Genomic DNA, 122,483 nt, shown 5'->3' with positions numbered 1-122,483 from the left:
CTCCATCCCTGAACCCACCTGATCCCCTCAAAATTTTCAGTAAGGGCCACTGCAAAAGTGCCGCCAACACCCAGACTAAAATGGAAAACAGACACCCCTGTCTGGGTGGAGCAGTGGCCTTTACAAAAAGAGCGGCTACAAATTGCCATCACTCTAGTGAAAGAACAGCTGGAGGCAGGACACATCCAGCCATCAGTCAGTCCGTGGAACACACCTATATTCGTGGTTCCTAAAAAGTCAGGTAAATGGCGACTAATACAGGATTTACGTAAGGTGAATAACCAAATTTGGCCAATGGGCGCCCTCCAACCTGGGCTGCCCTTACTTACAATGCTACCAAGAGACTGGCACCTTCTGGTCATTGACCTTAAAGACTGTTTCTTTAATATTCCCCTTCATCCAGAAGATACAGCGCGCTTCGCGTTCACCATCCCTTCAATCAACAAAAGTGAACCTGCGAAGAGGTACGAATGGGTAGTGCTGCCACAGGGAATGAAAAACTCCCCAACAATATGCCAGATGTATGTGGCATGGGCACTATCGCCGATCCGCGACGAGATGCCAGATACATTAATATATCACTACATGGACGACATATTGTTCTGTCAAGAAGCCCCGTTCCCTGACGACTTCAGTCAAATATTGACCAGCCGACTGAAGACGAAAGGACTAATAGTTGCTCCGGAAAAAGTGCAAACAAAATCGCCCTGGAGCTACTTAGGGTGGAAAGTTACCCACACCATGGTGAGACCACAGAAACTGGAGGTAATAAGTTCGGTTAAAACATTGAACGATGCCCAAAAATTAGTGGGCGAACTCCAATGGGTTCGACCCAGTGTAGGTCTTACCAATGCAGATATCCACCCCTTTTTGTGGTTGTTACGGGGCATGCACCCAGGTGCGTTAGTGAACTGGACAAATAACCATACTAATGCATTGAAACAGGTCGTCCGTAAACTGGCAACCGGCTATGCGGATCGACAGGATGCCACACAACCCATCGGAATCTGGGTATGTCATCACCCGTCATACCCATTCGCGCTGCTACTACAAGACTTCAACTGGAATAAGGAAAATGGGGAATATTTCCGCGGCACCGACAAACAACAACGCGATCAGAGGTCCCTGAGATCGGACTCCATAGCCATCTTGGAATGGCTATTTACATCACACACACCACAAAAGGGTATATGGCAACAGACCGAGATGATAGCATTCTTGATACAGAAGGGACGGCAGCGTTGCCTGGAGGTAGATGGTCAAGAGCCGGGGTGGATCAGCATCCCCATAAAAGCAATCGACTTTGACTGGCTACTGCAACGCTTCGTGCCTCTACAATTTGCCCTATTCGGGTATTCCGGGGAAGTCCGCTATGGAGGCCCAATGCACAAGCGTTTACAGACCATCAGCCAGCTTCATTGGATTGAGCGTCCGATCGTTTCAGAGCGCCCAGTGCCTGGCATCACAGTTTTTACCGATGCCGGAAAGAGGTCGAAAACGGCCGCCTGCATATGGCAGGATAAGGGTCGGTGGAAACAACACCTGATTCCGGGCACTGCGGAAGATAATCTACAGACTCTGGAATTGCTGGCTATTATCTGGGCCCTAACGCAATGGCGACAGGCTCCCCTTAACATTGTCTCTGACTCACAATATGCAGTCGGAGTCGCGAACCGCATCGAGGATGCTATTATCAAGCCGGTACAAAATAAGCGATTACTGGAACTCTTCTTTATGCTACAACGTGTGCTAAAAATCCGGACAGAACCATGCTGCATCCTGCATATCAGAAGCCATAAAACCTCTCTGGGACTGGGTGAAGGAAATGCAAAGGCTGACTCCCTGGTCAGCCTAGGAATACAGAGCCCGGTAAGCCAGTTTGCGAAGGCTCAAAACAGCCACTCCCTATTCCATCAGAATGCCAGGGCATTGAAGCGCATGTTTTCCATACCGTGGGAAGACGCGAAAGGAATTGTTAGAGCGTGCCCTCAGTGCGCACAATTTGGCCCTGCCCTGGGAATGGGAGTAAACCCACGCGGACTGCAAGCGGGTGAAACTTGGCAAATGGATGTCACCCATGTCCCAGAATTTGGACGTCTGAAATATGTCCATATAACAGTGGATACCTATTCAGGCATGCTCTGGGTGACAGCTCAAACGGGGGAAAAGGCATTACATGTGGTCCGTCATCTAACCAACTGCTTCGCTGTCATGGGGGTCCCCCAAGTAGTAAAGACTGACAATGCACCCGCCTATACAGGCGGAAAAGTCAAACAATTCTTTGCTACTTGGGGGGTGAAACACATCACAGGAATCCCCCACTTGTCTACAGGCCAGGCGATAGTAGAAAGAGCTCATTGCACCCTGAAGACATATTTGCAAAAACAGAAAGACAGCAAAGACATGGACCCGCAGATGCAGCTGAGCAAGGTGCTTTTTACATTAAATTTTCTTAGCCCAAGCCGTGATTCGCAACAACCCCATGTGCTGCTGCACTATTCATCCCAGAAGATCAACCGCATGCCAGACGTTCAAATTAATTACAAGGATCCATCGACAGGTCAATGGGTAGGGCCCAAACCACTACTGTTCACCAGGAGAGGTTATAGCGGTGTATCCACAGACTCTGGACCTCTCTGGGTACCCAGTAAGTGGGAGCCCTATTGAGCAACAGCGGGAAAGTATCTGCTAAGGGGCTGTATATTTGAGGGTTTCGGTAAGATGCAAACCTGTAGCCCAATTGCTGGTCATGCTGTGGACAGGCTTCCATGTGACTGTTAGGGCCAACAAAAGTTTCCAGTGGTCACTCTTTGCATTTGTTTGCCAGTCCCTTTCATTCTGAGTTTTGGGAGCTCTATTGAGCAACAGTTGTAGAGTGGACATCGAGAGGTTGTATATTCGAGGTTTTCGGTAAAATGCAAACCCATAATTTGATCATTGGTGGTGCTGTGGGTAGAGTTCCATGTGAGGTTTAGGGGCCAGCCAAAGTTTTCAGTGAGTGGTCATTCTTTGCATTTGTTTGCCAGTCCTGTTCGTCTGGAGTTTTGGGTCTGTTCTTTTGGACGTTTAGATGTGATACCTGTAAAAGTGTTAGAGTGGCCAAGGATAGAGGTTCGGGGGGGGAGGGGGGGTGTTGTAGAACCTTGGTGATTTTAGCTTTAAAGCAAACCCTTAGACCAAGTGTTGGTTTTGCTGATGGTAGGGTTCTATGGTTTGCTGAAGGCCAGCAGGATTTTTTTATGGTCATGATATCCATATTTTTTGGACTTGACATCCATAACACTGTGATGATGGCCGAGGAGGTGGGGTTTTACCAAACTGTTTAAGCTTTAGGTCTTAAAGGAAATCCCTAGCCCAATTGTTAATGATCTGTGAACAAGGGTCCACGGTTTGGTCAGGTCAAGCAGTAGTTTTTTGTGGTCAGTCCTTGTGTTAGATTTCCAGGTGTGCCCTTGTGGAGTGTGAAAGTGACTGAGGAGGGGGGTAGTTTGAAACGTTGAAGTTTTAGGTCCTAAACCAAACCCGTAGCCTGACTGTTGGTAGAGCTGTAAATAGGGTTCCATGGGTGGGTGAAGGCCAGAAGGAGTGTCTGGTGGTCACTCCTTGCGTTTTAATTCCAGGACTGTTCTTGTGGACTTGTGGAGGTGATATCAGTAACAGTGGATGATTACCTGAGGATGGCGGGGTGTAGAACCATTGAGGTATTAGGTCCTAAACCAAACCCGTAGCCCAAATTTTGGTGCTGCTGTGGGTAGGGTTCCATAGGTGAGTAAAGGTCAGCAGGAGTTTTTTGTGGTCACCATTTGTGTTTGAATATCAGGCCTGTTCTTGTGGGTTTGTGGAGGTGATATGCGTAGCAGTGTGAGGGCATCCGAAGAGGGGAGTGGTTGTCCAAACACTGAGGTTTTATGTCTTAAAGCAAACCCCTAGCCCAATTGTTGGTGGTTCTGTGGGTAGGGTTCCATGGGCTGGTGAATGACAGCAGGAGTTTTCGGTGGTCACTCTTTGCATTTGAATTCCAGGTCTGTTCTTGTGGAATTGTGGAGGTGATATCTGAATCAGTGTGAGAGTGGCCGAGGAGGCCAAGGAGGTGTTGAACTGTTGACGTTTTAGGTCCTAAAGCAAACCCCTAGCCCAAATGTTAGTGGTGCTGTGTATAGGGGTCCATGGGTGGGTCAGGGCTGGCAGGAGCTTTTACTGTTTGAATTCTAGGTCTCTTCTTGTGGGGTTGGGGCGGTGTGTGTGAGTCTCACCTCACTGATTTGCAACTGTCTCAAAGGAGTAATTTTAAAATGAATAGCCCTGGCTTGGGTGGAGGACCTGGCTGGCCAGAGCCGAGCAGGGAGTGATACCTTGGTGTAGAAAGACGAACCTCTCTTAGGGAACGGCACTTCAAGGTCCAACCAGGTGTTCCAGCAGAGACTCACAAGCAATGCTCTAAGCCTATGGCTCTCAGAGATGACTAGCCCAGATAGGTGCTGTTGCTCCAAGAGCGACTGGCCTCTCTGCTGGCTTGCTCAGGACTGAGCTCTGCCTGTGTCTTAGGCCTCACCTTTTATTGGCCCCCTGGTCCTGCTCATGTGCAGTGGGGGCCTGCCCTAATTAGGCACAGGTGGGCTTGACACAAGCTCATGCTCACTCCCTGGCAATTAGTGGCACCTGGTTGCCTCATTTCACTACATTTCCCCCTTTTTTTTTTTTTGTGAAGAACTACTGTGACAGTTGTAATAAGTACATAATAGACACAAATACAACAAAAATGACAATTCCTCTCTCTCTCTTTTTTTTTTTTTTAAAGTTTTTAGGGTTTTGGGGGGGTTTTTTGTTTGGTTTGGGTATTTTTGTTTTGTTTTTTTGTTTTGTTTTTAGTTTTTGTTTTGTTTTTTGCTTTTTTTTTTTTTTTTTTAGAACACAAACAACAAGTAAGAAAAATTATACGATGTCCAAACGTGCAAATTTGGCAGGGTTATTCAGTTTGACGTCCTGGATGATGCACCGTTGTCTGTTAGGGGTCGAGTGGCGGCAGGGCATGTCCATTTACTGGGTACCCAAAGAGGTCCGGAGTCTGTGGAGCTATAACCTCTTCCGGTAAACAGTAGCGGCTTGGGCCCTACCCACTGACCTGTAGATGGATCCTTGTAGTTGATTTGGACTTCCGGCATGCGGTTGATTTTCTGGGACGAGTAATGGAGTAACACAGGGGGTTGCTGGGAATCGTGGCTTAGACTAAGAAAATTCAGTGTACAGAGCACTTTGCCGCATCTGTGGGTCCATGTCTTTGCGGTGTTTTTGTTTTCGTAGATATGTCTTCAGGGTGCGATTAGCTCTTTCCACTATTGCCTGGCCTGTAGACGAATGAGGGATTCCTGTAATGTGTTTTACTCCCCAAGTAGCAAGAAACTGCTTGACTTTTCCACCTGTATAGGCAGGCGCATTGTCGGTTTTTACTACTTGAGGGACCCCCATGACAGCAAAGCAATTGGTCAGGTGACGGACCACGTGTAAAGCCTTCTCCCCTGTCCGAGCTGTCACCCAGAGCATGCCTGAAAAGGTGTCTATCGTTACATGGATGTATTTGAGTCGTCCGAATTCTGGAATGTGGGTGACATCCATCTGCCAGATCTCTCCCGCCTGCAGCCCGCATGGATTGACTCCCACTCCTAGGGCACGGCCAAATTGTGTGCACTGAGGAAATGCTTTAACAATCCCTTTTGCATCTTCCCATGGAATTGCAAACTTGCGCTTCAACGCCCTGGCATTTTGGTGGAATAAGGAATGGCTGTTTTGAGCCTTCGCGAACTGACTTACGGGACCCTGTAATCCTAGGCTGACCAGGGAGTCAGCCCTTGCATTTCCTTCTCCTAGGCCCAAGGACGTTTTATGGCTGCGGATGTGCAAGATGCAGCATGGTTGTGTGTGAATTTTCAGCACACGCTGTAATGCAAGAAAGAGCTCTAATAGCTGCTGGTTTTGCACTGGCTTGACAAGAGCATCCTCAATACGGTTCGCTACTCCCACCGCATATTGCGAGTAGGAGACGATGTTAAAGGGGGACACATCGCCATTGTGTTAAGGCCCAAATGATAGCCAGTAGTTCCAGAGTCTGCAGGGTGTCTTTGTCGGTGCCCGGAATCAAGTGTTGCTTCCACTGTCCCTTATCCTGCCATACGCAGGTGGCTGTTTTTTTCCAGCATCAGTGAATACTGTGGTACCAGGCACTGGGCGCTCTGAAACAATTGGTCATTCTATCCAGTGGAAATGGCTGATGGCCTGTAGGCGCTTGTGTTTTAGGCCTCCATGATGGATTTCCCCAGAGTATTCGAACAAGGCGAGTTGTAGTGGCATAGAGCGCTGCAGCAACCAATCAAAATCAATTGTTTTGATAGCGATGCTGATCCATCCTGGCTCTCGACCATCTACTTCAAGGCAACGCTGTCGTCCCTTTCGTACCAGGAATGCCCTTATCTCAGTTTGTTGCCAGATACCTTTCTGGGCCGTGTGTGGTGGAAATAACCATTCCAAGATGGCTATTGAATCTGATTTTTGCGAGCTCTGATTGTGCTTTTGGTCACAGTTGTCATGGTGGTGTTCCCCATTTTCCTTTTGCCAATTAAAATCCTGTAACAGCAGTGCGAATGGGAATGACGGGTGATTGCATACCCAGACTCCAATGGCTTCGGTGGCATCTCAACGATCTGCAAAGCCGGTTGCCAGTTTGTGGACGACCTGTTTTAATGCACTGGTATGGTTATCAGTCCAGTCCACTAATGCACCTGGTTGCGTGCCCCGCAATAGTGACAAAAAGGGGTGGATGTCCGCATTGGTGATACCTATAATGGGTCGAACCCATTGAAGCTCACCCACTAGCTTTTGGGCATCATTCAATGTTTTAATCGAGCTCATCACTTCTAGTTTTTGTGGTCTCACCATGGCATGAGTGACTTGCCACCCTAAGTAGCTCCAGGGCGATTGTGTTTGCACTTTCTCAGGAGCTACTATTAGTTCTTTTGTCTTCAGATGGTCGGTCAATATTTGACTAAAGTTGTCGGGGAATGGGGCTTCCTGGCAAAGCAGTATGTCATCCATATAGTGGTATATTAGCGTGTCCGGCATTTCTTTTCGGATCGGTGAGAGTGCCCATGCCACATACATTTGGCATATCGTTGAGGAATTTCTCATCCCTTGGGGCAACACTACCCATTCGTATCGCTTCGCAGGTTCGCTTTTGTTGATCGATGGGATGGTAAATGCGAAGCAAGCTGTGTCTTCAGGATGTAGGGGAACGTTGAAGAAGCAATCCTTAAAGTCGATTACCAGAAAGTGCCAGCCTCTCGGCAACATTGTGAGTAGGGGCAGCCTGGGTTGGAGGGCGCCCATAGGCCACATCTGGTTGTTGACCTTGCGCAAGACGTGTAGTCGCCATTTTCCTGTCTTTTTTGGAACTACAAAGATGGGCGTGTTCCAAGGACTGACAGACGGCTGGATGTGTCCTGCATCCAGCTATTCTTTTACCAGACGGCTGGCGATTTCTAGCCGCTCTTTGCATAGGGGCCACTGCTCCACTCAGACAGGGTTGTCTGTCTTCCACTGCAGTCTGGAAGTTGGCGGCACTTCTGCAGTGGCCCTTATTGAAAATGTTGAGGGGGTTGGATGGGTTCGGGGATGGAGAGAATGGCACCTAGTTGGTTCATCACTTCCCTGCCAACCAACCGTCCAAGTTGTCCAGGTAGTGGCAACACATAGGGACGTACGGTTACCGCTTGTCCTTCGGGAAACTGTAATTGCACGGGTTTAAGGGCCTGAAGGGGGGTGGAACCACCACCTATTCCCTGGACGGCATCATGGGCAGTGATAAGTTTCCAATGACGAGGCCACACATTAAGGTTGATTATTGTAACATCAGCCCCGGTGTCCATCATCATGGAAAGGGTCTTGACCTCTTTTCCAGCTGTCAGCTTTACAATTATGATGGGCCTTGTCTTCATCTGTTGCACTAAGGTTACCAGAGTGCTTCCAGAAGATCCAAAGCCCTGACTGCCTTGTACCATGGGGGCGTTCTTTCCCAGGTTCATTTTTGGGAGGAGGACCAGTTGTGCTAGCCGGGTTCCTGCTTTGATTATTGGCGGGGGGCATTAATGTAAAGCAAGTAATCATTATCTCCCCTGTATAATCCACATCTATAACTCCTGGGAGCACAAGTCCTGCAACTCCAGTGGAAGAACGGTCCATTAGTAAGGCTCCAACCATGCTATCTTCTTGGTATATTGGTCCAAAAATTCCCTTCGGTATCCAGTACACCTGTGTTGTCGTAAGCGTGACATCTATTGCTGAGGGCACATCGATGCTCAGGCTTCCCCTTGTGGCTGGGGCGGGGAGCTGGTGTAGAGCGCTGGCCCGGCTACTTGTGTCATGGTGCGGGGGCCTGGCGCGCTGTGTCTTCCGTTTTTTGCAGACCTGCATGCCAGGTTGTTGTGGTTGTCTCTCTGGCATCAGTCACACCACACTGTAGCTGAGCAGGCTCTTGCTGAGTGGCCTGTGGCTCCACATTGGAAACAGACAGGGGTATATTTTCTTGATTGATTTCTCCTTCTGTATCGATTTTCCCTTCTGTCTAGTTTTTGCGCAACTGCCGTGAGGAGCTTTTGGGTGTGTTCCAGGGCGGCAGCAAAGGCACTGGCCATGCCTTGGTTTTGTTGTGTTTGGGTGGCCCTGGAAGCCACCTCAAGCATCTCCGAGACGTCAGCTGGTTTTGGTAAAGTAGAGAACAGCGACTTCATTCTCGGATTCGTGTTTTCAAACGCCAGCAGCTTGAACATGGATTCCCTTTGCTCTGCTCCCAGCTCGGATTGAGCCATGATAGACTGCCAGAGTCTGTCAACAAAATGTTGAAAAGGCTCATTCATCCCTTGCTTAACGGCAGTAAATGAAGGGACTGGAGTAGGCTCTGGAACCATGTAGAAGGCTCAGCGGGCTAGGTGCGCAGCAATGTGGTGGAGCACAGTCGGGAACTGCAGCTGGACCTGGATGTCTGCATAGCGTCCTGAGCCCGTGAGCATCTCGGCGGTTTTTCCTGATAGTGAATCCCCGGGTACTCGAGGGCGGTTTGCCTCTACTTGGGCCAGGCACTCCCATTCTTTGACCCAGACAATCTGCTGGGAGGGGGTAAGCAGGTACCTGGCCAGATTGCGGCAGTCGTGGGGGCAATTGGTGTCAGCAGTGAAGAGCCAATCCAGAACGGCCTGACCACTCTCTAATTTTAATCCTCCCTCTCTTAGGGTCTTCTTGGCTTGCTGTAAGGTTTTCCAACTGTGCTGTTAAAATTGAGGTGGCCCATTGTTATCGTGCAGAACAGGGCAAGCAACAGTGCTGGCCTCCCAATCCCCTTCGAGAATGGCATCACGGATGAAGCCAAACCATCTTCCGGGTCAGGAAGCACCTGACCTTATCAGCACCTTTGATGCCTTGGTTGTTCTGTCTTGATAACAAGGGAGTTGGAATGTCCTCATCATCATCATCAGGGAAGGTGGGTGGGTCTCGATATTTATGGAAAGACGAGCATTGTTCTATGTCTGTCATCCTCTTTTCTAAGGATTTCATGGCCTGATTTTTTTGTTCCAGGAGGGCTTTTATTTTGTCCTCCAGGCCCATGGGTGCAGCTGGTGGGGTGGCTGCTTCTTTCCCATGCTCTTTTTGTGAGCTGGGAGGTGGCAGTAGGGATGGTTTCAAGCAGCAGCTGGGGCTGCCAATCTCGGGGGCATGGGCTGTTGGCATCTTCACATTCTTTTGTTCGTTTCTTTCGGTGCTCGGAACAGGTGCTTCCTTTTCTTCCTCCGGCCCAATATCCAATAGAAACTCGGCTATGGAATGGTGCAACTTCCCTCTCATGCCCTTGATGGCAAGGCTGTTGTCCCTTAGTCCTAGGAATGCCTCCCGGGTTTTTCCATCCTCAGGAGGAGGGGTGGGTAGCGGAGGTGCTGTGGGGACAACACCGGATCCTGCTTCTGGTGGTGGTGCTCTAGTGTCAACGCTAGCTTTTGGCGGGAGTGCTGCAATGGCGGTGATGGCAGCTTCCACCTTGGCTTTTATTTCTATTAGGGCATTGATCACCACTCCCTGGAGACCGCCTAATCTGGTTATGTTTTTGCTCATTTCTTGAGTATGGATCCCAATAGATTACTGACCTCCTGCCAGAGTTCCCACGCAGCCGCAGAGGTCGGGGAGGAGGAGAGCTCTTGCTCCTTCACCAGTGTCACCAGCTTCTCATTAACAGGGGTGCTTGCTGACAGTCCCATCTTTTCCTTTTTCTTGGTCAATCAGTGGTAGGGGAGGAAGGGTAGTGGATCTTCTTACTCGACTCCTTGGGTTTTCTGCTAATGGTAGTTTGCGCCGGACTGGATCCCTTTTTTCTGATTCGTCTGAGCACGGGCTAGATCGAGGTCTATGCCTGCATTCTCCACCAGATGTAGCAAGACGAACCTCTCTTAGGGAACGGCGCTTCAAGGTCCAACCAGGTGTTCCAGCAGAGACTCACAAGCAATGCTCTAAGCCTATGGCTCTCAGAGATGACTAGCCCGGATCGGTGCTGTTGCTCCAAGAGCGACTGGCCTCTCTGCTGGCTAGCCCAGGACTGAGCTCCGGCTGTGTCTTAGGCCTCACCTTTTATTGGCCCCCTGGTTCTGCTCATGCGCAGTGGGGGCCCACCCTAATTAGGCACAGGTGGTCTTGACACAAGCTCATGCACTGTGGTAGTTAAGGTTTGGCGGCTGGAAGATATAGTGCTGTACGGAAAGATAAGATAGGGCCTCCCTCCATAGCTCTAGTGGCCCAATGTTTTTGGGCCGGGCTGTTTGCCTCTTCTCCTCTGGGGTACTGATTCAGGGCTAATAGAGCAGTTGCTAGAAGGCATGCTTGGTCTCCTGAGGGAATGGCGTTGTCGAAGCCTTCTGCTTTCGCTAATACCTCTAATTTAGATTTCAGAGTCTGATTTGCACGTCCGACTATGGCCTGGCCTGTGCTATTATATGGGATACCATGTAGCAGAGTGATGCCCCACTTCTGGTCGAAAGTCTGCACAGATTTGGACACGAAGTTTGGCCATTGTCTGTTTTGATCTGATTAAGAATGCCGAGCCATGCCATAGATGTTAGCCAATGCTGGATAGTCGCTTTGGAGTCAGCCTTAAGGTGCTGAGTGGCTACGATCACTTCAGTATATGTATCCACGGTTACCGCTAGCCATGCTCTAGGTTTCAGCAACTGACAGAGTGTAAAATCTGTTTGCCACACTTCGGAGGCTTTGAGACCTCTGGGGTTTACTCCGCTGGACCACAGTGGTGCTTTCTGACAGTAGGGACATGTAGCTATGATGTGTTTCGCATCAGTGACTGAAATCCCACATTTCTTCGCCAACGCTTTAGCTCCAATGTGGAGAGACTCATGTAGCTGACTTCTAGCTGTTGGACTGAGAGAGCACAATCAGTCATTTTAACGCAGTGCCATTCTCCTCCCGATTGCCATACTGCCGCTGCGGTTGAGGTCACTGAGGACGCGTCTGTGAAGACTGTTGGTCCCGGTTGAGGTCGGTCCATGATCTTCAGCGGGAGGTCCACATCGACAATTGCCAGCATTTGGGTCCAGGGGGGCTTTGATGCATATCAAACTTCTCCTCCAAATCCAAGGAGGGCTGTGGCTAGATGCTCTGACATCGCCACTGATTGTGCTGGGAGCTGTTTGCGGAAGGGTAGGTATATCCTGGCAGGTTCGATGCCTAGGTGTCTTAGGGCGAATTTCCTGCCTTTCATGATGAGGCTACCAAGGCACTCAAGTCCTGGAGAGAACGCACTTGATGGTTTTCCTAGGACTATCCATTGTACTGGTTTGGCTGTTTCGGGAGAGCCCTGGGCCAGTGCTCCTACTCCCCCTCCTTTTGTGAAGTGCACATACAGATCAAGTGGTATGTTCGGGTTCCACCTGGTGAGCGTGCTTGAGGACATCTGTTGCTCGATGAAATTGAGAGAGCTCATTGCTTCTGGTGTCCAAGTTTTCTGCTCCCACGGGTTCTTTCCTTTTAAAAGATCATACAGGGGGGCCATGATTTCAGGAGGGATCAGGACTACGTTACGGAGCCATTGCAGGGACCCCACTAATTGCTGCATATCGTGGAGTGTCTTGACGTTCCGATGGATCTTCATCTGTGGGGGGGTAACGTAGGTGTTTGTGATTTCCATTCCCAAGAAGCTTACACACAGTCCTCTTTTAATTTTTGCACTCGCGATTTCAAACCCATGTGCTTTTGAAAGTGTTTGAAATTGTTGACACCAGCTGGTGTCACCCTGGGGTCTCGCCCCCAAGGGGTGGTTCCGGCTGTCCCTGAAGCGTGGGCAGATTTGGTTGGACCGCTGGTTGGGCCATATAGTTGGTTGTTGCTCGGGTGGGTGGCAGGTTCAAGAGTGCCTTGTCCCATCCAGGGTTGACGTAGTTGGGCCGCCTCGTATCCCAAGTGGGAGAGGGCTGTGTGCGGCCCGGGCACCCTCTCCCCATCCCGTTTCCCTGCTTTTTAGATCTGCAGTCCTTAGCGAAATGCCCTTTCTTTCCACAGGCCCAGCACAGTCCCCTACATTGCTTCTGGCGCTGATTAGATGCTGGTGGCTGGTTCACCAGTTGGGAGCAGTTTGCCACCATATGGCCCGCTTGGCCACATTTATAACATGCCATCACATCAGCTATTGCAGTGCAAACAGCTACCTGAATCGGGGCTAGATGCTCTTCATTCATGACATGTTTAATCATGTCAGCAATACTTGACCCCACTGGCAGTGATCGAAGGATTTCCTTGGTTTTTGAATTACACTGCTGACGTAAGCAGTCTGCAACGACTGGGCCTCTTGCATCCGCAGGCAGGGACGAAGAGTCCACGGCCGCCTGCAGACGGTCCACAAACTGTGTAAAGCTCTCACTTTCATTCTGGTTTATTGTGGTCCATGGTGATGACTTATCTACAATCCTACAGGTAGTACGAATGGCCTCTCTAGCTGCATGGGTGGTTGTCATAACTTCATGGGCCCGCATGCCTTGGGCTTGTGCCTGGGGGGTAACCATTGATGGGTCTCTACCCATCAGTTGCTGCAGGTTGGAGCCATGCAGTGGGTGATCTGCCCCGACTGCTTGGGCTAGTTGCTTTGCACAGTTATCTTCTCATTCTTGCCTGAAAACGATCATGCCTGCCCCATCAAAAATTAGTCTGCTAGCTTGTTTTATATCAAATGGGAGCATGTCATCTCCCCCAAAAAGCTCATCTATAAGGGTGGTAACAACGGAAGAATTAAGTCCCTTATCCGCAATTGCTTTAACAATCGCCTGTATATCCTTAGGATTTACAGGGGTGTATGCTCTTCGTGTCTCATCACCTTCTCCTGTCACCCTAAGCGGGAATGCTAATGCTGCTGAAGGGGCCCAATCTGCGCATGCAATATTTATTTTCCTCCAGTCCGTAACGGGAATATCCTCCTGCAATCCCCCTTTGCTACGACTGAGGGTGTGTCGGGTCCCGATCCCTACCTTACTATCCTCTGAGTCTGAGTCTGCCCGGGGCCTCTCATTCCCGGAACTGTCTGACTTGGGATCGGAGCTCGACTGACTAGCTACTTCCGGGCTCCGATGTTTTTTCTTCCGGCTCCAGTCCCGCCCACTTTCCTTTTTGGGTCTCCGACCCCTACCACCTCCTTTGTGGGCAGGTAGTTCCCTCCCCTTCGGCTCGCCCAATGGCCTGCCTGGGGAGGAGTTTGCCCTACAAGGACATATTTGTGGGCGGACCCAACCGCCCTTTTCCTCCTCGCTCTCCTTACAAGGGCATAGAACCGGATAGATGCTCTGATTGGTTCCCGCTGCCCGGCTCGCGGTTCCACCCCCTTCTTGATTATCCGCACCACCCCCCTTCTCCTTTTCGCTCGGCGCGGCGCAGGGAGCGGAGCAGAGCGGGCTGAGGCTGAGCGGGTCTGGGCCACCTCCCACCTCCTTTTCGCTCTTCCCGTCCACGCGCGCCTATCAGTTCCGGTGCTCCCCCCTCGTTTCCGGCAGGGGCGTTTTCGCCCCGCCCTCTCTCTTTTGGATCGGCGCCATCTTGAGGCGCATAGGGAGGCGGTCTCGGCCAAACGTCATCGGATTTTGATTTTTCCGCGGCAGCCCTGGCTTCCTCAACTAGCCCGCACCAGATGCATTCTGTTTATTTTTGCTCTTCCGCGAGCGGAATAGGGTTTGGAGGCTGGGGGGGGGGGGTGTGTTCCCCTCGTGCCGGTCCGCCTGGGGACCGTCATCGGTTAGGGGTGCGGTCTGCGTGGCTGCACCGACCCTGATTTTCGGGACGATTAATAAACAGTCCCTTGCCTTCCTCCATGTCTCCTGCTCCTCTAGGGCTTTTTTTAAGGCGCCCACGACCTTCCCTTATGCCTTGAGGTGTTTTCCCGTGCCTGAGGACATGGTCTCCTCGGCTAATGCATTAGTGCATTTACTCCACAATGCTAGGTGGAGGATATCCACCGCCTGGTCAATGACCCCAATCTCTAACATCCTCGAATCTGCGAGGGTAAAATCTTTGGGCTTACGATCAATCCCCCACTGTCTATGCAACTCAGATACGACCTTTACAAGTGCTTCCATCCTCCTTCTCGGTCCGGGAGCGTCCTCCCTGCCGGGCTGGATCCTGCCGCTCCGGCCGCCGTTCACCCGAATCCAGGCGAATTTCCCGAATCCGATTCCGACCTCAATTTTTTCCCGGGTTTTGGCACCAGTTTGTTGCCTCCAGTGAGGCATGGCGACCACTCTCGGGTCGCTCGGGCCATCAGCTCGCAGACATCAACATGATGGACGGCAAATGGCGTTTATTGTTTAGGTTACAACGCCTAGGTTATAGCCTAGGTTTACATCGTCACTTCCGCCTGCTTGCGTCAGGGACCCGTACCTATTGGTTGTCAGGAGGGAGGCCCTATCTTATCTTTCCATACAGCACGATATCTTCCGGCCGCCAAACCTTAACTACCACAATGCACACTCCCTGGCAATTAGTGGCACCTGGTTGCCTCATTTCACTACACCTTGGGATGTGGTAAGACCTACTGGGTGGAGACTTCTCTGAGTGCCAGCTTTCAATGCTGGGACACCCCTCCAGGCACAACTAAGCCACCTGGATTGTACTTGCGAAGTACCTGGCTAAGGGGGCTGGAGCAGAGCAAGGATGGCACCAGGAAGAGGATAAGAACTGATGATTGGGTGGAGACTACTCCCCTTTCCTGAGGGCCAATCTTCAATGCTGGGATGCCCCTGGAGGCATGATTATGTATCTGGCTAAAGTGGCTGGAAGAGAGGAGGGGTGGCATCTGGAAGGCAATTAAGAATTGATGACTGGGCAGAGGACTACACCCTTCTACTCCCTCCAGGCAGCCTGTCTTCTAACAAACCTGGCTGACTGACAGCTGCCCCTTTGGAACAAAAGGGGCTCAGGGGTATATATAGCTGTCTATGCTCTGACTGGCGTTGTCTCTTGACCCAACACCATTTCTGCACCGGACCCTGACCAGAATCAGCACGCCATCCTGAAGAACCTCACTGGACCTCTAGTGGTGTCTCTCTCTCTCTCATTCTTCCCACTTTCTTACCCTTTATTTCTCATCTCTTCTCCTTTCTTACTTTTCTCTCTTTCATTCTTTCTTACCAATTTTTTTTTTTTTACCACTTTCTCCCTCTCTTTTTGATATCTTCTTTTCCTCAGTAACTCTTTTGCCTACTTCTACATTTTTGCCTGTGTCAATTGTCAAATAAAATCTGCTTGCACCCAACCTTTTCTACAGTTGGACTTTGTTTCACGTATCCAAAACAAAAAAATAAATTTTAATGTTACTTCGGACCGTAACAACTGTCAACATTTTTTAATACCAATGTTCTGTTTCAACTATTATTATAAGCTGCCTATAAATATTATTTTGAATAGATGTTTCATATCAGAATAACCTTTATATTCATGAATTCTCAGTTCCAAATTGTGGCATTACAAGACAGCTTTTTGTTCAAGATTTAGTCCTACTGATACAGCTGGGTTTGCCTCCCAAGCCTTTTACGTCATTTCATAAGGCAGTGTTCAGGTTTGTATCTCATTTGAAAGGCTCAAGCACGTTAAAAGGAAATATGTGGACACAAAATAATAAAATATCAAATCCTAGAAAGGCCTGGCATCAGTTTACTTACTTTACTTTCTTTCTGTAATATCTTCTGTAAAATCTCAAGGAATATATTTACTTGTAAATTGCTCAATCAACTGGGTCTGTACAAAAATCTTTGCTTTGAGTCCCCACCATTTTGTACCTGTGTCAAACAATGATGATGAGAGCTTTAGAGGATACAGTGAACCAATATTTCAGGAAGATGTAGGGGAAACAGGTAAGTAAGTAAATGACAAAGCAATTTTTCGTGAGATTTCCACATGCATTCATTTTGGTTGCTGCCAGCAGAGCGGGCACTATGCTGATGCTCAAAAATTCTCCCCTGTTTTGGCCACAGAGAGACAGCTTGTAACAAACGCTTCTCCCCTTTGTAGCCCTAGAAGGTTGTCATACTGCTCCAGCAAAGCTGACTCCAACAGGAACTCACATGTATAGTTCTGATTCTTGGTTCACTAATTGTCCTTTAAAAACTTCAGCAAAGATAACCCTTCTCCAATTTTTTTTTTTCATTCTGCAAAAGATGTGAGGCAAGCCTTGAATTACTCTAAATAAAGGCTCTTTCAATTTGGAGCTGACACGACAATGTTATCAGCATGCTTGTATTTTTTTTATGCTAGCTGTTGTTTGAAGGCCTGAGGGAAAACAAGCTATGCAGAGAAGCAGATCAGATATGTTTTTCCTCCTCCTTTTTAGACTGACAATAGACATCTTGTTGTGGAGAACTTAATTCTTCTGCATAATGAAGAGACTTTCAGGAGCTCTTTACTAGATTGGTTTACTGATAAACGCATGCCAGTAACACAGCCCACAGGGCTCTGCTCTGGTGCAATCAACTCTTTTGCTGTCATTTTTGTCTACACCTAAGAAATGATGAGGAGATAAAGTGACTGAAGTTTTCAGAGGGACCAGGTTGGTGTTACATTAAAGGTGCCATAATGAAGGCTGTGGTGAAGCTTACAAGATAATTTAGGAACCTCAGTCTCTGAATATTGCCTCCTGAGATCTCAGTGCAGATGGTTTTCCTTCATTGTATTCCAGATGTTTTGCTAACTGTTATTCAAATTCATATTGGCCATACAGCTATACAGCCAGTTCTGACCACCCATAAGCCTCTCCCATGACCTTGGAGGAAAATCTTGAAGCTTCAGCTTCCCTTAGATTTCTTTTGCACCAATGCTTTGTTCTTTGTCCTCTTTGGCGATGAAGTCTCCATACTACACAACCTGATCTGATCGTTCCACTCCCTGCACATACCAAGGGAATTAAAAAGTATGTATATATTAACATACTTTCCTGTCAACTAGCAGTAAGAGATTAAAAGCTAATTATTCTTCCCAGACTGAAGAACAATAACTTCAAAATCTGATCAAAACTCCACCAAACAGAACAACTGGCAAATACATTGAACAAAATTCTGAATTCTAGCCCACATCTCCTGTGTGATAAAGCTCAAGAGACTCAATTTTATCATTCAGTGCAAACTTTTCATACTTTGCCTATTCATTAAAATTAAAATACAAAAGTAAAAAGAAAAGCACCTCTCTGCTGCTAATGATGACTCAAGTTGCTAATAATCTGAATTCAAGGGTACAGTCTAGACTTTCCTGAATTACACCCATTAAGGTTTTAAGTGGCAGCCTTATCTCTTTTGATGTTGATGTTAGCATGGGTTTCAGACATTCAGTGTACACTATGACTTACTTAAATGGTACCCTTCATTTATACCTATGAATATCAAAGGTCCAGGAACACATATACTACTACATCAAATTACATTTTTACAGAAAAAAATAAACTAAAGTGAAAACAATTGAGCTGTAATCCTATCCCATTTCCTTCCCTTTAGATGCTAAAAATGCCAGGCTGAATTCTAGCAGAATTACTTTGCTTATAACTGTTTGGACATACTAAGGTTCCAAGATCACATAACAGAGTCCTGAAAAATCCCAAAGAAGATGCTGTATTTCTGATTCAAACATGATGCTGTAATGATTTGTCAATCTTTTAATTAAAAAATCTAATAATTTTTTGTGTCTTGTTGGAAAGCAACTACACAGTAACACCGAAAAGAAAGTAGATAATAAAGCTGGAGCCTTTGTAAGAGTTGTATGACACTTACGGTGGAAAAGACCATGAAATTCTGGCCCAATAGGTGCAATATTATTGCTCTTAAAGAAGCGAATAAAATATCTACTAAAGTTAGCCTGTCTTAACAGCAGTGCAGGGGGAAGTGGCAAGGTTTACCCATCAGCATATCATGAATTTGGATTTTTCTTTACTCTGTAAGCAAACATTCGGGTGCTTTTCTGATCCAGAAGTGCTTTAAATTAACTGAAGGATTTCTGCTGACTTCATTAAGCTTTACATTTGGCCCTTAAGAAAAAGCAAGTTTTGCCAGAAGTTGAGAACAATGGCTGTTTTTCCTCTCTCTTACTTTCTCTCTGAGGCTCAGCTCTGCAGCAGAAACAGACCAAGAGTCTGAGCTCAGTTCCCAGTTGCTGCAATTTTTGGTTTGAGTGGATTTCCACCATCAGATAACTTTGTTCCACCACCTCTCCTACAGTAGCTTTGACTCCATATTGCCTCATTCAACCTCATGGTCAAAGTGCGTGTGGCTGCATTCAGTAAATGTAAACTGCAAAGGATTGAGGACATCTTTAGATGCCTCCTGGTGTCAAACCAGAGCAGGGCTCATACTCAAGCTCTCTGGTCATAAGTGCTACCTACATGCCAACTCATGCCCTGGAATGGACTGAAATTTGTGCTGGGCGAGTGGTATCGACAATGCAGGCTTTGCCCCACCACAGACTAATATCAAGAAGTACCTTACCCTTAATCAAATATGACCTCAAGAGATTGTAACTTAATTTTGCTTCCATCATGAGATGGACTGCAAATTTAAGTAATGAAATGTTCAAGATGTTAAATATATTTTCAGTTTGGGTTAGCCACATATTGGGAAAAAAAGGATAATTTAGCATTTACAAAAAAGCTTGTCAATTTTTGTTTCCTTCAACTAACATTAGCAACTAACATTGCGCACAGAATATGGGAAGAAAGGAGGATGGAAAAGTTCTGTGTTTGGCTTCTCTTTCTCACCATGATGAAAATTAGTAAAGGATCACTCAAACAAGTTTCCTACTCTTTGAAACTGTTGTACTCTGCTGGAGGGATGTACAATATGAGTGCAAGCACAAAGAAATCAGATGATAACCCCAGGGGATTCTATGCAAGCCACGAGCTTTATGGATGTTTTCCAATAAATACCAGATAGACAGTTGAATTCTAAACTGGTTGTGTGCATTGGTTTTAATTTGCTCCCTTCTACTTCACTCCATTCATCACCTTCTCCTGTTACTCTCTAAAGTCTGACTTCTCTTCTATCTCTCTATTTCTCCTCTACCCTTTTTGTGCATAACTGGATTACCTTTTTTTTCAAGTATTCGAATATTTTTCCTGTTCTCTTTTCTCACCCTGTTATAATTCCCTAGACTTGGTTCATGCAAAAATCTATTTTGAATGTAAACTATACCATTTTAACTGCACCACGTTTCTTGGAAAGTGCAGCCAGCTAATATCTGTGAAATGCTTCCAGCAATAAAAAAGCATGCCAAAATTGAAAATCATGAGTTGAACACTAACAGATTTGGAGCTGTCCTGTTGATTTCTTCCTTCTCAGACGCTATAATCATTTTTAGTTGAGTAATGAGTGCTTTAATTGGACTTTCTAATCTCCATGTGTTTTACATGACAAAGAATAATAAGATAGGGGCGAGTATATTACAAAATTGATGATTTCATTGAAAATCAGAATCTCTTGCCAAACTTCACTGTAGTTCACGTTCTGCAATATGCCAAAAATATCAGACAAGCAGGCATCCGTATGATTAATTTCTATGCTATTTCCTTTTCTCCCTCAAATTGACCACTGAGGCTGCTAAACTGGCATGCATAAGCATACACTTTGCAAGTGTTAACTGAAGTGTTTGTCAACAAATTACATTCCTTTCTCCATTAGCTGGTCTTTGGTCAGCCGTCTTGAGCTATTATAGAAGAATTAGTATCAGATGAGTGGTTTGCTTGTGCATCTCCATCCATGCCAAGTTGAAATGGGTAAAGGAGACTCACCATTGAAAGGGTTATTTTGCTTTTTTAAGGTCTAGAGTATAGATTTGAGTTCATTTGATCAAATGCCCCGTGAATATATCTTGGATCCAGAAACATTTTGAAAATTTCTCGCTTGTGCATCTTTTCTCATCTAGGACCTTACTTGTGGATTATGAAAAATAAGTCATGCAACAAAAGATGTTCATATCCAGTTTCTGCCCACTAATAGAGAGCTGTGGATGCCACTGATGCCAGCTGAAGTTTCCAAAGAATGAAGTGTAAGGTCTTTCCATTGACATCTCATTACAAGCTTCAGTATAAACACTAAACTGGGAGACAACTCAGAACCAGAATAAAGGTTTGAAGTGTGTATGGAACCACTTTTTATTCTACACTATGAAGAACGTATTTTTTTCCAGAGCAGTAAGTGTAATCCTGTCTGCTATTTAAAGTATGCAGTTTATTATCCCACTTTTTCACTTGTGTTTTTCTGTCTTTTAATCCATCCCACTGAAAAGGGGATTTAGCAAGTGTAGCATATATCAGATTTCCTGGTAGAAAGATATTAGATTTTTTCTCTTATTAGTGAATGTAAAGCTATTTCATTTCAAAACAGTTTATAAGTGGGAGCTGAATGAAAAGATTTTTTTTTTCCAACTAGTGTAGAGAACCCTGTGTCTACAAGTGTGTTGGAGAAAGATCAGAGGAATATTCATGTATTGTCATGTGGGAAATAAAAGTCTCCAAGAGAGTCTTGCCAACCTGATTGCCTCTAATGATGTGAAAGTTTCAGCTATCAGGTTACTGAGGTAGAGGGAGAAGACATTTATTTCACCTGCTCTTGAAAATGTCCTTTGTCTAGAGGAAGCCACCTAAGCCACAAAATTTGAGTTCACAAATCCTCAGTCACACATGCTAGAGACTCATGTAATTTTGAACACTTCAGAGTTATCACCAAACAGCAGCACATCCAACAGCTTTGGTAGACGCCAATCCTTCAGCCCTTCCACAAAATAATTTCAGAGGCCATGAGACAAGAACTGAAGTCTACAACGTCACAGCAAGTCTTCTTTTTCAGCTGGTGTTGGGAAGTGTCTGCATTCACAGGTGTCTAGCACCAGGATGGCCACTTATCCCAGGGCTGTAACTCATATGAAAAATATTCATAAGGCTGAAAGCCTAGAAGACCCTGGAGGCACACTACGTACCTTTAACAGCTAAAACTGGGGGAACTCTGGGGGAAAGTAATTGGCAAGTGGTGAAAGTGGTTCTCCACTGGACCTGTGCTGTCCACAGGTCACTGAGCAAGCATATGCATCCCAGCACAGTTTGAGAACTGTCTTTCAGATGCCTGTTAGGCTTGCTTCTTGCTTCCTCCAGGAACACAAGGCACCCCCTATGAGGAACTGCTCCGAAGCAGCTCAAGCACAATGTGAGTTTCAAGAGCAATCATTTAGCTACATCTGCTTTTGTAGGCAGTGCACAGAAAGGGATTTCTGATGATACAAATGGAATAGCCGAATGCAAATGATGAAGATCATGACAAGGTCTCACATCCAGTCCCCTGGATGACACAAATAGTGGGGCCACCCCACAGCAGCCTCACTCCTAAGGGAAGTGCCACTGCACTGTAGGGCTTGGGCAGCTCCTCTGCATGGTAGTCCACAGAGAAAATACTTCCACCTTGAGGTCTTGTCAGTGCAGCAGCTGAGCTGGAAAAGAGCCAAGCTTCTGCAGATGGGCAGGAAAAGATCAACAATCAAAAGAAAGGCCAAAAGCACTTTTGTTGTTGTTGTTTTTTGAAAGAGTTGTGCTTGTGGACTATCTGATTTGGAGTTTCAGAGCAGATAGAGTTCAGGGCAAGCTTAATTTAAACGTAGTTCACAGTTCAACATAATTAGTGGTAAATAATGAAGAGGCTCCTGGTCTGAAAATCAGCAAATTGGACTCTTTTTACAACACATCACTGGATGACCTGTTTATAATATGAAGTTGTCATGGTTTTACAGTGGCCCGGCAATTAAACTAAGTAACAGATGCACTCTATTAATCTTTCTCTCCTCCCTGATAAAGAAAGGAGAGAGAATAAGGGAGAGAGACTTATGGGTTGGAAACTAAACTACACAACTTTAATGAAACAGTAATGATAAATAGGAAAAAATTACTAAATATATACAAATATGCAGGAAAATGGATACCACGTTCCTCCTCCCCCCTCCCCCCAGTAACTCTCACATCACCACTGAGGCTGCAGGGCAGCCCTGGGAAAGTCCAGGCTAGACTCCTGGAGTCTGCAGCAGTCGGGGACTGGAGGCAGGAACACACAGATATGGGCTGGCACGGATCAGGACCACAGGCAGGCAAACGGATGGAATCCTTCCAGGATGCTGGGTGAAGGAAGGGAAGCAGGAAAGGCAGGAAGGGCAGGCAGCCGGAAACTGGAAACATGAAATCTGGCTTGGCCCTCGTGATGCCTCAAATTTATACCGAGTATGACGTATGTGGGATGGAATACTCTGTTTGGTCAATTCTGGCATCTATCTTGTCCATTCCTCCCCAAAGGAGGGCTGCAGGTGGGATCTCTTTCTTCCTTCTGGAAGGTAAAAGTTTTCCTCAGAGCTGAGCAGTGTCCTTGGCTCTGCATACCAGTCTCTAGCAGTAACTATAAACATCAAGTGTTATCAGTCCTAGAAGCACACACTGTCTCAGAAACATGCTATTAATTTCAGCAGGTGCAACTACTTACAGGAGACCTAGCTAAAAGCAAAAGTACAAGATAGAAAATCACCTTTATCCTGGCCCAAACCAGGACAGAAGTATAACAGCCTGATGACATTTTGATGGCTCTGTAGTTATTTGAGGACTTTTTTATAGCACTAAGGAATTCTGCCTAGCCTTTTTCTCTAGCAGACAGGAAGATACTCTGCTACAATGCATTCTTGAGACTCTGCTTCAGCAAAGGCCTTAACATTTGCTTCAAAATAAGCCAATAGTGAAAGGCTTTGTCTTAAAACTTCCACATTAGCTCATACTGAGAATCAACACTTGTTTTCAGGAGACTTTCCCTCGTTCCCTTCTATTCCTCTTTTGGATTTTTTTTTTCGTTCCCTCATTCCCGTCTTCTATTCTTCTGTAAATTTTTTTTTTTTTGCTTCCTTCTTCACTTCTACTTCTCTGTTGGATTTTTTTTTTTCTTTCCTTCATTCCCTTCTCTTCCCCCATTGGTTTTTCTTTCTCGTTTCCTCATTCTCTTCTATGAGTCCCATTCTATTCCTCCGTTGGTTTTTTTTCTTTCCATTTCCTTGTTCCCTGTATTTCTTTTCTTGGTTTTTTTTTCATTCCCTCATTCCAATTTTATTCTTTTGTATGTTTGTTTGAAACAAAATACAGTGAGAAGGGAGACAAAATTTGAGAGCTGCTGTCAGTCCTTCATAGAAGCAAGCTTTTGGCTAAACCCCTTATTATAGTATTATAATAAAAGATAAGGAAGCACTGCATTTTGGCCAGATGAACAGTGGGACTGTTCAGCTCCTCTGCAGATGTTGTATCTTTGGACTGCTGGCTTCCAGTGGGAAATTCCACACACCACCCACCTTGCCAAAACACAGATTTGAGGAGAAGAAAATTGGTTCTTTCCCAATGAAAAAACATCAAGTAGGAAATTCCATCAAGCTGTTAGTCACAAATTTTATATATATAGAGAGCATTATGTACAAGTTTGTGTGTGTATATATATATATATAAAAGCTATAGTGCATTCACTCTAACTTTATAAAGCACTATCAATATCACACTTCAGAATAATAAGAAAAGCAGTTCATAGGATGTAAATATCCAACAGAAATTGGCCCAGCAGGTAGTTTTGCTAATAATCCTTCTTCTTAGTTTTTTATGAAAGATATTAAGATCAGTGTGGCTAGAAAACAGATTGTACCTCTTTAAATGAACCTCCTTTCATTGTAGCACTGTGAAGCCTAGAGGGTATTTTTAATCATCTTTAAATGGTGTTTGTCAAAAAGAAGTGAAATTAAAGGGTATTTTGGGATGTGGCTTTTTCTTTAAATACATTCCTTGTAAGTGGGGAAATATACATCATATCGTGCTCAAGCTTGAGATAGATGCTGAAGCTTCATTAATCTCTTTGTGTGCCTCATTAGTGTGCAAGTTTATAAGGCAATAAGATCTTACAAACCTATATTAAAAAAAAGGTTAATTTTTAGAGCAAGCATTGTTAGTATGGAGGTGTGAAAATTTGCTTGAGAAATGTCAGAGGAAGTTTTGATTCTGACCACTTAAGTGTTCAATACTCTGCATGCGCACCTAAGGAATTTAAAATCTTCCATAAAAGCAGCACGTATCTTAAAAAAAAAGTATGTGCTTAGCCTCTTATCAAAGATTAAGATATGGAGGACCAGATCTTCAAATGAACTCTGGCTGTGGGTGAGATCCTACTTAATGTTTAAAAATGTTTTGAACATGTGCAATACACTTCTGAAAACCTGGAAAGCATGTGGAGTTTGAATGCTGACAGAGATATGTCTTTTCTGAAGTTGGAAGGGGGAGATGGTGGCTTGTTTTTAAAGGAGACAATTCCTGAACTAAACTAATTTCTGGTGTAACATTGCAAAAGACAGTACAGTAAACTGATCTTCAGGGTTACTTCAGTCAAGAAATTACATGGAGGATTTTATGCCCATAAATGTATTTTGGGTACCGTGCTTTATACACCTTCCCTCCTCCTTAGAATTGGAGAATTCTTTGCATGTTTGATGGTAGGTTATTTAAAAGCAAATTGTAACGCTGCTTCGATAACTGAGACCAAGTAGAATTTAGCCTCTTGCACCATAATCAATGAAAGCAGAAGAATTTTTCAGAGCAAAATTCTTTCTCCAGTCCCTTTGAGGAGAGAGGCAGTATTCTGTAAGCAAAGCTCTGTCTCTCGGGGTGTTTTCCCCACAAAGGCTTTCATGAACTGCAAATGTTTCTCCAGTAATCAAATGTGCGTTAATTAGTCCTGAACTCTGCTCAGTGTGCTATCAGTGCTCAAAAAGTAGAGATGTTCTTTTTTTGAGGAAGGAAATAGAAGTTTGATTTGTATGTTAGGTCCTTGCCTCTAGTGCTTGTGCACAAAGCAAGTTTGAGGGCAAGTGTGAGTAGAAATTTGAATGTATGATGAGATTTGGAAAAAAACCCAGCTCTTCCCTAAAATCCATTCAGAATCTACTCTTATCAAATATATGTAAAACTACATGATCCATGCACTTTGATTTTCTGCCCCCCTAAATTAGCCAGTCATTAGTATGTTTTCCCAAGTGGTTCTTCAGTGATGCATGCTTTTTCCCAGCTGATTTTATTTCAAACAACACTTAGAATTCCCCTAAGCCTATTCAGAGATGTAATACATAATCTACAAACCATTCTCCAGAACAAAGGAGAGAATTTCTCTCTCTACTCCTCCCTCAAAGTGTAGACATTTCCCTCTATCCTCTGTCAAATGCTTGCCTGTGCACTGAGTATTTTCTGGGGGAGCAAAAAGCAGGGTTATGTAGCAACTTCCCCCAGAAGTAAGACTTGGCCGAAGCATCCCCCTTGCCCATGAATTACCATGCTCCAGGGTCTGGAGTTAATGGTGGTTTTACCCCACATGGCTGCTGTTGTGTCTTGACAGAGAGGCACTGCCTGGTGCCTTTAAATTGGCTGTCAAAGTAACTTGAATCATGTCTCTCCTTGCATCAGTACCTTTCTTCATCCTTTTTAGTTGAGCTATACCATCTCCAGCATGGTTCTTGTCAAGCTGCAGCCTAGCCCAGCAGGTCTGGGCTAATTCTCTGCTGCGGTTGCTCTGGAATCCCATTAGTGAAAGAGCAAAGCTGTTTCTTCCTGCCTTAACTGCACAGTGCTTTGTTCAAATATTGAATGCTTGGGATGAGGGGTTTTTAAATATTGATACAGGAGAAAGCACAGGCTGTCTCAGTCAAGCCTTGTACAGGGTTTCCCCAGTCGCCTTGGCACATGTGGGACTTGTGGGGGAAGAGAAAAGGTCAGTGTGACTGCTGTTCTGGCAGAGGGGTGGGGCTGTGGAGGTGGCTATTAAATGGATCACGTAGGAGAGATTTGCTGGGATGGGATCACTCATGGCTTGACAAAAGTAGCATTCAAATGCCATCGTCTGCAGTTGACTTCTTGCACCGTAGGTACTTCGAGCAGAACGCAAAACCCATCTATGTGCTGTGCAAGGAAGGTCTCTAGGGTCAGTACCCCTGGGGCTCTGCCACCCATCCAATATGGCAGTGGTTTCAGCCCAAACTGGTTGAAAGAGAACAAAACTGAGCATACAGATAATGTTCTTGAGTCTTTTATTGATTTTCATGTGTACTGAGTGGCCTTACTTTGCCTTTTCCATTAAATCTCTCCCATAAGGCCGCTTTTCTCTTAATGATGTCTGCAGTAACAACAAATGTACTGTGCATTTTTCAGTGACTTTTAAAATAGAAATGTTTCCAATTAATCGGTTTGATGTGAAATTATCTCAGTGACCCTGGGATTTATGTGAGACTTCAGACCATGGGGAGAGGGGCCTGTCTATTCCTGCTGTCTCTTGCACAGCACTAAGCTCTGCAGACAGCTTCTCCCAACATGCTCGTTCCACCACAGGACTGAGGAAAGAAGCAGTGTGGTCTGCCTGGCAATCACAGGGACTGTTGTGGCTGCAATGGAAGAAGAGAATCCTTATTGAAACATTACAAATCCCCTGGGGAGAGCGTTGTCTGCACAGGAGTATTTCCATACCCCAAGCAGGGAGTAGTGCTTTGCGTGACATTGCTGTGGGTCATACCATGTAGGTTTGGGAGAACTGTGGCAAAGCTACACAAGCTGTTTTTCATAGCTATGTTTTCTATAAATGTAAGAGATAGTGGAATTGCCCAGTATTACCTCTTCCATATGCTTCTGTGTGTTTGCTGTGCTCTTTTAGGATGATGATGAGTTTGGGTATTTGACCACTATGGTGTTGCCATGAGCCACAGCGCACCAAGGGGGGAAGAGAAAGCAGGGCCCTGGAAACCTCTGGCTGTGTGTCCACACTGAATTCCCATAATGGACAACAATAAGAGTAAAACACTTGTCTTTGGCTAATGGATTTTTTTTCTTGTTTCTTCATTACCTGATTTCTTCTGCTACAAGAAATGAAGATATTGTAAACAACCCATCTGTGTTTTTGCAACACCTCCTCTGTTCCTTGATTATTTTAATTTGCTGGTGTCACTTTGCATGTTTCTTGTATTTTCAAATGTTTGTGACACTCTCCTCTTCCTCCCATTTTTTTTCCCCTGGTTGCTCTACAGTGTTTGGAAGAGCTTGAATGCTTTTCTTATATCTCCCTTTTTGGTTTAGGATAATTTTAATCTTTTTTTATTTTTTTTTTTTTTCTGTGCTGAGCTTTTATCTTCAGTCTCTTGTTTTGGTTTGCTATCTTTTTATGAGTTTTCTAGTAAAAATGGGGTTAAATCAAAAGTGATACTTTTAAGGTGATGTATTCCTCATCTGTTTGAAATTACTTGTTACCCTACTAGAGAGAGCGAGGAGGCAGTTCAGTGAAGTTGGAATGATTTAGGGAAGGGCCTTGGCTCAGCTGCCACTTCTTGCCTTGTTTTTCCTATGCGGGCAGGCAGGCCCATGAGCTCTGGGGGGACTCCTCTGTGTCTTAAGGTGGAAAAAACCAAAGCATCATGATTTTCCTTTACCATGATGAGGAAATGTGCTGTCAAGTCTCTTTCTGGGGCTGATGTGACAAAGGAAGAGAAAGTAATAGTTTAGAGTTTTATTTGTCCCCACAGGAGAGGTTTCAGCTGTGAGATGATGTGCTGGAGCTCACCCCTGCTGGTGCACTCCTGGTTTCCCGCTCTTTTCCTATCAGTATTAGGTGCCAGTTTGGGCACTGCCCCCGAGATTAAGGAGACCCTTGAAGAAGGAGACTGCACTAGCCAGGGGCCATACGTGTGCGCACTATCAGAGTTTCTTGCAGGAAGTGCCTCTTTACTGAGGAGTAAAGGACGTGCCTTCAGTCTGTCTTTTTCTGCTGTACCTAGTAGGTACAATAGCGACCCGCTCAGCTGCCACACAATAGAAAATCTGGGTTTTACTTGAATTACTGAGGCTGTTGAAAGCGCCTTTGTTACATCTCCTCCCTTGCTCTCCCCTCTTCTTTTACACAGACATGCCAGCCCCCAGCAGAGCCTTAAAGGGAGGAAAGAAGAAAAGAGGGAGGAAAAAAGAAAAAAAAAAAGGGAAAGCCTCGCAAGGTGCAGTTAGCGTTTCCCTTCACCTCAAACTACTGCTTTTGCTTTCACGCACTGCAGTTGCCCGCGCTCGGTCTGGCCGGCGGGGCGAGCACCCAGCACGGTAAAACGCAAAAAAAAAATTTAAAAGAAGAAAAAAGGAACTCCCCTCAATTTTGCGCTCACTTCCTCCTTGCAGTGCAAAAGCACAAAGGGAGAGGCGGAGGCGTAGAAAGGGAGGGAGGGAGGAAGGGAGGGAGGGAGGAAGGGAAAGGGGGAGGGGGAGGGGCTCCCCCAGGGCCGGGGCCGGGGCGGGGCGGCTCCGGAGCCGGACCAGGCCCTGGAGCAGGAGCAGGAGCAGCAGCCGGAGCCGGCAGTTGCGGAGCGGGAGGTGTTGGCAGCTGCTGCCGCCATGGATCCGGGGGGCAGGCGCCGCCGCGCTGCCGAGGAGGGCCCACGGCCCGAGGAGGAGGAGGTGGACCCCCGCATCCAGGTGAGGGGTGCGAAACCTTGCCGTATTCACCCCGGGAAAGGAGGAAGAGAGGGAGGGGGAGACTTAATTTTTGTCATTTATTTTAATATGTATGTAATGCTTGTTCTAATGACTGCTTTTTATTTTTTCTTGGTTTTGCTTTTTAAAGACATCTGTACATATACACACACACGTATATGTATATATATGTGTGTATATATATATTTATTTATTTTCTTGTGCCGGGCGGCGTTGCAGAGCAGCCCCGCGTTCCTCGACGCCCACCGGGTGTGGGGGGAAGCGGCCCGGGGAGCTCCAGCCCTTTGTTACCCCGCGGACCTCTTCGCCGCACTCCGTTGGGTCTCCTTCCTTCCCCTCCTGCTGAAATCCCCCCCCTCTTTTATTTCTGACCATGACAGCATAACCTTGCGCTTGGAACAGGGCTGATGCTCAGAAATTTGCAAATGGGGGAAAACATACTTTCGATTTTTGTTTGTTTTTTAACAAAAAATATGGTTACTATTTTATATTTTTTTAAAGGAGATGTAGTGAAAAAGATGGTGTGTCCTCTCTATGAACGCCTTCTGAAATGCTTTCTATTCTTGCATGCTTTCTAAACAAAGCTTTTTTCCCCCAAAATCATGTCTTAACCAATTGCCTGGTGCAGCCTTGAGCACGCTGTGGTCCCAGAAATGAAATATATTTTTAGATCTCTGGAGGTTTATGGCTTTTGCCTGCAGCGTTGCTGGGCCCGTTTGTCATGAGTGAATATAAGCATGGGTGTACATTGCTGAGGGGATGGATCCTTGACATAGAGCCTTCCTTGCTGTTAATTGTCATTCCTTTCTCCATCATGAGCGTTTCTTTTCCAAGGCTGAGCAGAGCAATTGCAAAATTCTTAAAACATGTTTACACATAGCGAGAGCCCCAGCCAAAGGCTACCCTCTAACTGTCCCCATTCTGAGAAGCTGATTCTGTTGGTGCCTACTGATTAAATTTTGGCCTTAGGTTCTTCAGCTTGCAACATGTTTCCACATAGCTGATTTGCACGTTGTTGGTAAAACAGTATTTTTATTGAGCTTTCTGCCTGGTTGAAAAAACAAAAAACGGGCTGCTGTGTCTTCCTCCTTGAGAGCTGTAATATTCTTAGCATAATGTAAAAGGCAATTAGGTAATTTCTGCATGAGTGCATGAGTGTCTATTTCAGAAGGCACATATATATATGCGCATATGTATCTTGCAAATCCTAGGAGCTGGAAATGAAATCTGACCTCCCAGGATATAAGAGAACTAAACTGTTGCTATTAATTCCTTTCTGTTTGTAACCAGAGTAATGTAATATAGAGGGAAATGGCTCAAGTGACAATCAATTTACAGTGTTTGGTTTATAAAGCTAAATGTTTCAAGGTGGATTCTGTTACACTGGATGAAAATTAAATAACGTTTGAGTTGTGTTTCGACACTCCTGTTGAAATCTTAGAATCTCACATGGAGTAACATGTTGCTTGAATAACAAGGTTAGTGGAATCTGCTCCTGAGGGTTGCTTTTTGTGGTAAGAAAGTCATTAAGAATGAGCTCTGTTTTTACAATAACTTCATTCATGCCAACCCCACCTCTAGTAAAGATTTATTCAAGGGATTTAACACCTTTGGTTTTGCTGTTAAGAGATCAAAACGTTGGCATGAAGGCAGACTAAGTAAACATAATCATATGTCCCATTGACTGGTTGTGTTATAAAATGGTTTGCCAAAATGTAGAGTCAAATGCCTCTCATCTGCAAGACATGTTTGTTATCAGTGCTGTGTTTCCACTCTGTATCTCCTTGATTGTCAGAACTTTATGCTAATCCTTTTGGGATGTGTGTGTGTGTGTAGGTCTCACTGGAAACTAGCAGATATGGACTGTATTGATTAACAAGACAGGCCTTACTGTACCTTGCATTTATTTTTAATAGCAAGGACCAAGCCAGAACAGGAAATGTACTCCATTAAAATAAAGCTATGGAGCTCCTCTGTTTATTTTTCTTCTAAGCAGAAGAACAGAAAACCAGTGGCAGTTATTCTAAATGTCTCAAGGTTTCATCTTTTCACTGAATTTGTAAACGTCACAGTGCTGAATGAGCTTTCTCAGAAAGTTATTTCCCTCTAATTTCTTAATATACATTTGAATTTTCTTTCTTTCTAGGGGGAGCTGGAAAAACTAAATCAATCTACAGATGATATCAATCGCAGAGAGACGGAGTTGGAGGTACAGCGATCATCCTTGCATTTTCCTTTTGTGCATGTTGGATTTTGTGAGGAACAGGACAGGATTTTTGAGTGGGTTGCCTCATGAATTGTATGATCCTGAATGGTAATTTGGTAGAAGAGCCTGGTGATGATTTTTTAAAGATGTAAATTGATCTAGGTGGAGCAGAAAGAGAGAAGGTAGAAGAATGCTGACAGTGTAAAAACCTTACGTGGAGAACGACTGCCAAACCCTATCTTTGGGTCTTGAAGCTAAACTTAGACAAGTTCTGTTTTAACGAGTCACTGTTCTGGGTTTGTGTTGCTGTGATTATATAGAGAGAAAGTTTGTTCAGGTAGAAAGTCTTTGCTGTACAATTACTTGCCAGGATCTCCTCACTGGTGGCTTTTTTATTTTTGTTTTTGTTTTTTTGTTTTCCATTTTTGTCATTACTTTCTGAGTAAGGAAAATAATGAAGGAAAGTTGAAGGAGTTGAAGGAAAAGACTTCCTAGATGGAAAAAGAGGTTATCACGGACACTTAAAAATCCAGTAGAAAGTTCTGGAGAAATTCTTTCTAAAACTCTAAATTTGAGCTTTATCTATTTGGTAGACCAAATACTTGGTAGTACTCCAGACCACTCAACATTATTGATCTAATAACAAACCAAAGTAAACTGTCCTACTGGTATGTCTAATTTTTTTTTTTTAACTGCAAAACAAAGGTATTAGACATCTGGTGCTAAAGGAGAACTGGCATAAAATGCTACTTTACATCTGAAGTACTATTGATAACACTTTAGTATTTTGAATACTATATGAAAACCTGCTGAGATTGCAGTGATGAACTAAAGGTACATCTATAGATTTTTGTTCTACATCTTCAAAATGCCAAAGTCTGTACTGATTCTTTTTTTGGGGGGGGAGGAGGGGGCTGTCTTCATGTGTGTGTTCATAAGATGGGTGCCTGGAGCATGGAATGGTTCCTGGTAGTATTTTAAAATATCAAGTTATGCACTCTGCACACCGAATAGAATATAAGGTTATGAACTTCTTTGGAAACAAAGCAGCTTTGTCATGTGACTATTTTCTTCTCCCTACTTGTTTGCAATTTTTTGTGCTTTGTGGCAATGAATTTATTGGAAAATAAATTTAGTGGAACAGGGAACTACTTGTTATGCAAAATTAAAATATGTTTCAGCTGTGAAAACTGCTCAGTGTCACTAGCTTGATTTATAGTTTATGAGTGAACTCTAAAAATCAGTATGCTAGTCTGCAACAGTACCAATTAAATGGACTTCATGACTATATATATATAGTGAAAAAAAAATCAGTTTTATTTATCTCTTCAGTCTCCTTATTTTGTGCTGAGGTACTAAAATTGAAAGATGATGCTATGGATAGTTGCCTGGATTTCATTAATCTTGTCATAACCTTGTACTGAGGACGTATTATGGAGCAGATAGAACAGTAATAATCATGCAAATGAATATTTGTGAAGTAAGTCCCAATGACTTAAGACAGGATTTTACTACTTGATTAAAATTAATCATGTGTTCAAGTGTTTGCAGAGCCTGGAGATTTGTAGCTACTGTACGCATGACACATGCTGAGCTTTAAAAGCTGAAAGGCTCCTCGTTATGAATATCATTGTAAATAGGAATAGTGTTTCCACATTAGCTTGATCTTACCATATTGCTTACTTTAATTAGCCTAAGAAATGCTAGGTGTCAGTGCAGAGAATGATGATGTGATGCCTTCTACCTCTGTGGCATTAAATGTTTACTGCAGATCTGTCTGTAGTGCTTATGAGGAATGGTGTTCAATGGGATTTAGTTGAAATATCATCAATAGTATTCTTTCATTACTTTTTCCTCTTTGCTTTTCGTCCAAAAATCTTTCTGAATTGAAGCCAGTTTGTGGAATCGTGCAACTGTATAATTTTTAATCCGGAAAGACTCTTTTGATCTGCTTAAATTTTAAGGACAAATGCAATGAGATGAAGTAAGCAAGGCTTAATTTATATACGTGTTGATAAATGCATTTTAAATGGACTCGAGACCTTTCCAGAGGAAATGTATTTAAGGAAGAATACTTGTGGTTAGAAGCAAATCCCTGTATTCATATTCCAGAGAAGACAAGAAAGCTTTGCCAAGCAGCCTTGTAGGATAAATCCAGAGTTTGGAAGGAGGAGTTTAGATGTGGGATCATTCTGCTTCAAAGCCTCACAAAATCCTTGAATGCTGCTGAAAACATGGGCTTCTGGGAGAGCCATGCAGAGTTTGCCTTTGAAGTTTTGCTATTTTGGTTGTTATTAACTGTTTTGAGTCCCCCTCTTGCTGTCCTTTCTAAGTTTGTGGTGGTGCTGCTGTTGCAAGGTATTTCATTAGAAGAAAAATGTGGTGTTTTTTAAAGCAGACAGTGGAGTTATATTTATCCTTTTTTTTTTTTTTTTTTTTTACTATTTTCTTCCTCTTCTCAGTATCTGATCACAGTTGACTTTAACGGAAACATAGACAGTATCAGTAGGCTTCTTACAGCATAAGATGCTGATTGCCAGCTTTCTGTAGCATTACTTTGAGGTCTGTACATGCCCAGTGCTGAATTTGTCTTCAGAATAATCTGGAAAAGCAACAGGAGCATTTGAGTAGAAGGTATATTTCTTTGATGGAAGTTCAGAAAAAGATACCTCTGTTTTGTGACTTGATGTACTCTCTGATAAGCAGGAAGAGTAACCTGGTGGCATCTCAAATAATGCGAGTCTGGTTTGGACTTCCTGTATCTTTGCTCTAAAGTTGCTGCTGTCTTCAGTTCCACTAACTGGAAGAAAAAGGCTGTAGGTATTAAAAGCTTTTAAACCCTGTGCTTTTGTTCTTGCTGTACCTTGGGTCTGCATCTGCAGAATGGAAGTAAAAATGCTGCTTTTACTGGAGGAAATGTTATGGGGCTTCTAGGATTTTCAGACTGCACTTTCTTCGTGTAGCCACAGGAATGCCCATGTTTAAACGATGTAAAAAATACCAGTATTTGGTGATCACAGAGGTGAATTTCTGCACCCAGACTGCCATACGATCTGTTTTGAATTAATCAGCCTACCTTTTTTTAATCTTTTACAGTAAGTTCTACACCCAAACCACCTGGGAGAGGGGTGTGTTTGCATGTGTGACATAACTTGAACACATGGATTGGAGGTGGCTACATATTTTCTTTTACATGATATAATTTTTTTTTCCCGTTTTTCTTTTAACCTATTCTGTTAAACCTTGGAGAAATGCCCTGACCTGATGATGCTCACAGACTGCTCAGGAGTTGCAGAGCTGTTAAAGGGAACTGAGTGGCTGGCAGTTATATGTTGCATTAATGTATTGTCTATTAATGAATCTTTGATTAGCCTTGATTTAAAATCCATAATGATACTCATACTAAGTGCAACACTGAGCATTATTGACACAGCAAAAGGATGGTAAGGGTCCTCCAAGGGATTTAACACTTGGCTTTGCTAACGTTCCTATTTATGTTTGAAGTGTCTGTGAAGACGTGGGGGAAAAACGTAGTGGTGCTATGAATATGTTTTGGCCAAATACAAGTTGGAGTGGCGCCTTGCTATTTCTGTTTTTTTTCCTGTTTATTGGAAATGCGTCTCCATCTGAACTCGCATCAGGAGTTGCAAATGTACTTAACAAATGTGCATGGCTTGCCTGTCCAGCTAGCTAATAGATGTCTTTGACTCACTCCTGAAAATACAATTCAGATTTAACAAATTCACCCAGAGACCCTCCGGCAGCACAGTGGGGAGGGGAAATACAGCACATACCATTGAAATTACCACTGGAATCCCAGCTATCCCAAATGTGGTTTTTGTTAGAGAGAGTTTTTGTGTTGCTGGAGCTACGACCTTGCCAAAGTTTGTTAAGGAGAGATGACTACTCATGAGAGATAGAGTTGAACAGTGCTGCTTTCAGTCATGGTTGTTGTAAGCAGAGCTTGATTAGGATCCTTCTTGAATGTTTGCCTGGGTCTTCTAGTCCTAATATGCAGGGCTTTGTGTTACTTTTAGTCCTGGATTTATCCTAAAGGTCACCCTGGGTTGGTATTGGATAGATTCAAAGGAAACAGGTGTATCAGCTGTGCTGCTCTTTCACTTGTGAGCCTTGTCCACATTTGAACCCTTCTCAAGCAGGGGGAGGGCTATTTTGTGTTGCTCTTCTTAAGTCCTCAGTAAAGTACTTGAATTGGGGCTAAAGCTCAAGCTTTTGACCCTGTCACAAACAAGAATTTTAAGTAGGCTTTAAAAAAATAAATCCTCGATCATTCAGGTTTTGGGAAAATGACCTGTGAGTGGCAGGAATCTCATTCTGAGCATGCCTGCCTGACCTGGGGAAATGTCCAACTGTAGAACCATTCACCACCTTATCAGCATCTCTTTGCAGCATTTTTCCAGTGCCCATAAAAGAGTGCACAGATAAGGGAGAAGCACCACTCTGTCTGATGTTCCTGCTGTTTTTGGAGTGTGATATTCATGCATGATGGATTTGTCCAGCAGTAGCAGGACAAATCTTTCCACGTCTCTTTATGATCTACTTATTTCCATAGGAAATAACTTGGCATGTGGATTGTTTGTTGGTTTGCCTCTTGCTTTCATCCACAGATGAGTAAGGGAAAGTTTCATCCCCTGCTTTGGCTCTGGAAAGATTTTGTCACCTGAGTGAGTCAAAGGGCTTTACTTGATTCACATTCTTGAAGCAGAGATGGGTTTCTAGATGAAGGGAGTGGAAATCTTGTGCCTTCCCCTTCCTACTTTCCTCTCCCATTTTCTAAGAGAACTAAAAATACCAGTGTAGTCTCAGTCTGTAGCTGTGTGCAAGCAGGAGGTAAGAGCAGCTTCCACATGACAATTTTTATTGTTCTTAGGTGGCAAATTAGTAGATGTGTAGGCAAAAAAAATAAAAATCCCCATACTTAAAATCTGAGATGTTACTTAACCCCTTCCTTGCTCTTAGTTTTCAAGGTTTGGTAGTCTCATTTATTTGGATTGCTCAAGTATCAGGTTGGTTTTTAAAATATTATTAACCTGTCTGATGTTGAGCTAGATTTCTGGGGACATGCATGTGCATCTATCTGGAGTGTATGTAATTAGGAAGCCTACCTAACTACATACTTGAATGTTGTTGATGCTTATGCTATCTTAACTTGGAAATGAGATTTTGCAGCTGGTAGGTCTCTGTAGCAGTGAAAGACAGATGAATCTTGCGGATAGATGAAGCCTATCTCTCAGTCAGGAATTTAATTTCCCATGCACCTTCCAGGATGCCTTCATGGGTTGTTGGACCTTTTGCACATGAAATTGTCAGCAAGGTCAAAGGACAACCTTTGTAAATGAAATTCAGATGTGCTTGGTACTAAGATGCTTTGTACCTGGTTGATGTGTTAGGTTCATTTAAAAAAAATGTTTGAAAATAAACATATAATTTGATGGGCAGAAATAGTTATTTGCCTGTAATCTGGCATCTTAACACCAGCTCAGCACCATCACTCATGAAAAAGAAAACCAAGCACGCTTTATTCTCCAACAGGCACAGTGTAAGTGTAAAATTGTAGTCATGTTTCTTCCCACATTTAAGGGTGGATCTCCAGAATGCTGCTGTATGGATTCTCTGTTATTAAATGTGGTCCCTCCTTTGATGCAGTAGCAAATAGCTGCCCAGCAGCAAGTTTCTGGAAACAAAGTTGGCTTTCAGTAATGAACTGTTGCAGCAAAAGAATATACAGGGTAGAAATCTGGCATGCTCCCTAAAACTGCCCTGGTGAAATGTTCCATTTGGGACCAAAGTGCCCAAGGATTTCCAGGAAGGAAGTTGATGAAAGTGGAGTTCTTTTAGCCCTAGAATAAGATGTTGAAAAGTAACCTGAGCCGTTCAGGTCATTTACTAAGTATTCTGTCTGCTAGTGCACATGTATGACACACACCTTGGTAGTGAGAGTCTTAGATATAAAGACTTAAACTGAAGTGAGAAGTTTTGATTACTACTTTTTTTTTTTTTTTTTCACCTCGCTACACATATTAAGGATGAAATGCATTAATCAGATTTTGTCCAGCTTTAAAAAGGTTTATCATCTTCTCAGCTAGGAGGCAAAAAACATTAGAAGTAGTAGCAATTCAGCTTTCAATACCACCTCCCTGTTTGCTAAATCAGTAACAAGGTGTTCTTGACAGCAATCACAGAAGATTGAGTAGAGGGGAAAACAGGGTTTTGAAATGCTGTCTGCGTATTTGAGATGTCTTCTGTCGGCTGTGTTGCTTCTTTTACAGTTTATCTGATCTGTTTATTCAGTTATAAGAAAAACTGTGGGGTTTTTTTTGTTTTGGGTTTCTTGTTTGTTTTCTTTTCTTGTTTGTTTTCAAAAAAGACCCCTAAAAATGGTGAATGTGATTCACAGGCTTTGCACCTAAGGCTCTGTACTTGCTTTTATCAATAACTAGCATTTCTGCTGGGAAAGCATCATCTTTCAAGAAACCAAAATACAGAAAATAGGAACTGAACACTGTGCTAGAAAAATTTTCTGGTTTATGCTGCACCGTATCGGTTTTGCTCACAGCAGTAAATTGCAGGAATATTTTTTTATTATTATTATTATTTTATTTATTTTTTTTTTTTTTCTGTTACCCATGTGTGCTTGGTAAAGGTCTGAATGAAGCAAGAGTTTGGCATTTAAATAGTAACACTTGTAGGAAGGTACATCACACCAGAGGATTTTTATAAGTAAGCTGAAGGTGGTGTGGTTGTCTTCTCTTCTGGTAGGGACCACGGATGAACTGGCCTGCTGTGCTGTTCCCAAACCTCTGAGATTTGATGCCAGTGTTCTTACAGAAAACAACACTAAGAGGATTTGTAGCTCTGAACCACTTCATACATGGGTCAAAACATCTCACTGACAGTAACACAAGAAGCCAGATACAGGGCAGGGAATTATGATGATTCCCAAGGTATTGATTTGGCCATGGACCCATCCTTCCTGTGAACCACAAATAGACTTCATATCATGTAAGTAGCAAATGTACCAAGCCCAGAGCTTCTGGTGCCTTGGTGCTTCTGACCTCCCCAGTTTCACATGAAGAGTGAAAACAGCTGCTGCACCTGTATTTTTCTTTTAAACTTCCCCAGGGGTATCTTCCAGGGGAATTCTACACAGTCCCAAGAGTGATGACTTCTGTGTCAGGGCCGATGGTACTGAGTGCAGCAGCCATGTGTTTGCAGAAGAGAGCAGTGTCCCAGCTTGCAGGAGATGTTGCCGTATCTCCCAGACAGAAGGTGCAGTCACTGAGACCGTGAGAACTGAATCCCTCTGGGTGGAGGAGCCTGGGTGGTGTGAGTGCACTGGGCTGCAGTAGGAACAAGCACAGTGCAGATACACAGCATGGCGTCACTTGCTTTTGTAGTGTAGTTGGGACTAGTGGGGGGTGGGAGTGTGTAGTACAGTGTGTGTAGTGCAGGAGAAGCCATGGATTTCACATTACACCTGCTCGGAGACCTCAGCATCTTGTTGCTGTGTCCAAAGGAAATGGATTGGGAACTTTTGGTAGGAGAGCTGACCCCAGCAGAGTATCTGCTTTTTCTCTCATGCAGAAAGTGGTGGAGCCTGCAGGCTTGTGTTCCTGTCAGTCAGGAGCCTGAGAATAAATGTAATTTTAAATAAGTCATGGGAAAGATGACATGGGTATAAAGTTCTGGAGTGTTTTGGGTTTCATTATTGTTCTTCAATGGAAAAAAAAAGGATGGTTGAACACAAAGCCTCAGAATAGGAAGCAGAAAGAAGTCTTGGGGAAAATGGTAAGCTGGAAGTTCACAACACTATATTCTTCAGCTGCAGCTCCCTAAGCTGTGTAACAAGCTGCTGTGTGAAGCAGGGCTGTGCTTCTGGCTTAATGTGTGCTTAACCATTTGCCAGACTTGAGCCTCGGGTGTCAGGTACAGGATTACTTCCTGTTTAGTAATTTGTATGTGCTGCTTCTGAGTTGGTGGGAGATTAATGGGAACAAAAGTTGCTGTCAGCTTAACTGTTCTGTCCTTGGTGGTTTTAGGTTTTTTCTTTATTAAACTCCAGGTGGAGGCTAGTCCTCATTTTTTCTGTTGGATAGGAGTGTACATACTTATTGCATGAATAAATTTGGGGTAAGTCTCTAAGCACAAATTTGGTAGTGATGGTTTCTTTGTTTCAAATGTTTATTTTACACACATGGGAAATGATTTTTTTTTATGAATTACTGCATAATTTTTTTTATTAATATGTACACGTGTATGTTTTTCTTTAACTATTTTCTTTCCATAGCAATATCATAATATTCATCTTTCACAAAGAAAGAGGAAAAAAAATCTTAAGGCTCACTCATTTGGAAATTAGTTTTTAATTTTGTTTCTGCTCTTGTAGGAAGAGTTTCTTTTTGTTACATATACTTCACTACTTAACATTTTTCTTGCAATATAGTCAGCTGGAAAGATGGGCTTTTATGGCAGGAAGTCTTGCCACAAGGACCTGGAAGCTTTTTTGCTGCTATTGATGTAGGGTGTGTTTATAAAAGAAAAGAGCAACTGGCTTGAAAATATACCATGTGGAAACTGTCCTCTTCTTCCTGCAGAAAGCAGATCCTGTCCATCCTCATCTGCATCTTGAAATGGTGTCTCTGGGGTGGGAAACAGTACCAGAGGTGTGACATGCTGAGGTTTAGGAGATGCTGATTCCAGCTGTTTTGCCAGCCTGCTCTGGGGATTTGGCCTGCCTGCTAGTCCCATTGTAGCATTGTCTGGATGAGATGTTTTTGCCATTGAACTCCCTTTCAGAACTTGTTTGGCTGCTGTTTGCCTTCTCATGGAGTAAGCAACTTACAAACTATTACTCTCAGAGAAATCTTACCAGAGGTGACATCTAGCACAGGTTATTGCAGGTTTTGAATAAAACTGAAATACAAAGATTTGGTGTCCAGGATTCTAGCTTGCCGATGCAGTTCTGGGTTCATAATATTACCTCTACTAAAGAATTTTAGCTTAGTCCAAGTGCCAATAACAGTTTTGAATGTGTCTTATTCATGTGTGAGTGAGTGACCTGAAGGTAAGAACAAGTAGGTAGAAATAAATTTTCAAGCTGTAACCCATCTTTGTCTTTTCTTTCTGTTCTGCAACATTTTGAAGGATGCACGCCAGAAGTTCCGCTCTGTGCTGGTTGAAGCAACAGTAAAACTGGATGAACTGGTAAAGAAGATTGGAAAAGCTGTAGAAGACTCTAAACCTTACTGGGAAGCTCGGAGGGTGGCCAGGCAGGTGAGAATTTTTCTGTCTTATAATCTTGCACTGAGAGTTGGAGAGTTAATGATTGCATTGCTTTCCTGCTATTAATAACACCTTAAGCATATGCACTTGGCTGACATCGGTCTGTGTCGTGTGTGTCAGCTATGTGAAATGATGGCAAAAATATGGTTCTTTGCAGCCCCGGCTGCACATATTCTTCAATCCAGGAACAGCTACAGCAGACACAAATGATCAATAGCAAAGGTCTAGTTCTGTTCTTCTCTCATTGTAAATTGCCTTTTTCAGCCCTGCTCTTTCCTATAAGTAGTCTTATTTGTTTCTGAATACAGTGTGGACTTCATGTGTTTGCTTTTTCTTCTTAAAACAAAATACTTAGCAGCTAAATGACTGCAACTGGAAGATGCTGGGAAAGATACTGGAGTGGGTAGGACCTGGGAGAAACCTGCTGGGTTTGTTACTGGTTATGTTGTGCTGAAGCAGGAATGCGCTAAATGTGGCTTTAAAAGTGGGATGGTTTGGGCAGAAACTGAGGTCTGCTCTCTGTGCTGTCCTCAGGACAATATTTGCCTTGCCCCAACTACTACTTGATTATTGATAGGCCTGTGGTGAGGCAGAGAAGGATGAGGCATGGAAGCAAAGGTCTCATTTACTGGCTGCAGAGAAAGAAAGAATAGAAAGCTTGCAAGATGCCAGGCAGCTCCCCTAATTTAGGGAAAAAGCTCAGAGTTGAGTGTGTGGTGGTCTAGGCAGTACTTCTGCTTGGTGTCTATCCTGGTGTTTGCTGGTGTCAGAAGCTTTTTTTTTTTTTTTCCCCAAGGGGTAGGCTGTTCCTGGATGGTACTTTTGTTTTCTCTTGAGGCAGAGATAGAGGAATAAATGCCCAGAGCTGCTCTGTACTTGGCTGGAAGCATATGTGTCTGGGTAGTTAGGGGAGAGTGAGAGGTGGGTAGCATGTGTGAAAAAACAGAAAATTACAGAAGGGTTTTCTTTGTGAAAGTAGGTAGGGGATGAGGTTGAGAGTTGAGAAAAGTCATGTAGGTGTGCACCAGAAGGCAAAAAGTAAAATATGGGGTAAAAGAAGGGAAGAGAAGGCAACATGTTCCCTGGAACAAGGCACAGGAAAGGGAGGCATGAATGCAAGCTTCATCACATCCTGCTGAAGCAGGAATTGGGTTGGTGGGGTGGGACATGCAAGATAATATGTGATCATGGTGATCCTTTAAATTGTACAGAATTGTTTTGGAGCTGTTGTCTCAGGCAGCAGGGATGATGTGTAGGGGTTAATAAGCTTAATCCTTCAGACTGGAAGCAGCGTAGCAAATAGGTAACCTTTGCTTGGAGATTGCTTACGGGGCTTATGGTGTGTGATAGAGATAAAGAAGTGCTGTCTTACAGAAAGAGCACAAGCTAATAACAGAAGAAGAAGACAAAATTGTTACATTCTGTTAATTAGTATATGCAATTTAAAAAATAAAATCCCTGAAACCCTGCCTCGAGTAGAATCTTACATTACTCTAAATAAACATGTAAGGCACAGTATGCATAGGAGTTAAGGAGTTAAGGAGTTATACTTGGGAAAATCAATGGTAGAAATGCATACTCTGCAGAACAAAAAACCCCAAAACAAACATGCATAAATCTGAGGTCTGTAACATCAGTCACTGAAAGCAATGAACTTTATCCTCTGTCCTGAAGTTGGCAGCAGGTTATGTCCTGAAAGTGAACTTTTTTATTGCTATGTCTTTGCTGCCCTAAAATCCATTCTGTCATGCTTGTTCAAAAGTGCTTTGCAAGACCTCTAAGAAACCCAGACCACTTGAAGTCCTTAGATTTGTGGAACTGCTGCTCCAATATTTGGCTTATAAGAGAAAAACATGTTTTTCTCCCACTCCATTCTGTGATTAGCTAGGTTTAAATGCTATTTATCCCAGATCTTCTAATTTGTAATTTGTGTCACACTCATTTTTATTTTAATTCTTTGATAGCATTTTTTTCTTTTAATCTCAGGGATTCCTCTTCTAAATATTCATTGAAAATTTTTTACCTCTTGTGTTATGGACCCAGTCATGGAACAGAGCGCCCTCTTTGTATCTGCTCAAGAGACAAAGCTGGAATATTAGTCTCTGGTTTCATTTTGGCTCTTTTTTTAATTAAATCTTGACAAAGAAATGCCAGGACCAAGAGGAATATTGATGTTAGAGGGCAGCGAATCTATCTGGAAACCAGGAAACTGGAAAGATTGGTGCCAATCATCAGTAAGGCATCTGCCTAAAGAGTTTTTCTTGTCTTAATTTAGTCTAGAAAAATTCTGTTGAACTGGGAGAAAATTTGCTATATTAAAGCAGAGGGAAGGAGTTGATTGAGAAATGTGAAACTGGAGGAACAAACCAGAATATTAATACGTTTAGGTACCAACCCTCATCTTTCTTTTATACTTTGATTTGTAAAATTGTAAAGGAATTGTGGGTATTCCCACAATATTTTTGTGATATTTTTCTGTTCAAATTTATAAAAGCATCTAGCCTCTGAAGACTCTTCCACTTTCTGCCTTTACAGTTATTTTAAAGCCATTAGGCTGCCTCCGAAAACACAGGCACAAAGTTCATGGTGGTTTAAACAGCTTTAATTAAACAATAAGGGAAAAATGCATGACTGTGATTGTGAAAGAAAGGGAAGTACAAATTCTTGTTTGTTTGTTCTCAGTAAAGGGAAGTAAAAATATGACCTATGAATTGCAGTCTTCTGGGAACAAAGAACTGCATAATTAATGACAGCTAGTTTGGCAGAAATGCAGGAGTTGTCCAGATTTACTTGCATATAATATGTCAGCTGTAGGGTGAGTTGGCTGATGCAAGCTGTATTTAGTCATACTGAGGAGCTTGTTTTCACTAAGCACCAGCATGATTCTCTTCTGGAAAAACATGTTTCATTTTTTAAGATGAAACTCGTTAAAACTGTATGAGGGCACTGACGTGGGGTCAGCAAATAACATGCCCCTGAGTCAAGTACTTCCCTGGAGAAGCTTCAGGACCTTGAGCCCTTTTGTTTTTCGTCTCCTCACCCTTATCCCCATCTTGTGCAATCCTCTGTTGCCAGAAAACAGTGAATTCAAATCAGAATAATTCTCCCATGCAAGAGTCCTGTAGTATCTTGTTTGTGTAATGCATGCCAAGAGAATTTCAGGTTGGCCTATCTCAGGGTGAAACTTTGCTTTAATAGAACAATGGTTCCTTAGCTTTAGGATCTGGATGCCTTATCTTCTGAAGCAGTGGCACAGGGCATCAGGATGCTGTCTGTTGGTACTAAAGCAGTAATATTTACTTTACTGTTTTGGAGCATTTTCATCCAAATTTATTGTTTAATCAAATTTTAATGTATTTGTGCTTCGAGAACTTTTTTGCATTTGGTGTAGTGTCTTTTCTTGTTTAACTTATGCCATAATGTGCATGTTCTGTAGAAGAAGCTTGGCATAGAGCAGAGGATTGTGTATGTACACAAGCAATAAGGTAAAGAGTGTGTGAAGCCACTGTTGACTTAGCATTTTGCAGGGCTGAGGAAAGCACCTACAGAACTGTCTGCAATAGTGTCTAAACAGGTGATAGGGTTTTAGAAGTGTGTTACCTCCCTACTGACATCATGCTCTGGGACAGGATGCTGTGCAAAAGCAAGTGTGGTCTGTTGCATAAATCACTGGCTGGTAGGAGCCGGCTTTGTGCTGCTGCATGGGGTAGATAAATTACTTCATCTGTCTCTTGGTTCCCATACCTAATGGAGCTGTCAGGTTTCTGTGAAGCTGAGTTCATTAAGGGAAGTAAAAGCACTTCGGGGTCATTGGGTTAGAGGTGCCATTAAAACACTGTTACCCATGCGTAGTCACTTGTGGACCTCAGGGCAAACTGAAGGACTTGCCTTTCCACTTTTCTGCTGGAACAAAAAAATCTGATAAGAATGTGTACCCATCAGCTCTGACAAATAAAACAGTCTATGCGTTTTAGTGACCCTAATCTGAATACAACTCTGGAAGTGTTGCTTCTAATTAAGCTTTAGCTCCTATTACTGAACTTTTTTTTTTTTCCTGAAGATTTGCGTTTCAGTTCCCAGTATTGGCTCAGACTAGGAGTAGGTGTGGATGCTTTGCTCACCTTCAGTACTGAGCTTATTCGGGAGGGAGATGGTTTTGCTTTGTGATATTCCACCTCACCCCCTGCCTCATTTAGCTTTTACAAAAGAGTATCGGAAAACTTGCTTCTGACAAAAATAGATGAAAGATCTAGGTCACATCTTTATGCATCTTACTAACACATGTAGCATGTGTTTAGAGAGCAGTATGTCAAGGGTATGCATGTTCTGCTTCCCCTGGGGTCAGTCTTCCTGATTCAGCTTTACCACTCATTCTTCTCATGTTGTTAGCTTTCTTTCTTAAGCAGAAACCTTTTATTTCAAAATGCTTGGAACAACAGGCTGTAACGGGTGTGTTCTTCCCTGCCAAAATCAAGGCATACCTGAGAGCAAGGATTGCTATCCTGTTCAATTTGCTGCAGCTTTTTATATAATAGAATTCCTAACTACTAATCTTTCTCTCCTGTCATATTTTGTACTGGTTTGCCATGTCTGTTTGAAGAAATCAGCTGACAGGAAAGAATTATTAGGTGTCAGCTTTCAGATAATCAAACCCTGGGTTCCCATTCAGTTTGTCTTCACAAAACTTAGGGCCCTTAATCAGTGACTGTTGTCAGTGGTGAGAGGGTAGGTGCATTTGAAACACCTTCCTGAGGTACATACATTTTCCTTAAATGCAGAGGAAATTAAGACATTTCATTTTGGCTCATTCAGCCATTTGCAAGTTGTTAGGTGAATCCTGCATCAACTGGTTCAATTAATCTTAAATCCAAAGTGAATCAGGATGAAAAGCAGATGATGTAATCTTGCAGAACAGGAACTGAGGAGCAACTGAGCCACTTCAGTGTGAAGGTGGGAGGGGTGTGAACAGATAAAGGCTCAGTTACCTTGTTGGAAGACTCTTCCTTGGCAGATGAGACTGATACCCTTCGGATCTTTGCAGAAGTCAGGTTTGCAGTGCCTGTAAATGAACAAAACTTTCCAGAGTGGCCATTACATCTCAGTTTCTTGGTGTTCAGCCTGAGAGGTCTGAAAGAAGTGTGGCAAGTGTGGAAAGTTACAGATGGTAACTTTCTTGGCTCAGGAGACAAAAGCTTTTAAAATTCACATAATTTGGAGGTTCAAAATTGCCAATCAGCATTATAAATTAATTAGGAACTGGAAACTGTGGTCTTTCAAGTGTTGCTTCCTGTAGAACCCGATTTTCCCATACAAATTTGCTTAGAGGGAGAGCTAATAGGACCAGCACCACTCGGCTCTGCCGTGGACAGGAAGGCAGGATTGAGTGTGGGTGACAGCTCCTGGGTCCAGGTCCAACAGCGGTGGATATCTAGATCTTTTCCTCTAGTTCCTAGGAACCAGATGTGTTATCCATCTGTATACTGGAGATAGCCATATCATCAAAAAGGAATCTACTTTTTGATCCTGCCTTTTTGAGCTGAAGTTCTCATGGTTGTGTTTAAGACAACAAGGAGTTAAGACTGATTCATATTATCTGGTAAGCTTATCTTGACAAAAAAGGTGGAGGGAGAGGGAACTTGAGAAGCAAAAAATTAAATGTCAGCAGAACTGTGACAGACTTGCATTCCTGTTTGGCAGCTTTCCATGGAGTTAGTAAATAGCAAAATTATTGGCACAGTTACAGTGGAACATACAACTGACCTTGCCTGGCTGAAGGAGCATTTCTGGTTAACTGTTCAGAAACCGAAAACTACCGGATGGGTTCACAGTTTCCAAGCAAGGATACAGAAAATTGACTTTGACAGACCTTCTACAAATCCTTCCAACTGTTTAACAAAAAAACCCAAACACCCAGAAAACAGGACTGCTTTCCATAGCTATAATTCAGTGCTCTGTTTTCATTGGTAATGATCATCTGCTCAGCACTGCTGCTAATGGACTGCTAATTCTGGCCTCTCTTACAGTTAGTTCATCTTTCATATGGAGAAAGCAGTAGAAAATTATGTGTGCAAAAGCATCCCTTTTGTCAGAGGAGAGCAGCCCCTGTCAATGTGGGGTCAGTAACTGTTATAGGCTTCTAGTAGTATTTCCACCCATGTTTGTGGTGGCAGAGCCAGCAGAAGGTATTTTCTATGGATATTGCTTCTCTGTCCATTTGCAATAATCATTCTAGGCTGGCAGTACAAGTTATGTTTTTTGTGGTCTGTCCTTTTAATTGAAAATGCTGTACTGCTCTTGGGGAGCCTCACAGCAATTTAGAGGGTAGAGGAGACATTGATTTCTTGTTTAGGAAGGTAAGGAAGTGTGGGGAGCTTACTCCCCAAGTGTGTAAATCAACCATACAGAAATTACTGTGATTTGGTTTTGGGTTAATTAGGCTGGTGGGGTGGAGAGGCTGCTCAGAAGCAGGGGAGCAGCTCTCTTCCTGATCTGGGACTTACCTGTTGGTGGCTGAGAAACTTTGGGGTCTGGAGTCTGATGTGATGGCCTCAGTTAGCTCTGGGGCAGGAAAGGCAGAGGAGGGAGGAAAGCAGCACAAGCCTTGCCTAGGAAGACATGGCTAGTGTACCCAAAAGGGAAAGGAGACACAGAATTTGCCATGTGAGCAGTTGGGGAACTCAGCACTGTAACAAAATGTTAAGGTTATGGGATGTAGGTGACCTGTGAAAGAAGTCCTCTCTGAAAGGATGAAGCAAGTGTGGATCCTGTGTGTTGTACCTGCTGGCCTAAAAATATTTATATGTCCTTTTACCCTTTTTGGTCCCTGTAGACCTGCTCTAGACTTGAACCCCTTCTTCCCACCGAATTTTTTTTTTGTTTGATTTTTTGTTTTTTTGTTTTTGTTACGAAACACATAATTAAATCCTGGGGAAACATGTCAATGTGTTGTCAGTCCTGGTAGTGAAATGTGGATTTCCCATTGCTGTGATCCCAAAGGGCATTCTCAGTATATTTGTCTCCCTTTCCTTTCTACATGGTGCATGGCTGGCTGTGGGGCCAGGCATCCATCTGAAGAGGAAGTCAGCCAAATAAGGGAATTTTATATCAGCAATTTTAGTATTGAGGGTGAGGAGTCACTTCCTGGACTTCCACCAGGGAATCCACCAAGTTTTTTAACTTTACATCTGAAGCAGGATGCACTTTGGATTAAGTAAATAAAATATTTTGCCACACTCAAAGTTTGATGGAGTGCCTCTTGTGCTCTCTTGTTATTTTTGCACAGTGGTCACTGAAACCCTGGGAGTAGCGTGTAGGAGTCATTACCTGTCGGGAAGAGCGCAGTGGGCAACACGCAGATTAATATAATCAAAGTATTGACATTTATTGAGAATAGCGGTAGCCCTTTTATACACAGTCAGGCTGATAACATAATATAATCATATTGCTGATTGGTACAACACATTCTTCATATGCCACGGGGCACTATATAACTGGTTAAATACAACTGTTTCTGTGATGTCTATGTGATGCTTTCCCATCCTGTTATTCTTCTTTTCCGCTGCTACCTCCCTTATCTTTTGCCCATAGCTGTTCTTTTAATAACCTTGCATCTGGGCCTCAAGACCCTAGCTAAAGCTAAATAGTCAGGATTGCTCACGTTTTCTTCCAAAGGTTCTCCCAACAATTCCCCCTTTTTGTTTTTGAGCAATCCAGACTTGCTTCATCATGCGAGAAAACACACTAATGATACATCGCCATAAACAACATATTAATAATAGAAAAGCAATAATAACTAATGTAATGGATAATCCTTGTCTAATTAAATCTCTACGCTATCCCCCTATCCCTAAGCAGTTTAAGCATTCATCTAACCTAGTATGTGCAACAGTTAATTTTTTCATGTTATCTTAATCAATTGCATTTAGTTGTGAATTGCGTGCAGGGGCCAAGAAGCGGCTACGGCGGCAGGAGTGGGGGTGCTCTCTGTACCAGGGGGAGCTCTCACTCTCCACAGCAACTCTCGGTCTCCGAAAAGGCATGCTCATTCTCATGACTGTGGTTTTTGTCTTACTCCTCACCAATATATGAGAAAAATGAACAACACTCACCAGAAGATTCAAAAATTAAATGCTATTGCTACTAAAATCTGGTGGAGTCAGCCTGAAATAAGATGAAGGCACAATCTCCCAAACCAAAACTGTAAGTGTAATTACCAAGTTTTTTATCTCTGTATGAAACACCAGTGCACCATGCACCACAATATACATCAATATTGAGGACCATATTGCAATGATGGTTCTTAAGCAGCTTTATTTGCTTCTAGTAGTCGCTCAGAAGCTTCTAACAACTGAGCTGCTGTAGCACCTTTTGGAAGTAGTCCTAATGTACATTTCATTAGCATTGACATATGCTAACATATAAAAAAAATTTGTTTTCAACCCTTCTGACAAAGAAGGGAGCTCCAGAAGGACTTGCCTGGGATTTTGTCTGGCTGACTTGTTAGTGCTGTTATTTATTTACTTAAATTTTAAGACCTTAATTTGACATTTGTTTTCCTGCTTCGTCATCTAGTTTAGCAGTGTCGTATTTGAGTATCTCAAACTAGCTGTCCTTAAAGTGCTGAGAAGATAACAGATGTTGCCTGGTTGGATTTGGAGAGTTATCCCATAGATCTGATCTGTGAAGGAAATCTCCTGAATGTGTTTGTCTTTCCATCAACCCCGCTAATGCAGGATAGTAGGTCAGTGTGACTGGCAGATTTCTACCCTCTTAAGCCCAAGCAACTGAAAATCTGCCCCATGTCTGGGGAAGACTAACAGCTCCTAGTTCACATGTAAACTGAAAAAAAGTCCTTATCTGATTCATATGTAGTGCTATATTATTTTTATTTCCTGCACATTAGGTGGCAAATGGTAGCAAAGCCAGCTAAAAGTACTATGTTCTTGGCACCTTTGGGTAGTAGAAACTAATTTTTAGCCAATTAGTTGTTGGAATACCTGTATCAATAAATTTTGTATATATATGTGCCACTTCAAAAAGTTATGCCTTCTGTGTCTATCTGTGGTTTCTGCTCCATAATGAACTCTCCTAGTTATTTTGGGTTGGTATTTATATGTCCAACATTTTTATTTTATGTGAGCACTGTTCTCTTAATGGGTGGTTAGTTTGTACAAGCTATTGATGTAAAAACTGTAACTGGTCTTCTCATCATTGGTAGATGATATGCCTTGGAAGGCCCCATTATTTAAATTTGTTAGCTGGGCACTCTAAATTAAAGGTTCATCCCTCTTCTATTTTTCTTTCTAGACATAGAAGAAAATACCGTTTTCATGTAAATGTTTTGAAGACTTTATCTAGAAGAGATGAAAAAAAATTACTCTTTTTTTTGATGTCTTTCTCCTGCTTTCTTCAGACTCATGAAGCACCTGCCAGTTCTTAACTGCCAAGAATACAAAGCCAGTCAGCAGTTCAGCCTCCTCTCCCTTAAGTGTCAAGAATGCAATGCAATTACCTAATTATTTTCCCTGCCTTTCAGTAATGTTTTCCTTGTTCTTTTGTTGTGAAACAGTAGAAGTGTTGTGCCACTACATCTGAAATACCGATGTACTGATGTACTGGGGTAAGTTGCTGTAGAAATGCCCTCCTCTCTATGGCATAACAAGAAGGTGGCTAGGGCAGGGCACTTCAGGGGGTTTAGGTTTCTTTTTGTTTGTTTGTTTGTTTGGGTTTGTTTTGTTTTGTTTTGTTATTGTTTGGGGTTTTTTGTTAGATGTCAGATGATTTAGGCAGAAAGTGATACAGGTGATGTGGTTGTTGTCCTTAGTGGTAGATGCTGGTGCTGATGGGAAGGGTGCTGGGATGTGAAAAGAGAGATGAATTCAGTTTTCCTCTTCTGTTGTCTGAAGATATGTTTGGCTTAATTTTACATCCTTTTCAGTGTGGAAAAACCCCAGAGATTTAGGTTGTGGGTTCCTTTGCATAGCTGTAGCACTTGGCATAGCTGTTGCCAAAAGGCAGATCTCTACAGCATCTGGGAAAATGATAATTTTAAGAAAAGATTGAATTGATTTGGTCTTGCTTACTGTTACTCCTCCCAGGCTTTCCTGCCCACTAGTAAAGGCTATTTTGAGAGACTGCAAGCCCCAACCAGGATCATCTTTTAAAAATAGTAGCTAGGATTTGAGCCTGGGGCACTGAAGGGCAGGGTGATATCCTCTATACCTGATCTGTGTGGTAATGGCTCAGGGATGACTGCTGAAGGCAGCACAAGTCTAGCAACTTCGGGGAAGTTGTTCAGCCACCTCAGTCTTTGTTGTGTACAGTGGTCTCAACAGGTGGGAGTTTATTATGAAGTGATGGCTGATCATGCTAGGAGCTGCTGCCAAAACAAATCTCATATGGATGTTGGTTCCTGCCTTCTGGGTGCGTTTTGTTATGACTTCTAGTAAAACAGCACTGCTTTGTGAGCTCTTGCCTGTTCTTACTGGAAAACAGCATCTGAAGAGTAGTTCTGTAGTATGTGTGGGAATGGCTTTGCATTGACTCAGTTTCTGTAAGAAAAATATCTCTTAATTGCAGCAAACTTGCAATTCTTGGAAATATCTTTGTTAGAAAATAAATTTGCTGCCAGGATGTGGAAGAAATGTCCTTCTTTTTTAGCTGTGTTTGGGTCAGCTTTTTTTTTTTACTTGATAAAGGGTGCTAATGTTTGTTCTTAAAGGAGGCTTTTATTGCTGTGAAGTGGATTTGAAATTTTCTTTGTTCCTCCTGCTGCCTAGACTTTTTCCTTCAAGGAGCAGGCTTAGCCCTTCTTTTGTCCAGGACACCACCCACAACTTTCTCCTTCAAGTGAAGCAAGCCTGTTATTCACAAGTGCTATGGAGCTGTATAATTTCCCTTGGAAAACTTTTGAAGGGTCAATAGATTATCTTCAACATGTCCCTTAGGAAAATCACTGTCTCAAAAGCAGCTGCGAACATGCAGTCAAAGATGTACAGGATCAACCTGGGCCTTTCTTACAGACCATGTCCCTGCTGCTGGTGGGTATGAGGCTTTCTGGCGACTTGGAAAACATGTCTAGAACACCCCATCACCTGGATGAAACTCTTGTCCATGCGCCTTGTCTTTGCTTATGTTGGTATGCACGCATGCACAGGATGTTCTTTCAGTACCAGGCTACCAATTCCTTGCCAACCCTCTGGAAACCTTTACTTAGAAACATTTGCTGCTTTGGTGGCAATTAGCTAAGACAACAATCCAGTGTTTCTCCTGAATGTATTTGTTGCATATATGTGTGCTGAGTGTTTATTGTCTTGGATAGTTGGCAAAATTCACTAAGGCAGGCGCATCTATTTGTGGGAGTTTGTTCCTTGCTTCTATGTTTGATTTCAGCAGAAGAGGCTGCTGCCAGGTGCAGGGGAGCATGTGGAGCCTCTATGAACCTAGAAATCAGCTGTAAACCCTGGACTCGCTGAGTCACTGCCTAAGCTCTCAGAATGCAGGTGCATACTGGGAGGAGGATTATCTTGATATTTTTCTCTCTTAATGAGATATTTTTATCTTGGAGAAGAAACCTGGACATATTCTGTGATCCCCTCTTCCAGAAGGCAGCAGCTGTATAATTTTGCCCACAAAGAAGTTCACAACTAAAAAGCAGATGGCAGTGAGTCCCCAAGAAGGCTGTGTCTACATGGCTTTAGGATGAATAATTTGTCATATTCTGGTGCTATACACTCATTAATTAGTGTGAGTAACTCCAAGCAGACCAGCGTCTCATGCCAACCTCATGAAAAATTAGTAGAGGGGGTGAAAAAGGCACAATCTTTGTGCCCAAGTGGCCATCGCCTCCATACTACTACTAGGCAATGAGCTAGATCACTTAAAAACAGCAAGGAGACCAGTAGGTTTCAAAGGACCAAGTACACAGTGGTGCTGATGGGATCAGAGTGTGTATCTTACCCACATTTCACAAGATCCTAGTGTAAAGCCTAAATAGAAGACACCAGAGAAGAGGGAAGGGCTGTCAGCTAATTGTTCAGTCCGCTCCAGGATTGATCTTATCAGTGTTAAGGAAATGGTATGTTTAGATATTTTCTGTCTCATTTCCTTCCATAGCTCTTAAAGAAGGGAGCTGGGAATCTGGTTCTGAGGAGGCAAATTGTAGGTATGCTGGTAACAGAAGTAGCTAATGAAGTGAGCTGCTTGTTGTGCCTTGAATTTCTTGTCTCTTGGAATGTGGCTTGTGATCCTGTGTTAAGGGAGTTATACACACCAACTAACTTTAGCACAGCTCAGTGTTTCTCAGAACACGCTTTCTATATCTGCTCTTATTTCCTGAGCCTTTTAATAGACTACAGGTTCCTGGGGAAAATAAAACAGAGCCAGGAGCCAGGTCAGTTCTATGACAACTAACCTGTTGGAAGAGGAGGGGTAGATGCATAGATGAGACCAAAAAGTAAAACACAAGAACAAGACACCTATCAAAAGCAGAGACTGAGAGACATCTGGTTATCATAGTCCACAGGAATTTCATTAGTTATGCATCAGGGATAAAATGGTTTGTTCTTCAGAAAGCCCTAGCAAGGCTTATTTTCACTTTCTCCACCCGAATAAAATTCTTCAAATCTGCTTTTAAAAAACAAAATTTTATGCCATGCCCAATTTTATAGATGTTCAATGAACAGGTTAAAGAATTTGAGTGTGCTTCAGACTCTTGAGGGACTGTATTTTCTGTCAGTAATGCAAACAATCATCACAGATCAATAAATACCTCACAAAGCCTCAGAGATCTGCCAAAATGAGGTCACTCTCGAGGCTTTGCATTTTATAAGTTGTTTATAAGCATCTGTACACAGCCTATAGCAAGAAGGGTTTTCTGGTTTTTTGTTTTTGTTTTGTTGTTTTTTAACTACATCTCAGTTCTGGTTTGATTTGGAGTTTTTAGTCTATAGGGAGAGGAGAAAAGAATGCCATGGACCTTAAAAAAGGAAAGCAAAAAGCCCACCCCTCAGCTGCACCACTGTTATTCATATCTGATTATTCAAGAAAATAAATGCATGCATGGATCTGAAAATCTAGGAGAACATTCAGCATCACTGCAAATGTTTTGCAACTATATTCTTTATTTTTTGAGAAACTGTAATTAAAAAAAATGATGGTATTTGTTAGAATGCTGGTTATACAAGACCTCTGGCTGTCATCTGATCTCAGCCTCCTGCTCAAAGCAGAACCATCACAATTTCTGGATTGCATTAACCGTGGCTTTGCCAAGTCTTGAAAACCTTCAGAGATGGAGATTTGTAACCTCTCTGTGGGTCACAGTGCTGTCCTGGCAAGAAATATTTTTTAAGATGTGTAACCTGAACTTCTAAGCTGCTGTCTGTGGCTGTTGCTTCATTTTGTATCATCCATTACTGCTGAGAGGTATTTGTTTAACTCTTGTCATCTCTGCAGCTCCCCTTCAAATTTTAACTGTCAGCTAAAGAGATTACTCTTTAGTCTCCTTTTTGCTAGCGTAAAAAAGCCCACATCCCTCAGCACTCCTTCTAAGAAATCATCATAGGCCTCTGGACACTGTTGTCTTGACATCTTTTGTCAAGGGCCTGTGTGCAGTATTCGGTATGCAACCTCACCAGCACTGACTGGGGAGGAATAATTTCTCTTGACTGGCCAGCCATGGTTCTCCTAATGCAGCCTAGGACATGGTTTGCCTTATTCACAACAAGAGTGCATCTTCTCAGCTTTTTCAGCCTGACACCTGTTGTGACTTTTGTGTCCTTTTTGGCAGCGATGGTCTTCCCATCTGTGCTGATCATGGATTCCTTTGGCCCAGACAAGTTTCACAAGGTCCATCTGGGTTCAGGTTCTGCAATTTGTCTTTTCAACCACCACCTCTAACTTAGTGTCATCTGCATATTTGCTGGAGGTGCAGCTGTGCCAATATCAAGATTGTTGGTAGAATGTTGAGCATTATGGGCCCTTGTGTTGACATTCAGGCTGCTCCTTGCATGCTGCACTGAAACAGGTTGAGGAAAACTGGAGTCAGAATAGCAGCACTTGGTGGCTACTTACTCTGAATGCTGCAGTGAGCAATTAACTGCCTTCACCTTTAAGGCTTCTGAATTATTGAACCCCATACAGTGATGGGCAAGACAGATATGCCATGGTCAAAGAGTGGTGATCCTGCTATCCTCATCCCTGCCAGAAGCTTGTGCAGGATGCTGTGGTGCAGTCACCATGATCAGAGAGATTCTTGAAGAGAGGAGATGCTACAGCAACTCTGGTGAGCATCTGATGGAAGAAAGTTCCTGTTTTAAAATATGTTCCCTCTTGTGCTTTGCACAGCAAATGAACCGTGGGATGTTGGTATACAAATGAGAGGGACCAGAATAGAAACGTCTGAAAATTCCTCCTTTCTGAAAAGTGTGATTGGAGCACAGTTAATCATTACCTATTTAATAGTAAGCAAGTACGTGCTTGCTAGCAGCAATTAAACTATTGTTTTAAAGATTAATAAGTGAGAGAGACATTGGTTTCAGAGTAACGAACAAGTCCTTCTAGAGCAAAGGCCTTGGGCCAGTATTTAATGTGCCCGTGCCTTGTTCTGAGCAGTAGCTGTGTTCCCCCCTCATGCTCCAGCTTACAGTGATTTTTTCAAACAGGGATTGTCTGTGCATTCTGTTTCTGCATTCTGTAATGCAGAGAAGCTGACATGAAATGGGTGTGAAGACCTTGGCAGTGTGGGTTGAGAGACTGACCTGGATAAATGAGAAGCCACTTTTGTAAATACAGGAAGATTCCGATTGAACACAAGAGGAAAAATTTTCCCTGTGAGGACACTCAGGCACTGCAACGGTCTCCCAGGGGAAGTGGTGGATTTCCCCCACTTTGGAAATTTTTAAGTCTCAGCTTGACAGGATGCTGAGACATCTCACATAAACAATAATATTAGAGTGGTTGGACTAGATGATCTGAGGTGCCTTCCAACCCTGACATTTTACAATTCTATGATTCTATGAAAGTAACTGATCTTTGCTGACTGCCTTTTCATCTGGGAAATTTGCTGGTCGTGTTGGTGATGCCCTTCCCATGAATTCCCCAGCACCTGTGGACTGGTCCTCTGGTAAGGAAGGCTGGCTAAGAGGAGAAATTCTGTAGCAGGCTTGGTCCCACAAAATGTACCCTCTGCATCTGTTTCTGGCAGCCTGGCTTGGCTGTTAGCTGTGTGCACATGTGTTTATGGGTCAGAGACTGGGCAGTGTAGACCAAAGTATATTAGATGTCAGCTAACCTCAGAGGAATGCTATAGCTGTGTTGTACCGTGCTTTGGTGTCAGTGATATTGTGCAGGCCCATATAACTAGGTAGGCAGAGCCAAAAATTGGAGATTAGTTGAAGTGAGGGAGAAGAGCTTGTGTCTTGGTTGATGTTAATGCAGAAGATTCAAGCTGTGTATTGTAGGGTGGGAAAAAATTATCTATTAGGTCAGCTGGGCACAGGCTTTGACTTCAAAGGGGGAGTTGGGCAATAAAAGCCAGGTGATCAAAAGAGAAAACTATATTTCATAATTAAAGACTACAGGGTTTTATGCTTTGAAAGTGGGTAAGCAGCTGTGTCTGTGCTGGCCTGAAAATCTCTGTATGCTGCTGACAATTCCAGAAGGATGAAAGTTCCTGGGTTTGCTTTCTTCTATAAGCTTGCCATGGGCTAGTGTTTTTGTTTTCATGACTATCCTTTGCTAACATAATCCAGCTGTTATGCCTGGTTCCCTTCTGTGCAAGGCCCTGTGTATCAGGAGGATTGCCCATGAGGGTGCACCTCTTATGACCCCAAAAGGGATTTGTCAGGACTGAGATCCTTTCAGCAATGCATTAGTAGGTTGCAGTTACAAACGCTGTTGGCACCCCTGTGATTTTTCATCATCATTTATTTTAAAAGTTGATGTATTTTATACCACAGGGCTCTGTTTGCTTTTGTGAGTGCTGCTGCTGTGTGTCACCTTGGAGTTTTTGGGAGCTAGCTGGCAAGTTCAGCGCTGTGTGTATGGAAGCCAGGAGGATTAGTGGTAGATGAGCTGGAGTGCATAGATCAGAGGATGGATAGTGGAAAAGGGAAAGCTCTGGGCTGTGAGGAGAGGTAAAGAGGGAGGGGACTGAGTGGCCAGAGCAGGGCTCTTGTATGGAAGAAAGATTTACTGTTGTGGGAGGCTTGTTTGTAGCAGGTCACCTGTAGGGTATTGAGGTGCAGAGGAGGGATGAATGCAGTGGCAGAAGGAGTTGGTGCTATGTGTGATGTGTGACAGAGACTGCTGAGACGGAGGCATTCTCCTTAGTTGAGATCTGTGTGGCTGCTAAACTGCATTTCTGAAGGGGTCCCACTTTGTATTTTATGCCAGGTCTGCATGGTGAAACATTCAGGTGAGTTTCCTGGCAGAAAGCACTGATGATCAGACACAACGAGCTCCATGTCACTGTGACATTGGGAGCTGGGGCACAGGTTCCCCAGTTCACAGAGAGTGAAGACTTTCTTATTTTCAGTAAGGAGCTTCACTGGCCTAGCTCCTTCTGACCTCTTTAAAGAGATGCTCACTTTTACATTGGATAGGCTCTGTCAAGCACCAGTGATACGGGTGACAGGCAGAAAATTGACAAGCTGCTTGTCTCCAGCCTCCCTCAGATGTTTTTTTTTTTGTCCTCACCACTGAGACATTTTCCCTTGTGCTACCCCAGAGCTAAACCTCTCTCAACTTGAACACCAGTTGTGCTTCAAAACAAAATAATCTAGTTTTCAGCCATTTATTTGAATTCTTGTCTTTTAAGAGAAACAGCCACTGTCTAAAACAATGTCTTTCACACATGATGTCAGGAGGCTGGATAGAGATGTGAGCTCCTGTTCGCTGCAGTTTGAAAAGCTGGTAAATAACATGGCTACTTTCTCTTCCATCAAACTGAGTGAACTGCAGGCTTGAGATTGTGAGCATGAGAGCAATCTCTTTGTGATGGTGCAGAACAACTTGTATGTGCTGGAGGGAGTTTTAAATGAAGGCTAATTATTGAGTAAGTTATACTAAATAAAGAATGTTTGAGTATCCTTTTCGCATTGGCAAAACCACAGACCTGTTCTCTAATGACTAATGTATCATTCTTTAGCATCTGGGGTTTTTCTTTCTAAGGCTTTCAGTAAGTTGCTTAAAATAAAAGACTGTAGACTGGCTTCAGACAACTGTTGAAGCTAAATAGCTATTTGGACTAACTCTTTTGCATAAACCAAAAAGTATTTCATGTTCCAAAGCAGTGTTTCCAAGTAGCCAATGCAAAGTAGTATTCAACAAATACATCTGGGAGAAAATATTGAAGTATGGTTTTGTTTCAGTTTTCCAATTTGTCCACACAGTTACAGGCCATGGAGCTGAACATGGCCAGAGTAAAGGGCCTGCCTGTTTACAGCTTCAGTTCTCAATGACCTACAAGTCCAGGTGCAAGTTTAGGTCAAGTGGAATTGTAAATTTACCTCCTGGCTTTCTTATCATGAAGAACATGTTCCTGCTGTGCAGCCAGCTGTACTTAAGAGACTTCATCAGAAGAGCTACTTGTACAGCAAGCTACTGGTAAATGCTGTTTTGCAAGGGGATTTAGTAACTCAGTTCCTAATGCTCTGCAGGCTTTTTTGCTGTCTTAGATGTGTTGATCCCTGACCCAGGTACCTGTGCCAACAGAAACTTTCAAGTGCTGATGCAGTTACGGTGAGAATACTTCTCCTGTGCTCACATTGCCCCTGGGATCTGGTTTTGCTGGAGTTTCAAAAGCAGTTACTCATTGGTGTGGTTCTGCCTGTGCTAGGAATGGGTCTCCAGTCTGTGTTCCTGGGTTTGTTAGTTGGTTCTTGCATGGGCAGGCCTGCTCCTGCAGCAGGGCAGCCGTGGAGCTGAAGCCTTTACAGGGGCTGGGCTTTCTTCTTATTGCCTGGAAGTTACTGGGAAACCTGGCTCCCTCTCCGTGGGTCTTCTGTGAAAATCAGTGCTGCTCTTCCTCACTATCCTCAGCATGGGTCTGCAGTACTTGCTGCAGGCTCTTATTGAAGTCTTGCATTTTATTTCACTTTTAAAGATCTCATCTAAAACACTTTTTACGGAAACTTTGGCTTATATTTATGTGTCATTCCTTTACAAGCATAGATCAAACTGACTGGAAGGAATAAAAAGTTGTAGAAATTTGGAGAATTCAGCAGAGGATATTTTGAGGACTAAGATTCAGGCTTCTTCCTGTGTCCTTTGTTGGAAGCTTAGGTTGAGCCTTATTTAAAGATCATCAGATGGCTTTCCTGTGCTTGGTGGGTACTGTACTTTTGGTTAGGAAGTGGCTAGAATAAAATACACTTTGGTCAGGCTTATTCTGAATTTGTAAGATGTGTTAATAGATTTGAAACAGGTGACAGGGGTGGTGAGGAGATGTAATGTGGCACTTTTTTTTTTTTTTTTTTCAGACTTTCTAAGAGACTGTATTAACAATGCATTTACACCAGGATGCTGTTCACCCACTAATATTGGCTTTGTGGTGCTTTGGGATTTGCAGTCCTGTAAAGTAAAGTTACAACTTCACTTCAATGCCCTGACTCTTCACAAAGGCTCTCTGCAGGGATGGGGTGGTGTAAGCTGCCTCAAAGCAGCAAACTGAATTTCTCTCCTGTGAACACCAGCAGCCACTTCAGAAGGAAGCGCATCACAGACCTTGTTTGGAAGGAAATTACTATGTTGATTGTGATGATTTTGATTTCCCTCCCCAGTTAAAAGCTGAAGGACCTCTGACACATTACTTTTATTTTTCCATGGTTACTTTGGGGTGAAAAACCTTTCTGTGTGATAGGGGGAAGGAAGTTAGAAGAGTTTGCTGCTATCTCAGGACATTGTGAGGGAAACCTAAGTGTGCTTTATTTCCCTTTGAGACTTGTGTTTAAATTACTTGTCTGTCTCCCCTGCCACAGGGAGAGAGGGAAGAGTTGTTTCCATTGCCTTTACAAATAAATGTGGAGTCTTGAGTGTGAAGACATTTGATGCAGCTGGTGTTAAGGAGGTGTAGCCAGTTTCTTGCTGGAGAAATGCAGTTTTATTTATTTCCTGGATTTTTATCTGGGTTTTTTAGCCACTTTTCAAATGACCACCATTTCTTCTCACTAAAATCTCCTCCTTTATTCATAACACTTGATCTTTCCCCTTTTCAGCCTCAGACTCCTATGTATATCATGGCATGCACGGTTTTATTCATTATTTTGTTCTGTCAGTCATGTCTGGTCAAAGACATTTGTTTCCCATAGGTATAAAGTGGGTAATTCCAGTTTATTTTTTAAAATCGTTGAAGTGTAAATGAAAACTGTCTTCACAGTGCTGAATGTTCAGTTAACTAAATGTGAAGCTTCCACTTGAAGGGTGGTGTTTCAGTGCAAAACAGTTCAAAAATACTATTTAAATAGAAATTTATGTAATATACAATGAAACAAAAGTTTGGGTAAAGAGTAAGTAAGTTGGGTAAAAGTTTGGATACTTTTGAGTTTAAACAGGGTATTTGTGTGTCAACTTTAAAAGAGCTCTAGAGCAATGAAGTGCTGATATGTTTAGGGGGCAGCAAATAAACACAAAAGCTTCAGAAAGAAAAAAATTCTGATGAAGGAAAACAATGTGAAACCTGCATGTTTGAAAGCCTGAATGTTAAAATTGCTAGTCATTCAGTGATAAGTATAAAAGGAGAGGACATCTTGTATTAAAAAAAAACAGACCAAAAAAACCTAAACTCAACAATCAAAACACAGTCAACACTGATAATTTGTTTATGGATATTCTTTCTTGGCTGTAGAGTCACTTATTTTGAACATTTAAGACTTGTTACTTGTACTAAAGTGCAGAGGGCTGAACACTTTGATGACTTCCATCACCACGGTTCTACTGAAGCCTGCAGTATGAATGCCATTATTTTCTGCTTTACTGGCTGCTCAAGTGTCAATAGGCAAGGGCTTGCTGATGCATTAGGGACCCTGAAGGGCTGACACTCAGCTGTGGTAAACAGAGGTGGCTCCAGCCTGTGAGATGGGATGTGAACATTTTACTTGAGGACTGTTCAGAGTGGGATTTGAATCTTGCAAGTGCCATTTTAAAGCTTTCAGGGGAGATGAAGGTGGTCTGTAAAAGCAGTGTCTCAAAGAATTTTTTTTCTTGAATACAGACTAAAAGAGATCCCAGGTCATTGATTAGATGGCTTCTAAGCTGTGCTTGCTTCACTGGGGGTGTTGTATGTTGTTTTGGAGGAGTCTTGGGGCTCACAGCAAGAATCATGTATTTCACCAGAAGTCTCGGCTCTCTCCTTCTTCCACACAGGCACTTGAAATTGTTTTCTTCAAGCTCAAAGTTTGTGTTACTTTGCTGAAAAGAAGCAGCAGTTTCCAAAGGACATAGAAGAGCCTTTATCTTTGTTTTACATGCATTGCAAATTGCCTTGGTTACCTCCATGTCTGAGTTCTGGAGACTTGCTGCACTAGTTGTGTCCCAACGATAGGAAAGTAAAGAACACCCGAAGAATTAACAGCCACCTTCTCAGAAAAGTTGCTTATACTTTACAGTAATGGCATAGTTCCAAAGCATTTCCTCAATGTGTTTAAATGGTGCATCAGATTAAAATCTACCCTGACTAAACACAGGGAGTGCCATTCTCAGTGTGTTTTTGACCAGCTCCAAGTTTGCTATTGCATATTCTTTTGTTTTGTTTCTCAGTGATTAGACCTACATCATAAGCTATTTATCTCTTGTCAAGGTGACTTACCTGCAAGCTATCAGCTGTGCATTTTTTTTGACTGTGACCACCATGAGACAGTTCTTTCCAAGTTACCTGTTGGGTGGGAACTACCATCTTAGCAATACTTACTCCAGTGAGGAAGTATTTTCCCTTCCAGTAAAAGATTGAGAAGCAGTAATGCTGGTGTGGTGTTTTTAAAGTCCCAGGATAAGTGTGGTAGATGATCTAAAAGTTGACTGTGAGGGTTCCTTTGTCTCTGATCACAGCTTCTTTTTTTTTTTTCAGGCACAGCTGGAAGCTCAGAGGGCAACTCAGGATTTTCAGAGGGCCACTGAAGTGCTGCGTGCTGCAAAAGAGACCATTTCACTTGCTGAGCAGAGGCTACTGGAAGATGACCAACGCCAGTTTGACTCTGCCTGGCAGGAGATGCTCAACCATGCTACACAGAGGGTAACACAAACTTAACCCATATATAGCTGTCTTTTTGATATATATTGTGTGTATAAGGCTTAAGTTTCTGAAAGACCTAATTTTTGCACTGATCCAGATAGATGACGTGTAGGAAATGAAGCTATAGAAAATTGTGAAGCATAAAGTTAAAATGATCTGGGCCTTGGGCTGCTACTAGGACAGCTATAGTTCTCTGTCTGGCTGTGCTAGTAGCTAGTAGAGTAGGTTTCTAAAGAAAAAAAGAAAACAAAACAACACGTTTGTATAATAAGGATAAACAATGTCTTGAAGCATATCTGCATTTGGAGTTCTGCTGGAATAATTGCACAAGGATGGCTATTCCTGAATACACGTGTGATGGAAACTCTTACTCTGGAAAAGCAGGGACATGTTCCAATTTCACTAGAAGCTGTTTTCAATATAGAGTAAGTTGTACAAGGCATTTCTATGTTCAAACATACGTTTTTGAAGAGAATGCTCAAAAAATGTGTTGCATTTTAAGCTTGCACAGTGCTCTATCCTCAATTAACTTTCAAATTTAGACAAGGTTTTACCTCCTTTATAAAACCATTATAAATCTACAGAAGAAATGCACCATCTAGCAGCGAAGACAGTATTCATTTTAGCAACTATCAAGTAGAATTTTCCTATCATTTACCATGTCTCTCTTTTTTTCCTGTAAAAAAAGAAAGAAAGAAAAAAAAAAGGTTTTGGAAGGTTTTTCTTAACATAAAAGAACCAAAATTGGAAGTTAAAAACCTTCGTTCTGTCGGAGTTCCCTTAATATGCCAGTGAAGCTGAATTTGCTCTCCCAGATATGATAGCTTGCCATACAATGTTCTTATTGTCTTGCAGTCCTCAATGCAGTAGCTCTGTTCTGTTGCAGAAGCTTCTCAGTTCCAAGAAAGCCTCTATTTCAGCATGACTTGTAAAAGCCAGCTGCCTGATGAAGAAACAGGGAACAAAAAGGATGTTGACTGTGTGTTCAGGAGAGATAGAAAAACTGGTGTGTATGTATTAAAAAGCAGAAGACAAACTCCAGGGCATTGTTTTGTGCTACTGTCTCTGTTACCATCAGGTAAAATGAGGCAGATCTGGAAACCTCTGTGTTTCTTTTGAAGGAAGCCCCGCTTTAGCAGTGCCTGTGTGCCAGGACACCAGAAGCTGTCATTTTCCCTAGCTGTTATCCCTGTTCAATATGAGCAAAGCCCAGGAATGCATACACAATTTTTGATTCTCAGAATAGGTAAATGAGAAAACTGGAAGCATCTGAGGAGTTGCTTAGAGCTTCTTACTGCTGAACTTGTGAGATCCGGTGGAGAGTGACAGCAACTCTGTATTAGCCAAATGACAATTTGTGATGGAGTGGGTGAGGAAAGCAATGATAGTAACTTTGAGTGTTCAAATGGATTCCTCTTTTCCTTGGATATTTCAAGGAAATCCCCGTGTCCTTCTACAGCCCTTACTCTTTCCCTGAAAGTCTTAGAGGAATAGACCTGGGATGGGAAAACCTAGTGAGCAGGAGGTAGCTACTGACAATGCTTGGTGGATTCATCCTGGTCATGTTGATAGGGATCATGCTGGGTGCCTGCCTTCAAAAATGCAGCTAATACCTGTAAATATTTGTGCTTGGGCTGTGTGTTGACCACAGTGAAGCACAGGGCTTTAATGCAATCCTGCAAGTCCGGCAGCTCCTTTACCTGCTTCACCTCTTAACTTGATGTGTATTTTGGTGGTTTGGTTTGGTTTGGGTTTTTTTTTCCCCTCTATGTCTGTTTCTTTGCAGAGCTGAGATAAGTGTAATGATGCTTAGGCTGTGATTTAGTTCATCAGTTTCAGGTGTCTGGAACATTACTTTGTTCATCCCAGTCACTTGCCTAAACTTCCCCTATAGTCAAGGGAGGTCCAATAAATAAGTTTTTGGTGTCTGGAGAACAATCCATGTGACCAGAGAGAAGGCAAGTTCATGGTGGGAGGAATTGTCTGATGGTTATAAAGGAAATGTAGTCACCTACCTTGCAAGTATAGACAGGTTTGATGAGCCCTTAAGCTGCCTGGAGGAGAAAAGTATCCCTCACTGTTAGCCACTGACTTACCATTTTTTTCGTAAGAACAGTTTGCTTGTAAAATTTGGAGAAAATGTTTTTAGGAAGTGAAAGTGTGTATCTGCTAGTACCTTGAATTATAATACTGCAGAATATTTGGGTGCAGAGAACAGGGCTGTAAATGGGCCAAAGGGTAGAGAATTTTGGAGGGGTAAAGGAAAGATGTGGACTTTTATACTCCTGTTGAAAAGCATTCACAAATGACTGATGTGCTACCTCAAGTTTGAAATAAACTGGAACAGAAAGGTAGATCCTTCATGAATTTCAAGAGAAATTGCTAATGTCTAATTGCCAGTGCAGTCTGCAGTCCTAAAAAGTTCTGCTTTTGCACTCTTTCCTGAGGATATGCTCAGTTTATAAGTTCTGGTGGGGAGAAGAAATGTTTTGGCTCTTGATCATGAGACATTTTTAAAAAGGAAGGGATGAGGGGAGAGTGAAGAGGGAGGAGGCATGCTCCCTCTTTGTTTAATTTGGCTTGTGAGGCTCCCTTTGATATTACAGCATGAAGTACCATCTGTCAGTGTGAAATGTGGTGGTGCTTTTGTGTTGTAGAGAGAGAGAGATAGACTTCCTGCAGATAGAAAAACTTGGAGAAGAAGGGGGAGAAAGAAAAAGTCTGTGAAAGAAACAACAAAAATATCTACATCCTTTCCTGTCCTAATTGCTCTGTCACTTCACCTGGAAATGAAGAAGTTAAATGCAATCCTACGTTGATTCTGTCCTCCTGGTTTATTTAATCTTGCATTCTCTCTTACCTCTTGTTTCTAATTCCTTCCTCTACAAGAGCCATAATTTTAAATGTTTTTGAGGAAGAAACAATTGTCCAGAGTACTTATCTGGCTTAGGTGGTCAGCTTTGCTTAATTTCATTGGTATATTTTCTTTACATCTGTAGTTACTGAGATTTTGTTTGGACTTCATGCAGATCTCTTTTGGTGGAACAAAGTTACTTGTGCAGACTTACTTATTAAAATATATATTCTACATCAGAGTTGGAAATAGAAGGTAGGGAAGAATGGATTGATACCTGTTTGGATGGATTGGTTTTTTTGTTTGTTTGTTTTTGATTTTCAATAGTTGTATTCTGTAGACTGTGCTGCCTGGGAGAATGAGTTCTGCCTGGAAAAAGTGATCAAGTAATTAAGGACAGATGTGGGATACAGAAATGTCCAGTGAACATGTGGGCATCCTAGAAGCTTACCCACTCTGGATGTATTTTGTGTAGAAATTACATCCCCTGCTTGTCCCCAGGGGTGTAGATGACATGTACAATGTAAAGGGGAGGGAGGTGTCTTGAGCAGTCTTAAATTGAAGAGGTGTCATCCTGAACTTTATCTTTGCCTTTTTCTAAGTGTTGCTGTTGCATCTGTGATGGCCTACGATCATCAACAAGGCAAGGCTTATTGCTGGGAGCACAGATGACTTGTATTAGGCAAAACAGCTTATTTGGCAAATGTAACCAAAAGCCTGTTTGAGTCCATACAAGACTGCTTTTTCTTTGACCATGTTACTAAGCTCTAATAAAAAGTGCTAACTTTTCCACACAAGATTTGTCTGACATTTACTGAGGCCTTTTTAAGAGATGTGGGATGTTTTTTCCCTAGCTGGTATTCCATTGGACCTCCCAGATGCAGAGGTTTCTGTCTACCTGCCCTGATGGACAGACAGCTTCTCTCTTTAAAGGCTGTTTGGCTTTCTTGGAGTGGATAATCTTTTTACTACTTCTTCTGAATGAAACACTTAAATGCATCTTGGCAGCTCATGGATCTCCTCCGAGATATTTCATAATCTTTCCAGTGTTGTTCTTAGCATAGGACATGTACTTGAGACACTGTCCTTGGGAAAGGGGACAGGATGGTCTTTGCCCTCTCTGCAAACTTATGTGGGGATTGTGAGCATGATAAGAGAATTCCCATAGGAAACAAGGGAGTGGGGAGAGATGGTTTTCCTTACATCACTGATTTCTCAAAAGGATGAAGTATAGAAACTTTTTTCTTTTTTTTTCTGGAAAGGGTAGTGAATGTGGGTATATGTATGGCTGGCAGCAAATTCCATATTTTGTCAGATAGTTTGGGTGTTTACTATGCCATTATCAAATCCTAATTCTGCAGGGCTCAGCATTTCTGTTGTGTTTGTTATGAAAGTTGTGAAAATTCAAACACCGTACTGTACACCTAACCTGTTTTACAAACCTGGTGCTGGTAGTACTTACTGTGTGGTTGATCCCAGATATCAAAGTCAGTGCTAATTTTGCCCCGAGAATGGATATTAAGGATTGACATTTAATTGAGCATTGGCAAATTGCAGATACTCTATACTTCCAGCATTTTTAAATTGCCATTTTCTTGCCACACTGCAAAGAAGGCAAACCAGCTTCTGTGCAGTCTTTGGAGACTGCATTTTCATTTGTGACACTGCCATGCTAAAACCAGCCTTGGTCTGATATAACTTCACTAGGGAAAATCATTGCATCAACCTTTCTTTCAACAGTTGCTCAAGATAAGGAGCTGCAGCTTGTTTTTAGAATGCAGGAGAGAGAGCTTGCTGTGAGTTGGATAGAATTTGGATAGAATTTTTTTTTTACCTTTTTCAAAAAGTGGATGCTTATTTGTATATAAAACAGTTGAGTGGTGGAGTTGAACATATTATTAATGTCTGATCAAAAGAACCTTTGAAAACCTTTCGTTCTCACAGTTCTGTAGCAACTTCATTGTGTGATAATAAGTGATACATGCAGATGGGCAAAACGTGCCTCCAGTTGTAGCTGGAAGAGCTTCCAGTTGATGGTGACCCCAGTTCAGCTTTGGTGTGTAGCAGTTTCATGCTTTCATTTAGGCATCACAAAGGACAAACGTGCCAGTTTTTCCTGAGTGGAGTAGAACTCCAAGTGAAAATTGACTATGTACTTTTCTCTGTTAGTTTAGTCTGGAGTACTGTGACATTTTCAAGAAATTAGAGCTTTGTTGGTGAGGTTATTTAAAATCAAGATATTCTCCATCTGAATCTGGGGGCTCAGATGCATGTTCTGGTAGTGGGAAGCCACTTGGAGTGAATTCCCTGAAGCTCTGGAGTAGCTGGTTTCACAGCTGAGATATTTGGGAAATCACTACTGGGGAAAATCAAGTCCTGCCATTTTTTTGTATGGATAACCTTCGTAGCTACAGGAGAGTAAGAAAACTGCACACTTTCTCCTCATTTCCAGGCCAATGGAGAGGTCTCACACTTTTCTTCCTTTAAATAAATCTATTACCTTCCTATCTGAATCTTTGACTGCTAATGCATTAAAAAAAAACCCCATAACCAACCATATTTTCTGACTTACACCTCTGACATCTCCAATTTGCAAAATGAATGTTCCCTGGACAGATTTACAAGCAAAATGTGAGTATGGGATGTCAGCAAAGCAGTTAATGGAGGAACATTTACTTTCCCTGTTGCTTTTGTAGAGTCCTAAGAGCTACCTAACCACAAGGCATTGAGTGTTTGTTTATAAAGCTTTGAAGAAATAATATCTTGAAGAATTTGCCACCTTGTGTGCAGGGGAGGAGCCTGGCTAGTTGGGGAAGGCCTAGGATGGCCTGGAGGGCAACTGATGTGCTGGGCCTGGGACTACTACAGACAGATTTTGATCTGCCTGCCTGGGTAGCAGGCTGGTCAAAGGCTTGGGGCATCAGCTCAGGGCCCCAACCTCAGTGCATTTTCAGTGTTGAGACAGTGATTTCAGGCTGATCAGCTGTTTTAAGAGCACCATTGGACACTTGTTTTCTTTGGGTGGCTGGTGGTTCAGGCTGAGCTGCATTTCAGTCCTCCCACTGCTGTGGTTGGTTTTAGACCTTTCCAGAGCGGTGGGAGTGCAGCTGGGCTCTGAGCAGCTTGTTGGCTCCATGCTGGGGAAAGCAGGCTCACCTGAGAGAAGCAGGAGGGAACAGGGAAAAAAAGAGAGGTTTTAATGTAACTGAGTGACTTCTGTTAGTGCTGCTCTGCTCCTGAATATTGTCTAAACTGAGGCAGAAATGTGGTTGATCCCAAAAACTTGAGGCTTTTTGAACTTCTTGTGAGAGAAGTTGTGTGTGAAGCTGCAGCACCTCTGTCATAATTAACACAAGTGTTTGCAAATCTGACAACATTGCTGCTCCAGGACTTTCAAATAAGTTAATTGAAAAGTAATTAATTCTATACTTTTCTATACAATTCTTTCTGTCACTTTCCTGACATAAGATGATTGGAGAGTTTATGAAGTTGCTATTAATTAAAATGATAAGAAATGGGACGTTGTGTCTTGCCACTCAACCTGTATTTTCCCTCTTGAAGGTCATGGAGGCGGAACACACCAAAACAAGAAGTGAGTTGGTTCACAAGGAGACTGCAGCCAAATACAATGCTGCCATGGGAAGGATGAAACAGCTGGAGAAGAAGCTGAAAGAGCCATCAATAAATCAAAGTAGGTTTTATATTTGGAGATGAGTTTTAGTGGTGAAGTCTGTTTGTATGAGAAACCAAGTCTGTGGGTTTTTCAAACTTGACAACATGTGTTGCCCTTTGTAGCTCTCCCCTTGGGCTCCTGTCTGCTTGTAGCAGCCTCACAGCAAATTGGTACTGGAATATTTGTCTTTTCATTCATTGTCCTTTTAGGTGTCTTTTAAAGCACCTGCCTTGACCGACTGGCAAGCTAAATGGATGGAATAAGAAACATTCTCCTGGCATATTCCTAGTCTTGTTTTAGTGCACTGGACTCTTTGGTGGTGTGTGACTTGAGAAACAGGCTCTTGAGATTCACTCAGGTTCTGCCTACAGAGCTGCAGATCTCTGTGCATGGATGCTTTGCAGCTTTGGATTGTTTGCAGTTTTGTTGTTATTTTTAGTTAGGAGAGCAACAAAGCAAGTGATGGAAGCCTGAAAGGTGTGAGACTGTATCAGGGTAGGATGCTGTACATCAGACTTGCTTACTTCCTAATGCTGCCATAGCCAAAGCTGTGCAAGAGCTGCTGTTGGGGAAGGAAACACTTCAGAGAGCATAGCTAAGCAGCAACTGTCATTAATAAGCACGTCTTGTATTTGATATGCAGTTTTTTCTCTGCTGCAGAGAAATGCAACTGCTTTTTGCTCAGGACCTGTTTAAAAGTTTGGCCCTGTTTGCAGCCAATCTTAATCCTCTTTATGCTTCACAGTTGTTTTCTTTTTATTTTCCAGACTGTAGCTTGTCTAAGCAATCTGCTTGCTGTTTTTTAGCTAAAAATGACTTTTTGGTGAAATTGGTCAACTAAAAAACCTGTTTTGATTGGTGTTTGGTTCAATTCAAGAGGGGATTAGCACTTCTCAAGGAAGACTCAAGTATGTTTGCTAAAACAGTGTAGCAGCGTGGCTTCATAGAATGAGCTGCATGCTGTTTGTCTAGCACTGCACAGGGACTGTGAAAAAAATCATCAGATCACTAAACGGCAGATTCCTTCAGAAAAGAGCAATATCTGAGAACTGGTTTGGGTGCTTAGGAGTTTGCTTCCTCACAATTAGATTTAAAATGAAGACCCTGGTGTGGGGGTCAGTGGGGGTAGGACCCTGTTTCAGTAGGGTCCTGTGGATGGTGCTGTTATGCACCCCACCTGCCTCTCGTGTGACTTCTGGTCTAAGCCTTCATTTCCTTGCTTGAAATCACCCTCCTGGGGGGCTTGTCTTGCATCACTCTCCTCAGGACAAGATGGTTTTCACTTGTGTGTGAAAGGATCCCAACATTTGCCTTTTTTGTCTCACAGCAGGGCTAACTGCAGCATAAGCCCACCTGGATGGAGTGTTTTGGAGATCCTTTAAAATGGACTGTACAGAAATGCTGATTCTAGCCTCGTACTATTAAAGTGGAAGATGCCTGATGGCACAAACAGGCTTAGATTGATGTATTTTAAGTCATACATCATAGGGATGTTAGAAAGGTCAGTTGTCTCTCAGCACTGCAATTTTCCTGTAAAGGAAAACTGAAACAGCGATGAAAGCATCAGTGCTCTTAAGTGGCTACATAAAACTGGGAAATGAATTTGTGGATGCGTGTTGTTATAGGGTGTAACTGGCTGCTAGCTGCTTCTCAGGAAGGACTTAACTCCAGCAAACTGCCTTGCCTTTCTCCCTGGGCAGTGCAGGAGGCTTGACTATAACACTTTTCAGACCCATGTTGTCCATCCTTTCTGTATATAAACTCATGGGTAGACATGCTGAATGGGTTACTCTTCCATGCCAAAAAATGATGCTCCTCGTTTTAGTCTGGATTAAGATGCTTCAAGCATTACTATTTGAAAGCAAGACTGGGACAGCCTGGAGGAAAGTCATTTAGATGATTTGCTGAAAGTTGATGAGGGATGATTATTGGATTGTTTTGGTTTGGTTTTGCTTTTAATTTTGTTTCTGGCTGCTTACTTGCTGCTAAGCAATGAATGTACATATGTCTGCATTTCTTAGCAGTCACCAGATCTTCTGGCTCAGTGCCTCTGATCTGCAGAATAACGAAATTGCCTGTGTTAGCTGATTTTTGGAAGTAATTTTGTGTTCTGGTAACTTGGGCAAAGTGCCTTTCACTCTGCCTGTTGTCTTCTTAAAAAGCACTTTGCTTGAACATGCAGTACCATGGATTTAGATGAGGTAGGTAACCGGTTGCATCAGTGAAGGATTCACCAGCCCTGCTGTGTTATGGAGCAGTTTCAATAGTTACAGGGCTGTAGATGTAAGAGAATAAAGTTACCCAAGGAGCTTTGAGTCCTTACCCTACCATTGCATTGCTTTCTGCCCAGCTGTGTTCAGCAAAGAGTGAGGAGGAGTGCTTTTGTTTGAGCTCTTACACATCAGGTTGTTGGTATTCTTTCCCTGGCTTAGGTGGCATCTTTCTTGTCTGTTACCTATAAATATGTCTGCTCATAAATATATATACAAAGGCACACCTTGCTTGTTTGCTGATAGGAAGGGGACTTTTCCCCCAGGCTTGTGGAAACTGTTGGTGAGGCTAGGACTCACACCTGGTTGTTCTCTCCCAGCTGGCACCAGGGTAAGGAAGGGAGAGAATGGGGGCATTAGATGTGAGTGAGTTTACTGTTTTCCCCGCAACACCAATTTTGGCACTGTCTCTGACCTCCCCTTGCTTTGGGTATGGCTGTAGGAGTCCTTTAACTGCTGGATCTGGACTCCCAGCGGTGATGCTTTACCATGCTGGCAGGTCCATCCAGTGAGGGATGGGCAGAGGTCAGTTTCACTGCATCAGTGTCATGGAAACATCACAGACTTGGCTGTGTGGCTCCTGGTGATGGTAGCGGGCTTGATTAAAACCACAAAAGCTGTAAAGGAACTGGAGTCTGGAGAAAATGAGACCCAAGTTATTTTGTGTGTGTGAATGCAACCCTCCAAAGCCTGTAGAATCACAAGCCACAGTTTGTGATCAAACTGGAGCACAATATAAAATGTAGCTGCAGTAGAACTTAAATCTCAGAAGAGGCTTGCTCTCAGGATAGAAATATGACAAGAGTCAGTAACATTCTATTTTGTATAAAACCATATCTGATTGTTTATTCTCTTGCATATTTTCCCAGAGAGATTCTGAGAGGTCAGGAGGGTAGTGAGCCCTGTGAAAAAAATCAGGATTTTTTTTTCTCCAGTCTTAGTGTAGATGATCTTGGCGCTTGGGCCTCGAAACTCTGAAGCTGTAATGTGGTTTCTAGGCTTTGTTACTACCACCTTTGTGCCCCTGTCCTCCTGCAACTTTGTAAGTAAGTTTTGTTTCTGCTGTGGAAAACTGATGAAGTGTGACACTGTCCTCTATGTCCAAGAGCGAGCTGGTAGGGGAGCACCCTGCCTTGTGTGTGGGTGCTCTGAGTTCCCTTTGTCCCCTCCCCTTCACTGAAGAACTGCCCCTCTACCCTCACACCTGAACGTGGGAAAGTCTGAGGTTCCACCTTCTGTGGGCAATTTGCGTGTGCTGTGGTAAAAAATTAGCTGGATACAGACAAGCCAATGCCTGAGGCTGGACATTGTACTGCAGAATGTAGGCCTGGAGAAATTTTGCTGTCAACTCCGAAAACTGGGATTTTGCAATTTTTATTCAGGTCACAAGACCATGAGAAATGGGTATTTTTTAAGGGGAAAAGAGACATTGAGAAATGCGTGTAGATGTTCCATCATCTAGATAAGTAGTCTCTTGGGATTCCAGTGAAAACACAAAGTTGCTGTGGTAATGCTACAGAGAGAGCAACTCCCACTCCAGTACTCTGCATTCAGTGCCAGTGATAGTAACAACTGTTCTTTGTTTTTCAACAGACCTTATTTTGAACTCAAGGCAAAGTACTACGTCAACTAGAGGTAAGTATGTAATACAGAATCATCTGAAACTCTTTACTGCTTACAGTAAATACTGCAATTACATCTAAAGTGCTCCAACAACTGTTTTGCTTTTCTGTACAAAGCCAATTCAATTCAAAACCTCTTGCGCAATTTGCTAAGCACAGTTTAAAGATAAAAAGACTAAGAGAGTCTTTGTTCCTTTGTGTGAAATAAGTGTTCAAACCCTGGCCTGCCTACTGCCGAAACTGAACAAGCATGATCTGACCATCTTCTTGTAGTTTGAAGAACTACAAGAAGAAGGGATTTTTTTTATTTGGTTTGGTTTGGTTCTCCACCCACCCCTTTGCTTTATGCATTGGAAGTGTTTCACTATGCTTGGGGTACATTCTTCTGTTCACTGGTCGGGTGAATTAACATAACAAGTTGCCTGCTTGTAGTACTCAAACATCACCCAACTGCGTGTTGTTTGTGATGAATCTAGTCCCTGTCTTCCTGGTCAGCAACTGAAGAAAACAGTGGATGACCTGCAGGGAAAGCTGGGCCTGGCAAAAGGAGAGTATAAGACTGCCTTGAAAAACCTGGAAGATGATCTCTGATGAGATTCATGAGAGGAGGCGGTCCATTGCCATGGGGCCCCGAGGATGTGGCGTAGGTGCTGAAGGCAGCAATACCTCTGTGGAAGGATCTGTCAGCAAGCAAACTAGAGTCAGACACCATCTCCAGTGAGTACAGAGATCTCCTGTGCCTGGGGAATATCCCACAGGCATATCAGAAATGCTGGATGAAGGTTGCTTTGCATGTTCTGCTGCTTGAAATCTGCAGGCTTAGGTGGCATCTTTCTTGTCTTGTGGGACTGTGGCCTAACTTGTTATGGTCCCTGTTACTACAGGAGTTGATTGTATTCTTCAACAGCCAGTTTTTGAGGGAAGGGATGTGAACTGCCGTGCATTGACTTAGCATCACTGGTTGGGGGGTTTTTGTACAGTGCTGTATGAGTGAACCAAAATTAATGCACTTCAAAGCATGCTTTTAGTTTTTAAACTAGGGATGCTGCTTGTCAGTGTCTTGCCTGGGGTGGTCACAGGCTGCTGGAGATTCCTTCAGCCAGGTGCTGGGATGGCAGTGCTGTTTGGAACTTCTCCTTTGAGCCATTTTGTTACCACTGTTGCTTTGCTCCTGCTGCTCTTTCAAGGTGGTTTTGGGTCTCTCTGACAACAGCAGGAAATGGGAAGAAGGCAGAATTGAAGATAACCCTCAGGTTTCTGTAAATGTCTCACTGTTCATGGGACTTCTTCAGACCAGTGTGACTCCAGCACACACTTCTGTTGAGCAGAGGCTGATGCTCTTAAAAGAACCCCTTCTGATCCCAGTGGGACTTCTTGTGTGCACAGCTCTCATTCATGGTTTCCCATCTTAACAATGAGCCAAGACTGAAGAAAACAAATTTTAGCAAAATCTACACCCCTGTGTTGCACAAAATGGAATTTTCTTTAATGGATTCCTTCTGTTGCTAAAAAAGAGCCTGCTGCTTAAGCTAGCCAGACAGTTTGGAGCTGGCTTGCTTTAATTAGAATTCAGATCTAAGCAAACATGAGCAGGGAAAATGTTGAATATGGGTGGGGCTTTTTATAATTTGGTGTTACTTGGTGATCCTCATCCAAAAAGAGTTCTTCAGCACTCATCCTGGATTTTAACTGCGAAAGTGGGAAGGTGGAAGCAATCTGCCCCAGGAGTTTGTGCTTATATCAAGATTGTGCTGGCTGAGGTGGGCACAGGGTACTAGGTCCTGGCCTAAGTTACATACAGGGGACCACAAGTGAATAAGGCAGATAGGCAGGGGGCAGCAGGGACAGTAAAAATCCAAGAGCATTTTGTCACGAGGAGAAAGATGAAGTGTAGAGCTTGTCCTGCGTGGCATGATGTGCTGTTTCTCAAAGCAGAATCACCTTCATCATCCATGTATGAAAAGCCAGGTGAAGGCTTTTTGAGAAGAGACAGCCCGTGGGTTAGCAGTGCACGCGTGTATGGAAGGTGCAAACCTGGGAACCAAGCATTGCTTAGGAAGATGCAGGAGGGGGGGGTATGTTTGCTAACTGGAATATATTCTTTGAACATTGCAGTGGCTTCAGAAGTGTTTGAGGATGACAATGGCAGCAGCTTTGTATCGGAAGAAGATTCAGAAACTCAGTCAGTGTTGAGTTTCAGCTCTGGCCCTACAAGCCCTTGTGAGGTGCCCGCTCAGCTCCCTCCCATGACTCGACCTGGAAGGCTGGATCTGCCCAGCCCTGTATCCCTCTCTGAGTTTGGGATGATCTTTCCTGTCCTTGGCCCCCGAAGTGAATGCAGCGGAGCATCCCCCCCGAGTGTGAAGCTGAAAGAGGTATGCACAGCTGGGTACACCCCGGGACACTCTTCTTCAGTTTTTTGAAGGGAGTGGGAAAACCTTCTCAGCTCCCCATGGCATATCACCAGCAAGCTGAGCTCTGACCCACTGGCCACTTCCTTAGGAAAGGCAGTTCTTGAAGGCCCTGCATCCCACAGTTAATGAGGACATCTAAAATGATTTAATTATTCTTCTCCTGGCTGGGAATTTCCCTTTCTCTGTCTCAGTGGAGGGATTTGAGGTTTCTCATGAAATAAGCAATTGGTGGGTTTCCTAAATTACTGCCCTGCTTGCTGAAAATTTCGCTTGCCAGGAAGAAAAAAAAAGAGGGGGAAAAAAAAAGTGCCAAAGGGAAGCTCTTGCAGGCTCTGCCAGCCCTTGCTGACAAATGCAGACCAGAGGATTACCAACGCTCTTGTGTACTCCAACCTTACTGTTGGAGTACAGCCTTTACTGTTTACACTGTAATTTAATAATGCAGTGCACAAGATGAGAGGGGCTTGAAGGCCACCTTCTGTTTCCTTAAAGCATCTCCCTCCTACTCCTTGTGGTTTTGTTTTGCATGCTTTGGGAAAGGAAGCTGCAGTGGCACCTGCTTGAAGCTTTAGCTGCGGAGTGAAATCCGGATTTAACATCTGGTTTAATCCTTTCCTTGCAGGGGATAGGGCAGAAGGGGGCTGAGAACAAGACGAGCAACACAGTGAACAAGAACAGGAGCAGCATCAGGAGCAGCTCCACTGAGGGGTTGGCTTTGGAGAGCCGAATGAAGCAGCTCTCCCTTCAGTGCCATGAAAATCAAAGAGGGAAATATGTGCAGGCAGAAAAGCTGCCAGATCGGCCTGAGTTCTTCTTGTGCCCCACCCTGAGTAATGGGAGTATAAATATTTATACATGAACTTCTAGTATTTGAAGAACATTGTGCCAATAATATATGCCAAATCTTAAAGTGTTTACTCTTAAGAATTTAAAACTGCACTAAGAAGTCTAATTGATGCGGAGGGCTGAAGTTTTTATTCAGTAAATCCTTTGTAGGCCAGATTATCAAATGTTTAAGTTGTGCTCGTATTTCAGACTTTGTAAATTGTTTTGTAGCAGCCTGGCTGAGAGCAATAACTAGTAATGTTCCTGTGTAAATTTATGACAGCAGGGGGTCTGAAATTGAAGCCAGACATTTGGCAGAGAACAGTTTGGCTTCAGTTTGTAGAATGAGATGCTCTTTAGATACAGTGGATCTCTTGAGTATAAGTGGCATATCCTTTAAACATCTGTATTTGTCTGTATTATGCTGAAACTGTAGAAATACTTTGTATACAGGGTAAGCTGTTGCATGTGTGGGGTCTAAAAGCCTTCACTCTTCCCTTGATGCTCACAGAAAGAATTAAGGTGAGCCACACCTACGAAAACCGGTGTTAAAAGAGACAGGCAGAAAGGGGATGGTAATGCCTCAGTGGTAGATGAAGGCCCTTTTTTAGCCACCGTCCCTTGTCTGGCTTGGAATCTGAGGGCAATTCCAATGACCAGAAAGAGTTGATTGGGCCCGTTGCCCTTCCTCTACCCTGAAAAGTGAAGTATTATTTTCAGCACCCTTAAGTGTTTTGGGTTTGTTTTCTTGCTTTGGCTTTTTGGGGTTTTTTGTTTGTTTTTTTCCTCAGAAAGTGAGAGTCATAGATGTATTCAGGACAGTTATGATAAGGAATTTGTCCTTGAAATGTGCATGAAAAAAGGAATTGCCAGTGTAGATTGAAAGATGTGTTCTTAAGATTCTCTATAGGTTGTACTGTGTAGGGGTTTATAACTGTTAAAGGGACTTGGGATTATCATATGCCCTGGAGAAAGCATTCAATAAAACTTAGAAAGGGCACGGGCATGTTTTGCCAGGAGTTGTTAGGCAGTAGTAGTGTCTGGTAATTATGCTAATAAGGTGGTAGTAAAAATCCTAGGACTTTTCAGTTTTTGGATGACTAAGCATTTCTGAGAACATCATTTATCTAAGACATCAGTTTATACTGTTAATTTGATGGGCATTTTAGTATTGCCCCCGAAGTATTTTCTATTCTATGTTTTTGCAGTCCTGTTGTATTTCATCCCTTCCTCAGCTTGTGTATCTATTCTCAAAGTTAATGTAAAGTTCTTCACACTACAGTAAACATTTTTTGCTTTCCACATTTTGAGCCTGTGCAAGCTAAGTTCCTCTCAAGTATTAAGAACCAAATCTTTTCCCCCTGCAAGTTTACCCACCTCCACATTGCACCCCCTGTGTCATTATGGTATTAGAATCCTTTACAGGACAGGGACAGCTGCTGCCTCCTTCCAGCTTGCTAAATGGATTTACTTTTTATTCTGCACTGCACAAGACCAGAGCTTTAGTGAAGTTTTCCAAAAATCCCGTAGTAGGCAGAAAAGAGGAAGCTATTCTACTACCTACCACTTCTGTACTTAATCCTGCTGAAATTTGTTGCAAGGCCATGCAGAACTGGATGGAAAGAAATCTGTCTTCGTAAAAATTAAGATTCAACACATTCTAGCTGTTAAGCTGGAGTAGCTTTAAAAATATTTATATACTTACATCTTCTGAGGACTTGAAGGCTCAGCTTTGCCATTGTTAAGCATTTATTGGGCTGGGACATGCTAAGAAAGAAGTCTGTGGTTCTAACTTGCTCTGTGACCAATTATGTGGGGAAAGCTGGAATTAACAGTATGAAACAGGAATTGAAAAGCAGTAGAGAGATGCTACATGGTATTAAATGTTTTTACTTCCACTTTTGTGGCTAAACTATTGTCTGTGCTGCATACAGATAGAAAAATTAGTAGAGGTATTTGTGGCTGAATGTCTTACTTTGCAGACTTGGTCCATCAACCCCTATTACCCTTTCCTGAGTTGTCTGGGTATCTGAGGGGTTGGTTGGCTTCTGCTTGTTTATCACACATTTCTTACTATCAAACTGCCTCTCATCTTGCCAGTTCTGATTGGAAACCTCAACATGCCACTTTTGGGCAAAAAATCAATATCATGTTCAGCAAGATGCACAAATAGTTGGGCGCTGCCTTGCACAGGTCCTGAGCAGATTCAGCTCCTAGGAGGGTAAAACCATTGATCAGGATGTATGAAAGGGTATAGAACCCACCCTATTCATACTTTTACACTAAGCTTCCACAAGGATCTTCCTGCAGCCTTCCTCCTTTGGCAACCTCCTGGACTTGGCAGGTCATTCACCTTTAAAATATGCAAGCAAACAGGCAGAACTGCATGTCTAATAAATTAATGGAAAACTAATTTTATTTTCAACTTCATAAAAGCAGTAATTATAAATATGACAAATGAACATACATCACTATGGAATACAGGCAAATGAACAAGCTTTCTCCAGTTGGAGCTCTTTCTGCATTCTGAAGTATAACATGATGGTAGCTGCCTTCATGGGTATAAAAATAAGCCTCTGGTGTATCAAAGCATACATGATCACTTCAGCTGCCCTGAAGTGAGAATGTATAAAGCAAGTGTTAACCTAGTAATTCTACTTCTCTTTGGTATTATCACACAATTTAAATGTCCTTTTTGACTATAGCAATGAAAACCTCTATTGTATTTACACAAAGTTAATTCTAAATCGCTGGCTGTTCAAACACACCACATAGATTGTGTGGTCAAGTACATAATTAGTGTACAAAATAGTTACATGGAACTTGCATCAAGAAGGTAGGACTGAATCTCATATTCTTGGGGCAGGTGGGGTAAAAGCTGCTGATGCCACTCAGGTAAGTACTGCTGCTCACTTGAGTCTTTGAGAACTGATGGATCAGATTAACCAAGGCCTAACCTGTGTCTTGAACAAAACAAAATGAAGAATGTATGTGTCTGCAGGGGTCTCTCACCATCAGCTACAACCAGGAGCATTGTGGAGTCTTGAATGGAGCTTAAGGCAGGATAAAAAAAAAAAAAACAAAACACAGAAAGGGCTTTGCATTGCATAAGTAAGGAAAATATCAAAAGTCCTGAAGAGGCTATCTCCAGTTATCCCTCTGCACCACTGATAAAGAGTTAAAAATAATTTCTTTATAGTAGTCTTCCCTTAGTGAGTCAAAGAAAGAAAGTGCAAATCTTCTTAAAGCCCCTTACAGCAACTGGCTCCCATTTTGTCAGCTATGCCCCTTGTCCTGTAGCTTGGGCAGTAGCTCAGACCTGTATGATATGTGACAAACAAGTTAGGAGGACAGGGTGCCTGGTGGTATCTTTAATTGAGGCTTTGAATTTTAATGTTTGCAAGCTTGAATTGTGTGTTTACAGGCAGAGAAGACTTAAGGGTCTGTCTGACTGGAAGTGAAGTAGCAATGAATGACATACCTTTGTTACAATCTGAGCTATCATGCAGCTATATCAATTTTTTTTGCACACACAGGTCTCCAATAAAAGTCTTGCTGTGTAACATTTCCATACTTACATCAGCAGCTAATATTCTGTCATATGGATCAAAAATGCTAAATGGTGCAGGAGGGGGGAAAAAGCTTAACCTATATATTGCGCTGCAGCTGTGTTATAATCCAGAAATCAGTTAATTCTCCAATAATTTTTCAGATTTGTGGAAAAAAATATAGATTTATTTAATAGAAAATACCACAGCAAATCTTAAGTGCTTATATAATTTTTTTAAAAGAAAAATGAACAAGCCTATGTAGGTGCAGTGTGTGAATAGGACTTGCCTCATGCTAAGATCCCATGCAGTTACAGCCCAATCCACTGACTGTACTGCATGTATTGGTGTATCCTGGTGGGGACAGGGTCCCTTGTCCTTAATGCCTTTGTCTGGCATTAACAAAGTGAGCACATTCCCTGCCTTTAGTTTAGCACAGTATGGAAGCTGAGCCTTGTGTTTGTTTCCTCCAGCATAAACTTTGGCACTAGCTTGTATTCAGAGGGGGGGTAAGGGAGAAAAAAAAATGCCCCTTCCTGCAGAGCAGACACCAACTACAGAGGAAGAACAACATATTTTACTGTAGGCAAGTCTACCAGCTTGATCTCAGACAGCTAAGGATGTGCAAGAACTTAGGATGAAAGCTGGCAGCTTTGGCATCTGCCTCCTGTAGTCTCAAAAAACACTTGGTTGAGACTTCCTAACTAACTTCACAGGGGATAAAAATATATGCAGAACTCCCTTGTCATCCTGGTTTACCCTAAGCTAAAACCACTGTATGAAAAATGCAAGTTGAAAGAAATCGTATCTTGGCAGCGATCAAGCAGTCCTTGGTGCATATTCCCAAAAGCCAAGGATAACCACAAAGAACCTAATCTGTCTTCGCTCAGCTTGTTCCCCATGCTCATCTTGTTCCTCATCCTCAGCTTGTTCGCTCACGCTGTTCCCTGTGTTGATGTGTTACAATTAATCATCAAAACTTCCCTGCAAAACCAGGTCACACATAGATCAACTTGTCAGAAATTTCCTAGCCCAGATGTGGTCTTTGAGATAGCTGCAGTCAGAGAGGTGGGTGTTGTCGATGCCATTTTAAAGCCTGACATTTGTTAAGCGGCTATCTGGTAATGAAATGAAACAAAAGGTATCTGGCACTTTCTGGAGAAAGCTAATAACAAACTTCTGCAGGAAAAGATTTATCAGTATTTCTGATGCTCCCATAGCATGTGTGCTCAGTCTCCCACTGACCAAATGGCACACCTGTGCTCTAAAATAAGGTTTCAATGCTACTTTTCTACTTGGAAAACAGCCAGACCAACCTGAATGGCAAAGGCCTTCCTACAGCTGTTTTCAGAAACACCCTCTCCCCAGCTGTCAAATATAGTGGAATTTAAAGTCTATCCCGTATAAAAGGACAAAAACAAATCCAATTTTTAGGATCAGTGAGGTGGTTAGTATTTAAATTACAACTTGGCTATCTTTAATTCTCTTCAGACACAATGTAAATATAAGTCGTCTAGAAGAAGAGCACAGTAGTAGGCTTCTAAAAATTCTTGTTTGGCACTAATCCCCTTCCACTATTTTCTGAAGAACTCTGACCCTATGCATATTGATCCCACTGGCCAAGTGCTTAATTCATTCAATAGTTTCAACACCAAAGAAGGTAAAGAAGAAAAAGGTATATTTTAAGAAATGGCTTGCATAATGGGATCAGCTGTGGATTATTTGGGGGAGAGGTTTAAAATGATCCTTCCCCTACAAGCTGAATCCTTATAAAAAAGTTAAGGATAACCTATTTCTTTGCTTGGATGCAGATGCTGGGCAGTTCCCAACCTCCTCACACTAGGAAATGAGATGGGCTTCAGTAGGTACAGTGAATCTTTCAGTGCAGCTTTAGATGAAAACCTTCCAGAGCTGCTAAACAAAGGGTGTGCTGCACTGCCTGTACCTTGCTGCTGCTTCACCTCCTGAATTTACTGCTGGTCTGGATCAAGCTAGGTCTTACAGCTGGTAGGAAGAAAGCCATAGAGTACCATGTGCTGTAATATTATGTATAAAGTAATACAGATATCAATGAAATAACAGTATTGCTTTGCTTTCAGAAATAGCTAAAGCAGGAATTTTCTTTTTCCTTTATTCCTATATACATATTCTAGATAAGCCAAGCACATTAGTCTGGAATACTACACCTGCTCACTAGTAGTAAATTTACATTTAGATTTGATAACTAGTTCAATGCTGACAACATTCAAGATAGCAGCACAAATATGTAGTAAAAGCTATTTGGTCCTGAGACTGAATAAGCAGAATAACACAAGAATATTTTTTCTTTCATGTTTACTTTTAAGAATAAAAATCTTAAACCTATGTACCTTGTATTTTGTGAGAAGAGGATTTCAGAATTTTTCTCTTAGCTTACTAGAATTTCATCTGAACTGTGGAAAGACTGCAATAAATTGAGTTCTCTTATTATTTAAATATAAGCATTTTAGCCCATTCACAAGCCTGTTGAACAATGCTCACTCCAATCACATAGCAGCAAAATCTAAAACTGGCCAGCTGGTGATTTCCTGCTTTTGACTATAACTTCAACTGGTTTTCTTCTACACATATGTGTAGTAAGAGTTATTCATCTGATCTCAGACTGTGGGATAGATCAAAACCACCTCTTTAAGCAGCAATGCACACATCTGTCTCCTCACTGCAGCTGTGACACCTTCAAAGTAGTAACACTGTTAAAATCTAAGAAAAAAGGACCCTCTTGATGAGGCAGGAATGTGGTGGGGATGATGTTGTAAACTCCTGCAAATATGTTCTCCACTTCCAAGTAGCAAAATCCACACCTATGATACAAGAAATCACCTGTTAGAAGAAAGATCTGAAGTATGTCTCAAACCTCTAAGACTTCACTAAGTATTACCTGTAGTCACCACTGCTCTTTTTCTGAAAGCCATGGGACCCAGGATCTCCTGCTGTTGAGACTGTGATGAGTTCAAACCCAACGCTGTATTGCCTGCAAGTGATGGGACAGACTGTTACTTTAGTTATTTGGGTTGTAAGGATTACCATGAAGAGGGTTGTTTATTAAGAACTACACAGGATAACTAACTTTAAAACTTTAAATACATTTGTGACAGAAATGTGAAATTTACCATGACATGAATGAAGGGAAACACATGTTTCAGCTTCAAAGCTAGACTGTATGGAAAATGTGTGGTAGAAGCCCACTTCTGCATTTAAGCAGATTTCAAGTTGTTTAACTTGTGGTGACACAGCAATGTGCCACACAGCACAGATCCTGGAGTGTCAGAGGAATCAACATCAGTGATCTCAATCTCATGTTGCACCATAACTTGGGATGGTTTGCCTGCTACTTGTTAAAAGCACTGATAGTTAAGTGCCGTACTGTAACAAATCCTGATAGGTACACTGCCCTTGTCATTCAGGCTACCCTAATATGAAAAAAATGTGCATAAACCCCTCCCTCAATTAGTGGAACAGTAGAGCCACACCTTTGCACTCATCTTCATTTAGTGAGAGGAGTTTTATCAGAAGGGAGGAGGGACAGAGAAGTGCTGCCATTTTGTGGGACCCAATGTACAACTGCAAAAGAAAAATGCCTGACCAAGTGTCAAGAGATGTTGCTATCCAGAAGTACTGTACACTGGTATTTTGAGGTAGATCATGAATTTTGCCAAAGGAATTGGACCCTCGTAGGCCTATTTTATAGGACACTGACATCCAATGCTTTTCATGGCCTGCAAGTGGCAGACTAAATGCACTTGCAGAGCTGAAGCTACTACACAGGCCACTGTTTGAAGCCTGTAAGGATTTAGTATACTGCGTATTAACTGTTGTATAAAATCAAAGGAATTGCAATAGTAATCATTTTAAAGAGGAAGAAAAAGTCATTTGTACTTTTTTCCCCTCTGTGCAAGGCCTGGCTCTACTCAGATCAAAAATTTAAAAGAAAGAAGGATCGGCTTTCCTTGTAGGTCAAGGATTTCCTCTGTAGCAAATGGAGGTTTAATCACTATTGATGGTAAAGTTGGAAACATAAAGAGTACAAATCCGAGCCACTTTCCATACCTTGTCTTCTGGATTCTCAGGGAGCTTCCTGCCCTCCTCATGGAGGTTACTGACAAAACTTTATCTTTAGCAATGATTCTTTGTTTATGCTTGCTAATTCTCTACAAACCTTGGTCCTCGTAGTTCAATTAGTAATGGCCCATTCTTGTCCAGCTGGAATTGATAAATAGGGTTATTTTTGTAGCTGTCTCTGAAATTTCCACATCCTCCAGCACTGTGACCTGTCCACTGTCCATTAACCTGAAAGAAAGTACAGAAAATACTTTATATCCAAGAATTTGTATTGCTTATTTATACACACAAACAAGGCTCCTCTCACTTCAGAGGTCACTGGCTTTAGTGATCCCAATTTTTAAGGTGCAAGTGCAAGCCTGTGTTAAGTATTCAGAAAGCTTCACTGTGGTTCTCTAATTGCCTCTGTCAAAGCCTTAGATGCCTTACAATTGTAACTCTATTTTTTCAGCTTATATTAAGTAAGTCTTGAGTGACTGTGACAACTTGCATCAAACAAAACATCTATATTCCCATCTATTCCATGATTACTGGACTATGCATGTTTGTTGTTTTTTGTTGGTTTTTTTCACTCTTCTGTTGCACTAGATGAGAAACAACAGGAAGGCCATGCTACCATGTGTAACCTTTGCTTTGGAATAACTACGTCCCAGCCCTGTCCATTAACCTCTGAGAAGCAGCATTACAGGGAGAAGACATCTGTAAGGCCTAATTACACATGGATATAACACGAGAAAAAATGCTTGCTCAGACTCTGAGAAACAGGCCATCTGTTTGCAAGTTCCTCCTGCTAGTCATTAAACTGAATAGGCTAGAGTTGTAAGACATGCCAAGCATTCACACAGATTTATAGCTGAAATTCATTTCCTCCATGTCACTTCTCCTTCCTCCCTTTTCTCTTAAACCAGCAATGAACAACTTTTTTTCTTGTGAATTCATTTTAATGTTCAAAAACCTTAAGCAAGACAAGTTTGGAAGCAAAGGGTTATTTCTTCCTCCACCATGCTCAGGAACCTAACACTCGCTGTGTGCTGTTAGCTTTCCAGGCCTTTTCCACCTGCACTGCTATTAGTTCAAGGAATCCCTAGTGCTGGGTTGAGCTCCAGAGGTGACCACTCAGCTTTGGTGTAGGACATCTAACGGAACTCACTTTTACTGGTAAACTGTGAATTAGTTACCTCCTTGTTGCTCAGTGTGATGACTGCCAGGCAAGGACCAAATAAGCATTAAGTGCAGGCAACTAATTCTCTGTATTTAATCACAAAGACAGACCTGTCCTTGAAGAGATGAAACATGCCTTTTATATGAATACCAGACAGACACCTTCAAATAATTAACAGGAGGTTTCCATGTACTTCATTTTCTTTTAAAGCATAGCAGAACATAAAACATATGTCCTGCTTCAACCAGACTGGTCAATTTCAATGAGCTTTTTGACTTTTTAAACCATTTCCCCAGACTAAACCCAGTTTTTAAGAGCTAAAAGGGACAATTGTTTCTGGGAAAACCAAGCAAAATGTTTCACTGTTCCCAGGAACCTCCATAGCCACTTCTCCAGGACAAGCCAGCTTCAAGGGGCTGTTCCAGATAAAACAGCTGTACAAAACACTCTGAAGTCAAGAGCCTAGCTGCAAGCTAACATGCCCTCCCAACCCACACAAAGTAATGTAAAATCCCTGGCTTCAGCCTTGAGCATCCTAGAAAATGGACTGTTCTACTGCAGCTCAAACTAGCCTTGTTTCTCTCCTGAAAAAGTTGTTACTATCTGGAGAGAAGAATTCTGCCTCTGGTAGGATTCCCCAGGGTATGCATTGTAGGTACAGAGATTTAAGTTAACAGCTGCTGGCTTATTCTTTCTTGATGACAAAATTGCTAATACATGAAAATGACATGCAAGTTACTTTATCCTGTGATCTCTTGGCTATATTTATACTTCAGCTGAAGGGTATAACTGCAGCTCATGTTAACAGCTGAAATATGAACAGCAGCTGGCCCCAAAACTATCTGGCTTCTGACTTAATTTCAGTGTTTTGGCTCTTGCAGCTGCCATACTCTATTTCTACATGAAATGTACCATGGGCATATTGCCTTGATCCTGGTTGGCAATGTGAGTTCAAAGGGTACAGATCTTTGAGATGCCTTGCAAAATTTAGGAAGGGTACTGTATTGTGATATTGCCATCTTAAGTCTGTTTATCACAGTCTTGCTACTGGTGCCTTTGATTTGTCACTGCTGATTTTGTCCTATCATGTCAAGAGTTTTTCCAAGAAAATAATGCAATTCTCTCAAGGGAAAATGAGCAACACTCTTGCAGGTTTTCAACTTGGCAGTAGTACTGGCACAATCTGCAGAGTAATTACATATCAGGGTACAGGCTGTTGTTCTAGAGGACAGGCTTTACAGTACATCTGGAATGGCAGAGCCATAACAATGCCCTGCAATGAATGGAGGCCTCATATACCAAATACCAGTGAAAGCTGAGCCACCATCCAGAGTGGTGTGACCAGAGTGACCTAGCCTGAGCAGTTCTATGTTGGCATGAGTTATGCTTACGTACAGCTAATTGTTTGGCAAACTATATGTAAATTGAGTGCAGGATTGGTCTTGTGCTAATGATGCTCAAATTAAGCTTTAGTTAAGAAGTTTAAGTTGCTAGAAGATGGCCTAAGATGGCATTTTTGGTCCATCGCAGAAAAATATATTTTAAAACCTTCTACATGTCAAATACAGAGAAGCCAAGCTGGAGTTACTATCCAGTGACCTGACCCACAAAAGAAAATATTTCTTTACCCGTTTGGAAATGGTGTAGGGTGTAGGAATCTTGGAAAAGGTGAACTTGCACAAGGAATACACCTGTGTTGTAAAAGAAGAAGCTGGTTATTCATTCATTTTTCACTTTTCATATGGAATCATGCCACGTTAAAAAAAGCAGAATTACCTAAACATTAGTTTTAGATACTTGTTCACTACCTGCCTATCTCACTCATAGATAACCCCATCTGAAACTCAAAATCTAAAAGAGTGCTGGGATGAGACTTAGTTTTACTTAATTTTATTTAAAAAGCAAAATAGAAACAATATGCATTTTACTTTTTCAGTGACAAAGAACATCACATGCCTATGAAGTTACAGAAAAACCCAAGTACTGTGTCCAAGGACTTAGTACTCAGTTAAAGTAAAAGTTTCTCATGTAAAGTAAAAAGAATTAACTCTTAATTGAGTTCTAAAATAGGCTTTTTTTGATACATGGAGGTCAAATATGCTGCCTGTGTACAGATACTAATTTTTATTCTAGATAATAAAAGTATTTTTCAGCTGATTCAGTTACTAACACACACACCACACACACCACACACAAACACACTATATTGTCTTAACTGACAGAGAACATTATCAAGCACTTCATTCAGTGGTTCTGCTCCATCATTCATTGCTTCCCTTCACAAAAATCACAGAAGTATACTTTTGTTGTCAAACTTACAAATAAAGGACACTTTATAGTTTGTTTACGTTCATTACGAAATCAACATACATACCCTGATGGTGTAGTGGATAGTGTTTTGTTTCTCATACTGGGACACCACTAAGGTAAAAATATGGGGCCCTGGAGAGGTCAGCTTTATCTTGGTCAGATAATGAGGACTGTTGATACGAATACCATCAATATATGGAGGAGGATCAGCTGAAAAAGAAAAAATATTAACACTTTCCCCAAATAAAAAAAATACCCCCAGATGAGTAAACTTCCTTGTCATTTTGTATCACTCAATTTTGCCAGAAAAGTCAGATTGTTGGTAACAGCGTTAGACTTTAGGCAGGCTTGAGTGTTATCAAAGGAAGAGAGCATCAAGATTTGCTCAGAAATAGGACACAATCTTAGGAGCAACTACCATTTTCAGGAGAGGTATACATGACAGGGACACAAATTCCGCACTTGATAGCACAGCTTAAATCCCATGACTTGCAAAAGTTGCTTATTCACCTCCCAGCAATGTCATTACTCAAAGAAACCCTACTATAATTATGGTGAAATTTAAAGAAAGATAAAGAGCGCTGAACGCTCTTTAGAAATCTTGGAGGAGGCTGTTCCTCCTCCACTGGATGGACAGTTTCAGAATTCAAGTTGCCAAATCTTTGGCCACTGGGTTAACAAGACTTTAAAAACATGTTAATTTCTTTAACCAACTGATGTTACTTTCTCTCTCTCTCTCACTCCAGATCTTTTGATCATTACACAATGTAGTTACATCCCAGTACCAATGCACATGTGGTACTTATTCTAAAACATCCCAAACATTGCCTTTTACAATTAGATAATGTAATCTGTTATTTGGCTTCTAGGTGATTCTTTCCAGACTTCTTTTATATCAGTGAAGCAGGAGAAAGCCTAGCCAATTACTTCAATAGGCCCAGGATCAGGCCCTTTCTATTTCTTCCACAAAGCAACACAGAAGATGGGAAAGGATTAATGTAGACAATGAGAAGCTTAATAATAGGAAATCTCAGCCTCACTGCCAAAGGATTAACTTGCTTTGTTCTGATCTCACTTTAACAGATGGTAAAAATAACACTGCAGTTTGACCAATCTATTTCTACAGAAAGGACATTAAGGAGTTTGAGCTTTGTGAGATTAGAATTTTGTAAAAGAATTTATATAATGAGACAAAACATGAATCGTCCAGTTCTTGCTAGTGGTCATGCTGGAAGACTGTCTCCTTCAAGCAGATGTTTTAACAAGATCAGATCTTGAAAACAGATGATTGATTTGATCAGGTCTCAACAGATGCTTTCTGCAGACAGACAGCTCGGTTTCTAAAAGAATGAGTCATGGAGTTCACTAAACAAGACCAGAGATGAACAGTGCAACCCTTACCAGCCATTCCAATAGGAAAAAACCCACAAATTCCACTCTTCAGAGTAAAAAAAGAGAACCTTTAAAAGCTACTCTCCAGTTAACTGTTGCATAAAAAACCAGTTGCATGAGCAGCTACCAGCATGCAACCCTATTTCTAAAGAGTATCCCTATTTGAAAAAGATCTAGGCCAAATCCTACCTGCATTAGGATGCACCTTCACTAAATTATACCAAGGAATATTTTTAAAGATCTCTAACTTCATGTGAAGAATAAATATAGTATCATTACCTCTACCTTAAAGTTGCAGGCTACCCTAGCCACTCAATCTAGACATTACCTTTACTTTCCATGTCTCAGCCTGTGTTCAGATCTGCTGTCTTGAAATAAAAATACATGGCTTTTTTGCAGCTACAGAAAAGCTCCAAAAGCCAAGCCCCTACTCAACGTAAGTAGAATCTGACCTATAGTGACCAAAAGTAATACATCGATAAAATTTGAACATCTAAATATATGAACATATATGAATATACGAGTCTTTATGTAACACTTCATAATATGTTAAAGTATTAGATTGTATCTCAGGAGCTTGCTTAGCTACTCTGGTAAGCCAAGTCCATAGAACAACTAACCTTGATTACTTTCATTTAGTGGAAGGTATAAACCTTTAAATAATTTCATATATCTGGGAAACAATTATGCTATCAGATACACAGAAGCGTAACACCTGTTCCTGACACTGCAAAATCAACAGAACAATCAAGAAAATGCTGAGCCAAAATGAGTATCAGCAGGACTATGTAGACCTCTTAGCATACATTCAACACATGGACCTTGGTTTATTCTGTCAGTGTAGACTGCTGAAGGTGATCAGACGGGGCTAAACAACTATTTCAGAAGACTGATCTCATGAGAGTCAGATATCTAGTTCTAAAGCAAAAAGTGCCTTTCCTATCCACAAAAATCTTTTGCAAGTCTTCCTCATTTATTTTTAACATCATCTTGACAATTAAGGTACACTAACCTGGATAGTAAACTTTTTTACCATCAGTCTTGTATACAACCATTGTAATGAATTCCCGATTGTGTGCAAAGTCATCCTGTAAAAAACACAGATCAAGCAGAATTGTACACAGTTGAGTGTAATGTAACTAATGCTTAAGCAGAATCAAGTACATATTCTGTCATTCCCTTTGATCACTGATATTTGTATTTACTAAGACAACCAATTCATTTCTTAAAAAAACACAAACACCTGAAATGAATAAACAATCGTTTATTTCAGTTATAACAGTTCAGAGTTATTTCATTACCTCTGTGGTGGAGGTAATCAATCACTTCACTCAAATTTTCACTCTCAGTCTATTTCAACAATCTTGCATACAATTATGTGTACCTGCTGAATTTAAAATCTGTATGTATACACAGCTGTACATACTTGAACATTAAAGTATAAGCATAGTATACTAGTAACACAAAGCTATGCAAAAAGATTTACAGAAGATACTACAGAACTCGTAAGGCACAAAATGTAACAAAAAAAGAAGCCGGTGGCACCTTATCTGTGATGTGCCTGCTGAGAAGAACCCAGACAGCAGCACCACCTTGTGGGCACTGGACCTCCAGCTTGTACTGAGGATTATTAGCCAGGCTGTAGGCATCCTTCACTGGCCCCTGCTTTGCATCCCAAGTACTGAAAGTAACAGAGTCGTTATTAGGTGAGAAAGATACTAATTCATGCCTTGAAACCTAACTCCACATCCTACATATATACAGAGCTAGCTGTCATCAGTAATAAAGTTCCTGAAGGTTGAGTTTCTACTATGACAGTGGTCAGATAATACAACCACATCAGAAGCATTATCTTACATTTTATAAATTACTCCACTACAATACAAGTGTGATAATAAAAAATGGTTTGGTATGATGACTGCAGCCACAGAAAAAGCTGAACGATTCAAGGACCCCAGGCTGCCCAGTTACAGTCATGATTAGGTACACCAATGTTAAGGGGAAAAGATCTACGCTTTTGTAACTATATTTTGTATATATATTTTGTAATATATCCGTATAAAAGCTATGGTTAGCTTCAAACCTTGCTGATTATTTTCCCTCCACTTTTTTACTGAAGTAATTTTTATTTTAAAATGTCTGCTTCACATTTGAAAGGATACCTGCATGAAGTGTTAAAAGTAACCTATTGCAAAACCTGCCTTCTGCCTCATGGATTGTCTGGACAAGGAACACAGTGTGAACTAGGAGTGCTGATTACCAAATGCGAAGTGTGGCATGCTGGGGACAGAAGTGGATAAGTTTCTTCTATGTCCCATTGACCCTCCCACACTTTTAAAATTGAACAGCAAGTGTGGAAGGTGGCATTACCAACTAAACTTCAAATTAGCACCATAATTACTCCACTTCTGATGGCAACTGCCACTGTGCCAGGCATTTCCCTCCACAGAGGTATGATTATTGCTTATTATAGAAGGAAAGACAGACTAAATGAGCTCTGAAATTGGCATATACATCATGCTCCTCTTGCTACATCACTACAGTGCACTTGCAAATGAATTTGAACACAGAGATTGGAAGCTTTTACAGATAAGCTCAGCAGCTACACTACAGATGAAACAGCTTTGTTTGATCTAACATATACAGAAACAGTATGGAATTAGTGTCAAAGTGCAGTGGGGGGGAAAAAAGAGAAAATCCAGTTATCCTGAAACTGGGTGACAAAAAGACTGAACATGATGGATACTAGGTAGGAGACAGGTATCATGTTCAGAAAAAAATCAGCAGGCAACGGAATTTACTTATGATAACTGCAACTGATGAAAACCAAAATTAGTTAATCTACTCTGACAACAATTAAATAGACCCTGTAAAGACAACATGCACTGCACAGATAACTTGTACCTGGCAAGGAAAATTAATTCTAAATCAGGTTACTCAAGGACAGTCTGGTCAATCCTTAAAGATGGACTGCACAAAAATCTGATTTCTATTCTGACAGAGATGTGGCACTGAGGTCAGAATCTGCTTACACAAACTTAGATCCACAGCAACATCACAAAGGTCACTGGAGTACCAACAATGTTACAGAAGCAGTCAAAAATCAAGAGAGCATGTTTGGAGTTCAACCTCCTCAGCTGTAACTTGGAAGAACAGAAGCAAAGAAGGGAACATCACCCCAGAACATTTTTTTAGAGATACTGATACCAACATTTATCTCTTGGACTGACCTGTGAATACATGTAGATTCTTTAAAAAGACTTGGGTTCCAACTCAAATAAATGACATCATAGTACTGGCACAGGTCCTCCCAGGAAATCCAGAAAATGCCTAGAAAGGAAATGCTGTTATTGTTTCCTTACCAGATAACTTAATTTTACTTATTCTACCCGTTTTTCAAAAGTCTCCTTCCAGGCAAATTGTATAACTTAAAGAAACCAACATATCTATAAGATTTGTCAGTAACATCTGCATTGCCCAAATTTGTAAAGTGAAACTCAACCCCCTCAAAACAAAGTTAAACCAAGAAAACCAAATTAGACTCTGCTTATCATCAGGGAGTTTCTGAAGCTGTCAGAACACTTTCCATTCCCAAACACTAAGCAGAAAGTATCAGAGGATCTTTGTACTGAAAGAGACGTCTTCGGGTGATTCTGAGCTGCCTTCCTCTTTCCTAAGCTTCTGAAAAAAATTTTATATAATCAAACAGGTTCCCCCAGTTCAACAATCTACTTCAGTAGTCAGCCAGCACAATCAAGTATTCAGTCAATGCGTATGTTTTCATGAATTTCTAAGGCACTTCATGCAACATCTACATGATTTGCTTTAGCACCCTGAATCTGATTCATCTTTACAAAATTTACACATTTATTCTAATTCCCCATAGCTTCCTCAGTTGCCACAACAGCCAAGAATGCCTGCAAGCTGATAGATTCCTAATGAAACAAACTCTTAAAAAGGTAACAGCCTTATAATTCAAGTCTCTGACACAGCCAGTTGCACATCTTGCAGTACTAAAAAAAAGGCAGTCACAATACCTACAAGTTTAGACAACAAGACCAGAATGTAAATCCAACCAGAAGAAACAAATCCTATAAAACCTTTACTGTACTTTTATATAAATTTTAACCACTAGATGTTATGGTCACAAATTCCTAACTGAATGAATCAGTAAGCAAATAATAAACTCATCTCTTAAAATTGTGACAAAGCCAGGGCTGCTATTCTTACATTGAATTATCAAAAGCTTTTCTTACACATTGGCAAGAGGATCGTAAGTAAATGCTGTAATTTAATGGGTTTGGATCCATACTGTTTTCAAAATAAAGTGGCACTGAACAAAAGGGATCCCTCACAGAGATAACAAACAGCAACTAGGACACTATAAAAAGACCAGACATCTCTTTCTGTATGGAAAATGAAGCTTCTACAGAATTTCTAAACTGTCAGCACCCTGCCCTTAATGACTTCCTAAACTCTACCCTCTGCTGCTCACTGGGGAAGATGGAACAGGACAACACTGACTATCATTCTAAGTGGCTTCTCAGGACAGTGCCACTGTCTCAAAGACAGATGTCAATTTACTTTTAAGATGGAAATAGAATGTATGTAAAGATTTGTTTATAGATTGTATATTAATGTAATGCAAAAAAGCCACAACCTTGAGTACAGGCAATAAAAATGTAAATACTGATTACAGTAAGCATGTTGATACACATTTTCAAATGCTCAAAAAAACCCCAAAAAAACCAAAACAAAACAACCTCTTCACATATTAAAAAGCAACATTACACAGCTTATTGTCAGAATGTTATCTTTGTATCGACTCCCCCAGGCCCAGATACTGAGACAGCAACACTTAAGCAATGAGAGAACTTCCTATCAATAAACTCGAGACAATTTAAATAGTCCAGATTACTTAAATCCCAGACAAACCTGAAACACGTTTTAAATATCCAAATATGTCCTAAACATTGGGCTACTTATTTTCTAGCATTAGTTTTACTCCCGTTCTTCTTGTGCTTGCTTAAGCATTCCTGCAAAGATACACCACAAATATCTACATTATCTGATAAGACAGTGACTTGTAAAACTTTATTACCATTGTCTATTTTTTGGGCTGTTCTGGGATCAAAATTCAAGTATTTTTGTAAATCTGGGGTCCAATTTCTTGTGTCATTTTCACTGTACCGCCCCTTCCAACGCAAGTGACTCCATGGATTTTTCAACTGAAGAAATCGAAGTCCCTAAAGAAATACAACAGAAAATTGGTAGATTCAAGCTAATTTTTGTCAAGCCGATTTTTTATATCAACATAGAATATGGACTAATAGCTCAAGAAAACAAAGCATCAAGCTTTCTGGAATTTCCCAATGGAGATCAAGACAAAATAAACTATATTAACTATTAGAGAAAAAAATCAGTAGCTACCTATCACAGACAGGTTTCAAACAATCATCTGAAAACATCTTCAGTTTTACTTGATACCTTATATTCTCTTATATCCAAGACTGCGTATGCATGGGTTGGAACTAAACCCCACTTTTCACCTTCCTCTTCAGACATCACCCCTGTTGCTGTTGTGACAAGGACATCTCCCTTGTGAAATCTGTTCAAAAAGAGGTGAAAAATAGATTAATTGAAATTTTGCAAGCTGCAAACTAATACTTGTCTGACACTGTAATAGTATGTTTTTACTCTGTCCATTAGTGTGACCCTGCTTTAGAAAAACTGGAGCACGGAAAATTTTTTTATAAGCAGAAATCACTCCTGAAAAAGCTTGAGAAAGTAGAATTGCTTTCTTTTAGTATTTAAGAATAGCCTTAAAGAGAAAAATTATTTTCTTTACAACATAAAAATCAGCACTTATCAACCTGAAGCTCCATCTGTGTTGCTTATACTTGGAGTTTCATCAGAACTCTATCATTGCACAGAGCAAACTAACAAATCTGTCACACCTCCAGGATCCTGAAGAGCCTCCCAAAACATGAAGAGTGGGAAGTTCATGCTTCTATACTTTGATAGGTGTTTACAATAAACTTTTGTGTCCCCCAGCATAGGCTTCAAAGGGTCTGGAATTGTCAACTCTGCAATAAAGTTCTGCAATTGTTCTGAAATGCAGCAGTTAATTTTGCAACAATTGTGAAGACATACCAGCATGTTTCCCAGCCCATAATAAAATCTAAGTACATACTCAGCATCCCTAGACAGTTTACAGATTCACTGGACTATGGATCCATACATTTTCAGTCTCGCAACAGGTAAATAATAATGATGCTGTAATGGCTAGATCTCATCTTAATTTCAGTCACAGCAAAAACAGCAATGCTGGAATATATGAAAAGTTTTTGACAACCAATTGAGAGCTCCTGACCTACTGTAAAAGCACTCCAGGAAGAGTTACACTTTTTTTTATCATGAATGCAGATGTTTCAGTCAACAGAATGCCCCCACCTTCTACTGCACTAAAATGCACAAGCAATGACTTGTAGTAGCACCAAAATACAATTGAAGGATCTGTGGTGACCTTACTGCTTTTACAGTGCTAATACAGCTTCTACACAGCAAACACTTTAATTTCTCAGGAAAGAACAAACTCTACCTCTGATAAAGCATTCTGAAAGTACTATCTTTATTGAAAGCTTGATTGTCAGAGTGCATAGCAATTCTTTCAGGTATCCAACCAGTCAATGCATGGAGATCAATATTCTGAAATGCAAACATTAAAAAGGTATCAGAATAGATAATCCATCTATAAGCATATGTCTGTACACAAATTATAAAAGCACCTTGAAAGAAATCAAATGTGCACAAGTTACAACATAGCTCTACATACAAAAGGCTAGAGACTACATTCAAAAAACAAACAAAACCAAGAAAACCTAATCAAATCAGTTTAGGACATTTAAAAAAAACAAACTCCTAAACAAAAACAGATAGGATGTGAATTAATGAAACAAACTGGAATTTCAGAGCAATGAAAGCATAAGCAAATGATCAATTGTGCTGAGTTCTATGATGCGTTCTATTTATTTCGTTGACTCACAGGCCTTTAAAGCACAGTCTCAGAAACACTGTTTGGAAACCTGATATTATATATGCATTTTAATTTCTACTTCTAAGGCCCAGAGTTTGGGTTGTTTATTCTTTTTGGTTAAGCTGACACTGACGTTATTTCTATAAAAAGATGCTTTAATCTCCCCACTTCATCCATCTCCCTGAAATATTGCTTACTCCCTTTTCTTTTGCTTTGTACTCCTCAGAGAAAAGCAGAGACTATAAATGCTTGAAGTGTCAATAATCAGCACTGGTGAGTGGGAACTTGGGGAATCACAAGGACAGCACAGTAACCCTGATTATAGAAGGAAGCAATAATAAAGTCAAAAGCAAAGAGGGGCAGGAAAAGTGGAGATTTAATGTCATAAGACAGGATGTTTTTTCCAGATGGCAAGTTAGAGGATGACAATGGAAATAAGACACAGCTGCTCTCACCAGCTTCTGTGCCCCAAACCAAAACAATCGACACTAACATAAATGTACATAAAGACATATGCCACATTTACCCCTTATACATAGCCACATTTGTCTCCATAATAATTTTCCAAAAGGTGATGACTAACTGGCACACCATCCAAGAACATAATGAGCAAGACACCAACTTGAATGTGAACAGCACCATGGAATCAAAAACATACTGTTAAAATTTTAGAGACTTTTAAATTAGAATCAGAATGAAGATTATGTGGGCTTACTCATTTCAGTAACCAGGCTCTCTTTAAAAGAATAATTTGTAGTCAGCCTAGCTGAAATATGATGACTTTCTCTCATAACCCCATTATAGGAACCAATTGCATATTTATGTAAATGAGTGGAACAATCTGATAAACAAACTTTGACAGATCAAAGTACTTGCTCCCTCTGTAGAGATGAACTAAATAACTAGCCTGCTCCTTTTCTAGCTTACTCCCCTGAGTAACAAGAGAGAACTGTCCTACTTATTGAACCACAGTTAGAAAGTAGTATGGGGAAAAAATTCAGGACTTCACCCAACACTTATCTAGACTCTATATAAAACACAAACTACCCAACCATACATGCCGATCCTGCAGTCAGAGAACTAAGATTAACTCAGCCCATCAAGATGTCTTGCTCTTTCTATTTTGATGGACTGAATCTCATCAAGTACAACTAAGCACATTTGTGAAAGAAAGAAATAGAGAAACAAAGTTTAAGAAAATGCTAGACCAAATACTTGTCTCCCTAAGCAATTTATTTCACTAGAAGGAAATTATTTGACCCAAGATTATCTAAGTGAAATTTTTGCCTCTTAGAAATAATCTAGTACTTACAGAATTTGATCCAGGAAAATCATATCCTCCCATGACCTTCATGTAAGCTTTTTCTATTAGAGATACCCATAATTCATTCTTATTGTTAGAATAAGAACAGAGAAGTTCTCCACTGTGATCAACAGGTAATTGGTCATCTATGATTACCTGTGTGAAATAAACAAATGAAAAATCATCATAAAGCTAACAAAATATGTTGGAAGCATTTAAAAACTAAAACCAAACTCTCATTAACACACAGCTAGATCTGCCCATTGCTCACAGGTGTGGACACCTCCAGTGGTTTATCCAAGTGAACAAGAAACTCTACTGCCAGCTCTTCCTCGCATTGGTCCACTGGGTGACCTGTGGTAACCTATCTGGCATTCCCCTGTGTAAAATGAGGATGACGGTAGTATGATCTTGTAAAGCGTCTACTGTCTATTGAAAAAGGTATCCACAAAAAAGTTCAGTGTAATTACCAGCATTAGAAAAAGAGAGAAAAGCCTAAAAATAGCCCTCACCTAATTAGGAAGCAGCATGGACTGTGCTTGGTAGCCATCAGAAAAATAAAGTTATTTATCTAAAAGAAAATGAACAGTGTCATATCACTTTCCTAGTCTCTACTTCAGAGTTACATTTCTTCTCTTTGGAAAGGAAAAAAAAAAACAAACCAAGGTAGCTGTTGTGAAACTGTCAACATTTTTTCTTTAAATTAAGTAGAATATATTGAGCATTATTACAGATTACTACTACAACATTTGAAGTGGTCTGTAACAGTTTCCCAGAACAGACATTTCAGTTTCACATCAACATTACTCTGTTAACAACATAGCACATTTTCTGGTCAAATCCTGTCTGTCCCAGAATGAATAACCCTTTTCACAGAAGAGCAACTGGTCATTCAGCCTAACAAAAGGAAGCCATTAAGAGGTATTTTGAATATTAAGAGCAAGGTGCAGTACATAAATGATACTTCCCTGAAACCCTCATTCATATTCTGGAATTTTGCAGCTCAAGGATCCTGACCCAGAGGCTATACCTTAGAAACTGGTACCCTTTGAGAACTTTACCCTTACTTTCCCATCCCGTGAATATGACTGTGCAACTTTTGAACTCCTTCATCACTCACTATGATGATCTGCAATCATCAGTGCTACAGCTAAGTATTATATGAAGTACTTTTATTTTATGCCCCTATTTAGTTCACCAAAAAGAAAGTTGTTTGTCAGTTTACAAAGTTCTTTGTAAACCTTAAGTCCTAACTTCAGGCATCTCCTCTCCTTACTAAAATTCTGTTGTGATTTGCGTCATACAATGTCTGTTCTTCCTGGATGTCAGACTGTACTTTTTCATTCTTTAACTTCCTTTCTAAGATGGAGTAGAAATTTTGATTACTTGCACACCTTACTCACAAATATATCATGTATAAGTTTGTTTCGGTATGGTTTTCATAATTCACTTAAACAATAAAAAGATTTTAAAATTTAATTTGATGTGAGTAAGGCTATTTTCATGAATGCATGCAGAAGAAATACCTACACTGTTACATACTCAACAACCAAAACGTACCTCAGAAGATATAGCAATTAAAATCCACTTTCCAACAAAACCCAACTGAAGTTTTTGCTATGCAAGCATAGCTTCAGTGTGAGGCAGACTAAGTCTTTAAAATTTCTGACAAACAACTACAGTACGAAGTCTCCCCAGAATCATACCTTTCTGGGTACACCATTGATATGAAGCTTCACCATGTATTTGCCACATGGATTATATTCTGGTTCTCCCTTCTTATTTTGGGGGTAAATTATACTGTTAAAAATAAAAAGAGGAAGAAACTGCAATGTAAATTACTTGGTTGTGCATACATTGATAACAATAAAGTGGGGTTAACATAGTCTGGTTCTGGAATATACACTGAACACAAATATGGTACTTTCAATGAAAATGCAACTCAAATGTAGTAAAAATGGCAATAATGTTTAAATAGGCATTGTTTTCCAGGCACGGCTCTTCTGCAGTTCTCTCAATATATTAACAAAAAGAACATAAGGAACCTAACTATTTCTCCAACAGAAGCAAGGCAAACAAATTTACCTTACTGCTAAATAAGCTGTATGTACATATCTGTAGTATAAACACCATATTTGCCTGAATGACAAGTCATACATTTGAGGAAAGAGAAGACAGTACAGAACTCACTGCTCTTGAACAGATTAAATGTTCAGTTCTAACAATTTTAGGTTAAAACAAAAACAACAAAAAAAATGCAGGGACAAAGTTCACACACTGGTCTGGCAATGAGTTTCTAGCAGAATCTAACAAACCCACACCAAATTTATCACAGGATGCCAGTGAAGTAGAACTGAGACAGTGCTGTTTGCAATGATTTTACAATGAGATGTAAAAAACAAAAAACGTTATACAGCAGCTGGCATAGCAAAGCATGAAAATAAACCTATAAAGCATTTTAAGTAAAATTTCTTCTAAAAGCCAAACAAAACTACTGCACATCTAAAGAACCCAGTGTCTGTATAAGCATCTACATAAAGGTGACATTCCCCTCAGAAGTGCTAAAGCTACACAACTCCCAGAGAGAGATGAAGGTGAAACAATTGCTAGTTTTTATTGTGTCCAACTGTGATAGAACATATTGCAAGATGTTAATACTATTAAGTGCAAAAAGATCTCAGAAAGCAACACCTGCTTACCTGGTGATTAATTTTTTGTTATATCTTCTTTCATACGCTGCACTGATAGCTAGTGATGCCACAAAAGAACAATCTGACACTATTGTCTGTAAAGACAAGAAAAAAGTGAGGATATTTACCACTAACTTAGATAATGAAAGACAAACAGGGTGTGTGGATGGAAGAGAAATCATCTGATAGCAATTTCCTTCAAAGTGGAAAGGATCTGAACCAAGAAAAATAAAGTTACTAGTAAAAAGGCAAGAAACATGCTTGTTCAACCATGATGCCACTATGGAGCAAACCAATGTTTTAATGACAATCATTTTAATCATTTAATGACACTTTAATCATTTTAATGACAATCAGAGGTAAGTGCAGATACCTCATCATTCACTCTAGCTTATTTCCTACTCCCCCAAAAATGCTGTGTAATACAAACCATATGCAATGGTATAATATATTGCTGATTTCAGAAGAGCTTGGGCCTTCTGCAGCACTAAACAAGACATTTACACTATTCTCATGGGTCACTACTTCTTGTCAAATAAAAATTTTAAAAATCTTGCCCATTTTTTCCATGAAGTAAATTAACTGAACAATTTACTGCATAGTACAGTGCCTTTTTTCATACAAACCTTATTGCTACTTAAGAAAAACAGGATTTTCATCTGGAATTTTAATTCAGGTTTTCACTTCTACTGTTAACACATCTGTTTATTTTGCATGGAATCTGAAGTGAGACTTTAATTATTTATTATTCTCATGACTGCCAAGGAAAGCACACTTACATGTGGGGATTCCCTTTTGAACAAGAAGGCCTTAAATCCACCGCAATAAACTGCTAGGAATGCACATTTCTCTTTAGGAACAATTTACCTGCTTTATGCTGAAACTTGATACAGTGTATATCATTGTAGGGTTATTTGTTATGTCATCTGGTCGCACCCACTTGGCAAACATTGCTTTCTGTTTAGGGGATAATGGTAACTTCCCACATTTATCACTAGATTTAAAAGAGAAAAAAAAAAGAATTAAATTAATAGCAGTTTAGAAAAGCTTTTCATGGTACCTCCAGTCATATACAAGTCTGATGGATGATGATAAATATGCACAGAACAATTAAATAGCTTTGTATAAAGAGCTGTAAGAGAATTTCAAATAATACTATGGCTAAGTTTGTGAGTATTAGGGGGAAAAAAGCAAAACATGAAATAAAACCCAAGAGTTTCCTTCATACAGGACTGAGCAGGGGGGGGAAATTCCCAAAAGCCATCTACATCAACAGAAACTCAAATTCTTGCTTTATTTCAATATGATGAACTAATACTTAGAAGCTGCTTTAGTTGTGAAAATACTTTCTGACAATCCTTTAGTGGAAACCCGAAAAAAAACCAAAAACCAAACCCCCAAACAACCAGCCCCAGGTGTCTGTGTCTCTTATGGTTATGTAATCTTAACACTGCTCATGAATTAAGGGTCTAGTAGTCCAACCTACACTCTTCCTCAGAATAAACCTTAACAGAGGACATTTTAGAGAATCAACTGACATTAAACAGCTTTCAGACTATAAAAAGGAAGTGATAGTATTAAAATATCTGCCTGAATTATGCTTAAAAGCCTATTTAAATGATTTTAAAGTCTTAAAAAAAACGCACAGAAATACCAAGCATGGGAAAGCTTTGAAAATAAAAATGAAAGTGAAGTTCAGTAATGGAATCACACTTACGAGAAAGGCATAGGGAAGGCAAAACGTTCTCTCAGATCAACACTCATGAAAGGTACATACTCAATACCATTAATTTTTGAAGTCTTCCTGCAAGTCAGAAGAAAAAAAACTCAGTTAGAAACCTATCATCTTTCTAAGACTAGGTTCCAGAAAGTAGCAACAAAATTAGTTTTTAAAAACTAACAAGAGACAAGGCTTCTGAAAACAGGAGAACTATTTGAAAATGAAAGTACCACTGTAGTTATCTGGGTTTGAAACATGCAGTACTTGATGATTCAGTTACTATTTCTGCAAGCAGGTACCTGCAGGTAAGTCACTATGCTGGGAGAGAAGCAATTATCAGCCAAAAACCTCTTTATAGTTCTAGAAGCCACATACAAATACGTTTATCTAAACATAATTCCTTAACTCCCTAAAAGCCTCTCATTAAAGAGTGTCTTAGGATAAACTGACAGCAATTAACAACTAGCAACACTTAGATTCCATCTAACTGGGGCAAAAACTTTTGTCAAATAACAAACGGTAGTGTAAATGTTTATTACTATATTCTTGACTAAAGTGCACAGACCACTTTCTAAAAAAAAAGAGAATGATTATTAAATGTGGACGTAATTTAAGTTTCAAACAAGGAGTTAACTGCAAAGGGTATGTGAAATATTTTTAAATTAGATTGTGATTAAAGATGTGAAAAAACTTGAAGTTCTCTTGCAGAAATGAAAAAACAACAACAAAAAGTGAAAAAAGTACCCAAAGCATCCACAAAACCAGAAACATTCACTGCACAGGCAACACAAGAAAAAAAAAAAAAAAAAGTGAAGTTTTATTTTCGGCAATGCTTAATGTTCTGCAACATTTCCAACACATTTACATTGCTATCTTCGTGACCATATTCTCAGTCCATTTAATTACCCCAAAGCCAACAAGCAGATTAAGTATTTTATGACCAAATACTTGACAATGTTGAGCACCACCTCTCTCACAATCCTTTTTATTGCATGGGGAGCAGGAGGGTTAAAACACCTATCAGACAAGGCATGGGTTTTTTGTTTCTTTTTTTAAAAAAATATATTTGATAGCTTTCAAAATTCATGTTTTAGTTTACAGGCTTTATGGATTAATTGTAGCTTATTCCTGCTATCATAAAAAACAAAGCAAAAGGTACTGGATGTAACAGAAGTCACAGATCTATAAAATATTATGCTTCCTCAATTTCCAGTTAAGTAGTGTTACCAAAAAAAAAAAAACCAACACCTTTCTACCTTAGCTTCTCAGAGACAGATCTTTCATGAGCTCAGCAGGTAGGTTATGTTTAACATATAAAAAAATGAGGCTATGAAAAATAATCCTGGGGGCCAGCTACAGGAAATTGTTCTCTAAATACAAACTAGAAAAGTGTGCTCTGTGAATAAAAGCCATGAATTACATTACCACAGAGAATACAACAATTTATTAATGTGTAGGTAACACCAGCAATGGGGTTTCTAAGAAGTGGTTTTCCAACTCTGTTGTATATACCTCATGCTTCAGCTATTTCAATCAACCATGTGAGATACACAAAGGATCTGAGAACAAATTATTAATATTTTGGAAAAACTTCTCTTCAACTTACCTGAGTACTTCAATCTCCTCTGCAGTGTATCTCTGACCTTGAGATTCACTAGCCTGTACTGCTCTGATTGTCTGTGGTCTATCGTTTAAAGAAAAATCTGGTCCCAATGGAAAGAATGTTCTCACTGGCTGATTTGGTTTCGCTGCAGTTGACTTCTCCTTCTGAGATGACTTTGACACAGATTCCTTCAGTGCCTCTGCTCTAAAGTAATTAAAAATGCATTTTGTTTAAAAGAATGATAAAAATACAGTAATCTCTCAATTATTTAATTGCTTGGCTTATGTTCCTGCATATATTAAATGGAATGAACAAACATCCAAATTGACCAGTACTACTCTTCCTAAGAAAAATCAATTTCTGATGTCAGTACTTTTTTATTTTCCTGTTCTAAAGTTAACTAAAATATAGTATTTCCAATTCATATATAACCCTCTTTTGGCAGAACTTCTTAGATTTTCATTGCCTTTAAATTATGCTAATAGAAGAATCTGTCTAAGTGTTCATTATCTGGAACCTCAGAAAAAGACCAATGAAACAAAGAAAACTGATTTGCATCCTCTCACGCCTTAAGTCCTGAAGTTGTAGTGCAGCTACAATAGCAGTAAAAAACACACTAACATTCTCACAACCCAGGACTTCAATTGCTTGAAGATTTTATATTCAGGAGGCATATTTTGTTGTTGTTGGATTAAGCTTCTGGATAGCAACATATATGCAAAACATCGGTTGTTGGGTTTTTTTGTACACAGACTGAGAAGTGCTGAAAATCACCTTATACTGAAACCTAGCCCAACATAGTCCAATAATTTGCCACCATACAGTTGATTTGAGAGACACTGACCTTACACTCATGCAACTTATTTCAGATATAAACTTCACTCCAGTAAATCTACCCATACAATTATATGGATACTGTCAAGGTAAGTATTTCTCAGTTTCCAAGCTGTCTTTCTTACACAGGAGCACTGACATCCTGACTTAGTGATGGCCTAAATTCTGCATTTTTATAGAAGCCAAAAATTGTAGTCAAAGTCTGACTTTTAACTCTGAAGCCTAAGTGGTACTAATGAACTCAGTGTTCTCCTAATTTTGCATGTCCCAACATTCCCAGAGGACTGGCACAACAGCTACTATATTCACTGCTCACACAGCTGGCAGCTGTCTCCAAGGAGAACTCTTCAGAACCTAAGCCTACACAGGATCCATACTCTTAGCAGTCCATAGCAGACACTGGATGAAGAATCCATCTCAGACTGCACTCAGACCTGACAGCTGATACATTTACTAACACTGGCAATACTCACCTATCCAGTGCTTGTCGAGCCAGCTGTTTCAGTTTTGACTGGAGGCCTGCTTCTGCAGTTTCAGTAGCCTTAAGTGTAAAATAAAAGAAAAAGCTACACAACCATAAAAGATGCAGGCTTTATAGACTCAGTTTGTCAAATTTCACACAAACTGTAACTAGCTATTTTTTCCAATTCTCTTTTGAAATGAACAAATATTTTTTAATCCTTATATCAACATAAAAAACATATTAAGTAAGCAAGTATCATTTTGTTCTTCTAGTTCATGGAAGAAAAGTAACATTTAAAACCTTAATCATGGTCAACAGTATATATACAAAGTATCTGCCAGAAGAATTAACCATATTAAAACACTACAGGCAGAAAGAACACAAAAACAAATGTTAGGTATACTGCTGAGTTAAAATGTGCTACAATACTTTTCCCAAATAATGAAAAAATAATTATGTTAATTTAGGAAACAAAAATACAATAAAAAAATCAGAATGTGTACTTTCAGAAAGTACAAACAAGACTGCTTGCAAGTTAAAAATTTTGTTCTTGCCCATCTTAAGGCATAAAATAACCTATGACAGTGCAGCAAAAGAGGTTATCAAGAATGTTAAGTTCTATTCCCAATTGGGAGGTCATCTATGACAGTTTACTCATAAAGCCAGTTTATGCTTTTGTTTTCCTTACAGATAAAGCATAGCTACTGCAGATGAAACCATCTGAAAGAGGCAAGACACAAGGCGTTGTTTCTCCTGTGACACCCACAAGCACGTTCCAGGTTCTAACTTTGTACATTCTATCAGGTCAGCTACGGCAACTAATGAAACAAAAGGCAAGCTACTTTCATCCCGAGAAACAAAACTAGAAATATCCTCTTTAAGGATCTATTTTCATTTGCAAACAAATCACACTCTGGAGCTCTTGGCTGGAGAAAACTTTGAAAGATGTATGAAGGTAAGCAGTGGAAAGGGAACACCAGCAGATACATCTAGAAGTCTAAAAAAGGAAGAACAGCTGCTCTTCCAGTACTTCAAGAATAAGGAAGAAACAAATCTCTCCATCTCAATATATTGAGGAGAAAGACAGAAGTAAAGCTGCAAGATAGCAGAGTTCCTTCAGTCTTCTTCCATTCTGGGATTTTGATCACCCTGAGGAATTATGCCTACAACCATCTTAACAAAATAATATGCTAGTCATCACGAAAAGAAATTTCAGCAGTATCTGTACCTAATGAAACAGCAGTTGTTAATATGTGAGAATTTCAGACCAAATTATATATATATAATATTGGCATGCACTGACACAACAGAAAGAGGAACACAGCAGAGGATAAAGAGCATGCTGCTGCAGTAGAATTTATGTAATAGTCTTAAGATTTCTGCTTCAACAGCTCAAGTGGAAAAACTAGAGCAGTTCTCCTAATTCTTTATCTGGTTACATTGTATCACCATGGTTTTTTTAGTCTACATAAAAACAGTTCACAGATTCAGAGAAAAGGAGATTTTACTATAGCACATAGAAAGAGTCACATTCCCCTTAGAAACAGCCCATACTTATTTAGATTATAAAAACAGAAGAAAAGTGAAAAACAGACTTGGTGGAGTTACATTATGATGGTGAGCTCTTCCTGCAATGCGTAACTAAGGCAAATGGACTCGAGAAAAAAGCAGTACCTGTAATTACAGTCTCTGTCATTCATATAAAGGCCAATTCATCCTTACCATCAGTTTCAGTGTGAATTGAATTCAGTTGTAACATCTTTAATGTTGAGCACTGAGTAATCAAGTAGTATCTTTACTAGTTTTGGAATCGGTAGACCACTGTCTTCAGAATGTAAAAATTTCCCTTAAATTACTTCCCTTAATATAGTTGGAAAGTAACACAGTTGACACATTAGCAAGTTATCTTCAGTTTTAACTGTTTTTAGTTTCTGGTTTAGTGTTGCATTCAGTCCAGGACAAAAAATAACTTGAAAAAAATTTCCAGAGTATTTCCAGTTTTCAGCATAATCCATTTCAGGAAAAATATGTAATTCACAAGTCCCATTTACAGTGTTGAATAACAACATAGCATAAAGACTGGAAGAAACATTTTAAAAAAAAAAAAAAAGGGGGGAAATAAAAGATTAAAAAATGGCTTTTAGAAATACAGGTACTCCATTTTTTTAAGCCAGCCTTTTAAGGGTCAGTCACTTGTGTAAGTGGAAGAAATTCTTACCATCACATAATTCCACCAAGTTAACCTGTAGCTTAACATACTGTTTTCAAACAGAGTTCCACCGCTTCTGTGTACAACTCTATAGCTTCTTCTGCATTCCCTTTATCATCTTCATCAAAAGCCTGTGTAACTAGGAAGTGAGCACGCTCCAAGTCCAATTGCTGTTTCGACTTCAGAGGATCCGTGTTCTGTGACTGAACTAAATGAAAGAGAGAGTATTTAGCTTTCTACAGCAGCAGACATGTGAAAACATCCTTAACATGATCCTGAAACACTAGCAGTTCTAACCAGATGAGAAACACCTGCTTTTTGGCTGGAAATGAAATTTTTCTAAACTTCACTAAAAGCATCTTTGCAAGGATAAGAACATATGGCCACGCCTCAAAGCAGACATCTCAAATAAAGGAAATAAAACCTCTTTCACACTACACTAAGGACAAAGATACTTGATTCTATAAAACACATCACCTATGGTAATGTACAAGTTCCTGAGACATCTTTCTCATTTAATACCTTTGTTAACAACCTGAAGGAGAAAATGGAGCACACCTTCACCAAGGCTGCAGACCCCACCAAACTGTTTCACTCAAGAACACAGTTGCTTTTCGAAGGGACACAGACAAGCTGGAGTAATGCGTGAATAGGAACCTCAGGAAAATCAACCAGGACAAATCCCTGCATCTGGGAACAGACTAACGTTCTGCAGGGTACAGCTGTGCAAAGAAGGGCCTGAGGTCCTACAGGACACCTGGGTGAGCCCAAGCAAGCAGGCCCCTGGCAGCACTGAAGGCTAACAGCACCCCAGCTTGTGTCAACAGGTCCCCAATGATGGCTGAAGGACTCGGCCTTTTCAGAAGAAGCTGAGGGAAGGGGCTTGTCAAGACAGGAAGGAGAGATGGCTTTTGGGGAGACCTAGTAATAACCTGATAGTACCTCCAAGGTTATCAAGAAAATGGACTCAGGCTCTTCACTGGAATGCAAAGAAAGGGAATGAAAGACAGTGGCAGTGAAATAAAGCGGGAGAATCCAACTAGGTATAACTACATACTTTAAAAAAAAATTATACAACTGAAAAAAAACTTTAGAAAGATAACTGCTCTCTGGAACAAGGGCCCAGAGGCACTGGGGCATTTCTGTCCTTTGCCATTCCCAGGACCTGACTGCACCTGAGCAATCTGGTTCAAAAATCAGTATTTACTGTGCTTTAAGCAGGAGACTGATCTCTAGACCTCCTAAGGTCCCTTTTTAACCAAGTGATTCTACAGTCCTAACTGAGAATTGCAGGTGTGCAAAATTTGAGATTTTGTTCTAAGCATAAACACTGAAACTGGAAACAAAAAGAAACCCTCATGAAAGCAAAGAGCTCTTCTGCTCTTTCAACAATGATACATAAATACCAGAACCTACTTGCTTCAAATCCATCATACAGCTGAGACTTAGATGTGAGTTTTGATTTGCTCCTGATCAATTTTTATTACTATATTTAATTACTTTCTCAGGCTTGCTCTGCAGATGCATTTTCTAAAAGTATTTAAAAGGAATGAATGCCCACACCTCAGTCCTTAGGAAATGTCAGAGAAAACTGACCTGTTCACTGTATTGTGGTCCTTCAAAAAGGCCAAGAAAATCAGTATAAGGAAGAACAGAGCAAACATCATTGATACATAGTTCACACCACTGAAAGGCTTTCCAGTCAATTAATTTAAGCAATGATCTAATTAGAAAGCTCCTTACCTACCTGCTGAATGGAGAGCTTGAACTCTCTCCAAGTACTCATTTATTTTTTCTTGAATGTTTTCCAAGTTCGACCCTGCCATCCCAGCATAAATCAAGGCTTGTGCGGCTTCCTACAGAGAGGAATTTGACACGAAGTTAGTGGTTGATGCCTAGAAAATCACTTTCCATTAACAGAGGGCCTACAGCAGCCATGAGCTGCATGAAAGCAAGCCTCTACATCTGCAAAGAGATTCAGTAGCTGAAGGGAAACTGCTGGAAAGAACAAGCTATAAATAAGATAACGTTTATTTTTTCACAAATGGGCAAAACTATAGGGCTGCACAAAAAAAAAAAAAAAACAACAAACTTTTGAGGCTCTATAAAGCCAGGTCTTACACCTATCTGTATAGCAATGCATGGAATTAGAAGACTATAAGTTAAGTTTTTCAAGCATGTGATGAAATCAACTAAGTAATCTCACAAGCCACAATGTGCTTTTTATTTTTAAAGCTGCAGACTTAAGGTTAGGGAAAAAATAATGCTACAGAATAGTTATTTGCATTTATGCAAACAATAATGAAATAATGAAATAGCAATAATGAAAGATAATAATGAAAGCAAACCAATATAAAGGCTTTTAAAAATCAAGTGCACAGAATTTTAGTGTATATAGTCCTTTCTTGTAGTATTATATGAATGTATTAAATCTGAAAAGTCTACAAATTTAAAGCTTTCTAGCTTCTCAAACTTTGCTTTTGAATAGTTTGTATGTACACAAAACACCTGATAGTGATATAAGTCTACTTCCAGGTAGGAGTCTAGGTCTCCAGCTCAGAAGCACAGTATATAATCCTCACTGAGGTTTTTTCTATACTACACAAATCTATTAAGAAAAAACGCCTTCAATGGCATAAGCTGTCTATCCATTCACTAGATTTATGAAAAACATGCAAAGTTTGGCAGGGTTGTAATAAAAAGACATGGGTGGAGAATGCAAATTTGTCACTAACAAAAATGAGGATAAAAACCTTACTTTGTCCTGATTATTGGCATGGAAGAAATCCCACATTTTTGTAGCAGCACTCATCTTACCAGAAGCAGTAGAAGAGAGAAGGCAGTCACGTTGCAGGTTGAGTATGTAGGAAGCAGAACAATAACTGCTGCTCCACAAAAATCGTGTTCACAGAAGCTGCTGTACATAGGGCAAGCACAGAGCCATGGCTTGAGATCGAGTCTCTTGCATGCTTCATGGCCATGACTTTTGTCAAGCTTAGCAGTTTGCTCCATTACACCTCTGCCTAGTTTGTCCAAGCTTAAAACTGATCCTGATACAACCTGTACTGGTAATAAGGATAAATTTTCACTGTCAATCACCACAGAACCAAGTACTACATGCTCCCCCTCAACATCTATCACCACATTATTACAAATAAATGTACACAGCAGCATAAAACGAAACAGAAGTACCGTTCCATTTATATGCCGCAATTAACTACCATTAAGGTTTAGCATACAATTATTTTTTTGTGGAAAAAACCCCCAAACACTAGAGAGTTTCAAAGGATATATATATTTGTCTGTGATACATCACAAGCAGAGAGTGAAAAAAACAGATGTGGTATCATAATAATAAGTTGTCTACGTATGATGCAAAGAACAAATGCGGCTCTTCACACTGGTGCTAGAAAAACAACACATAACGGATGTTGCTACTGTGATTTCAAGCACAACTGATCTACCTGATTGAAACATATTGAAAACATCCTTTTATAAATTAAGACTTTAAAGGACTGAAGCAATTGACCCAACTGCCTGCAGAGCCAGCACGCCAACTGTTTCCAGTCACAAGATGGACATGCAGTTTACAGCTGGTATTTATCATCTCTTCAATACCACCTCTTCTTTGGCATGAGTAGTGTGCCCCAGTTGCACTAAGCTACCTACTGATCATCATTTTGCCAGTTGCTAATTGCTGGCCAAGAGTAAAACTTAGCCACAGTCATCAGGAATTTTACAGAAGTCGTCGAGTGCCTAAATATGTTTGGGATTTCTGTGTAACACCATTAACAAGCTACTCTAAGCTGGTTCACATGTAGCCCTCCTCTAGGGATCTATCAAACTTAAATGATAGCAGAAAGTGACCAGCACACGCTAGCCATAGGAACTCCATTCAGCCAGGTCCATTTGTTGTCTATTGGTAATAAATAGCAGCATTTCCCATGCTTCATATTTAATGTCAAGTTCTTGCAGAACTCAGCTCATCACCCAACTGTTCTACATGCTTAGTAATGGCAGCAGTGGGCTCTGAACTGCCGAAAGTAGTTGGTAAGAAAGTTGGTGACAGGGTCAGAGCTTATCTGCAAAAAAATCAGTTTTACTGAAAAAAAAAAAAAGTAAATTTGCATAAACTACCCATAGACTACTAGATAATATTTTGCAACTACACTTGTGTAAGCTAACATTGACAGTCCAGAAAGCCAAACCTACCTCGGCTATATCATAAAGCATTCTGCTTTAACAATACTGTTGAGTTTGCTCTGACTTCTCCTAATCACCGTGTGTGTGTGTGTATATATATATACATACAGGTGTTGAGTATTCTAACCTCATCTGACCTAAAAGTCACTACCTGACATTGGACCATTAAAGTCACCTGTCTGAATACCAGAAGTCTTAGCTGTAGGAGTTCAGATTCAAACCTTGCCTCATACAAAGCAATGTCCATAATCATTCTGCCCTGTGACCCAGCTTTGCAAACCAGAAAACCTTGTCTAGATTCCACTCCTTTGAGATGCACCAATATTGCCAGGGATGCACTCCTGCATCTCGAAAGAACATCACCTATATACAGCCAGTAAAAAATATTTTTCCATACACCGCACAAATACATACAAGAGTGAACATATGAACAAAAAGATGGTTTTCTTCTGAAAAGCATTTGATAATTTTTTCAGATATATTGAGAAATGTAGTGTAATAATGTAGTGCTGTGCACCACTATCAGACCACACACATGCAGGCAGAGCTTATCAGCATTCTTATGGGTAACTGTAACCTTGAAATGCATAGATATATATACACTAAGCTCACATACTTACATCAATAACCAGATAAAAAACAGATACTCCTCTTGCCATCCTTTACTAAACTCTATATGTATAGCTCAACATGATAATAAAACTATGGGTTTTTTCTCATTTCAAAGACACCTAATACTCATGAAGCAAAAGGCCAACTACAGAGTTCCTGACAACAAGTTAATGGAAAAGAATTACTTAGGTAGGAAAATGGAATATGTGGAATTATAGAAATCTCTTCTCACAGTTAAGTAGTAAAGGCAGGACGAGATGAAGTTTTAACATAATTTTGCAAAACATAAATTCAACAAAATGAGACATCTTTCACAGGTAAAGATGAATAATGGTTGCACAGAATCTAGTAAATAGACCTTAAAAAGTCGATGGATACAATCATAGAAGGGTTTGGGTTGGAAGGGACCTTAAAGGTCACGTAGTTCCAAGCCCCCTGCCACTGGCAGGGACACCTACTAGATCAGGTTGCTCCATTCAACCTGGCCCTGAACACTTCCAGGGAGGTGGCATCATTAACTTCCCTAGGCAACCTGTGCCAGTGTGTCACCACCCTCACAGGAAAGAATTTATTCCTAATAGCTAATCTAAATCTACCCTCTTCCAAATTAAAACTGCTATCCTTCATCCTATCATTACACACTCTGATAAGGAGTCCATCCCCATCTTTATTGCATGTGCATTCAAGTACTAGATGGCTGCTACAAACTCTGTCCAAAGCCTTCTCTCCATCAGGCTGAACAACCCCAACTCTCTCAGCCTGTCCCTATAGGAGAGCTCATCCAGCACCCTGATTATCTTTGTGGCTCTCTCCTCTGGACCTGCTCAAGAAGGTCCATGCCTTTCTTAAGCTGGGGACCTGAAAGATAAGTGCAATACTCCAGGTCGGGTTGGTCTCACAAGAGCAGAAGGGGAGGATCACCTCTCTGTACCTGCTGGCCATGCTTCTTTGATGCAGCCCAGGATACAGTTGGCTTTCTGGGCTGCAAGCGCACACTGGACATAGTGATACAAATATTAATAAATATTTTATTTTATGGGAAGAGGGAAGGTGTATGTTGATGGTTGGACATGGTGATCTTGAGGTTGTTTCCAACCATGACAATTCTGCTACCTCATGGTGAGCCTCTCATCAACAAATCACCCCCAGGTCCTTTTCCTCAAGACTGCTCTCATCTGGGTTGAGAATGGATTAAGATACCTGAGATATTGAGCAAGACACTGAATAAGCATCATCACACCCCTGATTACAGCAACCTGAAGCTGTGTTGAAATAATAAAATCAGAACCCTAACACACCACAGGTAGCTTGTGATCTGAGGTTACCGTACTGCAGAGCATCTTGCATTTCACCACTTACTTCTCTACCTACTTGACGACTGATTATACAACAGTCACTTGCAACTCAAAGAATAAATACCCACTTGCAGCTTTCAAAAATGCTCAGCACCTTACATCTCCAAGATAAAACTGAACGGTTTTCCAGGCCTGACAGGGGTAGGGAGACACCGGGAATGAAACTGGAGAACCATCAGGGCAGAGATGTTTTTAGCCAGGTTAAGAGGAAGCTTTCCCAAAACTCTGAAGGGGTTGTTTCCAGCAGCTGGCAGAAGTGCTTTTCAGACCTGGCAGACCCGCTTTTCAAACACTGTAGCTGAACTGCTACCCTTAAGACTACCAGTAAACAGCAGCACAGAGACAGTACTTGTTCCCACCTTTAAATAAATAAGACACAAGGAAAACCCATTTCACAACCTGTCCTGAAAGACGCTGCTTCTCCTGATAAACTTCAGAAGCGCACACCCGGCCTTCCGATTTCTTCTCCGCCAGAACTGCCACGTCCTTCCCGAGGCAGGCAGCCTTCGGACCCCGGGGCAGAGGGCGGAGCGGAGAGGCGGAGAGAGCGTTAACCCAGCGCACCTTTCCCCGCCGGCAAGGCCGGGACAGACTGGGCCGGGCCGCAGGGGCACGGCAGAGACACCCTCCCCCTCCTTCCCCGGGCCCTTGGAGGGGTGAGGGGAGGAGGGCAAATCCCCCGGTAGCTCCATGGCTTTAGGGCGGCGATAAGGAAGAGGACACCGGCACTCTGAGGCAATCGGCTACCGCCGGCCGGCCCCTTCCGTACCTTGTAGTAGAAGACGGCTTCCTGGTAGCGTCCACTCTGGTCCCGCTGCACTGCCAGTTGCGCGAACTTCACCGCGTCCAGCTCCAGCGTATTGGCATCCATGGCCGGCTCCCTCCGGGAGCCAACAGCGGCTGGAGAGCCTGTCCAAGCTCCCCTGTCCGCCTCCCCGGCCCCTTCGCTCTCTCCCTCCTTCCTGACCCGGCCGCCAGCCCCGCCTCCATCCCGGCCGCCTTCTCCCCCCCTGGCTACACCCCCCCGCCCTGACTGCGGCTGCCCAGCCTCGCCCCGTCCCGCCCCGCCCAGAGACTCTCTGGGGCGTGGGTGGGAGAAGAGGGGGGGATAAGGGGACGAGCTGCGCACGCGCACAGAAGCGGTTTTTGGGGTGGGTGGTGGGTTTTTTTCGTTTTTTCTGTTGTGTTTTTTTTCCGACCGCCCCCTTCTTCGGCTTTCACTGTGTGCGAAGGCGGTTGGGCCTTGCTAGCGGGCGGGCGGCGTTGCGTACGCTCAGAGGCGCGTGCGTGCTGCGCGCCGGAGCTGGGTCGGTGGGGAGGGGTAGTGCGTGACCTGTCGGTGGCGGTTGAGGGGCGGCCGCGAGGTGCTATTCTCCCTTCCCTCAGCCCTCTCCTCCCTCTGCCCCCATCTCCTCCCTTTTGAGAGCCCCAAGAGAGGTGGAGCCCGAGCGGCTGGGATAAGGGGAATCACAGATTGTTCCTGCTGAGTTTTCCCAGTGGGTGTTTGAGGGTTTTCTGGGCTTGGTTGGGGTTTTTTGTTTGTTTTTTGTATTTTTGTTTATGTTTATGTTTACTCACTTTTTAAATAGAGGTGCTTGAAATGCTTGGTTTCTTCTTCAAAGGCCGCAGATGTAGAGGTGGGTGTTTTAGTCCTTGTTCAGAGCTAATGCGTTGCTCTTCAGGACAGGTTGGTTTCTAGTATTGTAGTGAGCGTTTTCAGTATATGTCTGTATGTTGTACAAATGTAAAGCAGAAAATAAATAAGAAAAGGTGTACTGAACTTCCCCCCCTATAAAAAAGTTAACACTTCGGGTGTAATTCAGGATGGCAGTTCTGTAGCCTAGATTTCTTATCTGGGATGTTAAGATTTTTTTTCCCCTCTCTCTTCCCTCCTTTCCCTCCTTCCTTCCTAGTAGATTAGGTGGAAACTGCTCTCCTTGGCAGGTGTCTGCCAGCGCTTCATTTCTTATTTGCACTGTAGCATCTGCATTCTGCTCTCCCCAGCCTGTGTTGCAGGAGGAATTTCTGAGGCTCTGCTGGTCTGAGAGCCTGGGCTGGGAAGCCTTACCTGTGTCCCTTTTGGAAGCAGCATCTGCAGAGCTGTGCCTTAAAAGGTTGTCTCTGTGAATTAATGAATTGCAGTTTAGTGTAAAAACCAATTGAGCTATAAATTTGTGCTTTTAGAGAGTTTACTTATGACTAGTTCTTCATGGGCAAGGTTTGCCCACAAGGAGCATGGGGAACAAGTTGCACTGGGATGGGTTTCATCTTGAGATAAGATTTTTTTTGTAGTAAGAATCACCATTCATTGGAATAACCTTCCCAGGGACATGCTACAATCCCCATTATTGGAGGCTTTCAAGATGGTATTGGACAGGGTGCTGTGGCTAAGACTTCATACATATAAATTTTTGCCTTTTGCTTGTAGTAGCATTATAGTTTAGGAACCACATACTAAAATTATCTTCCTTTGTTTGTAGCTGAAGACGTGTCAGTTCTTTCCATCAACGTTGATGTACCCCAGGCATTTGAATTTTTCAGTCTATGGTTAGCTCTTGTCTTCCAAGATCCTGTGCAGAAAATAACTTGCAGTTACTAAGGTTGTTAAGTATCACATTTTGTTATTGCTTGTGCAGAAATGTTACTAGGGATGATGATGATGATGGGCAGAAGGTTGTTGCTTCAGTCACTCAAAAGTGGGCTGGAACAAGTGTTAAATGTATGCACCTGTGGTAAGAACACAATTGTATGTAAAAGCACCCTTTGGAGAAGTAAAATCTGGTATTTGCCAGTGTTACTGATTGCTGGCCTCCATTTCTCACTGAGTGCTGGATTCCACCTAGTTGACAAAAGCTTTCTCTACAGGTATGGGAGAACCCTATTTGAGCTTGCATGCATTTAAATTTACCAGTCCTCCACCCTGCATTTACACATTTATGCTTGCCCTGACCTATAATTTATTCCACTTCCCTATTGTTGCAATGCCAATTCAGCCATCTCCTTGCATAGTTTCCTGATATATCATTCTTTTCACTGACTCAAATCCATGTTCAACATCTAAGTTCTCTGCCTTGGTTTAGGTATAGGGCAAATTCAGAGTAGTTGTCTCAGCTTCCTGCAGCTTCTGGGTTGAACTCTCATCATCATTTCTGATATTTCTTGCTGGGCTTATTTTCAATTATACACATTCCTTATTGTGATGGGGTGGCTTCAGATAGTTGCCAAACTTTCCACCCCCAGAGCAGGACAGGGCTGGGAGAGGAACAGAGGAAACAGGGAAAACAGGAATGAGGAAACTTACAGGTCAAAATAAAGATAAGGAAATCGTTCACGATTTTGTTGTCGGCAAAACAAACTTCATTTGGGGAATGTAGTTTTTTGCCTATTTACATAAGCTTTTAATTACTGATTTGGGCATTGGAAAACAAAGATAACAAAAAATTAAACACTTTGGGAAAGCAGTTTTCTCGCTCTTTTTCTGTATTTAACTCCAGGCACTTCCGCTGTCCCCTTGTTGTTAACACAAGCTACTACACTCTGAAGTGATGGGTGACAGAGGCATTAGGAGTCAGTATGTAGCGGTTCCTCTTTGCCTCTCCTTTTTTCTTCCACTTTTCCTCTGTGCTTGTTTGTTTGTCATGCTCAGTTTGTGCCCCAAGGCACCGACTGCAGTCCCCTCAAGTGTGTACCTACTCCATCATGGGCTGAAGTCCATTTGGCGTTGTACCTGCTCCAGCATAGAACACCTGCTTCAGCAATATGATGCTCCAGCAGAGAAAATACTCAGCCTTCCGTGCTCCTTTGGTATCCTACACCAGCGCCCTCAGACTTAGCTTTTCCTGCCCTTTCTTGAAACTGTTTTCACAGAGGTGCAACGAACTTTGACTGGCTTAGCTTTAGCCTGCAATGAGTCCATTGCCACTGTATCTCTGTCTGGCACAAGTGTCAAAGTCTGACACTGGGCCAGCAATTAAACAAATGACATATGCACTCTTTTAAGCCCTCTGCTTTCCCTACAGGAGGGTCATAGGTGTGACCCCTTTTCCTCCCTTTTTGCTAGCAGGGCACAAAAGTTTAGCAGAACTAAGCAGTGACCTCGGTTCTGCAGTGATTGAGCATTGTCAATCACAGAGTCCAACACTGACTGAAAAACATGCTGCCTGGGATTGTATCTCTTTAGAAAGAAACCTGTCTCACATTGCACTCAAGCTTTGGCCACTTTCTGATTTGATAGCTTGCTTAACACTTCTAATAGATTACGGATATATCAAAATGGGTTAAATTTCAACTTTGCATTTTAGCATGCCAACGCCCAGCAATGTGGGAGGTTAAAAGAAAGTTCACAACATTTTGATTTAGTTAAAAATGGTCAGCTCAGTAGACTGTGGGAAGACTGATATTCTTGGGAAATCCTCAATATCAGAACAATGCTCTCTAGGTCACAAGTTAGCTAATTTGATGGAAAACTGAGTAGTTTGTCCTACTGATACTGATGATAAAGCTGATCCATAGACATTGCCTTGTAAATGTCTTGATTCTTTCGCTTAATGGGCTTACTCTAAGAATTTTTTTGCTTTAATTAAAAGGTTGCTGATTCAATACTGTAAATTCTTGTAGGATTTCAAATATCCATACTCTTTCTTATTGTCTTCCAGGGAAAGCAAGATACTGGATGGCTGAAGATCTTTTTCCATCATGAATGAACTTCATTACTGTACTAATGACATTAGACTTAATTAATTTTGGAGATACTTTTTTGGTAAAAATACTTGCATGTCCTCATGTGATGAAATCTAGATAGAAAGAACATATGTGTATGAAGGAATGTGGAAATGTATATGAAGGCTTGAGGAAAAACTTCTCAGAGTAAGTGTAATGGGAGGATGCATAGGAATTACTCCCAAAACCATTTTGACCTGTCATGGTAAGTATCTCTTTACTGAGAGAGTTTGCTCTTGTGAATGGATGTAGAGAACTAGTTTGATAGAATTTGGAGTAAATACCAAACTTTCATCTTTATCTTTCCCCTGTGTAAATACACTTATGCGCAGTCAAGCCTTTTTTTTTTTTAATATATATATTCTATATGTTATTTCAATTTTTAAGTACCAGCAAGCAACATGATTTGAGTTTGTATTTGCAGGAGACCAGACACACTATTGTAAGCAGCAGGTAAGTAGGCAGGCAGCAGGTAGATCTCACAACATTATACTAAAATAATGACATTTGCACTGAGTAGGAATGCAGCAGAAAAAATAATTACACTGAAGCCTGGGGAGCAAAAATGTATTTGTAATGGTGAGCTTCATTCAGTTGTTGCATATTCTAAACTTTTACTCTATCCTTGAAAATTTCACTTGGATTAAGTAGTTCATGTGTAGAAGTTTTTATACAGCTGGAACAAGAGAGATTTTTTGTTCACTATATTTGAATGCCGTAACCTAACCATAACTCCTTAGCTATTAATAAAACAAGGATGCCAAAAAAATCTAGTCGGTTTTTCAAATGTAAAGCCAGCTGGTTTTTTTTAACTTCTGTAAGTAACCAGAGTCTCCCTTTAGTCCTGTGGGACCATTATGCAGTATTTAACTGTGTGATAAATAACACTGAATAAAATCATAGAATCATAGAATGACTTAGGTTGGAAGGGACTTTTAAAGGTCATCTAGTCCAGCCCCCCTGCAATAAGCAGGGACATCCTCGACTAGATCAGGTTGCTCAGAGCCTTGTTGAGCTTCCCCTTGAGTATCTCCAGGGTTGATGCCTCAACTACCACTTTGGGCAACCTGTTCCATTTTTCCACTACCCTCATGGTAAAGAACTTGTTCCTAACACCCAATCTGCTCTTTAATTTAAAACCTGTCCTTCATCCCATCACTCCCGGCCTTTGTAAACATTCCAGCATTCTTGTAGGTGCCTTTCAGGTACTGGAAGGTTGCTATTAGGTCTTCCTGGATCTTCCCTTCTCCAGGCTAAACAACCCCAACTCCTTCAGCCTGTCTTTGTAGGAGATGTGTTCCAGACCCATTATCATTTTCATGATGCTCCTCTGGATCCACTCCACCAGGTTCATCTCCTTTCTGTGTTGAGGGCTTCAGAACTGGACAGAGTACTACAGGTGAGGTCTTACCAGAGCAAAGTGGCAGGATCAGCTCTCTGTCTGCTGGCCATGCTTCTTTTGCTGCAGCCCAGGATGTGATTTGCCTTCTGGGCTGCTAGTACATACTGTTGGTTCATGCAGAACCAACAGTATATGGTGTGTTCTATCATCCTCATTACAGGATGTCTGCTCTGAACTACCAAAATTAAATGGATGAGTACAGTCAAAAGGAATTAAGGAAAGAAAAACATTAGCTGGAGATGTCACTTTCAATCTGTATTATCATAGCCTAAAACTTTGCCACCTGATGGTGGCTTTGCATGTAACTGTCTCATTTTTAATGGCATTAAATGTTTTAAAGTTTAAAGTCAATGGGATATTAGTTTGGTTTGCAGTGAAATAATGTCTACCACAGAAGGATAATATGAAAATATCCTCTAGAAGAATTCCTGCACTTTGTGTATTTTTTAAGTACTGGGAGCAAGGAAGTTGGCACTGAAAATGGTCTGGAAACCATAACTGGGACGTCCACCAGTACTGGTAGATGAACACTTCTTTGCCTTTTCCTGTTTTGCTGCCCAGAAACAGAAAAAGGAGCAGTGTGGAGATGGAACAGGAGCAGTCAGGAAGTTGTAATGGTTTAGGCCAAAATGGCCAGTGTTCTTTACAGGAAATTGTCTTTCTGCACTGTTTTACAAGTCACTTGTGCATGTGCTTTTTTAAGGTGGACCCTACTGTTAAAGCTTAACTTAGGACTCTCTTCAGTTTGTTAGATAACATTAAACACTCAAGTCTTTCAAATTATTTTCTGTCCCTTCTTGAAAGTCTTTGTGAAAGATTAGCTACTAGAAGAACTCATGCCCTTTGTCAAATATGAGTGCCATTTGGTAAAATTTACTTCTTTAATAGATACAATCTTTTGCTTTTCAGAGGCAATAAATGAAATGCTGCAACAAGGCTGCACTTGATCAGTAGGGCTGGACGGCTTGCTTATCTTTCAACTGCCTTTTTAGCATTTGGGTAACTAGCTATAAAAGTATGAATGACAACAGTTAATATGATTAAATAACCCTCTGAGTTGCTATCCTGTCTCTGACCAAAAAAATGCATTTATATAAAGAAAAGTACAAAAACATAGCAGAAAGGTAGGAATATTCAAAGATCAGGGACTTTTAGAGCTAAAAGGTGGTATCTTTAATAACCTGTGATTTGCTTTATTTTCAGTTTGTTCACGCTTCCTTTGTGCTTATGTGAACTTTTAGTGTTCACATCCTGCTGCAAAGCATTCCACGAGTACCCAATACACGAGCTCCATTTTGCTTGCTGTGAATCTGCCAGCATCTCCCCCTCTCCGCCTCCTCTCCGCCTCCTCTCCGCCTCCTCTCCGCCTCCTCTCCGCCTCCTCTCCCGCCTCCTCTCCCGCCTCCTCTCCCGCCTCCTCTCCCGCCTCCTCTCCCGCCTCCTCTCCCGCCTCCTCTCCCGCCTCCTCTCCCGCCTCCTCTCCCGCCTCCTCTCCCGCCTCCTCTCCCGCCTCCTCTCCCGCCTCCTCTCCCGCCTCCTCTCCGCCTCCTCTCCGCCTCTCCCCCTCTCTCCCTCTCTCTTCCCTTCTTCTTTCTTTCTAAAAATATCATTCTTGACATGTAATGTGATTGTGCACAAAAAAAAGTAACTGCCAGGTAACAAGCAGTATTTTGCTTTGGCTTCCTTTTTTATAATAAATTACTTCAGTTTAACAGCTATTGGGATTGGGTCATCTCACATCAATTCCAGCTACTGAGTTTTCTACATGTAGATACTTGTCTTCCCCAGTTTTGTTGTTCTTCTTTGACAACATTCATTCACTGCTGGAAGTACTGTAGAGCCGTGAGATGTCACTATAGGGTTGAACACAGAGGCAGTAATATTTTAAGAAGCTAAAGTCATTTGTATTTCATACAATTTTATGAAGATTTTTCACCTTTCCTTGCTGATATATCAGTTAAAAAAATCCAATAAAGTCACAATATAGGAGAAGCTGTGCTGCAATGTAGTTTAGAGTGTTGCAGAAACTGATAGATTTCACACTGGAGTGTAAATGGCAGTCCATCAAGCTGATTAAACTGAACATCACCTCACCACCTTCTCAGCTGAAAAGCTTGCCTTACAGAAACATTGAATGGTTTTTTGGGGTTTTTTTGTTTGTTTGTTTGTTTTTTGCTATCCTCTCTAAGGTTTCTTTTCAAAAACTTTTTAGCTCCTGGTACTGTTGCCAGGTCAAGTCTGTATCAGTGCTTTTATTGTTTCATAGGAAACTAGTATCTAGTAAATCTATAGATCTGCCTCTACATCTCTGAAAGACCAGTACCTTGTAATTTATGTTAAAAAGGAAAATGTTTTTTCATTGATCCTTTGGTTTACACTGAATTTTATGAAATTATATGAAACTGTGATAGAAGCTATAGTATATGGGAGATTATTAGGCAAACTTAACAATGAAACTGAGTAATAAACTGATTCTCTTGGTGCAATTTTTATAATTCATGTTAAGATTGAGGTGTCTAAAACAAAGCAGTTGTGGCAGGATGACAGGGCCTGTCTTCTCATGCATTTACACTATACATGGTGTATGTGTGCAGGCGAAAAGCTTTCCTCTGAGGCAGATGTAGAAGCTAGTAAATCATAGATTTTACTTTGTTTAATCTGCTGTCATCTAAGCTTGGTTGATGTGTTTTCATCCTGTCCAGTGATTAAAAAACAGTCCACATTGTGCATTTCCATGCACAGTCTGGGGTTAATGATTCAGTCTGAAGATTCATAGGAATGACTGAAACCTGGTGGGACAGCTCACATGACTGGAGGATCACTGTGGATGGCTGTAGGCTGTTTTGTAAAGATGGGCAGGAAAGAAGAGGTGGAGTTCCACTCTGTGCTGAAGAGGACCTCTAATGTTTAGAAATCAGCTACAGTCATTGTGGAAGCCCTATCAAATGCCTCTGGGTCAAGATCAGAGAAGTGCTCTCCAAAGGGGTTCTTAAAGTAGGCATCTGCTACTGACCTCCAAGATGATGAGGCCAATGAGGCAATATTTGGGTCACTTAAGCAAGTTTTGGGTCAGCAGGACCAGGTTCTTATAGATGACTTCAACTAGCCAGACATTTGTTGGAAGAACAACATAGCAGCTCATGAATCACCTGTTTCTGGAATGCATAGACCACTTCCTCATATGAATGTCACATGTGCCAAACAGTAATGAGGCACTGCTGGACTTGCTGCTCACTAACAAAAGAAATCTGCTTTGTAATGTTTCAGTTAGTGATAGCGTTGGTTGCAGTGGTCACATTACTGAGTAGTTTGGAATCCTGTTGAGCACAGTGAAGGCTAGTACTAAGACAAAGGTTTTGCATTTTAAAAGAGCTCATTCAGAGCTAAAGATTCCATGGGAAGCTTCTGTGGAGGATAAATAAACTAGCAAGTGCTTGGACTTTTTTCAAGAATACTCTCCTGGAGGCACAAAGACAATTCTCCCCCTTTAAAGGTAAAGGGAGTAGTTGAAGCAAGAAACTCCCTTGGCTTAACTGCAAGCTGAGTCTTCTCAGAACCAAAAGGGAAGCCTACCAGAGAGGGAAAAGTGGGCAGCTGCCTGTTGAGAACTTAAAAGGGGATTGCCAGGGCATTCAGAGATAAGAAGAGCAAAAGCTAAGCCTGAGTTGAAATTGGTCATAGATTTCAAAAATTACAAGAAAGGATTATTTAGGTATGTAAACAACAAGCAGAAGGATAAGGAACAGACACGGCATCAGTGAAGGAAGTGTTGGTATGCATATTATTATAGGAGCTTAACGCCTGCAAATTGTTGGACCCAGGCATTGTCCACCCAAGGGAGGTAGCTGACATTGTTTGGTGGCTGTTCTCCACAGTCTCTGAGAATCTGTGGAGATCAGGGGACATCCCAGAATACTGGAAGAAGGGTAATGTCACCCCCATCTACAAGAAGGGCTTAAAAGAATATTCAGGAAATCATCGGCCCATCTGTCTTACTTCAGTCCCTGTGAAAGTTCCAGAATGAATCCTCCAAGGGGCTGTCACATGTCAAATGAAGCACGTGGCTGGGAAAAGCCAGTGCAGATTGACCAGGGGCAAACTGTGCTTGACAAACCTCATCGCTTTCTGTGATGAAGTAACCTGCTTGGTTGATGTGGTGGACATTGCGTACCTGGATTTCTCCAAGACTTTTGATATGGTTCCCCACGGCCTTCTCTGTAGCGGGAAGAGCCTTTCTTGCTCCTGGGGCTCGACGAGCTGCTGGCCTCTCCATGCCTCGCACCAGAGTGAGCTCCCTCCTTGTGGGTTTGTGTCTCACCTTTATTGG

General features: G+C 41.5%; 2 protein-coding genes across 6 annotated transcripts; one reads left to right on the top strand and one right to left on the bottom strand.

Moving 5' to 3' along the window:
- Window positions 1-28,893: 28,893 nt before the first annotated feature.
- SH3BP5 (SH3 domain binding protein 5) lies at window positions 28,894-76,801 on the top strand. The gene is given in 13 exon segments (XM_030445144.1): window positions 28,894-29,086; window positions 31,251-31,313; window positions 40,476-40,604; window positions 61,675-61,839; window positions 68,255-68,388; window positions 72,230-72,275; window positions 72,754-72,837; window positions 72,839-72,934; window positions 72,936-72,975; window positions 74,374-74,607; window positions 74,610-74,647; window positions 75,310-75,423; window positions 75,425-76,801. Coding segments are annotated over 13 exon segments (1,302 nt in total). The 5' UTR covers window positions 28,894-29,005; the 3' UTR covers window positions 75,503-76,801.
- Window positions 76,802-78,374: 1,573 nt separating this feature from the next.
- Window positions 78,375-113,031, bottom strand: CAPN7 (calpain 7). Of its 5 annotated transcripts, none has more exons than XM_030444548.1 (21): window positions 112,805-113,031; window positions 107,613-107,721; window positions 105,916-106,073; window positions 103,667-103,734; window positions 102,363-102,563; window positions 100,754-100,840; window positions 99,904-100,030; window positions 99,046-99,131; window positions 98,053-98,146; window positions 96,356-96,502; window positions 94,609-94,715; window positions 93,495-93,615; window positions 93,109-93,253; window positions 91,238-91,337; window positions 89,553-89,688; window positions 89,020-89,095; window positions 86,680-86,825; window positions 85,934-85,996; window positions 83,241-83,371; window positions 81,963-82,055; window positions 78,375-81,885 (listed from the first exon to the last, which is right to left on the bottom strand). In XM_030444548.1, the coding sequence occupies exons 1-21, from the start codon at window positions 112,904-112,906 to the stop codon at window positions 81,741-81,743; spliced, it is 2,442 nt and encodes an 813-aa protein (XP_030300408.1). In that variant the 5' UTR covers window positions 112,907-113,031; the 3' UTR covers window positions 78,375-81,740. The 5 variants fall into 5 exon arrangements, with proteins under 5 accessions (XP_030300408.1, XP_030300412.1, XP_030300411.1 ...); XM_030444552.1 differs by having other exon boundaries at window positions 81,248-81,885; window positions 105,875-106,073; window positions 112,805-112,958; XM_030444551.1 differs by lacking the exon at window positions 96,356-96,502 and having other exon boundaries at window positions 81,248-81,885; window positions 112,805-112,996.
- Window positions 113,032-122,483: the final 9,452 nt, after the last annotated feature.

Source organism: Calypte anna, chromosome 2 (genome assembly GCF_003957555.1).
Source record: "Calypte anna isolate BGI_N300 chromosome 2, bCalAnn1_v1.p, whole genome shotgun sequence".
NCBI classification, from domain to species: Eukaryota; Metazoa; Chordata; class Aves; order Apodiformes; family Trochilidae; genus Calypte; species Calypte anna.
Note: the sequence above shows the minus strand (reverse complement) of the source record. Positions and strands in the feature narration are given on the sequence as shown.

What these genes read in the sequence shown, in the direction of transcription:
- CAPN7 (XM_030444548.1), bottom strand. Translation starts at nt 112,906, where the DNA reads ATGGATGCCAATACGCTGGAGCTGGACGCGGTGAAGTTCGCGCAACTG. An exon ending in GCTCGACAAGCACTGGATAG is followed by an intron (nt 102,564 to 103,666) that starts GTGAGTATTGCC and finishes TAATTACTTTAG; the next exon opens with AGCAGAGGCACTGAAGGAAT. An exon ending in TAAAAAAGTTTACTATCCAG is followed by an intron (nt 86,826 to 89,019) that starts GTTAGTGTACCT and finishes TTTCTTTTTCAG; the next exon opens with CTGATCCTCCTCCATATATT.